The sequence below is a fragment of the Apteryx mantelli genome, chromosome 17 (genome assembly GCF_036417845.1).
Source record: "Apteryx mantelli isolate bAptMan1 chromosome 17, bAptMan1.hap1, whole genome shotgun sequence".
Taxonomy (NCBI): domain Eukaryota; kingdom Metazoa; phylum Chordata; class Aves; order Apterygiformes; family Apterygidae; genus Apteryx; species Apteryx mantelli.
Genome location: NC_089994.1, coordinates 5,957,123 through 6,099,342, shown reverse-complemented (window position 1 = coordinate 6,099,342; position 142,220 = coordinate 5,957,123). Strand labels below are relative to the sequence as shown.

At 52.0% G+C, this 142,220-nt stretch overlaps 1 protein-coding gene across 3 annotated transcripts; it reads right to left on the bottom strand.

Annotated features, from left to right (window-relative positions):
• Positions 1-42,784: 42,784 nt before the first annotated feature.
• On the bottom strand, positions 42,785-136,103 carry RBM19 (RNA binding motif protein 19). 3 transcript variants are annotated; one of them, XM_067306996.1, is made up of 25 exons: positions 135,982-136,103; positions 134,526-134,708; positions 133,828-133,959; positions 133,543-133,581; positions 132,341-132,554; positions 130,948-131,195; positions 130,357-130,437; positions 130,023-130,101; positions 129,169-129,240; positions 128,228-128,428; positions 127,210-127,340; positions 126,650-126,771; positions 125,756-125,852; positions 125,125-125,235; positions 124,441-124,641; positions 123,625-123,742; positions 120,439-120,593; positions 118,755-118,815; positions 116,978-117,057; positions 115,662-115,717; positions 113,060-113,176; positions 78,992-79,097; positions 69,450-69,570; positions 57,968-58,092; positions 42,785-43,187 (listed from the first exon to the last, which is right to left on the bottom strand). In XM_067306996.1, the coding sequence occupies exons 1-24, from the start codon at positions 136,015-136,017 to the stop codon at positions 58,001-58,003; spliced, it is 2,853 nt and encodes a 950-aa protein (XP_067163097.1). In that variant the 5' UTR covers positions 136,018-136,103; the 3' UTR covers positions 42,785-43,187; positions 57,968-58,000. The 3 variants fall into 3 exon arrangements, with proteins under 3 accessions (XP_067163097.1, XP_067163098.1, XP_067163099.1); XM_067306997.1 differs by having other exon boundaries at positions 130,357-130,434; XM_067306998.1 differs by lacking the exon at positions 135,982-136,103 and adding an exon at positions 135,817-135,845.
• Positions 136,104-142,220: the final 6,117 nt, after the last annotated feature.

Sequence of the window (142,220 nt, the reverse complement as noted above, 5' to 3'; positions counted from 1 at the left end):
CAGCTCAGCCTCTACCTGTCCACCTCTGCAAGGATTTTGCATGGGGAGCCGGGAGTCTAACCCTGAGGCTGCCACGGGGGTGGGGGAGGGAGGGGCAAAACGGTTGCCCAGGGACTGGTTTATGCAGCTCTACAGGTGGGAAATTAAAGATGGATTTTGCAGAGAGCTCGAACAGATTTGTGTGTCTCCTTCCCCAGAGCCCAAGGGTTGCATGTACTGGTTGCATGGAAGAGGCTGCATGCATGAATTTGTATGCAAGAGGTTGCATGCATGAGTTTGCATGGAAGAGGTTGCATGCATGAGTTTGCATGGAAGAGGTTGCATGCATGACTTGGTTGCATGGAAGAGGTTGCATGCATGAGTTTGCATGGAAGAGGTTGCATGCATGACTTGGTTGCATGGAAGAGGTTGCATGCATGAGTTTGCATGGAAGAGGTTGCGTGCATGAGTTTGCATGCATGACTGCACACCTGTGTTTGCATGAAAGAGGGTGCATGGAAGAGGTTGCGTGCATGACTGCATGCGTGACTTTGCATGGAAGAGGTTGTGTGCATGACTTTGCACGCATGAGTTTGCAGGGAAGAGGCTGCATGCATGACTTTGCCCGGCCACTTGAGTTTACTTCCAGTCATCACAACAGTTCTCAGCTCCTCAAGGTGCACCAGGATCTATCTGGCAATTGCTGGTCTCTCTTAAAAATTTGGCTCATGGGGGTTTACCTAAGGGAAAAGAGCACGTGTTCGATGGAGGTGGCCAGGCTGTGTTACTCAGAGCAGGGCTCTCTGATCTGGCCTCCCACGGTCGCGTACAGGGTGCTCAAAGACTATGGTTTATCGTTCTGAGCGAAGGGCAGATCAAAATCAATTACAAGAAATAAATTAAAAGGTGGCTGTTATAATTAAAATCCGATTTTTCACTGAAGTTGGATTTTTTTAATTTGAGTGAATTACGTTTTGCCTTAAAAATTTAATCAAATTAAAACTAAAGTTAAAATTATGGTAAACCTATGTTAAAGCCTAAATTTAGTATAAGCTATTGAAATTAAATTAAATATATATATACATACATATATAAAGATAGCAGTACATATTTGCTGTTGAAATTTTAAAGGAAGTTACACTGCCAAACCAAGGAAAATCATCAGCTAAATACCTAAAACCCGAGTTACTGGAGTGGTTTTTGCTAATAGTATCGTATGTGCAAAGATAGTTTTTATTTCATTTGGGTTTTCTCAAGTGGTTTGGCTCCATGACTAGTTTGTCCAAGTTGAGAAACTAATTAGAAGTTTTGAGGTAGGAAAGCTTGTTTTCGTCTTCCAGCCTATGCATAATAAACAGGCGCGAGAGGTGAAGTCTACCAGTTCCAAAATCCTGATGGCTGTGGGCAATCAGCTCGATTCCCTCCCTACAGGCAGCACATCGCGTCTTTAAAGAATCTATTTAAAAGAGAAAACTAATGTTTAGGAAATGCAAGACCTTTTGGTCTTACATACTCGGCTGATTTAAGGTTTTGTTAACATATAAAGAAATAACTGCAAAATCCTATTTTTGTCCCTGTTTAATTGAATTCCCGTTCGCATCTAACTAGTGCTTGATACGAGGTAAAAATTAATAATCGCCCATGGAAGAGAAAGGCGTAATTGACCGTTTTGCAACATATTAAGGAACTGCTAAGTGTTAAGGATTCAAATAAATGGGATGTTGCTTAAACAAAAGCTCCCGCACGTGCTCCGCTCCCCGGTGAGCGGCAAGAACCACCATAGTGAGTGTCCGCGGTGGATTTGCCATCATACCGCCGTGGCGGCCACCCCACGAGAAGCAACCTCGACTCAGGAGAGAAATAAAGACGCCTAAACCTAAGACGAGTGTCTGAATCCGCGTTCCCGCTTCCATGGGGCGACGGTGAGGCCGGGCTGGGGGAGGCGCGTGGGTGCGCGTGGATGTGCAACGGGGCCGGCGGCACCCGGGCTGCTCCCTCCAGCTCAAAGGTTGCTCAAAGCCACAGATCGCAGCTAAATTTCCAGATCCCGTCGACTTTCCTAGGGGACCGGCAACGCGGGCTCCCTCCACACTACAGGGAGATTCGGGGTGGCCGCTGCTTCCCCGCTCCGGGGACGCCGGCCGGCCTCGCTCCGAGCGGCCCCTTCTCTCCGCCGGCGGGGATCGGCCGGATCGGGCTCTGCCGATGGGTCGTCAAAGGATCGCGCTCGCCCCGCTTCTCCCTCCCGCCCGCTGCCCACTTTGTCCCCGCAGCGTCCCGCGGGGCCCGGCTCCAGGTTAGGTCAAGTCTAGCCTATTTAGATAACCTTCTGGTGGGTCTATAGAGAGCAGAATATCCCTGCTGGAAGATCCCGCTACAAATGAGCCGATCCGCCTAATCTCCTTATCGTCGTCGGCCTCGGCCTCGGGGCCCGGTTATCTCCGCGGATAAAAGAAAAGGGGACACCGCGCGGCACCTACGCCAGCAGAGCCCCCTCCCCTTTAATCCTGGCAGGGTTGTTCCTCCCTTTATCCCAGGATTGAAAAATCCCTAGCGGGAATTCCCGGGCCCCGGCGTTCACGCCTGAGCGGGGAGGCAGAAAGGACGCGGGCAGGCTGAGCAGCACCGGGCTGCTCTTATCACCGACACCTGGAGCGCGGGAGCGGGAAGAAGGGGCGGAGGGCTGGAAATCCTCCCGGCCCCGGCCTGGTAGGAAGGCTTAGAGGGGACGCGGGCAGCTTCCGCGCCCTCCGGAGCGCGCCGGCCCGATAAGTCCTCTAATCATTGAGGGACAGGACTCCCCCGGGGAGCGGGCTAAGCCCTGCGCATTCCTGCCGCACGCAATTAGGGCTCTTTCTGCCCCCGTCTTTGCGCTGCCTCCCTCCTCCTTCTCTTCCCTCCACCCTTTTGCCTTCTATCGAGCCCCCGCTCCCCCTTTTTTTCCCCCAGCGCGCGCACACACACACGTTTTCCTCTCTCCGCATCCCCATTCCTCTCCCAGCCCCCCCGCTCTTCCTTTTTTCCCCTTCTCAGGTTTCCCCCTTCATCCAGTTTCCCACCCTGCAATTTCTTTTTTTTGGTCTCTTCCCACCTCCCATCCGCTCTTGCTCCGCTCCTTCCCCCCGTTTCTCGCTGCATCCCATCCTTGCCTCCGTGCTGTTTACATCTCCCCTCCCTCTGCTTTTTCTCCATCCTTTGCCGGTTTCTCCCTTTTCTCTCTCTCCCTCACCCTCTCTCTCCGTTTGCTCTTTGTCAGTCTGTTCTCCATCCCTCAGTCTGCCTCTAATTTCTGATTAATATGTTCTTAGCCAAGGAAAAGAGAGAGAGAGAGAGAGAGAAAAGGAATCTTCTAAATAAATCATTTAGTCATGTGAGGAGCTAATCTCCAAGTGACGGCCTGTGTTTATCTAGTTTTTAGCAGTGCATGTTAAATAGTGATATGGGACTAATTTTTTTTCCGCTGGAGCTGCTGTGAAGGGATTTTTAACTTCATTTCCCAGAAAGAAAAATGGTGAAAGCCGAGATAAGGCCCCCGAGCAGCTATCCCCCCTGAACTGTTAGCCAGTGCAATTAAACAACACGCGACAGAGAGGGCAGCCGACCAGAGGTTGCCAATTATCGACGCCTTCCCCCTGCAAGGGACGCCGGCGCGCTCGGCTCTGCTCCGGCGCCGAGGCCCGGCCGCCCCGCCTGGGAGAGGTGCCGCTGCCCCCGCGGGGCCTGGCGCTGCTCTCCGCCACCTACGTGCTGCGTGGCCTTGGCCATGTCCCTTAACGAACGCAGCGTTAGGCCCTGCTGCGGCTCCCCGGGTCCTTCCGCAGCATGAGGCACCTGGTGGCATCTCCGCTGGGGTTTGGGTCTGGCTGGAGAAGTATCAAAGCTTCATGCTGGCCCAAGGACACCCCTGCAGAAGGCACACAGAGAGAGATGGGAGGGCAGGGGGACGTTGTGGCTTCCCTGCTTGACAAGGGGATGAAGGAGGGAAGCTGGGCATGGTCCTCCTGAGTCAGGGAGAAGCATCCAGGATGATTTATAAAGCCGCGGTGAGCAAGGCAGGGCCGGCTCCAGGCTACACAACAGCCCGGGGCAAGCAGGGAGGGCTGCACTGGGGCTCGAGGAGGGTCCCCCTCTCTCCCGACATCTCCCAGGCTAAAACCCCCTCCAGCCGATGTGATCTCCAAGCCAGGAGCTTCTCTCAGGCCCGGCATCCCTGCTGCTGTCCCGCCTCCGGGTGTCCCTCACCAGGGCTGCTTCCCGACCTTGGCACTGCTTTTGGCCAGCTGCAACCAAACTCTTATTCCTAGTCCTTTTTTTTAGCCCTTGAAAGATGGTCTAAATTTTCTTGACGTCCTATGTGGTTGTCTTGAGTTGAGGTCCACCTTGGTGGGGTACACAAACCCCGGAGGAGCCTGTCCCCGGTCCTCCTGAGGGCCTTGCCCCAAAGCAGTGGAAAGGATGGGCTGACGGTGGGGAGAAATGCCCTGCATTTGGTTTGTCTGAGGCTGTTTACGGGAGGCCAGTTTGGTAATGAAAAGCCTTGTTTTGAAACAATGAGTTCAAATATTTCACTTGGAAAATGGCCAGACCCAAACGTTTAAACCTTGCTGGGGAAAATGTTTTTTTTTTCCCCTCTCCACTGAAACATTCGACAAATCTGACCTGATTTTAGAGATCTTTCTGGATCTCCCCCTCAACATAGCCGTTTTTAACATAAGTATTACTCACCCTTTCATATGACTTTACCTCCGGGTGTTGCTGAATGGTTGCACCTTCACAAAGCCTTAGCGAGACGCTGAAGCCAACTGTAAACTCGCCCTTTGGCTTCATCAGGAGCTTGTACTCCAGAGAGGCAAAATTTTTCCAGTTTGGTCCCCTCCGCCTCCCTTGAGCAATCTTTGCTGCTCCTACTTTCACACTGATCGATCATAAACCCTTTCACTTCTCCTACCTCTTTTGGGGGGGGAAAAATGGACAGGACCCGGATGCTGTCTGAGTGGGGTAACTATCTCCTCCTCGTACAGATAACAGCATACTCAAGCAGAGGAAAGGAGACGGCGCCAAACCCCAGCCCCCTCGACGGACAGAGGGACAGGTGGGAACACAAATGGTGAGGGAAAGAGGGTGGGAGTGATCTTTGTAGCTCAGCTTTTTGGAGGACCTGTCCCCTTTTCCACAGGTTCTCAAGATGTTCTCCAGCCCCAGGAGCCCTGCTTCTCCCCGGGCAGCTATGGGAAAGCACTGGAAATCGTCACCTCTTCACGTGATAAAGGAGCTTTTCCCGGAGCAGCGGAAAGCCCACGGAAACCCCTCTCGCTGCAAGGTGGGAGCTGCCTGGACCTTCGCTCCGGGCCATGTCGGAGCCTTCTCCTGCCGCCGGCCGGGGCTGAGTGCCGGGGCAGCGCCGGGCTGTGAACGAGGGCTGGATAACGAGTGGGCAGGAAAGCCGGCTAATTTCCGCCAAGAGCTCGGAGGGGGAGCCCGCAAGCGATCGCAATTAAGCCCTGAGCATTAAAAACACGGTAATAAGGGGCTACGTAGAGGGGAGGCAGAGCGGTAATTTAAATGATAGCCAGCTCAAATATGGAACGTCTAAATGTTCTGTCCGAGAGATTTATACGTGTGCGGGCCTACCTCAGTCATTTATTTAGTTAACTAGCTCCTTATTGGGTTATCATCTCCCCGCTCTGCCTTTGCAAAGACAGGCGTGAAGCGAGCCGCGGGCGGCAGGCAGCCGGGCTTCGGGCAGCCGGGGCTCGGCGCAGGGGTCCTCTGGCCGGGAAGCGTCCCGGCTCCTGCATTTCCACCCCGGTCACCTCCAAAATCCTCCGCTAACGGCCCAGGAGGGGGGTCCGGGACTGTCCCAGGCCACCTGCACCGGCTGCCCTTAAACCCGTCCTCGCCCGCGCCGCGGGCCGAGGCTCCTTTGTCTGCAGCCAGCTCTTCCCACCGCCCGCCTGATCCCACGGGGAGGAAAAAATCAACTTAAGAAAAAAAGCAGGATTTCTCTCCGCTTCCTGCTCTTTGGTTTGAGGAAAACCTGCTCTGGCGCGCGTGCCGGGGGAGAGCGCTTGCTGCATCTCCTCTCCGTCCGGTCCCCGAGACAGGAGCTGGGGCAGCGCGGTCCCCATGTTTCACAGATGCCACCAAAGCCTGGGAGGCTCCGTGGGAAAGCTGAGCCTCTTTTTCCCACCCGTCCCGTCACAGGCAACATTGGTGCCAAAGTCAAGCAGGCAAAAAAGCAACCCTCAAAAACGCAGTAACGGGGACATCTCACAGGGAGGGAAAAAAGGTGGGGGACCACACCGAATCCTCCCTGCCCTCGCTGGCTCCTCCGGTTCCGGCGCCGAGACCCCCTTCGTGGCGCGTGCCGCCGGGTCCCCGCGCGCCGCGGCCGCTCGCCGGGCTCCTTCGCCTCCCCCCGCCGCCGCCCCCGGCTCTTCCCCCTCCGGCAGCTTCCTCGGGTGGGTTCGCGGGAACAGCTGTCAGCGAGCCGAGATCTAATGGCTGCCTGGAGAGCAGTTAGTGGATAATTAATATTTGCAGCACAGAGCTGTGATTGCTCTACATCTTCCTCCTGACAGCGGCGCGGGGAGGCAGCCTGCGCCGCAAGGCCGCCCGAGCCCGGCGCGCGGAGCCAAGCGGGGAGCGCGGGTCGGCTCCGGCCCCGCTGCCCAAAATACTTGGCGATGCCGTGGGCTGCAACCAGCATCGCCCAAAGCTCCCGGCAGCAGCGCAGCTAAACCTTTTCCCGGAAAAAGCAACCCAATCCCTGCAAAAACCACCGGGCTTGAGAGAGCTCCCCCTCATCCCTGCCCCGAGGAAGGAAAATATACAGCCCAGATTTATATACAGCCTGCGCAGCCCCGCGAGAAGAGCTGTGATTTATCCCCCAAATCCTTCCCGGGCGCGAGACCTGCACCGCGGGAATCTGTAGCTCCGGCTAGCGGACCGGAGCTCAGGGCCGGGGAAGCCGTGCCCGGCGCTGCCTGGGAGGAGAGCGCAAGGCCCGGGAAACGCGTCGCACGGCCTCGCAGCAAAAACGGGGCAAGGGCATCACGAAATTGGAAGAAACAGCTTTGCGCTGGCTGCTAGAGAGACCTGCGCTCGGTCGCCGTGGGATTTTACCCTGAGAGCGCTACGCGGCTGTGAAAACACCCCTCCTTTTAATCCATTTCCTTTGTTCTTTGCGGAAAAGGCAAAAAAATGCAAGTTAGAAAAGGGCCCCGGCAAAAAAATCAGCTAGTTCACTCCCTTGCCCTGCAGGTGCGCGGGACGGGGATGCTGCGCGCGCCGAAAAACGCTTGCGCAAAGCGCTGGGGTGGGGGCGAGCAGAAGCGCGGCTGCCCCGCGCCCCCGGGGTGCTGAGCCCTGGCGCAAGGCTCCTGCCGCAGCGCCGCGGCGGAGGCTTGCCCGGCAGCCGCGAACGGCCGGGCTTGTTTAGCAAAAACTCAGAGCGGCTCCTCCTGCTTATAAAGCAAAAAAAAAAAAAAAAGAAAATCCTGTTCGGAAGCAGTTCCCGGTTTTGGTGGGGTTGGGGAAAGGAGCAGAGGAGGAGGCACAAAGTGCCGCGGGCGCGCGGACGTCGCCGGTAGCCGCACGCGCTTCCCGTCCCCCCGCACCAAGACGGGCTGGAGAAGGGGAAAACGGGGAAGGGCAAGGCGAAGCCCGGGGAAAGGAACAGCAGAACGTGCCAGGACTCTTTGGAGAAGGCCACGAGGGGACCGACAGCGGAGGGCTACGGAATGAGGAGCGCAGGGGTTTATCGCACAGCGTGTCTTTCCTCCTACGGGACAAGACGGCGGTGCGTGACGCTCTCAGGGACAGGCTCGAAGGACACGAAAGGGGCTGCAGGCGCGTGGCCGACCCCCGAAACCCGGTGCTGGATGGGAATGCAGGAGCTTGCGGGCTATGCAAATCCCAAAAGCCATCGGGCACATTCAGCAAGAAATATCCACCCAGAGCGATCGAACACGGCGAGCCGAGCTCTGCCTACGGGCGTCCTGCACCCCGCGTCACCGGAGGTGACCCGTCGGGCTGCTCCGGCTTTCGATTGCTCCCTCGGGCTAAGCCCCGGGCCGAGCAGAAAGCAATTCTGCTTCTCCAGCAGCGGATAAATCCTCTCCCTGGCTTGGCGGGGAGGCCAAGCGGTGGCACCCAGGCCATCCCATCCCTGCTGCCACCAGCCCTGCTCCGTGCCGTTCCCACCGCCACCAGCGCTGGGACCCCGGCTCCCATCCACCCTCGAATAATCTGCAAAAAAGTAGGGAGAAAAGGAGGGGTGAACGAAAAGAAAAGCGTCCGTCCAGCAGGCTGTGCTTCCGTTATCGCTCTTTATTATCGTTGTTTTCTTATTTTTCTGGCGACGAGCACATCCAGGCGTCTCCGGCTGCGAACGGGTTTGCGGCAGCTCGCGGCGTGCAGTTAATTCCCTGAACTGTTTAATTTAACAGCCTCTGAACATGCAGACGTACCGCTGCAACTTGGCTCTTCGGAGACCGGCCTCGGTACCCAGCCAATACAGCCGAAGCACGATACTGTACTTGGGAGACGCTCCAATCCCGCTTCCCGCTTCCCGCTCCCTCTGCTGGCAGCGGGCTCCGGGCACAGCGGGGCCGGCGGCGAGCGGAGCCTGCGCCGGCGCAGCGGCACATCCAGGGCAGCGCTCCGAAGGAAAAGGGAGCCGTTTCCCGCGGTCGCTGGGCCTCCCGGCCTCGGGGAGATGGGATACGCGGGGGAATTTAGCTGATATCGGTAACAGCTTCCTAAAGCATCGAGGAAGACGGACCACGAGCGGCCGAGTCCGAACGACAGCAGGAGCCTTGGTGCCACGGGAAGCTGGGCTGCGAGTCCCCGTCCCGCGGCTCCTTCTCCAAAGGATTTGCCAAAGCGCACCCACGCTAGCACCTTCCGTAGATTTATTTTCCGTACGGTCATGCCCTGCCCGGAGATGCTGTTAACGGCTCGGGGCAATTTTGCCTCTAGCACTGCTCCGCCGGTAGCACCAGGCTTGCGTTTGGCCCGGCCCTCGCGTGCCGACACGGCTGCCTTCCCACCGGCCTCCGAGCGCTCCTGAAAATATTCCCACGCTGAAAACCGCCTTTCCCAAAGGGACACCAGCCAAGGCCTGAGCACGCCCTGAAGCGCTCTTCAAATAGCCGCACACCTGAAAATGCGCCGCGCCGCGGCCGGAGGCGTCCCGGAGCGGAGCAGCCGGAGGCGTCCCGGAGCGGAGCCGCTGGGGCCGGGCGGGAGCGCTTCGCCCTGCGCCCCTGCGACGCTGCCGCACGCGACCTCGCGGCCTCTGTTCCTAGGCTTTTCCTGGGCGTCACCGATGAAAAACCTCCCCGAATCCGCAGGGAGCCCGAGGGAGCCGGGCCGGCTCCATCCCCGCGCTCGGTCCCTGCTCCCTGCCGAGAGCGGCGGGGAGGGAAGGAAAGTTTCGGCCCGTGGTCTGCGACTCCGCTGTACGTTAAATGAGAACAGCAGTAGCTACAAGCCTGATTTTGCCAGGAACGGGCGAAGCACCCGGAGCTGGCGCCGCCGACACGAGGAGCAGCGGGAGCCTCCCGCGAGGAGGCGCCGGGATTTGGTTCCCGCGGAAAGCAGGGAAAGAAGGCGCCAAACCTCCGCGGCTCAGCGCGATGCTCAGCGGGACGCCTGCCCGGACCTCCGGCCCCCCGCGCCGCCACCGCGCCGGGCATCCGGACCCTCCCGGGGAGAGACGGGCTCGGCGTGAGGCGCAAGGCGGAGCTGCGCCCCGGCTTTTGGGGCCCCCGAACTCAGGGGCTCTCTGCAGCGTCAGTCGAGGGAAGGAAACCCGGCAGGGCAGAGGGGACGGTGGCCAAAGCAAGGGGCGATCCCGGGGACGGGAACGTTGTTGGTGGCTCCGCCACTGCCTGCCCACGTGGCCTTGGCCATGTCCCGTAATCCAGCCCTTCGCAGTTTCCCCCTTTGCAGAACGGGAAGGACAGCCCCGATCCGCCCAGGCCCGGCACCGGCAAGGGCTGGGATGGAGTCACAGTTACCGGCGCAGCTCCGAAAACTGCTCCTGCTTTGGTGGTTTATTTGAACAATTAGCATGTTTTGTTGTTGCTTCTCCCCAACCTCCAACGTCACGATAACAAAATTAAAACAGCAGCATTCAAAAAAAAATAAAAATGCACATACCACCACTTGGGGGGAAAAAGGCAACATTTTCAATGTGATTATTTCCAAATAAAGTCCCCAAAATTTGCCGCCGGGCCAGCAAAACCCGGGCTGTGGCCGCTCGCAAAGCCGAGCTAGGCCCAAACACGGACCCTGCTGCCTCATTTTCCACCCTAGGCGTGAAAATCGTGGCTTTTCTTCCCTGCCCTTAGCCCAAAGGGGTCACGCCCGCCCGAACGAGCCCTTCTCGCTAGTGTTTGGGGGAGCCTGGGGGTCACTCGTGGGCACCGGCAGGGTTTTGGGCTCCGGCCGGGGCAGCGGGGCTGCCGAGGGCTTTTCCCTCCCTCGCTCGCCCCGGGAAAGGCAGAGCCACAGGCTTCAGGCGACGGAAGGAAGTGCAAAACTCCCGCTCCAAAATTAGAAGTTGTCCCGGCTCGAAGCAGCTCCAGCCCATCGTGGAGCGAGGTGGGAACTCCTGATAACGCCCCTTTCCCAAACCTGGCCGGGGTGTTTCCCTGGCTCCCGAGCTCTTTCCCCGGTGCTGGGAGCTGCTTCGGCTTTGGAAGGGCTCCATGGGGGGGTGCGGAGCCGGTGGGGCCAGGGGATCTGCGGAGCGGGAGTTGGGGATGCCACAGAGAGGGTGGTGCCCATCCGCCACCTGGATGGTGCCAAGCCGGGGACCCAGCAGGTGTAATTTCCATGGATCCTGATGGACACTTTCTCCTCTTCCCTTCAGCGCGTGTCCAGAATAGGCCAGAGAAGATAAATTGTATTTTTTTTCCCTAACTTGGCTGATGTTCCCTCGTTTCTTGCTTAGACCCGAGAGCTTCGCGCAGGAGCTGTTGCTCGCGGGCCTGGGACGTCCCCTCCACTCGGTCCCCTCCGGGCTACGGGGCGCCGCAGGCTGGAAAGCAGCTGTGACGGCCAAAGGCACCTGGAGCGCTGTCACGAGCTGGGCAGGTCTCAGCGCCGCGCTAAAGCCGCGTGCCCCTGGGGCCGAGACTTGGGAGGAAAAGCGAAGGAAAACGAATAGAGGAGGATCGAGCCGAGGGGAGCGTAAAGCGCAGCAGCCCCTAAAGCGAGCCCAGGTCCTCGCTCTTGCCAGGAGAGGGTACAAAAGGCGCCAGGGCCCTGCGAAGGCGCCCCAGGGACGGACGCGCTGGGAAGAGCCGTGCCGCCGTGGGAGCCGTGCCCGGCACGCTGAGCCGGAGTCCCAGCAAAACGGCCGCGGAGAGACAAGGACATGGCCGCGTTGGGCCAGGACGATGCGTGGGGACGGCGGCAAACCTGACGCTTTGATTTTTGCACCCCTGACCACTTCCGAGCCTTCCCTGGTGCCTGGACGGGCTCGGAAAGGCCCCGGAGGAGCGGCGGCGGCTGCAGAGCTGCAGGGCCCCGGGGTCCCCGTCGCCGGCCCGGGGGCTGCCAACCCGCCAGGCGCCCCGCGCTCGGCCCCAGCCACCGTGCCCGGATTCAAGAATCCCCTAAATGCAGCGTGGTGCCGCCCCGCTGCCCGCGCGGAGGCGGTTTAGGCTGCGCTTGATCCGCCGCCTGCGGTTTTATCCCTCCGATTTCTGCCGCTCGCTCCCCCCAGCGCCTCGGCTCGCGCCCGCCGGAGCTCGCACCCATGGCAGAGCCTTATCTCGCCGGCTCCGGGCCGGACAAGGCTGTTTTACTCCTCCCTCCCTAACCCTCTTAGGCTTAATCCCGTCTTTAATGCCGCTTGGAAGGGGGCTTTGAACGGCTCCGCAGCCTAACCGGCGCTGACCTCTCCGGCTGCTCTCGCGCGCCCGTGCGGAGAACTCCGACTTTCAAAGCGATACCGGGAGCCGGCAAATCCCCGCCGGGGAGCTAAAGCGATTGCCACGCTGAGCGCTGCCGGCTGGGGAAGCAAACTTGGAGCTGCTTCCCGCGGGTGGCAGAACCGCGACGGAGGGGCCGGGAGGGCCACGGCCGGGTTTCGCCCCCGGCTCCAGCAGCGCCGGTGGCTCCCGCGCGGGAAAATGAGGAGAGGTCCCCGTTTTCCTCGTAAGGACTTGGTGCAAGTGCTTAAAGGAACGATATCAGCCACCTTTTTGCCGGCCTTGCGTCCAGGCGCCGGATGCGCTTCCCCATCCTTGGGGCGGAGAGGATGGAGGGGAAGGGAAAAGCACTCCGGGGTCCCATCCCAGCCGCAGCCGGCTCCCCTGCGCCAGCCCGGCACCCGGCAGCTCATTTATCCGCCCGGATCTCGCCGCGGGGTCGCCCGGCACGAGGTCCCCCAAGCACCTCCGGGGCCGGAGCATCCCCGGCCGGGGCCCCGAGCGCCCGCCGGCCTCCGCGGCAAAACCCCCCGGGGCCGCCGGCACCTGCGCACGCCCCGGCAGCCCCGGGAATTGACACCTTTCTGTTCCGCTTTAAATTAATCAAACCCCGAGTCCCTATATTAATACTGTGGTGGGAATTAAAATCATGCGACGCATTAAAGATGTAATTTAAAATTAATAACTCATAATTATTTATCATGGCGTATCAGCGGGGCTATGAATTTTCGCTTCTCGCCCAGTGTTCATTTCCTCTCCTTTCCTCCTTTTTTCTTCGCCTCTAATAGCTGCCGGACCATTATATCTGCGAGTGATTTTTTGGAGATGCTGAGCTTAGGATCTAATATGCTTAAAAAAAAAAAAAAGAGCTAGAGAGGGGGAAATTAAAGTATTTTTCAGGGGCAGGTGGGAGGTGGGAGCCTTCACCGTGCTAAGTCAGTACTAAGGAGAAGAAATTCATTAAAAAAAAAAAAGGGGGGGGGGGGAACGAATTGAGCTAATTTCCTGGAAGTCCGGCCCGAGTAAGACGGGACGGGATACCGGCGATGGCGGCGCTGTTGGAGCCCAGGCGACTTCCCAGGCGCTCCGGATTAGATCACGAGCGAGTCCTGCTGCGCCGGGCAGGGCTCATCTACGCAGGGCGCGAATCGGGAATAGCGGCAGCTCGGGAAGCGGATGAAGCGCGAGCCGCCGGAGCATGTCGGTGCTTTGATGATTTCCCTCCTGAAAAAACCCCCAAAACCCCAACCTGCCGGTTTCGCCAGCGCAGGGCCGGCACAGCGGCCGGGCGGGAGCGCGGAGCCGTGGCGCGGGAACGGGGCGGCTTTGGCCCCCGGATCCTCCGCAAGCGCGGCCAGGCCGCCGGGGCCCCGTCCGCCCTTCGCACGGGCTTTACCTCGCTGCGAGGGCCACGCGGTCCCGGCCGCGGCCGAAGCCGGCTGAGGAGCAGCTACAGCCCGGCGCCGCCGGCGCGTGCCTCAGTTTCCCTGCCCGGCGCGGGGCCGGTGCCCAGCGCTGCCGAGCCAGCGCCCGGGGCGTCGGCGGGTTGCAAGCACGTGCTTTATCAAGCTTTTTCCCCACCATCAGTTGGGTTAGGAAATCACGTTTCAGGCTAAACCGAAAATGGTATTTTCCCAGGATCTGGCGCTTTAGGGGGGGAACCAGCGGGTGCTGGAAGCCGCCGACGCGCACAAGGGCGCCCGGCCTTTGCTGGGCATCCTCTGAAACGGTCGTTTTGTTCCCAGAGCGTCCGAGCACAGGCATCCACTGCAGCTCAGCCATTTTACAGGGAATGCACAGAAAGCACAGGTGAAGCCGAGGGGAAAGGAAGGGAGAGCAAAACCCGCCACCCCCACGGACCAGAACTTAAGTAAGTCTTCTGCTTTCCTTCCTCCCTTAGCAAGTAACGACGGAGGAGGGAATAAAAATGCCCAAATCTCCCAAAGTGGTTAGTTAAAGCTTGCATGGGGAGGGGGAAAAAAAAAAAAAAAAGGGAGAAACGACTGGCTCTGTCTCTTTAAAAATAAATAAATAGATAAAGACTAAAAAAAAAAAAAGCAATAAGTATATGCAAATGTGTTGAGCCGAACATCGCTGTCTGTGAAACAGATGAGGGAGAAAGTGCTTGAAGCTAGAGAGGAATGAGGCAGCCAGTGCTGACCCCGGGGTTAATAATTTTTACTTCTCCATCTCATTCCCTCCATAAAAAAAAAGGAAAAAAATAGGGGGGGGAGGCGGCTGGGGGGAAGGGAAGGGAGCGCGCGGGGAAGGGAGCGCGCGGCCGGCGGGGAAGCGCTCGGCAAAAGGTTATTTCCCCGCGCCGCAAGGCGGGAGCGCCGGGTCTGCGCCCCGGCCGGGGCAGCGCGGGGGCCCAGGCGTCCGGCAGCTAAACGCATGGAATGTTCTGACTTCGGCCACGCTGGTTTGTCTCATATTTAGTACGTGGGCTTTGCTAGTAAAGCAGCAAACCGCGGAGAGGGTCGGGATGTCAGAGATAAAACGTTCCGACTTCAGCAAACGCGACAGTTCAATGATCTCCCCCAAATCTTGTGGAAATCAGCGTCGCTGGGAAATGCTTTGTTTTACCCGAATCGACACCTCCCGATGGAAAACTGATCCCGTGCAAATTTCCACCGGCTTCAGTATCCCATATTTTTATGCCATGTGCCCGGGTGTACCAAGTGGCGGTAAAGGTGCTCTGCCAGATTTGGGAAGTTTTATATGTTGCATCTAAACGCTCCGGAAAAGCACCCTAAAAATAATGAGTTTTGGGCAGAGGGTAAAGCTGCTCCCGCCTTCGCCGCACTAGATCACGGGAAGCCACTCGACTTCACCTCTCGGCTTCTCCGTCTGGCCACGGGGATCACACCCAGGGCCGCGAACGGGTTTGCTTCGCTTCGCCGTTGCTGCAAATCGGGCCAGACCGAAGCCGCTTGCGAGCGCTTCTGCTTGCAAACGTTTCGCAAAAGCCTTGCCGGTCCCCAAATAATCGATCGGCCCGTTTCGAGGCTTCCTAAATCAAAGCAAAGTGACGATTTGTGTCAGAAGAGCCTTAGATATTGCCCTAATAATTTAAAAGAAAAGGCGGCAGAGCGGAACGAAGCGTAGACTTTGCTGCCCCCGTTTCCGCTGCAAGCAAAACGAGCTGAACTCTTCAACCGAACTAGCGGTTCCGGTTTCCTTAGAGCCCGGCTGGGGTTTTAGTTGCAAAAAAGCCACCGGTTATTCCAGCCACCAACGGGGAGGTCGAGCTAACGCGCCTAGGGATGCGCAGCTGGACCTGGGCAAAACGAACCCCCCGCCCGGATGCCAGGGAAAGCCCCGCTTTATTATCTCTGACCTCCACGTGCGTGCCGAGAAGCTGCCCGGGAAACTTTCTTCCAGCTTTTTCCCAGCTGCCGGGGCCCACGCGCAGCGTCAGCGCCCTGCGTTTGGCCGCGCAGCCCCCGCGGGGAGGCCGATGGCCGCGGGGCGCCGAGGCGGCTCCCGTTTGCTTTCGCGGCTCCTTCCCGAGCAGCCACGGGTTCGAATCCGGTGCGAGCGGGGTCCTCGGTGCCTCCCGCCGCGCAACCAGCCGTGGCGAGGAGGACGGGAATAAGGGCGTTGTTCCCCATCCAGCGCCACGTGGGATGCGTGAGGAGGGGGTTGAGCTGCAGCGTCGACACAGGTTAAAACCCAGCATTGAGCGAAGGAGTGCGATGGTCCATCACGGGAAAGGACCAGGTTTTCCTGGCTGGGTTTGATACCGCTCTGTCAGGGATGGGTTACGGCAAGCAGGTCCTGCTCTAGCTACCGGGATGAGCGCGACACCTTCCCATCCCGGGATCATCCCCGGCCGGACAGAGGGTCGCTGCAAAGCGACCTCCCTCTGCTGATCCCTTTTGCCAGGGTGAAGGAGAAGAAGCACCATCCCTCGTGGTCCGTCTTCTGCCAAGGTGGCATCTCGCAGCCAGGACGGTCCCCGCGCCACCGGGATACCCGAACGCAGGGGCCGGGCTGGCTGCAGGGCAGCATCCTCGCCGCAGCGCTGCCTGGGCCGCCCTGCCTCCCCTGGCACCCCAATTCCCTCCATCCCACGTCTCAGCCTGAGCAGCACGGACACAAAAATGCACAAAAATGCCCCTGCTGGCGCCATCCCCGCGGCGGAGCCGGTGACCCCGCGGATGCCGCCGGGGAAGGGCCTCCCGCACCCCCGCGCGCGGGCGCCAAATGGAAGCGGCAGATCGATCCCGCGTGTGCCAGGCTGACACCGAGGCTCATTAGGGGTTAGTTTTCATCCTCCTGCTCCCTGGCAGCCTTCACATTATCCCATAAAATTTATTTACTATTTCATGAATACATAAGCAGCAGGCAAACGCCGGCTTTTTATATATTTACACTGTATATATTTCACGGGAGAGTTATGTATGTCTCTGAGGCAGAGTGGAGGGAGCGAGAGGGGAGCAGGAGCAGAAGGAGAAAGCAGCTGTGAGAAAGCAGGGAAAAACCGGAGGTGGGGGAGGACGGGGGAACGGCTCGCGCGGAGCCGCAGCCGGCGCGGGGTGCCCGCCGCTGGCCCCCTGGGACGCGGCCGCGGGGCCGCGCGAGGTGGCGCAGGCGGACAAGCAGTGGTCCAGAGCATCCTTCCCCCATGGCAGCGCTGCTCGGGGGGTTGAGGACCCTCTTGGACGGCCTCTCCGGGCTGCCCCGGCGAGATGCTCGGCGCCTCATGGAGCCCACTGCAGTGTCCCCAAGCTGAAGCGGTGACATGCCATCGCCTGCCACTTCCTAAGACGGGGTCGGGCTCTCCCAGCTGCAAATGCCGTTTACCCCCGCAACAGCATCCCGGGCTCCTTGAGGACCTCCAAGAGGAGGTTCAGAGGACCAAGGTCCAATCATGGCATGCACAGAGCTGGAGCATCGCCGCGCAGCGCTCCCTCGCCTGACTGCTGTGGAAAGGCAATAGCTCCGTAAGAGCACACGGAGAAGCACAGGCATCGCCACCAGGTCCAGCTACCTCGCAGCAAACGGTCCCACCACCGCATTTGCGCTGGTGACAGGCCCGGTTTCCGCCGCAGCAAAGTGCCGAGCGGGAGGCAGTCCTCAATTGATGGACCAGATTTTTCCTTCAACAGCTGGCTCCCGTCTACTGCCATCTCGTCTGTCAAACTTGAAAAAAAATGGCCTACATGTACTCAATATTCAGGAACCACTTAATTTTGAGTGTATTAAAGTCCTGTGGCTGTGAAGTCAATCACAATTTTTGTTTGGGGGGCGACAGGGAGAAACTGGAGACAGGGGACTTCGATTTTAATGCTTCGGCTTGGCAACACCATATATTTCTTTAAAAATCCAGCTGTGATGTTTGGATTAACCACACAGATTACAAGAGGATTGATTGCAATTTCATTTGTTTTTCCCTCATTTGCTCTGCATTCAGCCTGGCCAGAGGAAAAAGATCCGTCACTCTCATTTTCTGTTTTGAGGCAGGTTGACTCCACTTCTCTTGTCTTCCGTGATGCTCAGGTTGCCAGCGCTGCAGAAAAATAGTTCAGAGCCACAGAAATAACCATTTCTTGCTTTAAGCTGGTAAATTTAACTCCTGAGGAATGCTTGGAGGAACCTAACTCTATCTAATCATGACTCCAAAATCAATCCATAATATCCAGGTAGAGATTTACGGGAGGGAGCACAGGGAGAGCTCAAGAGGTGCAGAAGTGCCCCAACATCAGCAGCCCTTGGTGGGACCAGCTCTGCGGCACGCGGCCGGGAAGACGCAGCACCGAGCTACCTAGCAAGGGCAGGGCCAGCTTCTCTCTGGGCACATGTAGGTCCTCGCCGTCCTCGCAGCCTTTGCACAGGCGGCCAAGCGTCATCCCCTGCGACTGGTACCGCACGATACGAGAGCAATTCAAGTAGCACCTGCCCCACAGTCAAGGGGCAGATGCTCAGTGATTTGAAGCCAAAGCGAGGAAAGCACCAGGAGCACAACACGCTAGACGGGATCCACGCAGACCATCCTTCTGCCGACACAGAATTCAGTCTTTGCTACAGCCACGTTTTGGAAAGCTTTCCCCTGTGCTCGCGGTGGAGGATGGTGGGCAGAGGGCCCAAAGCAGTTCTGAGCACCTGGAGGAGGACGGGTTGCAAACGCGGGGCGCTGGTGCCAGTGGTGGGGCATGGCAGGGCACCCCAAGCTGTCTGGAACTGGGCACTGCAAAGAGGGAGCTGAAGGCTGCTGGATGAGTGCACAATTTGTCATATTTAACCCTGGAAGTCCTCCCACTATTTAAACCAAAACTGTTACCAGAGGGCCACCAAGCTTCTTTGGAGACGAAGCCAGGCCTGCACTGCATCTCCTTCACAGGGGTGGTGGCTACCTGCTTCCCACAACTCTTTCCCATCTTGTTTATCTAGTAGTAACGAAAGGTTAGCTCATAGTTCAGGTTTTCAGTGAAGACAACAGGAAGAACCAACAGGATCTTCTTCCTCCACCCACTTGCTTACCATCCCCAAAGATATAGACGCATCCTCTTCTCAGGCCTCTCCCTGTTAGCCAAATTCAGCAGAAGTTTGGTCCATGGGCTCAAAAGGGGACCGAGGGAAGGGGGAGCAGACTGCCGGGTAAGCATCTTCCCCTGGGAACCGAGCTGGAGAGCAGCACAGACCCCTGTTTCCTTTGTGAACGTAAGAAGAAAAGCCTGATGGTGTTCATTTTAACTGTTCAGCCACTTGTAGCCTGATGCCATTAGAGAAAATAAATAGACAAGAGCCACTCGAATGATACGTGCAAAGAGGAGACAGGAACTGAGACAAAACAAGTGCTGGAAAGACAGAAGGAGGCACCATGGCTTTAAAAAAAAGTGAAAAGAATGACAAATATCTACTTCTGTTTCATCTGCTCGTGAGCATTTATCCTTCCCCTTTCTCTGCGCCCCTGCAAGGGTGAGGCACTTTGCAAAGTTGGCAGCGGCCACCATAAAAATCCCCTTTAAAAGGCTGCGTACAATAAAGTCTCCCTTGCAGACGCTAGCAGCGCACCGGAAAGCAGAGCCAAAGCGTCAGCTAGGGGACAGATGGACCCGGAGAGGGTGGGCCGAGAGGCCTCGCGCGCGGCAAACCGGCCCCGCTCCCGCGGGCTGGCCCTGCTCCTTCACCCCCGGGCTACGTCTGGCCTTCGGGAAGCTTGTGCCTGCCCTGCTAAAGCCAGACACGTAGTTTTAAAATCAAGATGTTGGTTTTACTGGCTCAAATCCTTTGAAAACCCCAAATCTCTTCTTCGTCATTAGAAGGATGATGACCAGCTTGAAAACTGAGACCTGCCCGCTGCGGAGCCACGCTGGCCGGCAGCAGCTCCATTTCCACACCTCCAAATCTTGCTTGATAAAGTCTCGAATTAACCTTTCCATCAGGCCTTTGCAGCTTGAACTTTTCAATGCGCTGAAGCTGCTTGGCACTTTCTGCGTTAAGACAGCCCCCGCGCTGCGGTACAACGCGTGGCCCCGCTCGCCGGAGGAGCCGGCCGTCACGCTCCCCATGCAGCACTGGGGCAAAGTCTTTCTTGAAGACGCTTGCCCCTTCCCTGCTGTCATGGGCGACGTGTGTCAGCTCCCTCCTGCACGATGTGAGCACGCTAAGAGCTCGGGGAACCAAAAGGTGAAGGAGGAGTGTGGGACCGGCACCGGTTTTCTGGAAGCTGGCAGCATCGGGGTGCGGGAACTGCTCCAGCCTGCGCGAGATCCCTGCTCCTGGAGCAGCATTTTGGGAACCACCTAACAGGCACTAGGGAGCTGGAGCATCGGCACTTGTCACGGTGTTCATCCTGTAGTCCTCCTTACCCTTCGGCCCATCCGCAACGCAAGTCACCAACCACCCGAGCAAAGGCTCCGTCGACTGCCACCAGCGCGCAGGGCTCTGGCGACGGCCTCTCCGGTGAGAGCGGCGGCGGGCGGAGAAGCAAGGAGTTTGGCTCCGACAGGGAAACGCCTGCCCGGGCCTCCGAGTGCCAGATGTGTCACGGCTCTGGGGAGAGCCGCATCCATCTGCCCTCTGACAGCAGGACACTTTTCATCCTGTCTGGGCGAAGGAGCTGCCCTGGAGCCTCAGCAGAAAATTAGCAGGGGGAAATCGGGCATCTTATCGGCGGCATGTTGTCAACCACTCCCTTCCCAAGCCTGCTTATCTCGGAGGAGAACCTGGCCCAGGTGCTCGGCTGTGTCTGTGTCAGAGCACATCTCCTGCAGCGATGCTCGTCCCGTTGCAGGGCAGAGACTATAAACCGAGCTCCATATCCGCAGCTTTGCCCCTCTAGCCCTGCTAGGGCGATCTGTCCGTATCTCGTCATAAATATCACCTTCTCCCAGCTCACCACGCTGTATATTTAGTGCATCCAGCCGCCACTGCTCCCGCCACCCTGCAGACCCAACGCTGCATTGCCGCTGCCTCTCCCATCCCCACCTGCATCGCCCAGCTCTTCCCGTTTCGCTCCTGCGATGCGCGTGGGGTAACGCACAGTCCTGCTGGCGAACGGGAGGACAGCTTCATTCAGGAGAGGAGAGTGGCTGCGTGACACTCGGCGCTCCTGTCCCCCTCGCCGGCGCCCCGGCAGCGTGATGAACGGGAGGGGACTGATACAGCCACGGCGCTGTCTCCCCGCAAGCACCGCTCAACACTTTGTAGAGCGTGTCCATTTATACACCGTGATGTATACGGCTCTCAAGGCAGAGCAGTAACAGCTCCAGCAAGGCTCCCGTTGCCTCCCCTCCCTTCAGTCTGAAGGAACGGGTGTAAATTTGACAAAACAGCTTCACTAGCCTTCGGCTGTTTGTTGTGCCCTGGTTTCCCAGACCCCACGAATTTGCCAGTGGTCACAGTTACGTGCTGACCCCATTGGCTGCAGCACAACCTCTACAAGTCATACATTGATCAAATACGATTAAGAAAACTTGGAATTTGAGGCTTGTTCCTTGAATCAGCTTTTCCCCCCTCCCTCCGCTCCCCTTTTCTACTCAAATGGGGTTTGATAATTTTCCAGAGTACAAAACATACATCACAAAGTGCGAGCTGAAAAGCATTCTGGATACTGACCACAGCCACCGCCACCTGGCATCCCATCTCAACATCACTGCTTTGTCCCCTTGCAGCCTTCCCGGCGTCCTCAGAAATCCCTCGTGCCGGCTCTGGGTCTCCCCTCTCCTCCAGCGGAGGCAGGAGGCATGGCAGGGAGCAGGATCAGTGCCTGGTGTTGTAGTCACCCTGGGCTCGAAGCTATCCTTCTGCAGATCCCGCTTCAGAAGTTACCGCTTGGTCCCACCCCCTCACACCAACATAGTGGATAGGGCCACACGCAAACCAAGCCTGGCAAAGTACCCGCTTTTCAGACCTCCTGCTTCTGCAAAGAGTTGACTTGGCAGGATCTCGCTGCTCTGCCAAAGGCAGCAGCAACGCAGAGCCATCTCCTCGTTTCCCATGGAGAAATAAAGGTATTTATACCACCGAGCTGCGAGACAATTGCACAGATGTCTTCTCTTTGCAAGACACCCAGTTCCTTCCCCCCTCCACCTCTGTCATGCTTCACTTTCTGTTGCAGTCCTGCCCGCCAGGTCTCAGCCCACGGCGTCCCTAGTTTGGAGGGCCAGGGGAAGTCGCGCCTGTCACACTGACCTGGGAGCAGCATGGGGAGAAGGGGCAAAAGGCACAAAGGGGACAGCAAATGGCTCGGCCGTTTCTGCAGCTTGGGGATGAATCGGTCATGCAAGAAAGGGAGATGTTAAGGGAGAAGAGGGAGGGATGGAGCAAATTTGCAGTGAGGACAGTGCAACAAAGAGTCAGAGCAAGCAGCCTGTGAGATGAGGGTGGGAAAAGCCCCGTCTGAACCAGGAGAGGCACCGAATGGACAAAGCCGCCTTCTTCAGCTGCTTCTGCCAAAGGGTGACGGGAGAGGAATAGCCCCATCTGGTCCCCATTTCATGCTGTCCCTCCTCCCAGTGATCTTTGTCAGGCATGTGTTTCTGACAGGCTTCAGAGCTATTGATGCCATTTGCCTCTGCCCCGGAGGCTTTTTGGTGATGGAAGATGCCTCCATTAATATGAGGGAAAGCAGCAAAAGTCTGGAGACAAGAGGAAAAAAAGCAGGAGGGTTCAGCAGGCGAGACTGATTCGACAGACACTGTTTCATTACTGCTGGGGGTGTGGAAGGGGTTAACCACCAGTCCACACCATTCTTTGAAAAACGGGCATCTGCCAGGAAAGCGAGACACACCAGGATCAGAAGAGCTTCAAGAAATCAGTCCTGCACACGCTCAGGTCACCAGGATGCCTAGGGCTGCTTCATGCTGGACTTCACGTAGGATAGCTCCCTCAGCCGCGGAGGGAGGGAAGCGCAGCTCTGCAAAATTTCCTTGCTCGATCCCAAACCATGCCAGGGGTCCTCATGCCCAGCATCCCCTCCACCTCCACTATCATTCGTTTTTATGCCACGGGCTCGCGGCATCAATAGCTGCGAGGAAGAGAACAAAGAGGGAAAAAGGCTGTTCCTCCTCCTGGAAATCTCGCAGGCGAGAAGAAACAAAACTTTGGCAGGAGGTCACATTCTTTGGCACTTTCCAGCCCGAATGGACAAGGTCTGGGGAAAGGCAGGCGCTGTTAGCTGCCTGTTCAAACAAAAATGTCAACTGTGAGTTCTCTGTGCTTTGATCAAAGCCTTCGTGAAAATAGAGCTGGGAATTCCCGTATCTTGCAAGGGTCGTTTGCAGATTCAGAGACCTCAGAGCCACTCTCCTCATGTGCTGCCATGCCTGCATGTGGCAGGGCTGGGTATTAGAGCCCAGCAAACCTCTTCCACCATATTCCCATCAGCCTCCAATGCTATTTTCTCAGCAAACACAAACTCCCCCTGTAAACCAAGCTCGGGGCTGCCACTTAGCTAATCCCTCAAGCTCTTTCCAGCACTCTTGCTGGATTCAGCCCACTACATCCACCTTCTCGCTGCATATAAACAGACAGTGTTTTCTAAGATACAAACTTCAAAGAAGACACGACGCTGAGAAAGCCGCACCGTTTTAATGTGGTTGTGCCGGTTTAACAACATAATCTCACAGACATCTGAAACAGTTGCCACAGATCATATTTTCAGAAGACCAGAACATAATACTCAGCAGCTTCATCTACTAAAGTCAAGAGGTTTTTGTTAAGAACTAATCTGCCAACTTCTCCAGTCCCCAATATAGGTGGGGTTTTTTTTTATGGAAAGCCCTCTCAGCAGCAGCTTTAGTGGAAGCTTCAAACATGAGTTGGTCTGTGAATGCATCACTTGCTAAATGCAACCATTTTACAGGTGAGGAAAGAGGGGAAGCAACTGGTGTCACAGCCCCTTCCCTGGGGGGAATGAGATGACTCAAGAGCCGCCCTTAGCCTTCCTTACTCCTCCTCATCCCCCAGGTGGGGGCTCAAGATTGCACTTCCCTTGGAGGGGCTATGCCAAACATCACGGCGTGTTTGAGATATCAAACTGAGCCCCAAAATGTGAAAGTTCCAAAAGCGTAAAAGGGGAATTCAAAACAAAATCCCAGGAGTGCCCAAATTGTTCCTTGTGACATTTTTCTTGGAACAAAGTATTGGCAAAAAATCATTTTTGTTTAATCAGATATACACACATTTAGTTTTAGGTCTGTTCAATATCTACCTTTGATCACTTTGGTCATTTTAACCCAGGAAAGTGCAACTCCACGGTCACCTAGGGGCCAGCATCCCAGGAGGATGCCAGGGTTGACACACACAGTACCCTGCGAACCCTGGAGGGAAGCATCCCTGAGGACTCTATACTTCAGAGGGAGGATGTGCTCCAAACTACAGTGTCTAGAAAGCAAGGTGCTGCTAGGAGAGTAAGTTTGTATTTTGGTCAAGTGCTTTGAAGCTTAATGTGTTGAATATATTTGAGAAGATATCTAATTCACTTCTGATTTGAACCAAAACAAGTTACTTCTGCCTCCTGGATCAATTAAACTGAACCATTTCTGGCAAACGGAGTTTCCACTGGAAAGCTGTCATGTGGCAAAACCAGCATTTGACATCATAAATGATCACTTCATTGGAAGATTTCTTAACAAGTTCTCAGAGGTAGTTTGCTGCATTTTGGGCACTAGCTCTTCCAGAAGAGTCAGGAGACCTGCAAGATTGGATCTGTCCTGGCTATTGCCCTGCTGAGGGCTCTTACACCCTCGGGGGATGATGTGCAGGGGTCTCTGCAGGGACTCACAGGCCCACAGTCCTGTAGTAGCGCCTGGCCATCAGGGTCCTCGCTGTTAGCAAGACAAGGGAAGGTAGACTCCCAGCACCTGATTTCATGACAAGTCCCACTGCTCAGCCCAAGGGGACTGGCTTCAGCCTGAAACAAGGCCTTCAAGAGAAGTGGGGTGAGATACAGCTAGTCCCCAAACCCTGGATTTCAAGCATTAACATGAAGGAGGTTGAATGCAGGGGGAAGAACAATCTGGAGATAGCTCCAAAGGTGGAGAGCACAGCAGGAGACTATACTCACATAGGAGACTTCCTTGTCTCTCAGCATCTTCTTTTCATCTCCCCCATCTCTACCTCCTCTTGTCAACACCCATCACTGGCAGGTTTCTTAATCCCCTGTGTAGCAAGGAGAGAAAGATGTGCATGAAAGGGATGAGACCCATGGCTTGTGTCCTCAGTTAGGACAGCCCTCCTCCAGCAAACCACCTTGCCGTTGGGCCACTCACATGCAAGGCGGGAAGTCTTCCAGGAGGTGAGGGATGCTGAAGAGTGTCCACACACTGCAGAGCATCCCCCTGCCCTCACGCTGATTCAGGAAGGTCAGCTGTCACCGTTCAAAGGAGGAGCCCTTTGGAGCCAGGGTAGGAGCCTGCTCACCCTCCCTGAGCAGGGGTGAGGCTTTTGCTCCCACCCTGCCTGGATCCCAGGGGAAAGGCAGAAATCAAAACAGTGATTGTGTTGCTCAAGGGATGGGGAGATGCAACCTGCACGGGCAGTAACAAAAGGGGCAGGAAAAAATTACCATAATGAGGAGCTCATGTGGCATGATTAAAATACTCTGATTAACTTAGTCCCATTCAGCTGCAGGGCAAGCTGCGTGTGATTAACCCTTATTCACTACAGAGCAAAGTGGTTTGATTTGGAGGGAGGGGAGAGAGGGGGTGTTTTCAAACACCATTGAGGGGAATCTTTAGACTCAAGTGTCAAGCAATTTCTCAGGGAAGATTGATGGGCAGCTCTCGTCCTGGTAGAGGGAGGCAGGCAGCTCTCCGTACTGCACGCCGATGGGCAGCTTGACGCAAGTGGGGCAGTTGCTGAGCAGGGCAGAGTCACAGGGAAGGGATGGGCTCTCAGCAGCTGAGGGGGTGCAGTGGATTTAGCATTGCCATGCCAGCTGAGGACTAAAACAGCTCAAGACAAGGGACAGGCAGCAAGGTAAGCAACATCAGTGACAAAGAGGACTTTCAGAAGTGAGGAGCTGGCCTGGGGACTGTAGGAGAGAGGGAGCAAGAGCTTCTGTAAGGAGCAACAGGAACCTGTGCCCATCCAACTTGTCTTTGCACCCTTTTCCCCACCCTGGGAAGAAGGTCTAAGTGACCCATGAATGACCAAGGAGGTGAAAGCTCACAGTTTTGTTTAGAGGCGCATTGCCTGTGGGGTTAACGCATTGCTTCTCCTTTACCAAGCTGCAAAGGCCATCTGAGACATGATCCCCTCCTCACCCTCGATTATTTGTGCCTAGTCCTCCTTCTAGCAATAGAGCACTTGGCTTGCTCTGCCAGAGCTGGGCAGCACAGAGCAGGGCTGAGGCCCTGAGAAAGGGAATACACGAATCATTGCCGAGCCTACGGAGCACCAGGATAATTCTCAACAGGACACAAGGGGAGCTGAGTATCCCTTCTTCACTGTGCATCCAAACCCCTTGGACTGACCACCCTCTTCACACTGGAAGAAGGTCTGACATTGTTGCAGTTGTCCTCCCTGTCCTGGACAGACAGTACTGCTCTGGATGGAAACAATGCGGTTTGGAAAAGCAAACCTCAGGATTCCCATTTTGCAGTCTGTCCCCACTAGAATGAGAGTCCCTGCACATGCATGGGCCCCTCAAGCCTCTCCAGAGCCCATTTAGGAGCCCTGAGCATCTCGACACAAGCAGCCCAAGAGGAGAGCCAGCCTGCCAAGGCCCTCTGGAAGTCAGAGCTACCATTTCACAAACCAAATCAATTCAGTGTTAATTTGAAAAGCAACACGTTTGTCAAGCCTCTTTCCTTCCGCTGACAGCTCAAGGCATGCTCGGACCAGCCTGCCGCAGCAGGATGGGTCCAGGCAGCCAGCACAGCCACCCGGCAAGCGGCGGGCAGGCTGCAGGCAGGGCGGACAGACCAGCTGGCTCCCGGGAGGTTCCTGCCTTGCACACTCATAACACACACCAGAGCTGACTTCTCTGCTGACAGCCCCCTCCTGTAGCACTTGCCCCACTGCCAGGCTGGGAGACCTACAGCAGCTCTAACAGCACACATCAGGGAACGCAGGTGGCAAAAAGCTGCAGGAGGCCTTCTCCACGCAACGTGGTGGGCACAGGCCTGCCAACAGCAAGCCCGTTCCTGCAATCGCTTTGCACTTTTAGCATGTGCCCAATTAAAGGAATCTCATCCTGTTATCACTGCAGCTGGTCCCCAGAGCTAACATCAGCACTTTGCATCTTCTGCCTTCACTGGGGCCCCATCCCACCTCTGTGGGGCTTTTGTCCCACTGGTGCCACTTTCTTGGCAACTTGCTAAACAGAGAACCATCCCCCTCCGAGCAGGTGGGTGTGCAATTCCCAGAGGCTAGGCTGGAGCACAAAGTCCAACCCAAATCACACCCTTCACATCTTGTCCTCTGGTCTCCCTGTGTGAGCCTCTCCAGGCCCCTGGATAGCTCTCTGCTGCCATCTCCCCAGCAGCTTTCACTCCAGAAGTACAGGAGAGTCACTTCAGGGTGGAGGAAAAAAGCAGAGAGACTCTCAAACTGAGCAAAGCGCTTTTAATTAAAATATGCTTCAACCTAGTGAGGAGCAGCATTGCATTCCCCCTTGGGGTGATCAGGAAAACAAGGAGAGATCTTGTACAGAGAGAGTTTGAACTTGCAACCCACATTTTGTTTGCAAAAGCAGAGCAATAAAGAGGGAGAAGATACCAACGCTAACTGCCAGGTTTCCTGCGGTCTGTGCTCCTGGTGTGACTGGTTAAACCATCCGGCTATACCGCTTGTGTAGCTGTACGCAAGCAGAGGACCAGGGATTTTGCTGCCAGTGAGGTTCCCAGCTTGCTCACGTGCTTTTGGGGAACAGTCCCAAATACCCTGTGACTTGACTGAAACCTCTGCTAGAAACATGACCTACTTCCAGCAGTACCACTTGGTCTTTCCCCAGCCACCTCCCAGGCCATGAACCAGGGCAACCTCGCCCTCTCTAAAGCCGTACATAGCAAGCTGCTCTGTGTACTCGCACTCAGCTCAGTCCTTTCCTTAAAGCAGCCAGAAGGACAACACGTGTTCAATGAACATTTGCATGCAGACGCCTGGGAACAGTATCCCTGCACATCACCAGCACAGACGCTGCACCTGGCACGTCCTTGCCTGGACAACACTGCTGTAGTCAGAAGATGCTGCCTACTGGTGGATGCATATGGGGTGTTTGTGCCCCCAAAAGCCAGGGTATGCAGTGTGAGTGAATGCAAAGGATTGACCTCGCATCCGCTGTGTGGTTAGTGCAGAGAAAAAACAAGATAGAAACAAAACGCACATCTCAAAAGCACTGAGACAAAGTTCACCAATAAGCCAATGGACCCTAAGGACTCAGTTCAGTGCAACGACATATTAAGACCAATTTTGCTACCTTAGTCTCCACATGTAAGCTGATGTAAGCCATTTATTTTCTTCTATTTAAGAATACATTATATGTGGAAAGGAATTACAATAGTTTTACTTTTGATGTACAATGCCGCTAGTTTCACTGGAGACACTGCAGATGCACATTGGTGAAGTTATAACCAGAATGAGGCCCACCAACCCCCCTCAGAGGGCATTAAGGGGGAAACATCTCCCAGCCGCTGAGCAGAGTCCTGCACACCCCTTAGCCCTTGGTGAGGCCGACTGCAACGAAATCTAAAGACTTGTGATCTGTCTTAGGCAAACAGAGCCATTTGTAACATTTGCTTTCCTACCCTGTTCATCTTCCAGACATCTAAACAGCATACTTGAGATGGGGGAAGAGGGGAAGGGGGAAAGAAATACTATGAAAAGATGGAAAATTAACACCCATCGGCTCCCCAAACTCAAAGTTCTCATACAAGACTCAGTGCTCCTACTGGGTTGAATTCTTAGCACAAACCGATCAATTGTACTTCAATTTACAAAGCAATCACAACTAAGGAACAAAACTTGGAGTCAGAATATTCACGATCAAGCCATATGGTTAAAACAGTCAGGAAAGGTTTGTTGAATACATTCAAATAATTAATACATATGAGAACATTGCAATTCCCTCATTGCTAGTCCACAAACAGAAAGAAGCTAAATTCATTAGATTAATATTTGTTGAGACTTATTAGTTTATCTCTAATTTCACAATCAGATGGCATTTTCTGGAAGTTCAAAAGCAAGCTCTAAAGATTCATTGAACCTAAACCATGGCATTAAAAACAAGCAATTTAAAAATGTTCTGAAGAGAAAGTCCATGCAGAGCTGCTGGCTTGCTTTTTACACCATCCTCCCTTCAGCTGGGAAATCAGCATCTTTTCTTTCTTACCTTATCTTAGGCCATAGCCCAGGCTTTTTAATATTAAAGAACGTAAACAGCTCCTCAATCTAACACAACAACGGGATGCTTAGTAGAGGGAGCTAATACCCCTTCCCTTCAGGCACTTGTTTGACTTCAACCCAACAGCCAGAAATTGTTACCTTCTGCATAAGCTCATTTCACACAATTGTCTGAATTAGTTAATAATGCTGTTAACAGCCTTCAAGTACCAAATGCTTTCCAGGGCTGTCCGGTCAATGCCTTTCCAGCTTGGCTCCCTCAGCTCAAGGTGGAGATGAACTGGCAAAGCACCTCACTCTGATGGAGCATTTCCAGGCCTCTCCGTCAGTATACAGAACACACGAACTAGCAATTTGAATTAAAAAGGCATTATTCAATGCAACTAAACCATCTCCCGAAACTCAGCACAGGTAGTTTTGTCTAGGCGATCAGCATTACTGAAGCTGGGTTGCCTCCCAGTTTTAACAGGTCAATGACCTTCTCTGAACACCATCTGCAAGACCTCAGAAGAAGCTCCAGATGCTTTAAAGTTACCTTCATCCTGCTGGTGCAAACTGAACTAGATAAGCCAAACTGTGCTGGGCTAATCTGAGTGTTGTCCTCTGGCTGCGGACCAGAGTGAGGTGCAATCTCTTTGCACCAGGAGATTACAGCTGAGCAGAAACCTTGCACCCAAGTTGAGACTTTCCTGCATTTTATTATCACCACATGGAGACCTCGCTCAATAACTGTGGTCTGGGCACAGCAACACTGTAAACCACAACCATCAACCTCCTCTCTCAATTTCAGTTGCTCCACACACAAAAACCTTCAGGTCCCTGGATCTGTACAAAGTATGTCACCATGAGGAAGATTTTGAATACCAAAGGACTTCACTGCATATGTCAAGGAGCAGGAAAGAGCATGCGGCTGCTCTGAGGCTGTCAAGCTACAGGAGGCAGGAAGGAAGGATTTGGAGATCATTCTGCAATTCTGCATTCTGTAAGCTATTCCAGTATTCCTCACTCCATCTTAGGCACCAGATCCCAAAAGTCAACACTTCTCTACAGCCAGCCCCGATTCTTCCCATGTTTTAGAGCTCAGAGAGCAGCTTTCCTCTTCCCTTTGTGATTTCAGCGGAGCCTGAGTTGAGGGCAGAGCTTCTGGCAGATCTTTCATCTCATACATTTTTTAAGAAGCCCTTGAGCGGCTCAGGGCAGGGGTTTGAAGAAAACAGTGGAGCATGCAACAACCCTGGACCACAACAGTCATCAGCACCCATAGACGACCTCATTATTCCCTGGAGCTGCATCAGATTGTCAGGAAGAGGGCTCTTCCCACCACTCCAGAGGGATGGCCCATGCTGCCCAGCAGGCTCCGTTCCAGGGCACTCCCAGGAGTCACATCCAAATGGCTGGTTGTTTTGGTAGCAAATCTGAATTTAAGCACTATTTTTTTTTAAAACTCACTAAACTTAATCAGATCCCTCAGCCTCCCCAAGAAGTGCTCTTTGACCATGCCTATACAGTTGTGCAGGGCGCTACCCATGCAGAGCAGCTTGCCAGAAACAAAGCTGGACCATGGGCAGCTGTGAAAGCCAGGACCCACCTGTCCCTGGCAGTCCTAGAGGCAACCTGGTCCTGTCTCTCCTGGGAATGCCGCTACACTTCAAGGTATTAACATGCTTCATTCCCCGCTCCTTAAGAAAACTTTTAGGGAGGCAGAATTGATTCTTAAGTGTTATTATCTTAATTAGAGTGCACATTTGCTACTGCTGACAGAGCCAAGGGCCTGACTCTCAGATGGTGTAGGCCATGGGGAGATCTCAGTGGCTTTGCACCAGCTGGAGGAGGGAAAGAGAAGGAAAAAAAAAAAAAAATCAGGTGGTGCTGTCAAGCCTGAGACGCCAGCTACATTCCCAGAGTGTGAACACATCATCTCTCTCCCCTCTTCCCACTTGTCCTCCCCCGCTGCCCGCCCGGTGTTTGCTTTGGCCTCAAGATCCCACTTTGTCCGGCTGGAAAGGTTACTGTAAACTCGTAGGAAGGAAGGGCAAAAGTAATCAACCCCCCCGGGCGACCCCTCACCCCAGCCCCGGCGTTATTTGCGTCCGGGGCTAATACACTCAAACCCAGCTGCTCGGCAGCTGACCCCCGGAGGTCTCCTTGCTGACAAAAGGCCTATCTTCTCTCCGCCTAAATGATTTAAATTCTAATCAAACATCATTTATAGTACATCTCGGAGCCGTCTCCCGGGAACTGCTCCCACGTGAGCCGTTGCCAGGGCAACCAGGGGGTCTCATTTCAGAAATGTCAGATTGCATTATTGTCTTCACACTTCTCTGATAACCTGGTGTCTCTCCCTCTCCTTCCACCATCCCCACGGTCCGCGCCCGCCTTCCCCCATCCGCGCTGCGCGGCTCCCCACCCTCCGTCCCAGGAGAAAACGCCTGGCTCCTTTTCATTACTTGCCCCGCCAACCCCACCCTCCCGCGCGGGCAGTGCGGGGTCCCCTTTGGGCTCCGCCGCGTGCTCTGGTGTCATTTCGTTTTGCTAGATATGAAAATGAGAGCTTGTTTTCTGCTGACCGTGCTGGGGCAGAGCAGGAGATGCGCCCGTCGGTCCCTCGCGGCATCGCCCTGCCTCGGCGCGGCGGTACCCGACATACCAGAGCACTGCGGGGCCAGAGCACAGGGGCTGCACAGGACTATTTGCCACCTTCCCGGATAAGTGGCAAGGGCAAAGGGGAGGCACAGAGCTCGGAAAAAGCTCCTCTTTCTGCCTGAGCAAGATCCGCTCTCCCATAGCCTTTGCAGGGTGGGTTTCCCTCCCAAGGGCATCTCCTAGGGCATCTAAAGCAGGTTGTCCCTGCAGGACCTGAGGACGCAGTACCATGGGAGGACAACGCAGCCTCTGCCATTTTGAGCTTTTCCTACCAAGCCTTCAGCTTGCACTCCAGCAGAGATGAGTATTCAGGCCAAGGAGCCTCTGGAGCCTTCCAGGCTAAAGGACTCGCATGTTCCTCTGGAACATGGCCACTTCTCCACTCCTGTGACTTTCCAGCTGCTGCTTTGCTGGCTCCTTTGCATAGCTCACCCCAACACTGGTGGTTCAGCAAAACCATTGCCCTGTGCAGCAACAGCTGCCCATAGGTCCACTGGAGAAAAACAGGCAGCTTTGCACAGTGAAGCTTCTCTCCCAGGATATCTTTTAAGTTTTACCTTTTCAAGGTTTCTTTCAAGATAGATGGGGCTCCTGAGCTAGCTCTGTAGCTATGCAATGCTCCTAGACACATTTTACCAAGTTCTCTCAACCATCTAGGGAGCTTCCCAGAAAAGCTAAGGAGTTCAGGTCAACTCTATTACTTCAAGACTGTTTTTAAAACAGCATACGAGAGCCACTTAATCACGATCTACAAACTACATGATCAAGGCAGAAACTCCACACCCCTTGCGCAGTACTAGTAAGTACACCTACTCAGTAGGACGGGTTAAAGGAAAAAAGCTAGAGATTATCAAATGACATCAGGCAATTTTCATTGAGGTTACAGCCACACTGAGCTTTGGATTACATCTGGAAAAGAAAATGGGCCAGGTTTTTGAGCACATTTGTCTAAGCTCCAGGCTGGCCTTGCCAGTGTGGGGTAGGACCTCAGCCCAGGGGCAGAGACACAGGTGCTTGCCCATCACACACCCGTGGACAGTGAGGCTGCAAGGGCCTTGGGACACAGGCCAGCTTTGGAGCATGTAGCACCCAGCACAAGAGGACCAGAGGCAGCCTCAGAGAGACCTGCTTTGGAGGGCTTTAGTTGAGAGAAATAGGCACACACTGGGGCAGAGAGGCCCCTGGCACAAAGGAGGAGCCCTGCTGCAGGATGCTCTCTAGGGGCCACTCAACCATTGCCTTCCAGCACCACCAAACCCCTACCTGCTATAGCCACATAACCACCAGCAGGAAAGGAAAAGAGTCACCAAAAAGAGAGCACAGACGCTTCATACAACAGGAGCTAGATCAGAGCCACTATCCACACACGAAGCCTTCAGCCCAGGGGGCAGAAAGACCCCAGCTCTCTCCCAGCTCCGTGCCTTCTCCTCAACATGGTGATCACAAGGCTCTTCTCATTGCCGTCATCAGGTTCAGGACACACAGCTTCCTGGTGCACCAACAATCCAAAGAGGCCTACTGCATCTTGTCTTATCTCCTCTTCTCAGGCGGGAGGAGCTCAGCCTGTATTGGCTCCAGGTTCCTCCTATTCCCACGTCTTCTGAGGGCCCTGCTACCTCGTTCCAGCTAGCTGCTCTCATCAGGCCCATGTGACAGCAGGTCTAGCAGCACAAGGCCACTGCAGAAAGGAACTTGCGCCTTGCCTCCGTCTGCCAAACTCTAGGCTGGTGCATTAAAACCATGGTTGGCTGATGCACCTCTAATAAGGTTTTGCACAGATCTGAGCTGTCAAAACCCAGTGCAGTCTGGGTGCAACACAGCCATGGTTTTCATATGCCAACAAGGATCACCAGCTGAGCTTTTGGGAGTTTGATCGCAGGTGAAAATAGTACCACTTCTACTGCTTTGGGAAGGATTTGGCAGGGAGCAAAGTAATGTTCCAATACCCCTGAGGCAAAAGTGGGGTATTTTTATGATTATTCCCTTCCAGAACGAAAATCCTCCTGCTCTATGTAAGAATATCAGCACTGGGGGCTACTGCAGCTACAAAAAAAATGGAAAGGCTAAATGAGGCAAGGACATGAAGTCTTAGCCTGTTTTCAGAGTCCTGTATTTTGGCGGTGAAATGCACAGTGCCTGGAGATGAGGACCTGCGGCCGAGTGCTTGTGGGCAGTGGGATCCTCCGGAAGCCTGAGCCTAATCCCATTGCCTGCCTCCCACCTGCTGCTGGGCTCGCGGCTGGTCCCGGGCTCAGAGTGTCTTCATTAGCAAGGGTTCACCGATTCGGCTGCGCCGACGGGGCTTTTCAGTGGAGACAGGACTTACACGAGGATGGGAGCTCTTTGTCCGGATGGAATAAGCCGTGCTGGGCCGCTGGGCTCCAGCCCAGGCACCTAAAGCAGGCTGTTGGGATCACGTGCACTGTGTCTGTCTGTCTGTCAGGCTGTCCCTCAGCCTCCTTCCCAACTCACGGGCCAATTTGACAGAGGGGCTGAGGTCTTCACTGCCTTTGCATTCCTGCAAGTCCTGTAAATACTCAGAGGCAGAGGGCAGGTGAGGACTGTTTTGGTGTCCCCACCGGGGTCAGCTCGGTGCACGTAAGATGTGAGATGAGGCCCTTGGGGCTCACCCTCATGAAACAGCTCCCTTGGACACTGGCAACACTGGAAAAATTGGCCTTGCTCGGACTTTTGCTGGAAGAGTGGCGGTGTCCAGGGGTGGTATCTTCTCACACTGATGTTAACTTCCTGGCAGAAAAACTTAGCTCAGGCCACAATCTGGCCTCCCTGATGCTTCACGTATCTCTGGGACCTTCATTTCTTGCAAGCAATTTCGTTTCCACACAGGCACCCATTGGCCAGACTCCACTGGCAAGGCAAGGGCTGACAGCAGCTCCAGAGCTCAAGGCGACTTTTTTCCCTGGTTTCCCCTTAGCATTTCCCAACGTGCCGTGAGAAATCTCCTTCCCACTGTGCTCACTCCCCAGCGGACAAGGCCATGTCCCCTCTGCTCTCTTCCACCGTGAGATGTGTCCCTCTCTCCTACCCATCTTCTTCCACCTCCTGTCCCATCCCCTACTCAAACCCAGGCTGGCCACCAGAGCCCTATTCCCAGTGCACCCAGACCTTCCCATCCTGAACTGCCCAGGCAGCAGGATTCGGCCAAACGGTCCCGGTCTCCATATTCTGTTCCCCCCCATTCCTGTTCCTCTCCCTCCCTCCCAGGACGCGGTGCTGGGATGGCAAAGGGCCGGCCGGCCGTGTCCCCGTCCCCGTGCCGCGCTGGGGCGAGCGCGCCTGTGCGGGCCCATGTGCGGTGAGTGCCGTCGCACATTGATCCATCTGCCGGGCGTCTCAGCTCTCTGACAAATCCCGGCAGCCGTAATGAACCTCCCAACACTTGCTCTTCCCAAAGAATAAACCAGCCCTGGCCCAGGCGGTTAATATTTAACTGAATAAGGGCCATAAATATGGAAAATGGGACTTTTAATTAAATAAGCAGCTTTTAAAAGGGCCCTTGGGCTGAAGAGGCTTTTGTTTAAATATGATTGATTTGACATGTCCTTTCCCTCTCACTTGCTCTCGCTCTCTCCCGCTCGGCGCACGTCTAGGAAGCCGGGCCACTCGTCCCTGTCACCCCGGCTGCCGCCAGCTGCGCGGGGCCGAGGCCGGGAGATGGATGGCCAAGGGCTGTCGCCCGCCCAGGAGCTTCCCCGCCGCTCTCCGCCTTCCCTGCGGGCGAAGGGCAGCGTGGCTTTTCTGCTCCTGCCGAGGGTTGCGCTGGGTGGGAGGCACCGCCGGCAGGTTTCCCGTGCAGCAAGTTGAGCTGCCAAATGACAGCAAACTGCTGCCGTGATTTGCAGGGTGCAGAGGGGGGAACTGGGCAGGACGGACGGACACACAGCACAGTTGCTGAAGCTCTGCTTTGGAAGGAAAACCCTGACCCTGCCAGTGACAGAAACCGAAATCGTTCGTGGGAGTCCAGGGGTTACTTAAACGCCCTCCTGGTTCAGTTGTTGCTGCCTGCTATTGCGGGAAAAACCCTCTGGAAATGCAAAGCGGCTCGTCCCGCAGATTCCCAGAGGCCTCTGTAAAAACGTGTTTGCGCCCTGCAACTTGGTGGCCCCGGAGGACGCAGCGGCGCTGCTCTCGCGCCCCGAAGCAGGACCCCCCCAAAGGGGCTGAGCCACTGACGTTTCCCAGGCTCAGGCTCGTCCTGGTACACGGTTTGGGGCAGACACTGCGGAGGGAAGAGGAACAACCCAAACATGGTGTTGTCTCCATGTCCAACATCTCCCCTTCCCACCCTCGTTTCCAGCCTCCCCAGGCCAGCAGCGAGGAGAAAATCCACCTCAATGAGAAATGGCCAAGAAACGATGGAGAAGGAGGGAGTTTCTCCCCAAGGCATTTTATCCCTTGCAGCAAAGAGCCCTGCAATGCACAAAAGCCTGGTTCAGACGTGCCTAAAGCACTGGGAGCGTGACAGCACCCACGTGTGACCCCAAGCCCCGGGTGTCGATGGGACCCTGCTGAGGCAGGGGCACCGCGGGGGCAGTAAGCAGAGCCGTGGGTCTCCGGCCATTGCGGCCCTGCTCCCCGGAGCTCAGGATCTGCAGGGGCAGCAACATCGCTGGTGCCCCCCCTTCCCCGAGTGCCCCAGCCCCTTCCTCCCCGGGACCAGCACGAGGCCCCTGCGTCGGGGCAGCTGATGGAGAAGGCGGGCAAAATCCCCCAGCCCGGTCCGGGACTCCCTTTCTGGCCGCAGTCCGTTTCTAACAGCCACGGCCACCACGTGACAGCTCTTTTCTGACTCATGAATCACTTAAAAGGAACCACAGTTTGTTTAATCTTAGATGTAGTCAAAAGGGACCCTGTCAAGATAAAACACCTTGATTAGAAGCGATGGCCAGAGCAAGGGCAGGAAGATCACTTCAGCTCGTTATGGCTGATATAATTTTTTAAGATCGAAATTAGAGCAAAACGTTTCCCCTGGCTGTGGACCTGCACGGCACCCCTCCTCGGCTGGTGATGCTCTGCCGTAGCCCCCAGGATGGGCAGGACCTGGCCCGTCCTGTTTGGACACCACTGCCTGCTTTTCCTGCCTGGAGGGGAGGAGGCCGCATGCCGGTTACTACCTTCTGCTGCTGCATCTCCCTCTCTTCTCTTAAAGATAGTGCTCCTTTTTATAGCCGATGCTGTACCCCCCCTCCTCGACTTTATATTTCCAATAAACCCTCTCCTCTGTAGGAGGTTCAAGCCACAAGGGTCTCACTGCTAGGGGGCCTTGGGCACGGTGCAGACCACCCACGAGCTCCAAGGAGCAAGGGGTGGCAGGGGAAACTGAGGCAGGGAGCTGGGAAATGACTTGCCAGGTTGGTAGTGGAGTCAGAAAAAGAGTCTTAGTCCAAACTTTTGGGTGGGACTAATCTCCCCGAGCTTCAGCCAGATCACCGCTAGGGATCCCATCCGAGCTGGCGTCCCCCTCCCTCCTCTCGGGATGCCCATACCCTGAACGAATCAGCGCGGGCACGAGCCGCAGCGATGGCCGTGCCTGCGCTGGGGCAGAGGCCTTTGGGTCTCCTCTGCTGCCGCCAGCTGGGTCTGTAGGCGCTAGCGGCTGCCGTCTACAACAGAGAAAATTTCCTATTTCGGCTTGGGAAACAAAAGCAATTAAATGCATCTAAACTACTACTAATGGCGACAACAGCAGCCCAACGGCACGGGCGATTTGGGCTTCGGAGGGGAGCAAAGCAGTGGCGGCGGCGCTTGAATCCTCCCCCGCTTTCCCAGACCAACGGTTTATCTTTCGCCTTTCCACGCTTGAAGGAAGGGGAAACCCGGGAGAAAACCATGGGAAGGGCTGGGGAGGAGCTGGGTGAGCAGAGGGGAGCGCAGCGAGGGGGAGCCATGGGGACGGCCGCTGTGCCGGGTCCTCGGCGCTGGGGACACGCAGGGCCACCGCTGCACTGGCCCCGAGGGGGATTTACGGCCGTGGCGGCGGCCCTGCTGCCCGGCTCCGCTCGCGGCACGCGGGCTTTACGGAGAAAGCCTTGGGGACATACGCTCCGGCCATAACTCACGGCCCGATGCCTTGGCAGCGGGCGAGGGTTTTGCACGGCGCCGAGGCCTGCCGACTGCTCGCTCCGAGGAGCTGGGAGGCAGCGGCTCGGCCACGGGTGCAAACGGCAAGGACGGAGCAGCCCAGAAGAAGGGGTTCCTGGGCCGGGGGCATGCAGGGACACGGCCGCGAAGAGCTGCGTCCGCACGGCCACGGCCGCTTGCGAACCGGGGCAGGAACGACCCTGCCGTCTGTCGGCGGGAGGGAGCCCATAAACGCACAGAGGAGATCGCGTACGCTCAAGAGGTCTCACTGCATACTCCAGAAACGCGAGCGTGAACCTCATTTTGGAGAGCTGCTCCCAGCCGGTCGGAGCAGAACGGCGGTGCCGGGAGCCCGCACGCCTGCGTCCCCACGCGGAGCAGGAGCCGGGACGCCCCGACAGAGCCGAGCCAAAGAAAACTGCTTCAGCGGCGAGGCGACGTACACACACACACGCGGCTCGGCTGCAAACGTGCAGTAAAAGCAGGTCTTAATAGCTTTGCTATTGTTTGACATTTGGGTTTTACTCGCTGTAGAAAGCGGCACTAATTACTTCTTACTTACGCAGGAGTTGCAGTGCAACCGGAGCGCGGGGTTTTATGGAGTGCTACGGGCTGTAATTGCTCCGTGAGAACCATGCCATTTCCAGGCCTGAAAAAGTCACAGGAAGATCCCCGCGGAGCCCGCCCAGGGGCCCAGGTCGGCTCTGCAGCCGGCCCGACGGACGCGGGGCCGAGGCCCGCCTGGAGAGCATCGCCCGAGGCGGACACGGAGCCGCCTGAGCCAAAGCGCTGACACGGAGCCGTGGGGAGGCCAAGGGCGGGAGCGTGTCGGAAGGAGTTTGGACAAATTCAGGGAGGAGAGTCCACCATGGGCTATTAAACTCGATGCTCTGGAAGCACCTTGACCCAGAGAGTCCCCTAAACCATTTGCCAGCAGCTGGAAGGCCTTCCAGCTATACATCCCTGATGTATAGCTATACGCCACCCCGATACCCATAGGTATAGGGATCCCTAGCCCCATACCCCATCCCTACAGATGTGTACTGTACATCTCCTCATGTCCTTGCTCTAAGTGTCTGCAGATGTCCGTTGGCAGACACGGGGTATGGGGCTGGGGGACCTCGGGTCAGACCATCCTCGGGGTTTTTATGGTCAGAAGAAGAGGATGGCCCTTGGCCCTCAAGCACACTGCCTGGCAGAGCAGCAGCTGACGCCCTTTACAGCTGGCAGCTGCTCTCCGAGGGGAGACGCTGCCCCGAAGGGCAGGTGCGGATGCGGCCACACGTCCCCGCCGCCCTGGACGAGCTACCTGAGCACAGGCAATCCGGCTGGATCAGCCAGGACGGGCTTGGAAGCACATCTGGGCTTCTGCTCTAAGCCTGCGGGGCCAGCCTCCGTCAGCGCCCCCCCACCCATGGGGCGGGGCTTTGGGGGCGGGGCTTGCACTAGGGGCGGGGCTTGCACTAGGGGGTGGGGCTTGCACGGGGGGTGGGGCTTGCACAAGAGGGTTGCACTGGGGGGGGGGCAGGCAACACCTCCGTGCCATCCAGTCTCTGAATCCCTCTCTCCTCGGCGAGTTGCTGCTGACTCCCGTGGGGCGGCTTTTCCTCTCGTCACCACGTCTCCCTCCCTCCCTCCCTCCCGGCCTCACCTCCTCCTGCAGCGATGACAAGCGAGAACGCACAAGTCCTGCGGAAACGATCTCCCGGGCATAACTCTCTGCCCTCGCAGTGCCTGGACAAGCTGGGCTAATAACTGCAAAAAGGAAAAGATAGCGGGGGAAGAACCACTGCTCCAAAACAGAACAGTAAATGGGAGCAGAGATACCCTTCTTCCCCTGTCTGATGAGAAGGAGCCAGGGTGAGCTTGGAGACACAGGGACTTCCCAGTCCCATGTCCTTCAGGAAGCTGGTGATGAAGCAGAGGTGTGAACCCATGCCTCAATCTGGCTGTCTTGGGAAGCAGTGCAAGTGCCCGGCAGACGTTTGTTACAAGGTGATTCCTGGCCCCAAAGCAGAACGCATCGAGGAATCATACCCCAGTGCCTTCTCCACTCTTCTTCAGGGCTTTCAACAACCCTGCTCACGCCTGCCTGAGAGAGGACACCACAGATTTTGCACGGGAGACAGGAGCACTTCTCCCAGCTTGGCCAGCTCCATCCTGCACGACCAGAGGTGAGTCAGGGCTCCCACCTTCCCCCCTGCAAGCGGTCACCTCCTCTCTAGGGTGGCTCTGGAGTCTGGTGATGAGCCAAGAGGGATTGCTGGTGAAGCACAGATCTGGGAAGCAGTGGGAAGTCACACAGATACACTGAAAAAGAGAGGAAAGCTTTGAACAAATCCTAAAAAGATGTTCTAAAAGAAAACAGGGATGCACCAGCCCAACCAGTGCGACAACTGACTCAGTGTCACAGACTTCAACTTGTCATCGCTCAGTTAAAGAGCTGATCTTCGGTGCTGGCAGGCAAAGCCACAGGAGGCTGAACATCAGAAAGTATTGGGAAAAGAACAGAGAACAGAGCAGGTATAATCGTTATTCCACCGTGTAAACCAGCAGCGCGCCCACATGCAGAAGACAGTGCGCAGTTCTGGCCCCCATCTCGAACAGGGCCCAGGAAAGCTGGAAAAAGCATTGGGAACAGAAAGAACTGAATAGCCTTGGCGTGAGGGACTATAACATAGACCAGGACTTTTCAGCCCAGAAAAGAGACAGATGAGCAGAATGCGACAGAGTAAAATAACGAGCGGCCTGCAGGTGGTGAATAAGGGACAATTTCCTGCCAGCCCTCTACTACAAAAACGAGAAGGCGTCCAATGAACGAGCAGCGGCAGGTCCAAAGCAAAAGGTGCTGTTAAGCTGCGAAACTCCTCGCTGCAGGGTGTTCGCTGACGCCACAGGAGGTAAGAACAACTCATGGGAGCAGCCTCTGTGGAAGACCATTAACCACCCTAATTTCAGCTTGGGAAAACCCTCGGAGCCAAGCTCACTGAAGGCTGCGGCGAGAGTACTGGAAGAGGGGTGTATTACACACACGTGCCCTAGGCTGCTGAGCTACAGACTCTGTACGAGCCAGTTTGATGGCTGGGCCCCAACGGCAGCTAATGCTGTAGCAATATTCATTCTTCACCTGTTCAATTCTGCGTATTTTCCATTCACTGTTCTCCCACATCTATTCCCCATCTACGCTGCACGCCTCGGGCTCCCTTCATTCAGCACAACCATGACGAGTTTCAGCTGAGAGAGCGCACAGTTAATTATCTCCACAAACAATTCAAGGGAAGCAAAGTATTCCCTGGACCTTGACCTGTTGCTTCAATGGGATTTCACATGCGAAGCTACTGAGATGGGGAAAAAAAGAAAGAGCATTAACTTGGAGAATTCATGTCCTTTACGGGTATCTTCTGGTGTGAAGCCTTGAATGGAGATCACTGAAAAGAAGGTGTCCTCATTCTGGAATCGGATTGTGGTGCTGGTGGGTTGTCTCCCACAGAAATCACAGTTAAAATTCCTCTGGACAACTGGATTTGCTAAAATCGTCAACACTTCAAATAAACAAACTTCTCCTTTGGTCTAAGCATTCCCCTTGCCAGTGGTGACACAACTCATGGACAGCACCTGGGTATGAAGTTTGGTCGATGCTGGAGGTCACCAGAGGTCTTTAAGAGCAGATAGAACTAGCACTGGCTTGGGGAGACTTGTTCCTCCCTTGGGTCCCTTCCAGTCACCCTTGTACGATTCTGGGTCCTTTGTGTCACAGGAAACACAGTGCAAAAGCATATGGTTTTGGCTTGTTTCTAGGTAAATTGAACTCTGGGTCTTAACCTCATGCTTTCAGCAGTTCACACTTCCCCATGACATCCATGCACTAATCTGGATTCCCTGTCTCAAACGTCATCATCCAGCTAGACTTCCTTCTTGGAGGATAGCTTCCTTTTGGGCTGCCTTTCATTTAGTAGTTTGAAAAGCCATTTACAGTGATGTACCCTTTACGGTTATGCAAACAAATTGCTAAATATTTTGTACCTTGCCTTTAAAACACGCCTCCCTTAAAGGAAGGCACTGCCCTCGATTAGTCACTGCCGAACACATGCACACCGCATCCTTCCCACGGCGCTCGGGCAGAACAGCTCACCTTCTCCAGATCATCCTCAGACAGCCCCAGGTTTGCATGCTTGATACAAGACACTGCAGAAGGTCCTAATTTTTCTCCCTACAAAATCTGGGCCCATCTCAACTCTGGTGCCTAATCGCTTTGGCCACTTTTGACAACTGAAGCCAGTAAATACTACCGGATTTGCCATCACCAGATGCCTGGGAGCACAGGTCCGGGGAAGGTGATAAATCAGACCAGGGTCAGGTACCTTCCAGGTGACACTGAAGCTGGAAAATCATTTCATAAAATGGGGATGATGCTGACATATAAAATTGTCCTTTTGGGGTAAGTAATTTGCAACAACCACTTGTGAGGTGCTTTGAGATCACTGCAGGAACTAGACAACTACGAGATGAAACGTTTCGATACAAGTGGCTTCTGGCAGCTGAAACAAAATCTTTGGTGCCTATCTTTCCAGCTCCTACGGGAAACGTCAGCCTAAATCACGGTGCCCGAAACCTTCCCCTCCAGACGTCACAGGCCCACAGGCATTGAAGGGCTCAGCCCCCACCAAAATCAGTGGCACTTCTGTGGCCTCGGGCTCAAACCAAGATCATGGGAGAAAACCAATCCAGACACGCAGCTTGGAGAGAGATAATCTTCCCAGGAGGTCTTACGCCATGCTCCCACAAACAAATCTAAAAACCGGGGATGCTGGGATCGTATCTAGTTCTTGGGGAAACAAAGCGGAAGGCTGAGCTCGCCATGGCGGCGGAGAGATAGCGAGGTTTTGCGGAGATTTTTTTTTAAAGGTATGCCGTTCTCAAAGAGAAAAAAAAAGGCCCAGTGTTTGCAGCCAACACGTGTAATCTGTTGCAGTCCTTGTCAGACAAAACAGTTTTGCCGTAAGACAGCGATTCCCAGAGGGGAAAGGGGCGAAGTGAAAATACTTTATCAGCTGCGTACATATGTAAAGCGGTACCCTGGTTGAAAAGCAAAGCCTCTTTCCCTTTGAAAGCACGGAAGGGAAAGACGGGAGGCAATTGCCTGAGAGCGTGGACAGAAATGACACAGGCACAAAGCGGAATGCAGGAAACCCGGGGCCTTGCTCCTATAATACGTTTATCTTCCTATCAGACTGAAACAACTACCTAGCTGTGGAGAATAGAAATTCAAACACAACTCTAAACAAACCTGAGATTCGACCGATTTTGGAAAACTCTTAAAATATATGTATGTCTTTTAATGTACACAAATTATTATTTAATTTAAACATTAAGAACAGATTCTGCTGGAGTCTCTGGGGGTCAGCAGGGGACCTTCCGTTAAATGTCCAAATTTCTGTGCCAACAGAGTTTTCTGAGATGAAGGAAGTCACGTTCCTGCCCAATATCTGCTCCTGATTTAAGAGGACTTCCTCAGGTACGAACCGTCCACAGACAAGGGCTCTTCCTCCTGCTCTGAATTCAAGGTCCGTTTGAAAGGCTATGAATACCAAGACCTGGACTTGAAGCATAAATCAGCCCTCTGGTCCACAGGACGGACGAACGGATTCAGATGGCAACAAGTGTGTTTACCGCAGAACAGCCAGCGGAGGTTTCTCCCTCTGTCCATCAGCAGGTGACCTGAGAAGAAGAAGGAAAAATTAACGACACGTAGCAGTTACCTGTCATCGCTGACGAGGCGGCGACCCCCAGCCGAACGCGCTGCCGTCAGGTTTGATCTCCCCAGGTCTGGCCGTGCTGTGACGGGGCCAGGCGAGGTCCGGGAGGGGGACGGGAATGGCCAGCCACATCTCCCGGCACGGCGAGCCCGGGGACGAGCGGCGAGACGCCAACGCGCGCTTCCCGCTGGCTGCGCATGCTGATGCACCGGGCCGAGTCCCGCGTGCAGGCACAGGGCGAGCAAACGGGATGGGGGGAGGAAGAGAAAAGGGAAAGGAGAGGAAGAGAAGAAGAAAGGGAACGAGGAGAGGAGGAGGGGGAGACAGAAAGAGCACGCGCGGGTGCCCATCTGGGCGATGCATCACATTGAAATTGTCCCGCATTAAAAATTCACCAGCCAGTGAATTTTCAAGGGATTTGTAGTAATTAGATGACAAAATGCTGGCAAATCTCAGGCTTGCCAAAGATGTTACTCAGGGGTCAAAGACTCGACACTTTTGGCTGGGTAATTTGTAAGTGTCAATCACACTCAGTCATCAGAGAGAAAGGAGAGATCTAACGGCTGAATTCTAACGAAGTCCAATGCTCTTGCCTTCAGCCGCCCTGTCTGCGCTCGCCCCCCGCCGCCCCCCTTTCATCTAATGCAAACGCAATCACTGCCGCTCGCGAGGGACTCGAGGCACCGCAGCTTAAACACAGCTGCTTTTTTTTCTTCTTCTTCTTCTGCCTTCCTTTTTAAAAACTTCCCAATTTCGATTTTTCGTCTCCAAATTTCTGGTGGGAGGAGCGCCTGCCCTGGTTTTCAGCCGCCTGCCGAAGCAGTTGCCCAGATCGCAGCGTGCCTGCGTTTCCATCCCGTTTCTCCTGCCGGGGGCAGGATTCATGATTCCAGATCCTTCGGCAGCGAGCCCTCCGCTGCCTTGCAGGCGCTGAGAAATGGGTGGTTTTAATCGCTTCTTTGGACATGTTCTTAAAATTGCTCTTGCACTGGAGTCTGTCTTCCCGTTTCCCAGGGCTTTCTTAGCCCAGTCGCACACGCTGGTCTGGATTCTGGCAAAATGAAATAAAGAGGTTCCTGCCTCCAACCTGCCCATCCCTGCCTCCCCGTTCGAGGCTACTGAGCCTTCAGCTCTGCCAGCACAACTGCCTGTGTCGTCTCCCTGGCTCGACTGTCAAAATAATCTGGGGCAATTCAGACACTAGTAGGATTTTGCCGAGCCAGGTCATTTTGTGGGAGCAGCCAAGGGAGCTGCTCTGCACCAGCAGAGCTGGTGGGGGCGCATCCAGTTTCGGGGTGAGCTGGTGGCGGTCGCTCTTTGGTCTCACCTGCGGCCAGAGCAGCACACCCGCCCGGAGCTCTGGGGAGCAAAGAAATTGTCGTATTTTCTCCTTCGCTGGCTTATAGATCAGACCACAAAATGCAAAATTAAGTTTTACCCGGAGTGTCATGGGAGATCCCTGCCCTGACCATCCCACAGGACCGTTCCCCTGGGGTGGCCCGCTGCCCTCGCTGGGGAAGTCTGCAGGGCAGGGGCCGTTCGGCTCGACACCCGGCGGCCCCCCAACGCACGGGCGCGCTGCGCGCTGCCTGAGCCGCGACACCGCCCGCAGCCAGCCCGGGAGACGCGTCAACCAACGCGCAGCGACCTGCACTCGCCAGCAGCTCCAGGCGCGCAGGAGGCGGCTTGCCAAGGCACGGGTCGTGCCAGCTCCGCGCTCCTTGCCCAAACGCAGGGCACCGTATCCCCCGGACGGCATCCCTCTGCGCACCCTGCCCCGTCGCACCCGGCGCCGACACAACCCGGGCTCAAACTCCGTCTCTCCCCTCCCTCCTCGCCCGCTAGCACGTTATCACAAGAGGCTCAGGCAGAGGGCAGAAGTCTGGGCTGCCGCAGACGGGGAGAGGAGGATGGGAGCTTGTCACGTTGAGCCTTGGAAAAGCTCCGACGAAGCGCCCGGGCCTCCGCTTCCCTCGAGCGTCTGGCGCTGCCCATCCGACAGTCCCCGCTGCAAACCCGTCCCCGGGCTGACGGCGCTGGCCCGGCTCTTCCGCCGCACCCGAGCGCCTGCCCGCTCCTCCGGCATGGCGCGACGGCGCACGTCCTCCGAATCACAGCCGCTAACTCGGTCTGCGTCTCAACGGACGGATCAAAAGTCTCCCTGCCTCACGAAAGACGGGGCGTTTTATTTTAGGTCACCAAACACCGGAGAGGCAGGTGCACAATTTCCTTCCCTTCTCTAGTGGCTTATAAGGATGTCCTCATTACATCCGCTAAATCCCATCCCCGTTTTTGGACCGTAAGGGAAGGTTTATGCCGTAGGAAAGGGATGGAGGGATGCAGGGAGGGCTCTGGCCACCAGCGCTGCAGTGCTTTAGCTGCTGGGGTGTCTAGCACATCAGTCATATCCCGGGGACAAACATTCTGCCTGCATGCCCCGAAATGACTTTCCAAAACACTTAAATAAGCCAAGTCACAGGAAAAAAAAAAAAGAAAAGAAAAAAAAAAGGCTCGTTCGCTCCATGCCTCCCAGTGTGCTAAATTTTCTAAGTGTCCTCAATCCAGAAGCATGGGGGGGGGGCGGGGTGCAAGGGCAGGAGGAAAATCGCCTTTGGAAAGAGTAGCTGCAGTTTATTTTGAATCCATTGCAATTCCTTGCTGTAGGACACTGGGACTGTAATATCGGGTAACTCAGCCAAGTGGCAGCGTGGTGCTCTCAAGCCATCGCGCTGCCCTATATAAGTGAGCTAAGGGGACCGTAAAAGTGGCTGTAGGTTTCTCTGCAATTTAAAAAGTCATTTAGCAGCTGCAAAACACTGCCTGACAACAGCCAGGCCTCCGAGGGGGGTCCTTTCTTTAACCAGTCGATGGCTGGATTTTCAGATTCTATTATACATGTTTAAATAGCATTAATTATGGATTGAGGCACCCAGAGATCTGCATAAGGGTTTTTTGATATATATTTTTTTCTTTGGGTGTCTTAACGCAGCAGTCTCTCTGCTTTCCTTCCTTTTTGGTGGTTTCTTTCATTTTCAGTGATGCCCCCTTCAGCCACCGGAGCTCATGAAACAACAGTGCCCTGTGCAGCGTTTTAGCCCTTTCCTATACAACACTGATACGTTTACAGCCTTACTTCTCCCTCCAAGAGCTGTTTTCCTCCCACCTGGATGGCAAAGGATACAGGGGTGACTGCACACACAGACACAGCAAGTGAAAAAAGCCACTTCTGGGCCTTCAGGCATCAGCTCGGACTCTGACCTCCAGGAGAGCGGACTCCTCTCCTGCCTCCTTGCTTTCTTTTCAAACATCGCAGACCATGGAAGAGCCTCAGGCTTTGAACGAGCAAGGCATTTTGGACAAAACTTTCCAAAGGCAGCAGCCTGACACAGAGTCCTATCACACAATCGGATTCACAGGTATTTCAGCTGCCTTTGGAAACGGACCTCGAGTTCATTTAGAAGCTTTTGAACATGTTATTTCTTGCACAATTACCTAAGGTGTGTCTGAACTGGAGCAGCGTTGCCGAGAGCCCGGCAGGACTAGGAGCACCCATGCATCGTCCCTGCCTCGGACGGGGCCGAGGACGACGGGATCAGTGGAGCCCCCCTGTGCCTTGGTAGCATCAATTCTGGGAGCTCACCTCCAATGCAGGCCAAGGCAAGCATGATCGCAGACCTTGGAGACAGCAAGAAGGGGGGAATAAACTGTCCTCTGAATCCACTGGGGTTCGGACGGGGCAGGCTCCAACAGCAGGGTGGGAGGGAAAGCCTGACGACGGGAAGGGAGCACAGCCTGCGTGACAGAGGCTTTTAAGACCACATTAGAGGAACATTTGTTGGGAACAAGCAGCTGATCTGCCGTAGGGAAGGACTAGGTGACCTCCTGAGCTCCCTTCCACTGCAGCTCCGTAAGGTGTAAGACGCTGGAGAGACGTTTCCCACATTCCCCATTAATATCACCAGCCACTCAACAGCGCCCGTGGGGCAACACTTCCTCCTAATTGGAGTCTGCTGCTGGCACATGAAGACTGATAACCCACCTCATTCCACCTGAATGGGGCTCCCAACATTATCTCGCTCCCTCCTACAGGTGAAAACTAACCACCAGACAAAGCAAAATCTAATTTTTAGTTGGATGAATATGAAAAAAATTATTTTCCCCCATGTAGCTTCTACTAACATATGCTAGAGACCTTCCTTCTACAGCCCAGGCATACGACGAGGCAGAAGTGCTGGTTAGACGCATGGGACGGGCAGCATGCGGGTCAGTTAGGGCCTGGGGCCCTCCCGTGATGAGGAGGACGAGAAACCACTGCCTGAGGGTTGGGACACAGGTTGGGGTCCCCCAGCTACTGCTCCCACCGCACAGACCTCCCTCGGCCTCCACTCGCCCAACGGCACGGCCCTGCCTGCAGAGGAACCATCATCCCCACTCTCCTTGCCTGCCTTCTCCCCGTCTTCATTCCCGATAACCCCACCAGGACAGCTACAACCCAACCCAACCACGCACAGCAATGAACCCAAAAGAGAGCTGATGCTAATAATGTGGCAAAAATTACGGACCGTGGCACCAAGAGATCTGCACCGGGTTGTGCTCCTATACGAGGCCAGAGTATTGGCTCCTGCTGGAAGACACCGGCTCTTGCAATCCTACAGAAGGGGAACTTGGTTGCCTGCCTTTCTCCAAATTCCTCCATTCCCTCACCGCTCCTAGGCCTTGCTGACAGGTTTTCATGCTATTTCACTGGCGTTTGGCACTGGTTTGCATATTTCATTGATTCAGGTCACATCGCGTACACATATGCCTCAGCCAACGTTTGTTGATATTCTCTCTGCCTCTCCTCCTAGCTCCAGTTTGGGGTGAAAGCCTCCCTTATTAGCCAATTTGGATACCCATTTACTGTGAATTACTGAGCCTGATTATTATTCATGAATGGATAAGTCTGAAATCTCAAGCCCTGCCATGCGATTTCTCTCCCTCTCAAACGCATATATTTAGGGAAAACAGGAGGCAGCATGTCTCAGTCACACGCAGCCACACTCCGGAGAAGGGGAGGCTGGAAAGTGGCTTCTCGCTATCCTCGTTTATTTTCCAGCGAGGGTACTCAGACCTGCCGCAACCAGTATCAGCGCGCGCTTAAGGTGGAACGTGATGGTGCCAGGCAAGACGTTAGTCGCGGTGTGACCCCGGGGTGAGGTGCAGATACGCCGTAACAGCAAGCAGAAGTTCACGTTCCCTAAGTCCCGAGCAAATCACCAGCCGGCATCGGAGAGCGCTGTCCTTGTGTGCAGTCGCAGCCTGAGGCGATTCGAGTTTGCTGCTGTCCCCTTCCGTTAAAGGGTCAAACTACCTTGAGTCACCTTGGCGTTGGTTTAAGCTAAGAGCATGCCTGAGGACAGCCAGGTACTACGGACCAGCTGATCCATGGTAATTGGTTACGCAGTGGTAACTTGTCTGTGTGTCTGATCCCTTAGACACAGTCAGAATATTTCAACGCCGGCTGCAGGAAATGTAAAGAAGGGAGTCGGTGGCCGGCGCAGGCAGCCCGGGCACGTGAGGCTGGCGGGGTGCGGGTATTAGCGGGCCACACCATCGCCTTCGCTAGTTCTCCGGCAGGGGAGAAGCAACCGGGGTGTGGAACTGCAAAGGGCACAGGGAAGGAGGAAGGAATACAATTATGAGCTGAAGAAGAGCAAGCCCCGGCTGCTAGTTAAAAAACAAGCTTGCAGCACACCTGCACACCCGGCAGGGACCTGGACCGCACGCAGCAGGGGTTTAGGTAACGCGCACGTTCCACAGCTGCTTCCACCTGTAGGTCTGTGTGATGTTTTACAAACAGGGAAACTGAGGCAGCGAGGGGAAGGTCTCGGCGTGAAAGCGTGCTAGTCAGGCAGCAGCATCCGCCTGAGCACCGCATCTTCTGATCCACGCTACCGCAGAGGAGCAGCAACCAAAGCACTAGCACGCCTGGTCTTTTAAAGCCCAAACCCTTACTGGATTTTTCCTGCCACGTCTTGCGCAGGAAGAGAACGTCAGGTATATACAGACACTGCACTTACTGCTTCTGTGAGCAGACAAGCAAAGCTAGTGGAGTTACAGGCGAGACGGGAACGGCTGCCAACACCAAAATGCAGGAAGAAAGGCTTGAGATAACACGGCTCCCACAAGGAGCCGGCAGCTGGCTGTAGCTTGGGCTGGAAAGCAGCAAGCACGATGCAGTAACGCAGGGAGATTTAAGCTCTTCTTGCATCCCTGGCAGTGGGCTGGCAAATGGCATCTACAGTGTCTGCTGCAAAGAGACACGCTTGGTTTCTTCTCTCAGGGCTTCCTAGAGCTCTCTTCTGCAAGCCCGGCAAACGCGTGGATAGAAAACTCTCCCTTTCGCAAAGGCAGGGCTGGACTAGAGAGAGGAGAACAGCTGAAATTTATGATTTATGCTCTGGCCAGCACCACTGCAATAGAGATGAGAAGAAGTCACCTGGATCTGGGCACAGCGATGGCAGGTGAACGACTCCGGCAGATCGCACAGCACTTTGTGAGCAGCGGCAATTCAAGCACGCAGCTCAGGAAAACAACGGCTCACAGCCCTGGACGCTGCCTGCCTGTCCGTGTGCGCACAGAGTCCCCCACCTCCTCCTGCGTGAGGCGCAGGACAGTTCGGAAAAACAACACAGATCGTGGTCAAGACTTTTCCAAAGGCGATGAGTCATTTTGAGTAATCAAATAGGGCACCTTAACACAGCCTGACCTGGAGGGAGCAGCGAGAACCGTCGCTCCTCTGAAATGCGCAGCCCTGAAAATGGAGGGACCTGCAGCACCTAGAAAAATCTGGGCACATTCAATATTCTCTCTCCGTTAACTTGGTTGCTGTCCCCTTAAGTAGATAACAGCCCACAGAGGCCTCTGGCAACAGGCAGCAATAAAGTAAAGCTAGTTTTACATTAAAATCCGTTAACCCTCTAATTCAGTAAAAAGGATGCATTTGAATAATATCCTAATCCAATTCCAAAGAAAGCCCTGAGAGGGGGATACGGCGGGTGCACAGGGAAGAGGAGCCGTCACAGCTACTGCTGCCGTCCGTCCTTCCAGGGTCTCCCCTTGCACGTAGCCATCGCGACACGGCAAAAATCCACCCGCTGGGGCGGCAGCTTTCAACGTGGGATCTGTGGACCCCACGGGGATCATGCACCACATCCCAGGGGTTGCAGGAATTAAGAGACAAGCAAGTTGCTTGTCAGCAGGGCTTTACTCGGCTGTGCAGGGACCCACGCCACCGGAAAGGCAGTGAGAAGGAATGTGAATCGCGAGAGTGAAAATCACCAATTTAAGTTCTCTGATGGACAGAACATGGACAATTAGGGATGCAGCTGTGCCTTGGTATGGCAGAGATGAAAACATTATGTCAGTGCTCCCCAGCTCAGATCAGCACAAAGCCACCCACTATTAACGTTCTCAGCTAATATTAACCGCTCTTAACTGCTCCCTTCCCCATCCCTGGCCCAAGGGCAGTAGTCCTCAGGAAGGTGGACACCCAGCGCAGTGGTGTCTTACACTAGCCAGGAGACACTCTCCAGACCTCTCCTGCTGGAGGCCAAAATAATTCCCACAGCACTTAGGACTGCAACATCTCTAGCGCTTCTGGTTCTCTCACCCACAGATTAAAGAGTGCAATAACCTGGCCAAGACCAGAAGCTTGAAACCAGGCCACTCATCCAAGGCTCCCTCTAGGGCGAGCAGGGAGAAATCAGCACATCCTGGACGCAATGTATCTCATCCTGAAGTTGACTCACAAAGCAGATCAGCATTGTATCCTAAAAGTGCCCAAATCTCTACACAGACCACAAGGCAGCGTAGGGGTGAGCGGTCACAGGGTGGCACCTGCACTGAAAGTGCAAGCAAGACAGAAGGTCACCATCAGTCGTGTGTTATGAAGACAACAGTGGCAGAGCAAGGAGATGGTTACCCGTGTCCCAAGTTCTCCGCAAGCACTCACTGAAGTGCCCTTGCTCCTCTGTAGTGCCCTATTTTGCTGATAACACACTTCCTTCTAATTTATACACACTGAGAAGTATCTCCTGCTACCACGTACGTCTCCACCGCTATCACTGAAGGCAGCCTCCATGACAGCTGTGCACTAAAGGATGACTGGATGATCAAGGAATCAACCGACAACCTGTTTGTTTGAACCAATAAACTGAAAGTTTACGCACATTCAATCACAGCTGAACCCAACGGGAACTGCACTGAGCTACTCCCAGGCTGACTCCAGGCAGGGAACATCCAACTCTGCTCCAGGTGCCTTCTGGTATGGCCAACTCCACAGCACACAGCATGGTGCAGCAAACCACCGTCACTCTGAGTCTGCTCTTCCTCACCACCTGAATGACACAAAGCTGACACACGGGGCCCATGCCTCATCTCCTGCCAGAGGTCCTTACAGATGGGGAAAGACCAAAGGAGAGACAAAATGTGAAGCACAGAATCACAGAATGGTTGAGGTTGGAAGGGACCTCTGGAGATAGTTTAGTCCAACCCCCCCGCTCAAGCAGGGTCACCTAGAGCACGTTGTCCAGGACCCTATGCAGGCGGCTTTTGAACATCTCCAAGGATGGAGATTTAAGCTCTTCCTGCATCCCTGGCAATGGGCTGGCAAACGGAGCACCACGCTCAATCGAGAGAAGCAGCCCGAGGAGTGCAATGGAAGAGGGTCTGAGCTGCATCTATCCCAGCCCTGACTGAAAGGGCTGCTTTTTGTCCCAGAGGTTTGCTTAGATACCCTACTGACATATTTTAAACAGTGTGAATAAATGCCCTTTTTGCTCAAGTGCCATGTGCCTCAGACTACAGCCTCTTACGCTGCTCCTGGTCTGCAGAAAGATCTGCAAATTGATGGGGCAGCTCCACTAACTTCAGCAGGAAGTCCTGCCCTCGTCTTCCAGACGGCCAAACTTTCACCTGCAATATTCAAAATATCGAAACCAAGTGTGTGGAGGTGGGAGAAAGCCTTACGCCAGCCTCCAGCACCCGCTTTCAGAAAGCTGAAGAAAAGGCTCAACGGAGCCCTCTTCCCTCCATCCCTCCATGTGACATCTGCAAACGGGGACGGGAAAAACTCAGGTCTGGACCCCAAACCACAGCCACAACTGGAGCTTGCTCTGCAGCCTGCACAAAATGGGGTCGACAGTTAATTTGTGGTTTTTCAACCGAATTAGCTGTCCCGCTTCCTCCCACTGTAACTGCTCTACATTTCCCTGCCTCCTGATGCACAACAGCGCCGGGTCCTCCGCTGACGTACAACGAAGCTTCGGCAAACGAGCTGCCAACCCCCAAAGCCACAAGTGGGTCAGTATAGTGGCCAGGGCTGGACCTCATCAGTGGCCCCACAGTCTAATTACAGTAGTTCTTATATTATTATTTATTAGAAATATAACTTTTACGAATAATTGTTACTGCCCGGGCTAACAGTAACTATTTTTACTCCTGAACAAAATAAGTGTATTAAGATAGTGTTCAGCTTGAGAAGTACTGCATAGGCTAGGGATCAAGGAGAGACTATTTCCCATGTTTAACTACATGGACAGCTAAAGAGTTTGCATTATTTTATCATTAGGATCATTTCAGACAAAAAAAAGGCAGTGGGGAGTGATGAATTTCATGAAGACCTACTTAGGCTTTCATCTGAATTCAAATTAATTAGTAGATATATGCCCATTCTCAGAAAATTCATGTCAAATGTGCTGTCATTTTAGGGGTGCAATATGTGGGATTCTTAATATATAACAAAGAAGTCGAGGCTTTGCTTGCAGAGTAGGAATTAAGTAAGTCAAACTGTACTCCAGAGCTGTGATCAGCACTTTCATAATTAATGTACATGCGTATATCTGCACACACATACACAGCCCCCCCAGCACACGTCAAATAGATTTCTTTGATACCAAATTGCCTGAAAAATTCACCAATGTCAAACTGCTCAACAAGATAAGTATCATTAAGGGAAAAAGAAAATCTTCATTATGTTTGAAGGTATGGAGAAAAAAAAAAACCCTCGTGAACATTTTCTAGCCTGTTTCCAGACAAGGAAATAACATGTTTTAAAACATATCAAAGGGTTAAATTAATTTTCATTAAAATTTAAATTTGAGAAGGCTCCCTCTCTTCTTCTCCTCTCCCTCCTCCCCCTTTGAACGTTTGACTGGCAACCATTTCATATTTCAATCTCGGCAGAACAAATTGAATTAGATGTTGAAACCAAACTCTGCTCTGTTCTCTAAAGCCTACATGCTCTGCTTGCGCTAATCCTTTTCGTCGCTGCTGCAGACCTCAGAGACGCTCAGCGAGAAATCTGCCCCGCCGCAAAAAGACAATGAGGGGAGGAAAAAAAAAACCCAGGAAAAAAAACCAGGAAAAACCAACCCCAACCTGGAACCCTGCAAAGCTTTGCTTAAACGGTCTGCTGTGTGACACACGCGCCTGCAAGGGACCCTGCCCGGCTCCTGCGTCCCCTGCTCAGTCCGTGCCGATCGTCAGCCGAATCGAACGCCGCGATTTGTTCCTTTTACCTTCTGGATGCTGAGCCATCTTTCTGGTCTGGTCTGATCTGTCTCCCTCCAGTCTTTTACCCACAACCATTTTTCCCATGAATCTCGGGAGGTTTTTCACCACCGCCGCCCTTTCGCGGTGCCATACGCTTCCCATCCTTCCGCGCCTTTCGCCATCTCATTTCCAATCCCCCTGCCTGAGCCAGTCGGCAACTCACCCACCAAGAACCGCGTCTTCGCCGTCTGCCCCGTTTTCCCGCTGTGAAAGCGCCGCGCGCTCCATGACCTCGGAGCCATTCTGGGACCAGCGGCGGGTCCCGCCATCGGCTGCCCCCCGCCGTGGCACAGATGGCAAAGGCAGCAGGGAGCAGCGGATGCATCAGGAGACGGGAAGGCCACTTATCAATGCCGAGCAAAAGAAGAAAAAAAGAGATCCCCCGCTTCCCGATGAGCTCATCGCCATTTTGATGTCCTGTCCCAGCTACCTGACACGCTGACACCCCCGTGGACAGCACTGCTCCAACACCCGTGCCTCAGTTTACCCACCTGTATAATGAACGCAAACATCCGCCTGCTGCGGGGCAGGGCTGATGCCCAAACATTGCGCTGGGGCTGCAATAAGGGACGAGCTTTGCTACGCTGCAGAGGTCTCGAGGGGGCACCCCCCAATTTTGGGGGTCTGTCCCTTCCGAAAAGCCAGGCTGAGTTTACGAGCCTCAAGCCAGCTTTTGATGAGCACTGGGCCCCTGCGGGAAAATCGGCTCGATTGCAAGAGCCAGGCTGGGGGGTAGGTCTGCAGGCACCAAAGCTGCAACGACGCTTTGGCAAACGGCCCAGGGACGGCTAAACCCCGGAGAGCCGGGACGGGCGGCAGCAGGGATGTGTCTGAAAGCCCCGGGCTTGCCTCAGTGCAAGCAACGCCACCTCTCCTCTCCCTCCTGCGCCGCTGCTTCCCCTCCCCGTGCCTTTCCTCCGGCTGACTTCTGAGAAGGTGTTAACAGCACGTACGTCTGGAGGCATCCTTAAATTAGAGCTGTTCCAAGGGAAAAAATGTTATCTCGAGGCCCCGGTACTTATTCCAGATGCACTGCGTGAAGCAGACAGTTATTTAACCCAACTCGGATTATTCCTGCGGTCACGTAACCACCTTCCCTTTTATCAGAAGAGCCCCGGTGCTGTGCATGCTTCCGTCACTTACGGCAGCCCGGGAAGGCAGGCGCATTAGGAAGGTTATTGGTCGGCTCTAGGCCCAGACGCGCTCGCTATTCAGGAGGCCAGCAGTGTTGTGGGTTTAACAAAAGTCCAATAATAAGCAAGGTTATGAGCATCCCACTGCTAGGCGTATTGGGTACCGCCTTGCAACAACAGGCAGATATTGCGGGGAGGAAAACAGCCTCTCCGGCAGTAATACGGCTCGCGCACACAAACACACGCCATGGAGCACCGGGCGATTTCCTGCTGGTGGCACGGAGGACGGCTCAGATTTCCCCCCTTCCCAGGGACAGCCCAGCGTCCCTTTGGGAGCGCTCGGAGTGGCAGCGCACGCAATAACACCTCCCCTTATAAACAGCAGGTTTAGAGGCAGAAACCTTTCCTGAGCTGCCCCCTAAATGGAGCCAAACTCCGGGTGCCCTTCCCAAAGGCATCCTGGGGCCCATGTTCCATTTTGAAGAGCTTTAGGAACCTACGTCATTTATGTGGCTATAAAAATTGGAGTCAGAACATGTCAAATTCGTTCCTTGTCAGTGCTGAGAAAACAATACAGTCCTGCTGGAGGAAGCAACGCAATAACTCTCCCTCCAGCCTGTAGGATTTGTCAACCCAACATCCTGAATCACCTCCCGGCGGGCAACAGGCCAGCGGGGTACCCTTACCTCTCTTCCCCTACACGAGTTTCTCTGCACAGGACGGCAGGGTTTCCACCCCATTGGAAAGCACCAGCTATTCTGCCCACCAGCAAGAAAGACGAGCGCGCAGCGAGCAGACGCATAAACAGATTGAAATGGGGAGCAGAGGGAGGTCTGGACTATCCCTATGTTCCCTTCCTTTTCCTTTTGGAGGAAGTGCCTAATTAAAATCAATCAAAAAAACCACAGAAGCTAAGATTCTTCCTCCCAAAAGGGGTGAGCAGGGCTGAGTCTGAAGCCCAGCAGAACGGCAGGCTGGACGGATGCCAGCCTCACAGCCACGGGGTAGGGAAGGACGAGGCAGACGAGCCGGCTCTGCTGGCCTGGCCCTCGCACAAGAGCGTGAAGCGGCACGGGTGCACGCACGGTGCTGCCACGGCTCTTCCTTCCTTGCAAGCCCCAGGAATCCACCAGCTACAAAGCAAATCCAGGACAGTAGTGAATGTTTTGAGGGGGTGGGGAGGGTTAAGAAATAGGGCGCATGTGCCTGTTTACTCTCCAAGCTTCCGGCTAACAGCAGTTTGAGGACATCCCAAGTCAGCAATTCCATCTGGACTACAGTGTTTTAATAGCCACTGATGGGCTTGTTCTTCATGAACTTGTCTAGTCTCTTTTGAATCCATGCAGGATTTGCTAGGAGGTCTCAGGATGAGGTGGAAGGGTAGCTAAACTGTACGCTGTTTGACTGCAGGAGAGCTATTTAGGCCTGGCTCCCTCTTGCCGATCTGTGTCATCTCTGGCTCTCTAGCCTCAAGTGATGCAACTAAAAGAAGACATGTGCCAAGAAGGAGCAATGCCAATCGGTACTTGAGACAGCACGAAGCAGATACTGTAAGTAGCTTAACCAATCAAAGGGAGAAAGTAGTGCAATTGCTGGAGTCCTATTACATTTCACTCGGGCCTCTGTGCCTTCTGTTTTGGTTTATCATATCTCCTTGACTTATTTTTCTTTTGAAAGTTTTCTCCCAACGGGATTGACAAGTTTTCCTCTCTGCCAAATGAGCACATCTCGCTAGCAGAGAGCACAACGCTCCCCTTCACGCTGCCCTCCCAGGTTACCCAGCCACGGGGAAGTCAGTCCTGCTGCTGGACAAGGCGGATGTCTCTCCTCCACGGTGCCTTTGGCCTCTCTGTCAAGGTCCAAACTGGACCTCGTTGTGGCTTACTCTGCCACCAGCACCTTCCCTGCAGGTGTTGACAACTTCATTCTGGCCGACTGAGCAGAAATAACTGCGACCCAGATGAAACCTCCATCAAGAGATGCCTGGCTGCTCCAAACCTAGCATCAAAGGACATCTGGCCTGCACTTGCCAGTCCCTGAGCTTGCTGAGCTCTTCGAACAGCAATAACGGAACTACACTGCTTTTTGAGCAGGTGGTGGAAGAAAAACCCAGGTGTGCCCAAAAGCCCAGTGGCCAGCCAGTTCCCACAAGCATCCAGCCAGCATCCAAGTGACCCTGGGGCGAATGGTCCCCTTGCAGTGAGCCACGGAGGTCGCCAATGGTGGCCGGGGAAAGACATTTGTCAAACTGTCCATTTTGTGGCAGCAGCTGCAGGTTGGTCTCTAGACAGGCTCTTTTTTGGCAGCCCATCAGTTCTCCCATAAACAGAGCGAGGGACAATTTGCGATCTGACAGCTCTGCTGGCTTTCCTTGTGGGAAGGAAGAGAGGCTGAGGAGCACATAACAACACAAGCAGTGCATGCACTCGCTTCAATTTGGAGCCTAAATGGCAGAACTGAGCACGATTCTGAGCCGTATCCCCTGAGACCACGGCAAAAAGTCTGCCGGGATGAAGGTGAAGACAGGCAGGGGGGTGGGATCCCCACTCAGGGGCTGGCCAGCCTTGGCAACAACACCAACAGGTACCAGGACCTGGGAACTCCTCATCCCTCTGACCTGCTCGGAGCTTTCACAGCACGTCTGCTCCATCCCAGGCACTTAACACCCAGTGTTTCCCCAGCTGAGGGCTCCGGGAGCTGTTGCCATATGTAACGGAAGCTGGTCCTCCTCCTGTGCAGGGCCTCAAGGTTGTGCAGCTCACCAAAGTGTCGCCCATTTCTGAACTGCTGCCAAGTAGCTCTCTCATCAGCACCAGGCCTGTACTGATGTGCTTGCCTCGATCCCCGCAGTTACATATTTACACCTTCCTTGGGCTGTATGCCCATGCCATGCATGTCCCAAGAGCTTCGTTCTCCTCCGGTGTCACCCAGTGTTGCCAACCTTGACACAGCCCAGTACATTTCTGCATGTAGGGCTAGTTCTTTCTGCCACTGTCCCCAGTGCCCAGGTACTCACCTCTCCGGATGCCTGGCAGCTGCTGAAGACCAGCTAGTCGTTCCCATCTTTGATGTTTTCCTCCTCTTCCAGATGCTCCATGATTTCATCCAAAACCTCCGATCGTTTTTTCTTCTTTGGGGAATCTGTCCAGGCCCAGATGGTAGAGAAGGCGATGTGGGAGAAAAAGAAAGGCAACAATTACAAGCCAGGCCTTGCAGCACACCACTGGCAAGGAGATACCCCAGCCCAAAGCCACATGGGATCTATCTGTGCTGGGCAGAGCCTTTTATTCCTAGCAGAGGAATATTCCTTAGTAGGGGAAATTCCTGCTGCTTCCTGCCTCTCTGCTTGAAGCCATTGACCTTGCAGCAAAACTACCGCCAACACGCTCTGTTTGTAGGCTGCATCTTAGGTGAAGTTACCGAGAAGACCACCCCAGCACTATGATGTTGGATAGAGACTGGGAGCAGCAGAAGTCCAGGCACAGCCTGTTCCAGCCTCCTCCCGTACACGGGTGTCGCCTGCAACGGGGAGAGAACAGGGCAGCAGCGTGGTGGAGCTGGAGGTGGCTGTCCCTGGCTGTCACAGCACTGAGGACAGCCAAGCAGGCCCGCGGAGGGGATCTGCGCAGCCGGACACATCCCTCCCCTCGGAATCTGTGCAAGAGGAGCTGGGATTGCATGTGGTTCTCCTTCCTGGGGAGACAGGGGTGTTTGAGAGACGGGAGGTAGGGGGAAACAAGAGCATGTCGGGAGAGAAAGTGAGAAGGCAACGGATGCCTTCCTCACCAGATGAGGAGACGGGGAGAGAAGGGACTGACTCGTCAAGCCCTGGAGCAGCTCCAGGCCCCACGCGGCTGCTGCCAGCCTGTCTCCTCATCAGCTCCATCTCCAGCCCTCCTCATCCCTTTCCCGGTTAAAGCCTCTCAACTATCATTTCCTTCTTCACAATAAGCAGGCTCTGGCAGAGCACAACAGCCTCTGGAAATTGGATTTGCAGGGAGGTAACTGGAGCTGTGGCGGCAGCAGTAGGTGGAAACGCAAAGGGCAGATGTGGGAAAGCATCAATTATGGGCCGGTCACCTTCTGGCCAGCATCGGCAGTGGGACTCGGCCACGGAGAGCAGCTTCGTTCCCAGCTCTAAGGCTTTGCTGGGAAGCAAACCGTCATGCCGTGCGCACAGGCTTGTCTTTAAACCCCTCGGTGATGCCAGCCCATCCCATCCACCCCAACTTGCCGATCACGTGTCAAGGAGAGGTCACAGGACCTAACTAGACACAAGGCTGGGTTCAGCAAGGCTCGTGGCAGGTCACAGACCCATCCCACAGGGTTGCGGAGACACACAACGATCTCCAGACCCTGTGGCTCGGCCCGTATCTCCCACATCGGGTGAGAAACCCTGGGGCTGTCTCACCCCTCAGTCCTCCACGCTGCCACCAGTGAGCCGACCCCCATAGTGCCTGAGGACCTGTTCTCCTTGCTCGTTCCCATGCCGCTGGCCGGCAGCACTGTCCCCCATGACCCTGCCAGCGTCTGCAGGCTGCGGCTGGCCATGAAAGCCGCACGGAGCTTTCCAGGCACGGTCCGATCCGCTTCGGACACACGGCCCCGCACGCTCCCAGGCCCCCGGGTACCGATGCCCACAGGGGTGTCATGGGACACAAAGCGCCAGGACAAAACTTGCACCCTCGAGCGAGCGTCCGAACCCCCACCATTAGCACCTGATCGAGGTGACAACTAAGCCGCTCGGCCCATGCGCTGACGCCGAGGGGAAAATCGGTGCCGCCTCGTCCCCGCCGGGTGCGGAACGCCCCGCGGGCAGGAGCCAGCCGGCAGCCCCTCTCCCCCCGCTCGCCCCCACCCAGCAGCTCTCGCTCCCGCGAAGCACATGGCGAACAGCTGTTGAAATCCCGCTTTCAGACATCAAAAGCCTCGCTGGGTTTCTCAAACAAACAAACATACCAGAGGACTGAAGAAAAGGTGTAAAATAAATAAATGGAACAAGCTGTGCATTTTCTTTTAGTATTACAGCTGCTGCGGGAGATAAACAACAAGTAAATGTCACAAAACATCAATACAGAAGAAATTAACCTGACAAAAGCTCGCATCCCCCCTCCTCTGCCTCTCCCCCCACCTCCAAACAATTTTGCATTTCTAGAGTTCCCATCTAATGATTTTATTTTTCAATTAATTCCTTGACAGAATGCCAGGATCCGGCTCCCTCCTCTCCCGAGCGCGGCGGTGGCAGCGGCGGCAGGGGAGACAGGGGTGCCGAGCCCGCGTATCCACCTCGCGGCTCCAACCCGGAGCCGACCCTCGGCGGGCGGCGGAAAGCTGCAGGGTCCCATCAGGAGAGGAGGAAGCCTGAAGCGTTAAAGCAAGGGGCCCAGCGGTCGCTCTTTGCGGCTCCGGTGGCGGAAGGAGCAAGGGACGATGGAAAACGCGGGGAAGCGCAAGCTCCGCAGTCAGCCGTCCCCTTTACTCTGCCCGCCGTGCCCAGCTCCGGCACTGGCTCCCCACACCTCCTGCTCCCCGTGGCTGTCCCCGCATGAATATTCAGGAATTAGAAATGGCATCAATCGCGGTCTTAATTTCCAAATTCTTTGCAGATATAGTTTTCCCCTCTCCATCTGCCAGACCCTTGTGGAGATCCCTGCGATGATCAGGGCTCTGTGCAGAGGAGAAGCTGCGTATGTGCGCACACATATGATTAGGGTTATATTTTAGACTGCTGCAAAACAGGACCCGACCTGTTTGACAGGAGGGGACTTTGGCCACCGAGCAGCAGAAGCTGTGCTTGGGGCAGCCGGGATCTGGGGCATTGCAAACGGAAAGGAAACTCCAACGCAACTGAAAGGCAAACGCAAACTGAAGATGCAATCTGAAAGCAAACACCGAGATGCCCCCAGCACCACCGCTGAGGACGGCGGCTCACCTTCGTGGCCGTGAGCCGGACACGGCGGCACGTGGGGGGCCACAATTGCAGCGACCCCCCTGGATGGCTTCTCGTGCCCCCCAGTGCTCGGCTCTCGCAGGCCTCCTAACGCTACGGCCGGACCCCAGGAGAGGCCACCCGGCTTGCCCGGCCCGGCAGCGCGGTGCGCCGGGACCCAGGAGTCCTGCAGCGCCTGCAGCCCTGCGCGTTGGGGGTCTGCAGGGCTCCGCTCCATCGCGCTCCGGGCCAAGCGGATTTATTGGGAGCACACGTGAACGGGAGGAGGTTTGACTCGAGATTTGGGATTTCCGATACGAAACAAATAAAGGTAGTATCAGCCACAGAAGCGCCCCTCTCCCCAGTACCCCCCAGCACACGCTTACACCCCAATTCGCGCTCAGCCCCCTCCAACGCGACGCAGAGAGGAGCTCGGTGCCCTCCCAGCGACGGCGGCACCCAAATCCCCGAGACGCCGAGGTGGAGCCGTCCCTTCTCCCCGCATCGCCGCTCCGAGCCCGGCCCCGCTCCCCGGAGCGCCCAGCTCCCGTGGCAGCTTGGGCACAGCCCTGCACGACGGGGCAAAGAAATACTAAAAACCTTGGCGGGCTGCACCTCATTCCCAGCGCAAACAGGCCCCCAGTATTGGGTCTAGCGATTCCCGGCTCGGCTCAGGCGCGGAGCTGGCCGGGAGCACAGCGAGCGGCCACGCGGCTTCCTAACAAGGAGGGAAAAAAGCAGGGGGAGGGGAAGGGAATCGGTTCGACTTCCGTTGTGCCGCTCCAAGCTGGTTAAGGTTTGCCCGCTAACGATCCCATTTGCTTCCTTTAAACAATAGCCAAAGCCGGCGGGGGTGGGCCGAGCGGGGGATTACCACGGGATTATAACGTGGCAGGGTTGCGGATGCCACGCTAATCCTGCAGGGTTTTACTCTCCAGCTATGGCATGTGTTTGCATTAGTTACAGATGCTCTCTAAAAAAAAAGAAAAAAAAATTAAAAAAAAGGAAGAAAGAAGAAAATAAGAAATACAAAGAGAGCCAAAACGGGTAGAAGGGGAGGATGAGAGCGACGGCCCCGTCACGCAGCCGAAAGGCAAAAGGAGCGCTTTGAGGGGGGGCCGCGCAAAGCAGGAGCAGTCTAGAGAAGCTTCTGGGGACCAGGCAGGAGGAGAAGACCCTTCCCGCAGGACCTGGCCACGTCGGCTCCGACTCCGGCATTCCCAGGAGCGGCGGGTCGAGGGCAGCCCGACCCTTCGCAGCCCCAGAGCCAGCCACAGCCCAGGCTCTCCCCACCGAGGGCATCGCTCGGCTCCGCCGCGGCCGGGTCGCGCCGGGGTGCTGGTGAGGCTCCCTCTTAAACTACGTGAAGAAATAAAAGGAGGCGACGGCACCGCACAGTGGCGTCGCTCCACCGGTGCGGACTGATGACGGCAAGAGCTCCTCTCCCCCCGGCCAGACTGCTCTGCCTCCGACCGCGGCCAGCAGCGGCTGCGCGGGAGAGGACAAGAAACGGGTCAAGTATGGAGCACTCCTTCCCCCGGCAAATCCTCCCGGCTTCCAGCAAGCGACTATAAATAACCAGTGGGCTCCTCGTCTCGCCGGAGCAAGCCGCAGTGGGGCTCCTCTGATTTACGCCAGCCCCGCAGCCTTCTGCTGAGCCAGAGGGTCTCGTTAGAAACGTTTCTGCTTCGCTGCCCTCTCCCGTCTCGCTCCCTCCCCGAGGCTCTTACGACTGAAACGTGAAATAGGTCCCCGGCCAGGCCCCCCCTCCCCGACCCAGCTCACGCGGCTGCATCTATCCGCACGCCCGCCGCCCTTCCCGAAGCCTCCGCTCGCCCCGTCCTTCCAATAAAAAAAAGTCATTCTTTCCCCTTCCCGAGCCTAGTGCAAAATTCCCCATCTGTCAATTTAATTCTTTGATCGATGGGAAAGAGCAGGAAAAACGGCCCAGCACAGCTGGCTTCCCAAGTTAGCCCTGGTAGGATATCGCCAGCCCCGCTGGTGACAGCTGAGTGAAATGTTTGTGAAGCGCAGAGAACACAAGTCAATAGTAATTTAGCCGGATTGGGAGCAAGTACCTTCTCTGCACGGACTGCAAGCTCCCGGGAGAGAGGGAGCGCGCACATGCTGAGGGTAGCGCCGGCTCGCTCGGAAACGCTTCCCAAACACGGCTTGCCGGGCTGGGAGGAGACCGAGCTCAGGGGCTGCACCTGCAGCGCTCGCCCCGCGGCGAGAGTGCCGTGAAGGCAAAAAAAAAAAAAAAAAAAAGACGAGGAGGTTTTATTCACCTACGCTGGGTACAGGGCGGTTACGGATCGCGGGAAGGCAGGAGGATCGCAGGTTTGCAGGGGGGCGCCGCAGGAGACCCCAAACCTCCCCCCCGCGAGCGGGGCGCACACGCAGCCCTGCCCCTTGCCCCAGGGCCGGCCGCTTCCGCCGCAGGGCGTTGGGAGCCCCTCGTCTCTAGTTATCAGCCTCTCGGGAGCAGCAGAGCCAACGTCTTGTCCCTGCTGGCTCCGAAGACATCCGTGATCCCTGCTTCCCGAGGGGAGGCTCTTGGGGATCACCCCCCAAAAGCAGGGCACAGAGACAGGCCGCTGGTGGCAGACACCTGGGGGAAGGACACATCCAGCCCCCGCTGCCCTGATGTAGCCTGCTCGCCACAATCCTGCTGTGCCGAAGAGGCCGGTCTAGTGGCCCCCAAAGCCAACCATCAACCAGCAGTGCTGTGGCTTCTCCTTATCGCTCCCCAGCTGCCCTTCTCCTAACTGCCTCCCTGCCTGGGGCTTAAGTCCTTAAGCAAAAAAGTTTCTATCCTTTACAACTTTTTTTTCTTTTCACCCTCTTGACCATTACACTAGATAGTCTCTCCCTCCGCAGCAGTATCAAAACCTCTCTTGAAACCTGCAAAGCTCTCGGCCTCTCCAGCTACCTTGTGGCAGTGGGTTCCACGGATTAACAACGCGCTGCGGGGAGCACTTCAAACTCAAGAAAAGAAAGTGTTTTTGCTCATGCAACACCCTCTTGTCTCTGGATGAAAAGGAAGTACACTCAGAAGTGAGAAGAGGACTTAATCCTTTACACACTGCGTGCTTACACTGTTGTCTCCAGGCCCAGTGTGTTATGACGGTCACAACGATCAGGACTGGACTGTGGTCTTACTTCTCCCGATAGCATTAGTGAAACCATTTCTGGTAGACTGTGGCCACTTCTGGGGTCCCCACTTTCTCTTGGAACATTACAAAGATTCAGAACAAGCCTTAAAAGTGACCTGAAAAATACATAAAATGGGAATGAAGCCTATTCCATTTTATTGCATCTATTAGGCCTATCGAAAAGATGGCTCAGAAGTGGCTTGATTGCTACGACAAATGCTTGCAAGGAGAAAAGATTTAGGAGATTAGACTTCTCTTTAACCTAACAAATAACAGCAAAGTGAGACCTGAGAGCTGGAAGCCAAATCTATATAAATGATGCCTAGAAATAAGGTGTATAATTGTACCAGAGAAAAAGTCAGTAACGGGACTTGAAAGATTCTCTGTCTCTCACGGCCCAAATCTAGACTTTCAGAAAGTATTTTATTGCAAAGACCAAAATTACTGGCCTGTAATCACCCTGCTGGGTGAGAGGTTTTGGCCTGCACTACTCAAAACACCAGCCTGAATGATCAAGATGGTTCTTTCAAACCTGGAGATGCTGGAATCTGCTGTGATGGTAGTGAGACCTGTACAATGAGACAGAGCAGGATGAGTTCATTGCTCGTTCAAGTCAAACTTGTAATCAAGCCAATGGAAATAAAGGCCAACGTGTCATCTCATTGGACATGGGTGATAACAACCCCCAAGGCCTTACTGCAAACTTCTCGCCCTCTCCATTAGCACTCTTTAGCCTCTCCTACGCAGAGATCCATTGTCTACTAATTCTGGAAACACCTGTGTATCACTCTTGTGCCCACGACAAACCAAAAACTGCTTAGAAAAAAGAAAACAGAAGAAGAGAAAGAAGGAGCTTTTCAAAATTCCTAAATTCCAATTACATAAAACTTGGAAGAAACATGTCCCGAAATCCCCATAAGATGAGGAATATCAGAGCTGTTTGTCCTGCTTTGACGCCTTCACCTTCTTCTGGTATGTGCAGAAAACTCTTCTCGGCATGTTTCCTGGTTGCTTTTATTTCTGTGGAATAACTAGGAAGAGAGCCAGGAGCAGCAGCAGAGCCCATATGTCACCCAGTATTGATGGCACGGCCCTGCCAGCGCGGCTTGATATAAACGCGCGACACTGTTACAGCAAGCCTGCGCCTCACACAACCACCGTCTCCAAACGGCACAGGTGCCTTGTGGTGCTGGAGGGCTCCAGACCCAGAAGAGACTTTGGGCAGGGAAAAAAAAAGTGTCTTGTGGGATGGCAATGCACCACTGGAAAGAAATTTGGGGCAGGAAAGGGGAAATAAGCTGAGTTGGATGGCAGGATAAAACTGCTTTTGAAGGCATCTGTCTCCAAGTTCTGCTTCTCAGACACGGACCGTTTGGCTCAGCTTGGGTAGCAAAGCAAGGCGAACAGAGCAGTGGCTTTTTGTTTTCAAAGAGCAATTGAAAGATGGGTGGCACCAGGAATCTTTGTCTTGACTCAATGTTTCCTCTGGGTTTCCTGGAGCCTTGAAGACCCCAAATAATCTTCTCTCCCTCCCTCTCCACCATTTTCAGATGGATCCCCTCCCACCTGGAGATCACTGACCATATGGACCTGGCCACTGCAGCCCACAAAAACGTAGGAAGAACCTCACAAGTTGCCACACAGAGGTGGGTGAGGAAACTCACAGGGACATCCACAAAGAAGTCACTGCTCTCTCCATCGAGTGCCCAAAGGATTGAAGACCACCTCTTCCCTGCAAGCAGCCCTGGATCCCCAGGAGATGTGTCAGGCCTGGGATCTGCCCCTGACCTGCCTGTAAGGATCTGAGGAGATCACGGCCATGTGTTGGGAAGGGCTCTGGCTCCCACCAGCAAAAGCAATAGCCAAACCCCAGTGTCCCAGGTGAGATGTAGGCACACCAAACCTACCACCCTGCTTTAAACAACAGAGAAGGAAACACCTGAGGGAGCAGCCGAATACCAAGCCATTTTCCTTCTGCCTGAGACACCAGCAAGAGAAGATATTTAAGTGTATTTTTGCATCAGATTGTTTCCGCCCCATCATGCCTCCTCCGTGAATTCACAGGCGCCATGGCTTGAGGCAGGACCGAAAGCATCTCTCTGCCACCAACTTGCTGTCGGAGCCGTGTCCAGGAGAGCGGTGGCAGCCGGAAACTAGCTCCCTTTCCTCCGCTTCCCTCGTCCTCCTGCTCTGGCGAGTCTGGCCTCGGCTTGGCCGGACAGGAGGGCTCACTTCCAGCAAGGAATGGGGAAGAGGGAGGTTTGGCATAAAAGGACAGCAGAAACTGGGACCTGGGCAAGCAAAAGGAAAGAAAAAGCTCTCCCCTCCCCTGGCAAAGCTTTCCCCTCCCTAGTTACCTTGCTGCTCTCCGGAGCGCTTTCAACGGCAGAGTAAGTGTCTACTGCCTTGCCCGAAGCACGTTCCCGGGGTCTCGGGAGACCGAAAGAAAACGCAGCTCTGATCTCCGTGGCCCAGAGCATGAACCCGGCAAGCGTGAAGCCCAGTACGAGCTGCCCTGCAGGCGAGGTAAACACGCACCCCACTGGGACGGCAAAGAAAACCCTGCCCGTCCTTTGGAAAGCGCCAAGGCGGGAGGGGGGAAGCGACCAAGCGGACGGCAAAGGAGGAGGAGAGAGCCGAGCCCGGTGCCGGCGGAGGCAGCTGGGGCCTGGGCAGAGCGCGGCAGGTTCAGGTGGCGGCTGGCCGGCCGCGGCGCGCGTGCCCCCGAGTGGGAGCGCTCGTGACCGGCAGCAGATGGAAAGGGCTCTGCTCGGCGCCTCGCCAGCAGCTCGGCCCGGCCCCGCAGGCCGCACGGCGCGGGGATCTCAGAGCTGCTCCTGAGCCTTGCAGGGACAGGAGGAGAGGGGAGGGAAACAGGGATCGACAGGAAAAAGCAAGCTTGGTTTCTAGCTTACAGAATCCAGTCTCCATCATCAGTGAAATGAGATGGGCGGTCTCAGCCCAGCTGCTTAGGTAGGTTAAAGGGAAGGCGGAGGATTCAAGGCAGGGCTGCAATGCTTTACCAGCTTTGTGCCTATCCTTTCCATCCTGGGCTCCACTCCGGAAAATCAGCCTCCAGCTAAGAGGGGGAGGAAGCGCGAAGGAAAACGCAGAGGAGCATCCCCAGGGTGGCTGGCAGGAGAGAGCGAGCTGCAGCCTCTCTCTCTTTATTGCCATCACTATCATTTTCCATGCAACCACAGCAACTGGGACAGGACCCAGGTCCCACTCTTCTCAGCGCTCCTGGGCACTGCTTTCAGAAATCCCGTGGCAACCCTGCCGTGAAATCAGGAGAGGGAACCCCGTAAACTGGCACCCAAAGAAATAAAATCCCATCTGCCAAACTCCAGCTTGCAAACACGGCATAGCCAGGCTAAGCCCTCTTGATATACCCTCCCCGCTTTCAGGCATGGCCCAGCTCTCCATGCCCGCTCCGTGTGCCCCAGACAGGCTTTGTCATGGAGATCCAGCCCTGGCGGACCCCCTTCTGCAGCAGGATTAGCCACCAGCAGTATTACAGCGCGAGAGGGAGCGGGAACGCGTGTGTGCACAAGATAGGGTTGAAGTCATTGGATATTATTTCTCTCTCCCTCTCTCTCTCCCTCCTTGAGATGGGTTGGAGACTAGAAATGACTGCCTTCTTCAATCATATTTTCAGTCCCTAAAGATGGGGAGTGATAACCTCTCTCCTGTTTTTTCAGCCAAGAGCCTGGAGCCACCTCAGCTTTAAAGCGGTATTCCTCACGGGATATAAAAACACTGTTCCTGCAGGTCTCCACGAGTGCCCACCTCCGTGAGGAAGACCTTCGACAAGAGCACTGGAGCAAATGCAGGGAGAAATCAAGACAGAGGCTGAGCCTGGGGGAGACGTGGGGGCGGCAGAGCTCGCAGGCAGCAGCCAGCATCTGCTGCAAGTCTGCAACAATCGTAAAGCCGAGACCGTTTCCCCTCATCGCTGGGCAGAGGAAAAAAAAGGGGAAAGGAAATCCCAAACATAAAATGGGGCACATGGAACGTCCCATCTGCTCCCCACTCCATCCAGGCGGAGATTCACGTTACTCTGATCAGACACAACGTGTTCACCCTCTAATGCTGGGTGGCCGCATCCGTCCCCAAGCAGTGCCCGTCCTCCCTGCTGTCTCACACATGCCCCCAGTGACACAGCTCTACGTATGTCTAGACAGCACGGTGCATTTTGGTCTCCTTTTCGGCACCACGTCTGAGATCAGCCTGCTGTTCCTCGCACTCTCCCGGTTTGCCCCACACCGGGCTGCAGCAGGACCCACCCTTGCCCATTCCCCAGCCAAACTGCACCTTTTCCAACCTGCTGCCTGTCTGCAATAATCAGCACTTCACAAACACGAGGACAGGTCCCGCTGGAGGCAGGCTCTGCACAAGCAAGGCGTGCTGCATTTTCCATCTCCGCGGATTGAGGAGCGCAGCCCCAGAACCGCTTATGCCAACCCCCTTGGCGACGGGCGTGCACATGACGGAGAGGGGAGGCTGGGAAGGGATGCGGAAGGAGGAGCATTGATCTCCGGCTTAGTCCTCCAGCCCAGGGGATCACCTCCTACATAAATATTTGCCAAGCAATGCATTTGTACCTGTCGATGGCTGTCAACAGAAGCCTGCACCGCTGTTATCTGTGGAGCTGTTGCTCTCTAGAACTCGATCCAAATGAGACTCTCCGGATCTCAATCAACAGTCAAATTACTTGCCCTTTTTAATCAGGTTCTTATGCCCTGCGAGGGAGATGAACGCCATCACCTGCCTCCCATGCGCCTGCCTTTCATGAGGAATGACCCTCGCTGGGAAACAAAAGGGGTTATCTCAGCACGTCACCATCTCCTAAGTGGCATCTCACCGGCTCAGTACCCCGCGTCTCGCCGCTCATGCAGAACCAGGGGCATCAAAGGTGCTTCCCCCATGCCCTCATCAGCCTGTTCACATCTACTGAGCGCCCCAGGGTGCAGGCAGACAGAGCAAAAGCACTTCAGCGGGCATGTGGCATCACGAGATGCCTCAGCCCTGCCAGCACACGGAGAGTTAACATGCTCTCGTGCACGCAGAGAGCTGTCGCAGACAAAGGAGAAGCCAGCCTGGATTCCTCCTGCTTCACCCTGTCTGGGGACAGAGCGCAGCCCTCCATCGCTGGCTTCTCTCTGCAGCTCCTCGGCACGGTTTCCTCCCCAGGCAGAGGAGATTTCCTCCGGCTTTCCTGCCTCGGCAGGCTGTGCCCGCCCTTGCTGCACAAGACCCCTTGCACTTAGGTTGTCAGGCTCCAGCATCTATCTGCCGGCCCCTGCGAGCACACGGCTGCCGGGAAAGGGCTGGCGTGGACCGGCAGCGTATGCTAGATGGGACAATGCCAGCCAAAGCTGTATCGACAGGCCAGAAGGATGCCGCTACGTTACCGTGGAAATGTTCTGCTGTTTTCCGTCTCAGGGCCTCCACTGTCTCCTCCGTGTCTGCCCACTCCAAGACCAGCCTTCGGCCGTACAAATGAGTGCTGTGGCACAGGGCGTTGAACGCTTTCTGCAGATTTGGAAAAAAGGAAGAAATAAAAACAGACTCTTAGGGGAAAACCAAAGATGCCCATCCCTCCACCCTGAATCTAAAAGGCCACCAGAGAACATCCTACTGTGAACACTTTTCCCTGACTGGGGGGGATTCATCTCCCATCACTATCCAAGACTGGCTCTGACTTGATCATCTACTTTCTAAATATGTGCAGCAGAGCAAATGTCCACTGCAATTCCTGCAGGCTGCTGTCCCTCACTAGGGAACAGGCTGAATCCAGCACAAAGTTGGATGCAACCTTGCATTAGCCTGGGACCACGCCTGAGCCAGGAAAGCCCCAACTGGGAAAGGCTGACTAGACTTGGTGCAGCGCTAGCTAACATGGTTAAATTGCACCAGGTGTGAATGCAAAGCAGGTCCCTCATGGGCGAGTGCCGCAGTGCTGGATTCGCGTGGGTAAAGCAACCTCAAGACTCCCATCCCACCCACCTGGGCAGATGCCCTTGAAGGATGGAAGAAAGATCCAACTGCCTGCTGCATCTGGGACCAGCCCACACCACTCTGTGTTGCCACAGTCAGGCACAACACAAATGTGGGTCGAGAGGTTGCTTTCTGCTCAGCGGTGCTTTGCAAGGCATCAGCTGGGGCAAAGTCTTTCCAGAACCCCAAGCTCTCCAGGGAAAGTTGCCTTCCTCTCGCCAACCTTTTGGTGATGCTGCCCATGATGGGAGCAGACATGGGAAAGGCCAGAAGCCCATGCTGGAATCTCCTTCACTTTTTGCCTCCAGGGGTTTCATGTGTTATAGAAATCAGGATGTATCCTGATTATTAGATACTGCTTAAGAACATCTGTATGACTACAACCTCTGCTAACATTGAATACAAGCATGTTGGTTAGCGCACTAACTCAGAAAGCTTTCTGTATCTTTAGCTAACCAACAGACGCATTCAGAAAACACTGACTGGATCCAGGGAACATTTACTTTGTCTTCAGGTCCCACAGACTTTCAAGGGAATCCAGGATCGTGCAGGATTGAGCCCATAATGCAAATATACAAACACCTAAGTCAAACGTTTTTACAGAACCATTCATCCCCAGGGGCTCACAAAGTGCTTCACAGCAATCCGATACATGGCTAGGCACAGGGATAGAGAAAAGGAGTCCAAAATTCTCTTTTAAAAACCTCAACTAAGACTGAGATTAGATAGGTTCATAAGGTCTGGAAACGAGCATCTGTGGATCAGACACAGCAGCATACAAAAACATGGACACTAGAGCACATCCCTCTGTCCAACAGGGAAACGTCCTCACATCTGGAAGCCCCGAAAGGGGTGCCAACGTGAAGGGTAAGACTGGAAGAGCCATGCAGTTAATCCCGTAGAGACACGTCAGCCGTTCAACGCTGCAGGCAGACGGCACGGACAACACGAGCGCCCTTTCAGTCGATCCAAATGTGTTGCTGACAACGAAAGAAAACATGTTGAGCTAATCATCTCTACTGCCTGCTTTTTGGATTTAGGTTGAAAGCCTTTTAAAATTTAGGTCAATTTTGAAAGAAAAAAGTTGCACTGCAAAAAATCCAAAATCATAATGAAAAAGTCCAGGATTCTCCTCCAAGTGGTTGCCACACAGGAGTTTTGAATTACCGAAGTTTGCCCCCAAACGGCGTGGCTCCGGGCATGCTCGTTGCTCTCGCAAGGGGCTTTGGCTGGCTACCGCGGCTCCTAGGCAGCCAGAGCTTTGCCTGAACTGCCGAGTTGGCGTATTTGGAGTCCTGTCTCTGGTGGCTTTTGTGCCCAGCTGTTTCAATGAAGGCACAAGAATTTCCAGTGCCGGGTAATTAGCAACACACTTGCCAACAGGATCCTGTTCACCACATTGCCCTCTAGTCCAGCTCGGCTAGTGGCTGCTTTGTACTACCAAGCAAAAGGCCGTAGGATATGTCTTTATCCTAGAGAGAGCTTTGGCTGTCATGCCATCTCATGGCACCGAGTTCCAGAGATTTATAAAACCCCAAACAAAGCATTTCCAGCGATTAGTTTTCCATACCCTGCATGTCCCCCTCAGTCTGATTCTCTTTCACTCATGTCATTCTCATTCACTACGAGAAAGAGGAAAGAGGAACACCAGCTCCACCTTCTCTGTAGCATTCACTAATTTACTGCTATTTCCCATCGTTCCGCGTTCGCCGCCTCTCCAGACTCTCCTGAACCGCACAAGGCAGCGTGCCTCATTTTCAGGGGGTGTATTCCCTTCCGAAAGGCTGCAGCCTCGCCGGTGCTTTTGCAGCTACAGCTGTTTTTATTTGCTGCTGCTGTTGTTTTAAAGGCCTATTTTCACTTGGAATGGTATCCAATTAGCAGAGCAATGTGTTGGCTTAAATAAACACTCGGGGGGAGGTGGCAGTAGGGAGTTGTGATGGCTGTTTACGTTGGCACAAAGAGCCATTTCCAAAGCCTGGCAAACAAACTGCAGCTCTAATCGCTGGGTCTCATTTGTTAATTTATACTTTTTAATTTCTCACTTCCCGCAGCATGAGGAAGACAAAGGCTGGAGGATGGGAACAGCCTGGAATGAACCAGGTAAGGCCATGGCAACCTTGTTTTGCCCTTGCAGCAGGTCCCTGTGGGGGGACAGGTCATGCCAAACATGCCTAAAAAGCAACTGTGGGTGACAGCAGCTATTGGTGCAAAGTGCCGTGCTTAGGACAACCTCATGGGCTGTCATGCTCCGAGCAGTTTGCTCTGTCACCTCCTTCCTCATGTCCTCCTCTTTGCAGGATTGCCTCCAGAGCCCCCAAGTGCAGCCAGTCAGCCCCACCAATCCGGGATGCGGTGTGCATTTGTGAGGAGCACGGGGAAAGGTCACAGAGCAAGAGAGAAGCCATCAAGGTGTGGAGCATGAAAGAAAGCTGCTGGGAGACAGATCTCCCAGCAGCCTGGTTGTATGGGCCTTTCCCAGCCTAACACACCCCCAAAACGAGTGGTTTCCCATCCAGGAAAACACTAAGTTTGGGAGGCTGGGACGGGCCACATGGACAGTCGCAGCACACTGGCCATCTCACCCACTGTTCCAGCCCACGCAGCAAAAGGCATGCTGGGACTGGTAGCCTCCACAGTCCCATCTTCCAGAGGCTTCCCAAGTTGGGCAGAAGAAGAGAAGCTGGGCGTTTCAGATAAAAAAAAAATCTAACACATCATTTCCTTTGGAAAACAGCCCAAAACTAAAACTTACATGTCTACTGCTTGGAGAAGAATTAGGAATATTTCACAGGGAGAAAAAAAGAATACATTCATGATTTAAAAGACAACTGATTAACAGAGCGACGAGGGTGAAAAAGCCTATCCCCCTATATCCACATCACTGGAAATCTTCCAGCAGGAAGAGGAAACGGGCCACTGTTGCTATTCCAAATAAAAGATTATGTAGGGGAAGATGTATTTTAATTACATGAGAAATATGAAAGGAAATGAGCAAAGGCAGACTAGTTTCCCAAGAAAGTGGGGTTGGAAGCATTGTATAGTCTCAGGGTCCCATCCCTCCACCTGAGTGTCTTTCTCCCCAGGATACCTCCTTTGAAGACCAAACTGTCGAATTGCCAGAGGCTTATTTAGTTATATCTCAACTACTGATAGACAGAGTTGTGGCTGGCTGTTCATCCAGGAGACAGAGTCACTGGAAGAGACCTCTTTACTACAGCTTTGCATCATTACATGCCTTTAAAAAAGGGGGACCGTCACCACAAGGACTTGCTATCCTTAACTGTTGAAAAAAGATCTCATTGCAGCTGCTGCACTTGGTAATATACCCACCACCAGGTAATTTGAAAAGCTCAGGTGCCCTGTCCAACCTCCTGCCAGGTCTCCCTTGCTTTCCAAATGCCTTAAGGTTTGCACGAAAATCATGGCCTGGTCTCCGTGGAAAACAGGACATGAGCATGCTTAAAAAAAACTTTGCTTCTGAGCCCTCGTGAGTATGATTTTGCAGAGTTTGGTTCAAGCTTAATGTAACAGCTCGATACGGCAGGAATTCCTCACGAGCTAAGTGCTCCTGACAATCCTAAAATGACAGTGGGGCTTTGGGAGAGTCGGCCGGCCGGCTGCGGCAGAGAGGCTCCCCACGTGCTGCGAACAGACTAGCCTCAGTTTTCTGCGGCGATGCAAACTGCACCTTCAGATACTCGTCCTTTGTTACCGAGCTTGGCGATATTGCTCATCTCTAGCAGTGACTTAGGCATCTTTCTGTGTGTGTGTGTGTGTGTGTGCGTGTGTGTGAGTGTGTGTGTGCGCGTGCATGTGACAGGCTAAAGAAACCCAGCCAGCTACATCTAAATCAGAGCCAGGAAATGTTGCACACGCATGCGCAAAACAGCCTTTTGGGAACTGAGCTACTGAACTGGAATGATGTAAAGCAGCACTTTAAATTGCTGGTGGCTAGGGCTTGGGCAGGCTTAGAGCCCCCACAGTTACTTGAGAGGCAAAAGGAGCAAGGGAAAAACAGAGGGAGGAAGGAGAGAGGCTGCAGCAATAGTGAGAAAACCATTTTGGAGATCCAGGAAGGGAATTCCAAAATTAAGGGATGGCTGATAAACTTACCTGAAGACTGGGCTGCAGGGACAAGACAGGCACTGCTGGAGCAGAGTCTGCTGTGCTGGGGCTTCGCAAAGTCGGAGATCAAGAGACTGGACCATTGCACTCACCTCCCCCGAGTGCTATGGCTCACTATCCCCAAATGCTGTATTAATTTTGAGGACAGCACTGCTCTGCCTATAGATTCCCCCTTGCCCTATTAAATGCTCAAGCCGAAGAGCCTCAGGGCCGGAGTCATTAGAGGGACAAAGGGTCAACAACATTAGGAGACTGATAAATTTCCACTCCTCAAAAGAGAGTCACAACTGAGGATGTTCTCTGCAATGCCAGCTGCACACAAGGATTTTTTTTTCTTCCATGTGTGTGTTTTTTAAAGGGTTGACTGTCTTTCCCGAATGGGCAATTTCTATTTGGAGACCAGATGTATTTTTATATCAACAGGGGAGAACAGTGGAAACTCTGCTTGCAGTTAATAGTTTAAAAATAAAAACGATCCCACAACAACTCTGCACTGGGAGCTTCAGAAAACACACCACATAGTTAATGCTTCCTTAACCACAGTGAATTTGTTATTTCCAGCAAATCAAAGTTGCCCTCCTCTTCCCCCCAAACTCCATACATTCCCAGCCAGTGGTCATCTTTCTTTGGAGATTTCAAATCAAAGGCTCGATCAGTGTATGCAAGCCCTTTTTGTGAATATTATGAAGCCAAGGTATTAGAAAGAATGAGGTAGGAGAGGTGCTGGGGGTTGGAGGAGAGGCACAATGGATGGATGGATGGATGGTATCCCATGTTATGGCACAGTGAATGGGTTACAGCCCTCGAGCTGTCCTGGCTCCTTTTGGAAACTCTGTCCCTGTCCTTGCTTTCTTTGATGTGGCTCTCTCCCCATATTCTGTCTCAGCACATACATGTGTGCTGTGGTCTGTTAAAAGGATGCTCACAACATACAAGATGGCAATGAAACACTTCCAGTTCATCACCATCCATCACACAGGGAACTAATTCCAACAAACCAAGAGATAACCCCTGCCTCAGACCTTTCTGTGGACCAGACAGGTATGGGATTCAGGGCTCTGATGGTCGAGCAGGGAGAAGGTGCCCAGCAGTGTCCTGTGCCCTGCCTGGAGGTCACCTCCCCTACAGGTACACGACCAAGTGGTGGTGGCATCTTACTTGTTGCCCGATGAGCACGGTTGAGATGTTCACCCCTCTCACAACAGCACCTTTCAGACTCTCCTCGAGCTGGCTGTGGTGCATCAGTGGAAGCCAAGGGAACAAAATCCAGACCTACAAGACAGGTCTTCCAGGCCCAACACCAGGGATTTCTGAAGGGGAGCCCCACATCTCTGTCCTAGCTTTGGAAAATCTCTGCGCACGCTCCATAACTGCCCAGGAAAAAAGACAAACATGGAAGGCCACAGGCTTTAAATGCCCAACAAAGCCACCATAACTATCCTATTATAAAAACATCATGTTTTATAAGACATTTATAAGCTATTTCCAAATTACCACTCTGAGCAAAAACATCATTGATAGTCCACAGCTATTCAGCTCAGAGGTCTCTAGGCCTGCTCCCCTTCTCTCTCATTTCACTTAGCAATAAACTCTAAGCCAATTATGCCTGTGTTTACAATATTCAGAATCCTATTCATCAATCCACAGCGCATCCTTTTCCAGACAGCCAACGGAGAGTACTTGATGTGCCACTTGTGAGACAATTAAATCCCTCAAAAGACGATGACAAAAAAAAAAAAAAGAAAGAAAGAAAAAGAAAGAAAAGCTGCTTTGCTGCAGGGAAGAAAAACCCACCAAGTGATCTTTCACAGGGTGACTCACTCGCTGCACGCTTGCCTCCCGTGGGCAGTGCATCCGCGCCTTTGCGAAGTGCTTCCCAGTCAGTCCCAGCGGGGAATGAAGACCTTGGAAGGGGTGGTCAGAGCAGAAAGCATGGAAAGAGCTCCAAGGAGAAGAGCACCAGCAGAGGCAACATCAACACTTGGAGGATAGGGCTTGCTGGGTTCATCCCCACCAGCATGCTGCACAGAGCCGTTAAAGGCCATCCTGCAGTATCGCAGCACTGCAAAACCGTCCAGCATTAACTAGGCTGCTCTGACATTTGTTCCTCCGTCTCTTGCTGTGATGATAATGTTTAAACCTCTTGTACCCCCAGCGCTGGAGCTAGGGAGGCCTGCTCTGCTGGGGCTCTCTTCTGTGTGGACTATTTCATATGTTAAACTAAGAAAAGGTGCGCTTACTTGCAGTTCCCTGAACAAGAGCCCTACCAGAACCTCTCTCTTCTATCTGGCTGCTCGTTTTCACCAAATACAGAAGAACTTCCTATCTTTGAGATCTCTGTCTGTCCAGGGCAGCTGAAATTAGCCAACAGGTTCATAAGTGACTGAAGGGGGACAGGAGACAGGCACTAAAAATATTATACAACAGCAGTAAAGAACAAGTTAGACTCCCATATAAACATTTCTGTTAAATATGTACAAGTTTCCTCAGGAAAAGATTCAGTCTCTGAGAAAAACACCAGGAACAAAGCCTGAAAGAACAACACTGGCGTGAACCAGAAGTTAGAGCAAATTTGACCAGAGACTCAATTTTAGCAAAGAGCCACATGCAAAATGTGCAAAACAGGGAAGGGAACCACACTTCAAGAGGATTCACTCCACCGCACACGGCCGAACGAGCCAGCCCAGGCGGGAAGGACGAATATTAAGCTGAAGGAAGTTTGAATTACGATCAATACAGGACTAACATAGAAACTCTATGCACTGTGTTATATGGGAGGTCAGACTGGAACAGATGATCTAATAGTCCCTTGTGATCTCCAATCAATGAATCCTGTCTAAAAACATAAACACAGGCTACGCTTATTCCCTCCTCCTCCTCCCTCCTTCCCCTCCGCTCACTGTCTTGAAAATTTGGAGTCTCTGTAAGTCAGCGGAGCCATTTGGTTCCTTTACGTCAGCGATACTATCCCTTGGCTTGTACCCACAACTGTTCCACTTCCAGGTATGGAGCAAATCCCCAGGAGCCAGTGGCAGGGCTGAAACCAGCACTGCTCTAGCTGTGGGAATACTCAGGCAATTGGATACAGCCACTCAAGGCCCTCTTCTGCCAAGTGCATGAGACCGACCACGCCTGGTTCATCCTTCTGGCAAAGGCTACAATCTCCTTGTTTCTTCTGGAAATATGGAACTTAACCATGTAAGAAAACTGAGAAAGGGTAGCACATTTTGAACTGCAGTCTATCATGGCTTTAAACACTATGAAATATTTTCCAGCATAACAGAGGGCTGAGATAGCAACACCAAGCGAGAGTAGCACTTTGGGTACTCACTAGGTAGTCAACATGCAAAGAGTCGCATACCTCATATTCTGTATCTAGATGTAGCCCTATTCCTTCTTTTACATGGCTGTGGAATACCCTGGTGCTTTAACAAGGCAAATCAGACACAGTCCTTCCCTCTGCTTCCCCATCCTTCACCAATTCACAGCTACTGCTCTTCTGTTATACTCAACATTTGAAAAACTCCAGAGGAAAAGGCTGTTCCCAGAGGGGTCTCCAAGCACAAGGAGGAACAGACGAACACCGGCCTTGTACAGTTGAAAAAGGTCACTCAATGTCCCAAACTGCCCCCATACCAAGTCAGTGGTGGAGGTGGGACACGTACTCAGGTTTCCTGATTCGTCACATTGGGCCAAAAGCACTTCCTTCCTGCTTGTCACCTGGCTTCTGACAAACCTGAACAACAATTCCCCGTCCCTCTACTTCAGGAGGTTTTTCAGCCGTTATATGAGTCACACTAAACAACTTCTGCCCACCGTGGCTCAGTTTGCAGTTTCTGCTGTGTACTGCCCTATCCACCTGCTGGAAACGCTGCCCATCTTTTTAATGCATTTCCCCTGCCTCCCAAAAGAAACCCTGCACTGGTAAAAAAACAAACAAACAAACAAAAACCCCCCAAACCCCAAACCCTCCAAGGCTAAATCCTCCTTTACAGCAATGCTGAAGGCCAAGTGTTTGGAAATACTGGTTCTATCCTGCTCTTTCAGTGTGTACTCTTTGCCTAGGATCCGACTGCTCTTTCTAAAGCAACACCGTTCAGGTCTCCAGCATGGTTTTTTGCAAGGTACTCAGAAAGCGCTTTAAAAGGAGTTTTATTGCACCAGATTTTTTTTTCTTTCCCCTATGACTCAGCTACCTTGATTTACCCAGTGCCAGTAGGACCAGGAGCATTCATTTAGTGGTCCCTGATGCCCAGATATCCCAGAGCCAGCAGTCCCCAAAGGCCTCAAGTGACAGCTCGAGTGACAAAGGTTTGTGTGTGGGTGCGGGTGTGCATGTGTGCGGAGATCCAACTAGTTCAGTAGCTAGGTGCTTAGTATCATTTCTGTGAGCCCTTTCTCCCAAAGACAGCAGCTTGCAGCCCTCAAAGCAAGGCACAGCAAGGAACTTGGCTGCCCAAACAGCTCTTCCCCTTTTTTTTTTTTACGGCCACAGATGAAAAGCTGGTTGACCAGACAGAACTGGAGAATGATCCTAAGTTTTCGTTTTACCTCAGGTGTCAATTTGCCAATATCCCAACCTTCACTGGCCAGATCCCGCATGGGCTGCAAATCCAAGTGTAGACAAGGAGGGAAATAGCCTTCAGCAGTTGCCTACATGGGGGTTTTAGGCTCACTACAGCTTTGCTGAGGACTAAAAAGAGTGCCCAAATCCGGGCTAATCCCTCAATGTGATAGAGCCTGCCATCTCACTTCCTCATCTTCTAGTCCAAGACCAGCCTGGGAAGGAGCCAGAGGGGGAAGAGAACCTGGCAGACTTAAGTCTCACCTTGGCATCCTGCTTGGTGAGGAAATCCACAAAGCCAAAGCCGCGGTGAGATCCCGTTCCTGCCATCTTCTTGGGCAGCCGGACGGTTTTCAGCTCTCCAAAGGTGCTGTGAATTAAAGACAGGAAAAAAGCAAAGACATTTTGAGATCAAGGAAAGGGCCAGCTTTTTAATCACAAACCACGGCACTATCAGTTACAGATATACGTTTCTGGCTTCTTGGCAGAGAGAACTGCGGCCGCTCCGCTTTCCCGTGAGCTGCGTATCCAAGCACCTAGTAACGGATGAAAACTCAGCTTGGATTTCAAGGGCCACCCTTTCTGGTTACAAACCTTAACGCAGCAAAAACCCTCTCCATTTCAACTGCCGTAATTCCCCTCTCCTAGGAAACCCGCAGAAACCAAGGACCCAGCCTGTGTGCCCATACCCTGTTTCAGCTGGGCAAAAAGCACCTCCTGTAGCACGACGTTAATGCTAGGCAGGGGTGCTCCTGACTGTAATTAAAAGCGACTTGTCTGCGCCTTTGAAGCTCCGTGCTGCAGCGCACTGGGCACTGATGCGAGCCAGCGCCTGAATATCGCTCTGCGAGCAGGCTCTTTCCCGAACAGCTCCCTCCGTCCCTGGGGGCCCGGTCTACGTGCCGTGCTCACAAAGGTATGAGCGCTCTGCTCTGCTGATGCATTGATTTGCATGCATGCTGATGATTTTTCAGGCTGGATTTCCTCACTTCTCCCCTTTCCTTTGGTAACTGCATTTCTCATTCTGTAGCCAGGAACCTAACCTCTGTCATTTGCTAGAATAAAACTGCTTGTATTTAAGCTCCCTGAGCCTATAAAGGGGAACAGCAGAATCTATCAGACCCCAGACCTGCACTTGCTCCAGAGGAAACAACCCCCAGATCCAGCAACGTTTCAGACAAGTTTTTGAGTGCCAACAACACAGAAGGGCAGGAACAAGGAAATAAAGGGGGTTCCCATTCAGCCGAAGGGTGTGCGTTAGGGCTGGCAGCGTCGGGTGTTGGACACGGCGCAGTGAAAAGGCAGGCTATGCCTTTGGGACACCTCATCACAATGTGCATGTCCTCTGAGAATGAACTTGTCACTTGAACACTAAAGCACGTGGCCAGCCCATCGACCTGGATCTTGTCCATAAAACTTGAAAACAGAACCTGAGGGAGAGCTCAGCTTGCAAGAGGGCTCATGACTCGTACAGCCCAGCCCACCCCTCCGCAAGCCCTCTCAGATACAACCCCTTGGAGAAATTCCCAGACAAAGGAGATGTTTTCTCTGCATCCAAGCTCTAGCTTCCTTTTCTCCTCCCCTCCTCTTATGGCCATTTATCAAACACATATGCACAAACTGCAGGCAATAAATATTTAATGTAGACCGGGTCTGAGTAGATGTGTTATTTTATTTGAAAATCTACACACACCCGCACATACACAAAAGCAGCCTAGGATGCAGCAGTGCCAAGGAGCACCTGGGAATAAACACAGTAAAGGCCATAAACGCTCTCGTGAAATGATATAAGCTAAATCCTGGGAGTTAACCTGCTGCACTGGCAGCATGACCAGGCATTCATCTACCCAATTTCCTTAGGCAACGTGGTGTGTAAATGTACCATTATGAAGCTTCAAAATGAATCCGCACGTCTCCTCCTCGGAGCCTTCCTCACTCTCCTTCCCTCCCTCCTGTCCCCTTCGAGTTGACACTACGCAAACAAATAAACAAAATCAAACAGTAGAGCCGGAGCAGGCTAGGGAAGCAGGGATGCTTGGCTGCGGGAGCAGCAGGAATGCTGCGTGGCTTCCTGCAGCAGAAGGATCCTCCTGCAAGGTGGCTGCAGATGACAGGGGACACGGGAGCTCTGCAGATGGCTTTTTTCATTTGCTGCAGCCTTCTAGTATTTTGGATGACCTAGTTGGGCTAAAAGGACAGATAATGGGAGTTCTTGTCGCAAAGAGATTAATACCTAACTAGAAAAGATGGACAGTGGGTGCCATGGGCAGGGGAGGCCTTGCTCCGACCTATCACACCATGGAAAATGTGAACTGTGTCATAGCCATTGCCGGGAAAGGAACAGAATATTGACTAAAGGACTTGCAGCACCACAGAGGATTTACTAGAAAACACCTGACTCTGGTAGGCACTAAAACACCATCTCCCTTTGACATGACACCAAGACTCAATCCACACAATGGGCAAATAGAGGCACAAATGGGACAACTCTACAAAGACACCTCAGTGATACTTAGCAGGAGTTAGGCAGCCACAGACCACAGGGTCTATCGGGGCACCAGAAGGGAAATCACGGTCACGCACACGAGCCGGGGCAGAGATGGGAGAAGAACGTCAGCCACAGCCACGAGACTGCTCTTCCCTCAGAGCAGGCTGACAGTTAGGTGGCTGCTGGATATGTGTCACATCACCTCATGCTGTCACCAAGGGACAGACATGTTCACCCAACACCCTGCCTGACCAACACTCTCCCATGGCTGCGATGAATCACCACAGTGTCTATTAACCACTGTGGATCTTCTAGAATGGCTTTTATAAAGCTCCTTAAAAAAAGAAATCCCGAATTGCTCAGAAGGCATGAGAACAATCAGAAGCAGATTGTAGCCCTTCTCAGGGAGGAACAGATTTCATTCCCTTCTGGGTGTCTTGGGCATCACAGGTGAGCTTCATGCCACACTCTGCTTATATCTACACTACAAAGTGGAGACAGGCTCAGGACCAAAGCTTGGTCTGACCTGCTGCCATACTGTGACCATCAGCCAAGGATCTCTGCTGGACTGCAGGGCATTTAGCCCTGCCATCCCCTGTTCCTGTGGCTGGAAGAACGTGGACCAAGGACATGATAGTGCACCACACACCTTGGGTGCTGCTCTGCGAACGCAGTGCCACTCCACGCTGGGAGACATGCCCAAACAAAGACGGTGCAGAGAGTGCGGCAGTCCTGATCTGGACCCAATCCAGACCAGAACTGGCCAAGAGGCATCGTGTTTCAAGGTGAGGGTTGCAAGGATGAAGGGTGGGGGACAGGCACGAGCCCAAGAACAGCGGTACCCACCAAGAGCTCCCAGAGAGACGTGACCATCAGAGGAAACCACAGCACAACTTTCAACAGGGAGCAGGCAGAGAGGGAGGGTAAGGAAAACGGAGGGGCATAACAGACACTGCTCAGAGACAGAGCTGACCCCACCGGGGCTGAGGAGTAAAACACCCTCCCTCCCACTGTGGCGCTAATTAGAAACCACAACACAGCAATTACCATCCAAGGAGCTGTGAATGAAGCGGAGAGAGTGGGCCTTTAATGTTCTCCTCTCCAGCACAAGGCAGAGACTCACACTTCTTTTTTCCAATTATTTCCTTCAGATTTGGGAGGAGAGGGGCCGAGGTAGAGGGAACCCAATTACCTCCTGCGGTGCGAGGTTTGTCTTATACAGGGAAGCCAGGCGCCACTGTATTTGCTCCCATGCTGGCTGCATCAATGCCACAGCCGTCGAGCTCTGGGACAGCCGTGCACCGGGTCACGCCACAGCTGCCCAGGGCAAAAAGCACGGGATGCGGGGATGGTGGAAGGGAAAGGGATGCAGCCCAGCACCTAGGCAAAATCCAAGCAAGACTACGGGAGGGAAGAAAGCAGTTTTTACACAAGCCAATATGTGAACAACGAGACTGCAGCTCGTCTATAAGTTCCAGTTGAGCTGCTTTAAAGCATGTGCTTCCCCAGAGCCGGGGATGGCTGGGGAGGTGGGTGGGCTCCCAGCAACTCAGAGCTGTTATATCTGCCACCTCCTTCCCCTTGCAGCACCGGCAGCTCTGATGTATGCAAATCCTCCGGCGTGCCGACACAAGTGTGAAAACGCAGCGCCCACCCCAGGAGTGGGGGTTTCCTCTTGGAGACTGATGTCTCTCTCCTCTCTCGGTGGCAAATTGGATGAAGATCAGAAAGCGCTGGCATCACACCCAGCTGTCGGAGCGGCTCACGCAGAGCACAGCGCCGTGCCACGCTGGCTCCCCTCCCTGTGCATGACAGCTTGCAAGGAAGTCTGTGGCATTAGCATGAGAGTGTGAATCCCCAGTGGTCACAGGCCCTTTCTGAACCGAGATACTGGCAACCAGGACCTGAGCTCCAAAGTCTTGGTGCTAAGGAGAAACTGAGTTCCAAGGACATAAGAGCATCCTGGTTGAAGCTTTGTTATTGGTCTGGAGCAGAAAGTTAAAGTCAGAAACTCTGGTGCACAGCGAAGATCCAGTGCTACGATGAAGATCTCTGTGTCTGTTTGCACGCCTGGATGGAGACAGATGGGCGTAAGCCTCACTGGCACTCTGCGCTTGCGGGATATGAGGCAGAGCTCTTCCAGGGCGAAAGGAGTACAGCCACATTAACACGGCGCCGTGCCCAATGTGCAGCTAACACGGTTACACAGCTTCCAGACCCAAACTGGCATTGATCCAGACAGCTCAGCCCAGGCACAGCAGCTTGGATTTGTACCCACCTGCATCAACACATTCTCCAAGTGCTCCACGGTCCTCTGTGTACCAGTGCCAGGGCTTAGCTACAGCCTAAGTGCTGAAGGACTTGGAGGTCACAGGAGCAAAGTCTTTTCCTTCTTGAGATACCAACTTGCTTGCAGTTAGCCCAGCTTAACTTTGCATAAGATTGCAACCTCCCTTCGGGTGAATCCTGCCCCTGCCAGACCCACATACCTAGCCCAGGGCTGGATTTCTGGCAGGACACTCCCACAGTTCTTAGTGGCACATTGCACTGGGCTGCTCTGTGAATTCATCTGTAACCAGCACTCTCACTCGCTCCTGAAGCCAAGGTGTGCGGCAAAAACAAATGCACAATGTTTTACGTAAATGACTTCCACATGGAGCTGCTCATGATTAGCACAGGCAGTTTGGAAGGCAAAAGCAAACAGCAAGAACTTTGCCGCGGTAGCAGCAGGTTTGCAAACCACCGGCAACCTGCAGCGTGCTCAGCTGGTTCACCGCCTCTCTGCTTTCCTGCCTGCGTATTCTGGAAAAATGGTGTCTGAATAGCAGTTCTCTGCAATCACAGCGATTTCACTCCTCAGCTTCAGCGAAAGCTGCTACCCCAGGAGAGAGAATTAACTCACTGGCAGTGCAGTGAAATGGAAGCCAGCAAATGCAGGGTTAGGGTGGAAAGCAGAACCCAGGTAGAAGCATGGGATGGGTTTGGAGGATTCAGCTTTCCGAGCCTTAGGCTGCCTGCATTCCCTGCGCACCGCAGGCAGCTTGCCAGCCAGGCTGGCAAAATCTGTGCTCAAGCCTGAATTTGCTGTCCCAGGCTTGGCATGTTTTCACCCCACTGGCTAGAAGGGATGACAGCCCTGACCAAATACTGGAGCAAGATATTTCCTAAACTAGAACCTTTGTTTCACGCTGATCCACTTTTACAAAGGGAGAGGGGAAACTAGTAAAAACTTGTACTGACCCTGGCTGAGCAGCTATCAACGTGGATACAGATCAAGACAGTCACAACCCTTCCTCGATGAGTTACTGATCCCAGAACTCAACAGAAACACAGATGTTCCAGTTGGCTCTAGAGGATTGGCCCAGAGAAGCCAGAAGGGACTGCGTGAACCTAAGAATTACCCTCCCCACCACTGGCACTCATCACTGCCACAGGGGCTTGAGCACTGCCCACATGCCATTCCTGCCTATCGACAACTTTCCTGCTGCTTTGCCAACTCTTCTAGCGGTTCTGCAGATATCCTCTCACTTTATTAGCTAAGCAGAGGGAAGAGAAGTAGATTTCTCCTCCATGCTGCAAGATGTAACCTGCTAGCTGGCTGCAGGTCAGAGGAACATCACTCCTTGGGATTGTAATTATATCCTTCTGGCACAGGCCAGCTGGGAGGCAAGTCCTTTGCCTGCTAATTATAGGGCATTATATTGCTGTTAAACAGAGCACAGTCTAGCTTAGTAGACAACACACTGCTCATTTGGCTTTGCCTGACTGTTTACTAGAAGCTGTTTGTGCATCCTCATTCAACACGACAAAGAACCTGAAGGACGCAGAAGCATGGAGAAGTACAGGAATGCAGGTTTTCTCCAGAAACCCCCTTCCTCTGCCAACGCAGCTCCCTCAACTTCCTTCACTGTTCTGCTAACAGCACCACCAAAACTCCTCCGGGTTTCCACCTCAGTACTGCCAGGCATGCAACTGCCAGCACTGTCATCTGTCACCGACTCCATCACCTCTTTTTAAAGAACTCTTCTTTTCCCATCATGTTTTGTCTGAATTTCTGCCCCTTGCCTCCAAGCCCCTTCCTACCCTTGCTCACTCTCCTGACGCCCAGATCTGGTCACCCACCACACTGCATCTGCTGCCCCAGTCAGCAGCAACTGCCTATTTAATCGTGTTTAACAACTCTGCAATTTCTCACATGAGACACACCCATAGATCAGGCTGAACGCTAATCCAGCTGGAAAGTGTCCTCCGTCTACCAAACACAGGAATCTAGTACTGCTACAAAACAGGCACAAACCTTTCTAGACCTATCTGTACCATTTTTCACTCCAAATTCCTCAAGATTCAAAGCTGCAGATGCCCACAAGGAAACCAGCCAAACGCTTGCTGAGCAAAAGGCATCAGCCAGATACCTTCTGACCTTTATTGCTCTACGTGTTCTTAACCCTCTTCCGTACCATTCTCTGTCTGAAATAGGAGTATTTAAACTGCAAACTTCATGACAGGCCTTTTCTCTTCTTAGACGAGTGCCTATTGTGTCTTTAGAACTACAGCAGTATCGCTGAAGACGGTATCAGATGCTTACGCAGTTCAGACCATTACGATGATAAAGTGCTGAAACTGAATCATCATTTTCAAGTTTCAAACACAAAGTTGCATTCACTCTCCTTAATCTCGATATGCCCTTAGCTACAAACTGATCAAAGACTCTAGTTGTAAAACTCCATAGGGAGGAACACAACTGACATCTCCAAACCATGCAAATGGTTGAAAAGACTAAGTGTTGTCCGTTCCCAGAATAGAAGACCTTTGTGCAAAACGAACAAACAAAAAGTCCTTACCTTTCTCCAAATATACCCAGATGTCCCACTGCATGGAATAGTCCTAAACCTTCCCTGGTTTATCTCCCTTTGAGAAAAAAACAGTAATAATCGCATTGAAACCTGGTCATGTAAACCTCTAGCATGAAGCCTGCCAACCTTCTCATGGGTTGCTCTTGCTGCCACCACCTTCTCCTCTCCCCGCTCCTTTCCTGCTGATTCGTAAAGGCTGCCCTATCATCCCCAGAGCCCTGCTGCTGCCTAAACACTCCCTTTGTGACTGCCGGCAGCTCTAGGAGGGAGCTCAAGCGAGAAAGCCAGGCAGACTGGGATGTGGGCTCTGCTCTGTGCTCCACCACTTGAAAGCTCACCATCTAACCGTTCACCAGCAGCGGCGCTGGGCAGGGAACACAGAGTCCAAAAGAGACACAAGCCCTTCCCTGCCGTTCCCACAGCGCACACCTTCTCCAGCAGCAGGCCTGAGCCGTGCTTCAACCTAGCACAACTTATTCAATTGCTTTGCAATGGTCGTCTTAATTTTATTTTTTTCTATTGCCCCCAAATAGGACCTTTCCTCCCCCAACAAATTACTTCTCTGACTGTCTCTGCTTCTGCACCGATTTGCTGATTATAGGGGGAAAAAAAATTAATAATGGCCCTTTTTTCTTTCTTCCTCCTTTAGGAATGCAGGACCCTGCCAAATGGTTTTGCCCCTGGGCTGAGTCATGGTCAGTTCCACCCCCCTGCATGAGAGAGTTAATGAAATACCCAGCGGAAGGTCCCTCCCCGCCTCCCGCTCCAGGACTTCAGCTGACTCCAGTACGGCTAATCCCATTACAAGAAAATAACGTGGATAATTCAAGCTAATGAAATCGTTACAAGAATGTGGACAGCCAGGGGTGGACATTCAGAGCCAATTTAACACTCCTTGGTGTTGTTATCCCCAGCACAGGAAATATCTGAAAGGAGGAAGGGAAAGGAGAGAGAGAGGAGAAAAAAAAAAAAAGCCCTCCTCTCTTGTTAGCTTAAATCCTGTTAGAGAGTTCAGGAATTAATCTGCCACTATCTCTCCTATTACCATTATCATCATCATCAATGTCTCCTCAGTAACCCCTGAAAATTAACAAATGGATGTGCAGGTGGGCACTGAAGAAGTAAAGCCTCCTGACACGCCGAAACAAGCGCATTACTGCTGCTGCTTCCACCTCCGGCAGAAAAACGGGGAAAGATGATGGCTGGAGGGACTTTGCAGCCACTCAGGTGCCCTGGCTGTTCCCCGGCACATGGGCTGCACGGCTGAAGCAATCCTGAAAAGCAGGTCCCTGACTGCCCTGTCCCCACCTCGGGCCAACCTAAAAATCTGGTCCTTCAGTTCCTGCAGTAGCTCCTCACCTACTGCTCTGTCTGCACTGGATAGTCCTGCTGGAGATGCGCTGGACGATCAAACCACCTCCTGTTCCCTCAAAGCCCCTATGAAAACCAAGTGGTACAAAGGCATGTGTGCTCCTTGCTCTTTACTGCACAGACCTTCAGTCTTTCAGGCTTCCTCTCCCCTTTGCCCACCACCGCCGTCTTTGTTTGGAGGCCTCTTGATCTGGTGCTGCAGCAAAACTGGGTTTTGCCTTAGTAAATACTTGTTTTTCACTTCCAGCACTGGCAGAGAGCGCTGCTGGGAGAACGGCCACTTTCTACTCCAGACAGAGCTGCCTTCAAAGCGACACAAGTCCCTTACTAAGACCAGCCTTCAAGGGGAGACACGGACACTAAGGAAACAGATCCCACTTTGCACAGAAACTTCTGTGGTAGGATGCAGCAAGCCTGAAGTCAGATTCACCTGCTGCTGCCTGCCGTGGTCACACGTGTCGAGTAAAGCACAACACAGCCAGGGTGGATGGGACATCTCCAAGGTCAGCCACTGGCTCTGCACAAAGCAGCAATAGTAGCTCACCAGGATTCACCCTTTTAGCACTAAGCGTTTCCAGGTGCAAGCTGCTGCTTGGGTTGCACTCATGGGTGCGGTGGAGTACCTTTTCTACGTCACGCAAACGAAGCAGCACTATCTACTTGGGCTAGGAGTTTCATCAGCTCTCATCACAACAGGATTTCAGAGTTATTCAAGCCCATATCCTCACCACACATGGTATCATGGAAGTTCAAATGCCTCCAGCATTTTCACCTGCATATAAGTATTTCACACCTGCCCCTTTCCTATGCTATTGGGTAACAGCAGAGACAGCTGCCTTCCCATGATGGCATGGTCTTGCCCTACAGAGCACATATCTTTGTATTCCCCAAAAAGCACAGGTAATTCATTCCCTGGAAGCTTTAAAAAACTGCTTGACAGGGCAGTAAAACACTACAGTAAAGGGAGGGGGAAGAGTCATGGGTCTCAAAGAAACACCAAGTTTTCCCAGGACACAGATTTCTCTCTAAAACAGGGCTTTAAATCACAGAGCACCATTTACCTTGGTCCTATGTAAAGAGACCGCAAAAATCAGGAATGGCTGTTTCAAACCACAAGGTTCTCTGGGATCGGTGCCAACCGTCAACGATGACAGTCAGGCAGGACCAAACATCAAGAGACACTGCAGCCCTTGAGCGACTGCGGAGGCTCCCGGGGAGCTGACTGCCTCGCAGCGATGCTGGGGAGTGAAATGAGGACTCCCGGGCTGCGTTTCAGGCTCAGCTTCCCATGTGCTGGTGACCTTGCAAAAGCCACATCCTTCCCATTTTTCAGGCTCGCTGCCTGCAAAGCGGCGGCTGCTGCTTACCAACCTCATGCAGTCATGTAAGGCTTCAATCAAGCCGCGAAGGCAGCAGAGGGATTTGGGATTAAAAAAGAAGGTGCAACATGAATGTGAGCATCTTAGGTACACGAGACAAAACAACAGACCCACTGCAAAAGCAGCAGAAAAAGTGGAAGTTATCTAAGAGGGTGATTTGGCTCTGCAAGAAAGAAAAGCCACTCGGGGAGCCTGGCACGGCGTGGAAGTGGCTGGCTGAAGGAGCTTCTGCAACCAAAGAGCAGCTTGCGATGACCCCGAAGCATGAGCACGGCCATGCTTTGTGGGGAAGCCAGCCAGCAGGATGCCTCTCCTCTCTTTAGATGAGAGAACGAAGGCCAGAGAAAAACATGAGAGAAAAACATGCTGCTCTGCGGGATCTGGAGAAGGGGACATCTGGTTTCCAGCAGGCCCGTCTCTCTCCTCCTGCTCCTACATGGAGATTCTCTGATGGTTTGTACAGGGGAATTTTTCACCTTTCTGTCACTGCACCACAAATAGCATCTTTCCCCTTTTCTCGGGCTCTATTTTCAAATTAACACCAGCCAGATTTCCACCTTCCCCCCCCACACACACCCCCGAATTTGGCTGAAAGCGACCAATGATTTCCAAAAGCAGCATCGCCGGCGGCAGGGGAGGGAAGGAGCTCAAAGAGCCCTCCGGGACGTGCCCGGAACGAATGGCACTGTTCGATTTCTCCGGGTGCTCTCTCGCGAACATGTCTAATTACATCCAGACGGCGCTTTCGGCACACCTGCCACAGCAACTGTTTATCTTGCCGAAGACTTAAAGAGCATCATTTGCAAAGTTTGCTAGGAAGGAAAAGCCAATTAGCATGTCGCCGGTGAGGCACAAAGGACCCTCTCACTTTATCTCTGCCGTGGCTCCCTCTCTGCAGCTCGGCAGAAGACCCTTTCATGCTAATTCCCCCTCTCCCTCCCCTCTGCAAACACCCACTCCCTCCTTCCACACTCTCTCGCTTTGGCTCCTCCCGTCAGAAACATGTTTCTGCAGTTTCTCCAAGAAAAAAAAAAACCCAAAGCAAACCTGCGAGATAGCAGAGGGAGGGGGCCGTGGTTGGAAGCCAGCCAGAGCTGCCAAAACCCAAGACTGCTTTCACACTGTCCTTTCCCACCTGCTTCCCAAACACCCCGGGAAGGAAAAACAGCACTCCGAAGGGCTCCCCGGACCAGGGAGATGTCGAGAGGCAGCAGGGCAGAGCGGTGCTCGAAGGAGAGCCCAAGATACAGTAATGAGGGTAATTCTTTGTGCTACGTGTAGTGGAGGGGCACATGGAGTGCGTTTTTTGTTGTCTTTTTTTTTTTTTAATTTGCATGAATTTGGGGAAGAGGCAGGCACCTAGGCAGGCAGACCTGCCTTCTGGTGGCAAAATAAAATGACACTTTGCCAACAAATACATGCAAAAATCAACCCAGGAGAATGACAGTGGCTGGGGTGATGCATGGTGGGAGAGGAGTCTGCAACACCACGCTCCTGCATCTCCATCCCTGTCCCAACGCCACGTTTCCAAACTCCCCTCTTCGGCCCTGCGGTGGCTCAGCACATCTGCCTCTGCTCAGCCTTGCTGGTCACGTCTCCCTCATCCCACCCCTCCCTTCGCTGCCTCGCAGCACCCAGAGCCTGCCGGCTGGGAACGCTCCCCTCTCCCGTTCGACACTCCTGGCCAAACCCATCCTGCTTCCTTCATCCCCATCCCCACCGTCCCGCTGGTTCAGGATACCACTGTCACAGGTTTTGCCAGGACTCTTCTCTCTCCCCCCTCTTCCAAGGGGAGTCTGCAAGTCTTTAGATCTCTTATCCCTGTTTTCTGGATGTCACTTCAAATTCTCTTCCTCTTAATGCTCCTGCTAATGAGTTGATGCCTCACGCCTTTCCTCTCCTTGTCAGCTCCGCGCTCTCTTCTCGCTTGGGACCACCAGTTGACTCGTTTGTTTGTGCTGTTGATTTAAGTTTCATTGATGTGCCTTTCTGATATGCCTTCCTGCGCTCTCCAGATTAAAGGTAGCTCTAAGCTCCAGGTAACACAGCGGCTGCTCCCGAGCATGGCATGCTGGTCACGTGCCAGGACGCACAGGGAGCTCGCAAGACCAACGCAGAAACAGTCCAGGGTCTGCTTGGTCTCAGCCTCTGGGGAAGCTGGTCCATCCTTTAGATCGCCCTTACTCTCCATCTCTGAACCCCTTTCGGGTGGGGTGGTGAAAACTAAACAGAGTTCAGATCTTTCTGGATTTCTCCTGAATTTTGGCCCGGATCTTCAAAAGATGTTTAGATACTCAACACTGTAAATATTCCCAACGCCACAAACTATATGCACATAGATGTGCTGCTTCCAGGGCATTACGAATTTACCCACTCATGCTAAAGGGGTATTAAGTCCCATTTTTCCGGAGAAGGCTCATTCGGCAGTAGCCGAATGGTAAAGCAGGCTCATGGTAAAGCAGGATCAGAACTGCAATTGCCTTGGCCCCAGACCAACATGTAACCACTGGACCTTCCCCCTCCTCAAGACACAAGACAGGAATTCAATGCCTGCTTTCCATTGCTTAAATCGCTTGTTAAAAATGTAGCAAAACATTTTACCCCTTCTCAATTTATTTTCCTTAACAGTTGCTTATAAGGGACCTTATCAAAAGCTTTCTGAAACTCCAAGTAAATTAGTCATTAGGCAGGTTTTCAGAACAGTAATTAGGGCACTCCATGCCCCTGATGTATTATTTACCTGAGAAGATATACATAATTAGGGCTCTTCTTTATAACTGGTATTACACGCACTAAATTCTACTCCAGTCTATCATGTAATTACGCAATTAGGCTGCATGCTAAACAGAAAGAAACCAATTCTGAAAACCAAGCAAAAAGAAAAAAAAACAGTAATTATTATTTTTAAATCCTTCATCACCAGCATAGAGGCAGGTTTTAAAATTCTAATATCCCTTCACTTAACTCATTTTTAAACAGGTGCTAGAATCGGGTTTGGTTTCCTAATTTGGTTTCGTTTAATCCTACTTTGTACGGTTTAACGTTGCGCAAGAGATTCAATTCCTTAAAGAGATCTGCTTTAAGGCCAGCGTTAGAAGGGGTATTTCCCTTCCTCGGTCCGTACAGATTTGCTGCGCTCGTGGAAGGAGGGTTGTATTGTCTTGCAGCCTCCCTTCGCCTCCCCCAGTGCCCCCTCTCCTCCCAAACAACGATTATTTTTCAACAGCTTCTCAGCTGCAGCTGGAGGAGAACGACAGCCACGGACAGGTACAGTTGCTATGGTACAACTGTCACAGTAATTTAGCCCTACCGAGCTGGCTCCCACAGAATAATTTAACTGGGCAACGTGGCAAAAAGAAAGGTGGGGAGCGCTGGGTGGTGGAGCTCAAGCGATCAGACTCTTGCTGCAGGAGAATTTAACACCCAGGCTGTAGCCTCCGGAAGAGACGTGCACAGAACCGTCTAGCTAGCCCTGTTGTTCTGTCTCGACAAACCCGCACACAGCCTTTGTGCACCTTTCTAAGAGAGGATTGGACACGGCAATCTCCGATTTGTTCCTGTTCTCCTTCTGGTTATACTTAAAAGCACGATCTCTTCTGCAGGTCCCTTCCTCGCGAGCTCCTCGCCTTAATATCCGAGCGTATCCCGCAGTGTGTTGCACAACCAGATTAACATCTGTCCTACCTTTGTTTCCTCAGCCCTGCTGCTAGGGCAGCATGTGCCACGGGGTGAAACATACGGTCGGGAGGGTTTTTTTTAATCTACCTATTGTTCTACATCTATTTTAGAGTTGGCAAGATCAAAGAAAAGCGCTCAGGACTTACTGAGCATGCTTACAACTCCCTGAGAAGATACCTGCTTATTATCCGCATTTGTTTTCATGCTTTAAAGACTCCAGTGATTCAGTATTTAGTTAAGCGTGACAAGATTTTTGCTCTGAAACTTTACATCTCCGGGCTCAAAATTTCAAAGCCACCTCAGGCAGCTCCCAAGGCACAGGTCCTGAGGAAGGACACGGTGAAAGGTGCACAGCCGGCCTGGGGAACTTCATAAGCTTTAGGAGGCCACCAGTTTAAACACTACCATTGGACTTCAGTTGAACTCCACAAGAAAGCTGAGGGTTCATACCTGTCTAATGGTCCAAAAATGTGCGAGTTCTGTGAACTTAAAAATAGCAGGTATTGCTCATCTATGTCAGAAGAAGTCATTCAAACCCAGCAGAGAGGTTGAAAATCCCATTCTAATTTTATTTAGATTTTTTTTGCTGCTTTTCTCCACTATTGCCATCTTAAAAAAGGCAAACTCACTTAATTCTCAAGCCTTGTCCCCGTACGACCCTTCCTCTGCCGCTGCGTTTCAGTTACCGCACAGGCTCTGCTATTTGCACTCGCTGTAACGGTTGTTCCAAAAGATGCCACCAAGGGTCCCCATCTGGGAGAACCACTAACACACATCTATCCTAGCAGTAACAATTGTGGAGGAAGCCTGTACACCACACAACTTATTCTGTATATACACAAGTTATAACCAAAGGGCTGGGGCTAGTGCTGATTACGAGGAAAAGAGTTAATTCACCACTGTTTTGTTTGTGGGAACTGTTTTTCAAAGTCTGGGCTCTGCCTTCTTGGCTACTCTCAAATTCTGTGATTTCACCCAACTGACCACTTTTTCTTTGAGGTTACAGTACATTTTTCTTTCTAGGGGACAGAAAAGACATTCAGGCATAGTCGAAACCAATACAGAAGAGATTTTCATTGCAGGAGAAGACCGTCTCCATCAGAACAACCAATAGAGGACTTCTCTTGAGCCCTCATATCGCACCAACCTCTAAGGACTATTGCAGGACCAAACACCTATCAGGCCAAACTACAGCTTCTGATCTGCAGCTCCCACAGTCATTCTCACAGAGATGTACAAGTGAACAGAGTCGTGACCCTTATACCCCAAACCCCACGAAATCTCCACCAGGCAAATCCTTGCATGGCCTTCAGTGAGAGCCCTCCACACTTGCAAAGAGTTTCTCAGAGCTTGTGGTCCTAAGCCATAATTCTCCCTGTATGCAGCACCTTGCAGGACCGGGGCTTAGGAGTTACCAAGTCACCACAGTAATCACCAGCAGGTCAGGATTTCAAAGGGACCTACAGCTTGAACAGCACTGAGATTTGGGGATTTATCTCTCCTGGGCTCTTTTGAAAATCCTGATCAGAGTGCAGCTATGGTCAAAAATAAGTTATGCTAAAAATAGTATTCACGGGAGGGCCCAGTACAAATCTACTTTCCCCTACGATTCTTATGAATCAGCTAGATACAAAGACAGAAGAGAAAATTTGTACAAAGCAGTAAACACAGAATGGAGATTCAGTCAGGCCTCATGGGCCCTCAAAGGGGTACCTTGGGTATACTTCTGAAAAAGCAGCTTTGCAGTTAAAATACGAGGCTGAAATGACTGTACCAGCAATCCAAAAAAAAAAAAAAAAAAAAAAAAAAAAAAATCAGATTCAACTGTAGAATCTCCTGCGCTGAGCTGAAGAAGCTGAAGAAGAATAAATATAGAAGCAATAAGATATTTATAGGCAGACAGCTATTTTAACAGAGCTCTGCTTTAAAGAGAATCCTTATTTAAGTCTTGTCTCAGTAAAGCTGCAGAGTGACTTAGAAAAATAACCAGATTAATTATTTTCATCAGGAGAACAGAGAAACACGTAGGAAAGATCAAATGCATGCAAATGCATTAAGAACGTGGATGCTCAAGTGAAGTGCTTCTGTTCTGGTTACTCAAATACAATAAGAATCGCGAGATCTCCCTAGCACAGAATTGTCTCTAAAGAGCCTATCCAACCCGCATCATAAGTCTTCGACAGAACAGAACAAGACAAAGCATTAAAAATAGGCACACATCTAATCATCGACGAGGTAGGGCTCAACGCTTTCCCCTCCCTACAGCTGGCAGGCTGAAACTTCCCACGTGATGGCACTTCAACTGTCCAGTGCTGTCTGCTCCAGAGAAACAATCAACAGCGAAAATTATAAAATATAAAAATATAAAATATATAAAAAATATTTTTTCGTTGCTGGACACAAAAAGCACTCTGTTACATATGTAGGAATGTTTCTAAAGGTACTGTATTTACTGTGATAATGGTCCCAATTCCTCCATCCTACCCTCAAAGTCAAGGTGTAGCTGTCACCCAAGTCCATTTAGGGTTATGGTAACACAGGTTGCTCTCCTCCTGCCCCCGGTGTGTTCTCCCACTTGGTCACTCTTTCCTAACCTGCGACAACTACGACGCCTGCTAAACCTCAGAGGTTATTTTGTTCAGTGGGACACATCTTTTTACAGGTCACTTGAAAAACTCTCAAAAGACAGAAGAGAAGGAACAACCGTGCGGTGCAAGCATTATTTAAGCAAGTATGGGATTCAAAGACAATGTTTTGACTGTATTTCTGCAAGAAAAGTTGTCACTCTTCACTCGCAGGTCTGTGAAAGTTTGCAACATCTGTATACGAGAGGATCTGTTCCAAGACAGCTAGGAGAAGGAGTGGCAGAGTCTAGAATGGAAGTCAGACAGCCCAGGCTGACCCACGGACTGTAGGACTTTGTGGGCAAAGAAAACTGCAGTGGAAGTAGTTTTTTTTAATTTACTTCCTTATGCCTCAGCCTTGTGAAAACAGAAGAGCATTGTCGGGGCAGCAGGGCAGCTCAAGCTCTTTTGCCAAGTCAAGAGTTGCAATTAGAACAGTTCGGTATAAAGAGAGAATATAACTCAGCCCAAATAACCAACTAAAATACTGGTCTAAAAGAGGCAACAGCCCAAGCACTACTCCCATTATTTGCATATCATGCCATGGCTTAACATCGCTAGAAGATCCTTTAACCAGGCTCTAATGATAACACCCAAAGGCACACACAATTGCAGCTCAAGCAGGCCTAGAGAAAAGCCTAAGGTAGACAGGAGACACCAAAGAAGTTGGAGCTGAGCATGAAACAGGGTGCCTGGCTCTGCCACCGACTTCCCGCATGACCATAGGCACATCACCTCTGCCTCAAACCTCCACCACTGGGGCAACATCTGGTTCCAGGAAACACTGCCCAGCTCATCAAACACAGAGGTCTTCAGGGAAGACTCCACATGCATGTGACTTGCACCAGCCAAGCAGAATCCCAACTTCGGCTGGAACAACAATGCAATTCAATTGAACAAGCAAGAGCGTGCATCTCCATGCATAGCTACACTGGTGGACTCCATCATCATCAACGCTGCTCTGAAGACAGGCATCGGGGTGGCATAAATGGGATTTATGTCGATTTTACACTGCTTGTAGAGAGGAAGATCCTGCTGGGATGGATGGACAGGGTGAGCCACTGAGTTACCCCAACTGCACGAGCTTCCACCCACCAGCAGGGCTGCCTGCTCACACTCCTAACGCCCTGCAACATGGGAGCAAAAACACAGCAGCCTAAAAAAGTAGTTTGTAAGGAGATCTCCAGGAAACAGTGACCTAAGCCTGCCCATCAAATTCGCTTACTTTATGCAGGCATGTGCAGCGGGGCTCCTACGCGCTGCCCATCCGCTGCACCAAGTAGGCAGGCATAAACCTGCAACGCCGAGCCTTTTGCACGGCTCAAGTTTTTGGATAGGGGAAGGAGGAAAGCGTTTTACTTTTTCCTTGGCCGTTAATGCAGGTAGATGTCTCAGGACAGCTTTCGAGGGCACGGAGGCAGGAACCAGCAAGGCAGGGATGTGTCTCCCCGCGCCTTTCTCGCGGGGTCTCGCGGCATTGGTACGCGGCGAGAGGCAGCGCACAGCGAACCCTGGCAGCCGCGAACCCTGCCAACGTAACCTCACTGATTTAATAAATGGACTCTGACAAGGCTAAGCGTGAGCTTCGCTGCCTCCCCACCCCCCTCCTCCGGCCCGGCCCCTCCCAACTCGAAGCCTCTTAAATAAAACAAATTAAACCACCCAACAAAAACACACAGCCTGAGCGTTTTACAGCTCTGGTCTCCAGTGGGAGCCAGAAAAATGCAAATCAGGCCAGAGCTCGGATGAACGGTTCAAAGACAGTTCCAACCGCGGATCAGTGTGTTTGGGTTCAAGCCCTCCTCATCCTCCCCTTTCTGCTGCTGCCCCCCGCCCAAGAAAACCCCCAGACCTGCAGGAACACTCGGCACAACGCCAAGGGTGTTCGCAGGCAAGAGCGGACGCTTGCACCTTGCCGACAGATGCCATCAAAGCAGCTTCGCAGTCGCAGGCTTGATGCAAACGTGAACGTGAGATACAAAGAAGGGGCTGCCGGAGAGGAAGGGGAACCGTGTTCTCCTCAGTCTGCTGGCCACGCACACGCCACCTAACCTGCAAGAGCTGCAATGCACACACGGATGCCGAGAGGAAAAACCAAGGGCAATGACACACTTAAAAATAACCCGCCGTGCCTGACCAGGGTTAAAGAAACATGCCCAGGAAGGGACGGAGGAGCTCCCCTCCCCAGAGGGTGCAATCGAACTGCTCCCACCTCTTGTTCGCTGGCTGCTTGGGCAGGCCCCAGCCCCACCGCACGTCGTGAGCGTGACGGAGCTCGATTCGCCTCAGCAAAACGCAGCCACTTCTCGCACGGGCTGAGACAGATCATGCTGTACCTAGAGCGTGTTTGTATCGATGCTATTTTAAGGCAGGGAGGGGAATGACTTGCCACATTGACAACACGGAAAATTTTACCCCCCATCTTGCAGAGAGTTAAAGGCAGAGCAGGGAGCTCACTTCTCCATCTGGGGAACGTGCTGTGAGGCTTCCAGGTCAGTGTTTTTCCACTGAAGATCCTAACTTTTAGTGGCAAAACAAATAGGTATTGCTATCTGAGCCGGTACACAAGCTGCCGTCACATGCTGGAGTTGAGGGCCTGGCTGAGATGAGAACAAGCAAGGACTCCCCAAGAGGAGATGTTCAGTTTGAATAGATACACTTGCTAAGTTACAAGCTTTCCTTAGACTCTTGCACCAATATTAAGCAATACGGCTCAGGACCACCACCACCACGGCTCAGCCACCTTTGAATGCCTGCTACAGTGCGGGTTGGACTGGAACCAAACCCACAGAGATCCCAGAAGCAACATCTCTCCTGCTTACTTCTGTTCCAATGCCCAAACCTGTGCTCCAATGTCAGGTGTAAACTGGGACATGCGTAAGGTGTCTACACCTTCAGTTGATGATGTCCCCAAAGCATGCTAGATGCTAAATCCACCTGGCAGACAAGCTGAATGCAAAGAGCTTCTGATTTAAAAAGATGCAAACTGTTTTTGGGACAGTCTCAAACATCAGGAGCTACCGCTTGTTTCTCATATCAAATCTGGGTTTCTAGCTGGCTGCCAGGTGGATTCTTCTACTAAGAACTGCATATACCCCGCAGCCATCCCTGTGCTGAGGGATACTAAGTTTGGTCTCTCTTACTTCACCATCTATTTGCCTAAAATTCATAGCAACTTAATACTGTAACTCCTTCTGCTGCTAGGCAGATGATACCAACACCATGATCATAGACCTCTTTTCCTCTGAAGGGATAAATATATCCGAAAATGTAAATTTAAATACTTTGCCTAACATCACTTTAGTACGAAACATTTCTGTGCACACAAACCCCAAGAGCACAAAGTGGCAAACCTCCCTTTCGTATCACCCAGAGGGAAAGCAAGGCATGGCTTCACGATGAGACTCGCTAGCAGCCAGTCAGATGGAAACAGGCTTGACTACTCCAACAGAGTGCTAGAAAAAGCCATTCCCCTAACAGATGCCTGATGTCTGCAGAAGAACTGAAGGCACATCCTTGTCGCCTCTGAACAGTGGGACGTGCAACAAGCAGCAGCACAGACAAGAAACCAGCTCCCACTCAATTGCTTCAAGTGGAGGATCCCTGATGCGGGAAAGGGTAAAAGCCGATGCTAAGGATTGTCACCGCAGATTGGTCACATACAACAAGCCTGACAACAGCTAGCTGCTGCGTGTGGTGCTCTAGCCTTGTAAAAAGATAGTTCGGAGAGCTTTCCTGCAAGCTCCCACTGCTCACGAGGTCAGTGCATGGCTGGGGGAATACACTGCACCACAGAGGTGCCAGCATCACCAAGGGATGTGGCTAGGTAGAGAGATCCTGCTTTCAATACGCGTGTCAGTGGACAGCCTTTTCAAGGGAGAGGGGACTTCAAAAATGAACGGGAGTCAGAAAAGCACTAGTTTGATGCTCAGAGGCGAGTAACAAAATAGATTCATGGATTCGGGAACGTTTAATAAGCGTGAGCACTAACAATGCTTAGTACTTGGTACCCTGGGAACACGAAGCCGCTTTCTTATCCTCCAGCTAACTGTTGGGCTTTATGATACTCGCAGGAACCCAGTATCCTCAAACCCTCTACCTACCTGGGGGTTAAAAATTATTGTGGGCAGATAGACAGGTAAATATGATGGCAAATGGCAAAGAAAGAAAGAGGGGGTTCACCAAGGGAGGTCAGCTCAGAGCAGGCTTCAACCACATGTCAAAGTGCGTTATTCCCCCAAACACGGCTTGGAGCCATAGGACGTTGCTGCGCTCCGAGCCCTGGGCAGCGGAGGTTGATGCCGCCCACGGCACAGGCTTTGCCCGTAACATCATCCACTGCCAGGGCTCCGCAGGCTCCAGAGCTCCAGCCCTCAAGAGCACCTCCTTCCTCCAGAGGCAGGTAACTCCCTTCCCCAAGATTATTACAAAGCTTTTCAGTCTTAAATAGCAGAGTCCATCAGCAGACTAACATTGAGAGGGCCATTCCCTTTAAAGTGCCCTTTCCTTCTCTGCTGTGCAAACAGGGAAAAGCAGGCTGTTGCCACTCCGCCGGAACAGATGCATTTTGCCAAGTGCTGTAAAAAGTGCAACTGTAGGTGATGCACTGAGAGAAAAGGAGAAGAGTTCATCCTGAACCTACAAAGAATACAAAAGCGCACCTGGACACAAGCTGAGGTACCTTCTAAGGATAAGCACAACAAGAACTGCTGGGACTGGTGCAGAATCCCTGCTGCTGGAGAGCTTTAAGGGTGGGGAGAGAGGCAGCTGCCAGGGAGGGCTCGGGGTGCTGAGCCTGCTTCGGGGCAGGGGTGAGCAGGCGCTATCAGAGCCCCAGCCGTAACTTGTGTGATAGCAGAAACGCAGAGACGTCCCTGCAGAGGTGACGGCTCCAACAGACGCAGTAAGCAAACAGCCGAAGATGCTGCAAAGGGAGGAAGAAACGAGAGAGGAGGCGATGGCAGCAAGGGAAGCGGTTGTTGAAGGGAGAGCCAGACGGCACCCGCTTGTATTAAAAAGGGGAGGCAGGCAACTGGTTAAAGACCAACTTTTAAACAGCACCCGCTCTGCCCACACACAGGTAGGGCGAAGCAGGTTGGAGGCTGCCCACCCCTCCCCGCTGCGGGCAGGGGAGACCTCCCTGCTGCAGCAGACCTAATTTCATGGGGTTTTTGCACGAGCAGCGGGGTGGAAAACGATCACGGGGAGGCAGCGCGTGGAGAAGCGCCTCCCCGTTCCCCAGGTCCCCCACCAGCACAGCGCAAGGTGGCCAGCCCGAGCCGGGGCACGCTGGGCCAGCACCCACCGCAGCGAAGACGGAGGCTACCAATGAGCTCTCCAAATGCCAGGCGCGGTGCCGAGGGGAGCCGCGCGCCTCCCTCCCCCTCCCGCCACCCTCTCCAACGCTGACGAGGGAGACGGCGCAGTCCTGCGTGACAGCGTGAAATTAATATGATTTTGGGGAAACTTGGCAGTGAGTAATGAGCAGCTGAAATACCTCGTCTCCACCCCCTCGCCCCCCCCCCCCCCGAACTCGTTTAACCCTTTGGCTGCTGGCCTGGCAGCGTGGCGTAATGAGAGCAGGATCGAGGCGGGGGAGATTCAAACCTGGGCTAAAGAGGACCAAGGAGGGCTCAGGCTCCCACCTAGCAGCTGCATTTGCAGGGCAAGTTTTGGCACAAATCCAGATGGTGCTGCTTGCCATGAGGCCCAGTGCGCAAAGATGCTGAGATCAGGGCTGCTGGGCTCGGAAACACAGGAACTGCGACGTTGAGCCTTGTCCACGAGGAAAGCAAGCAGCTTTCTACAAGTCAAGCTCCATAAGAAGATGTCAGAAACAACGGGGGGTGGAAGAGGACCAAGCCTGTCCTCCAAACCTCACTGGGCAAATCCCAAAAGGCCACCTGGGAGGGGAACAGCCTGACAGGCCCAGATCACCGGAGGGTAACACCTCTGCTAAGAAGCTGGTTTGCGAGGCGCAGATCAGAGAAGGCTGCTCCCCTACAGATCGTTTTCCCAGGGTCGGTTTCCCTGGTATCCAGTAAGAGGAGAACTTGCTCAGAAAAATGTCCCTTCTGCAGGAAATACTTAAGGGGGTCCTTCTGCGAACTCCTGGCCACCTAATAGATGTCAGTTCCACACCACCATCTTCCCCCAACGACAAGCCTCAGGAGTTTTCTCCCAAGGTCTCAGATTGAAGAGCTCTTCTGTGCCAGATGCTTGGAATTGGTCAGCTGGTTCAGATATTACTGGGGGAGGAGGAAAGGGAGGCGAGAAGACAGATGGTCAGTGTGATCTGCCTTAGCTTGCCTTCTTACGGAAAAGCAAGATGGGGGCAGGAGCACAGACACAAAGGTTCACAGCGCCACAGACTGCGAAAGCCGATACGGCTCCAAGCGCCAGGGCACAGCAAGCCTTCGGTGGGGGATTTGCTCTGTGGGAGGCGAGAGTTCGTACAATGAAAGGTGGGCAGTTGTAACCGTATCCCAAGGGCTTAAAACCCCCTAGATTAGAAGGGGCAGAAATGCTGTAGCAGGCTTGAGGTTAAAAAAATGCTAATAATGCAAAGAGAGATGCAAATACAGGACATAGTGTCATCCTGAGCAGAAAACTGTGACTCATTAGAGGCTTGTTCAGGACCTTCTCATGAAGCGAGACTGAAAACTACCCACACATCTAGGCTAGCAAAAGAAACAAAGGTGGATGGGTCAACGTCACTGCGCTGAGAATTCTATTTCAGAAATTTAATATAGAGAAGAATTTTAAGAGCAAGAAAATAATCACTTGGATTGTTCCTCGAGTGAAAAGCCAAGACATCGGCTTAAAAGTAAGCCCACTGTAGTTTGACACAGCAGATTCTGCAACCCCCCACTGCCAACCCAAAGGTAGCCTGAAAGGTAGCCTGGCAAACAGACAGTTTTGAAAAAGAACAAGAAAAGGCTGCAACCTAAGACAAAAAAACCCGTATGTCTGTCCTTCTAATAGACACACACCCATACTCTTCACAAGCCAGACAAAAGGAGACCTTATAATACTAATTGCACTGAGTAGGTTATTTATAGGAGATGGCAGACAGGGTTACTATAGGCTTCGCTGCTTGTTTCCTATCGAGGAGAAAAAGCACACGTGCACACACGTATGTGCACTGTAGTCCCACTTGGCATAGAAAAGTGCCAAAACCCCCAATACCAGGGCTATATTTGAATAAGACATTTCAAAACGGCCCCTTCCCCATCTCTCCTCACTTCCCCAAACCCCTCTGCACTGATGAGCAACCAAGTCTGTGCGTAAAACTAATTAAGTTCCATCAGCAGGCTCAGCTTAGCGCCTCGGTGAGACACTTCTGCAAAAGTCAGAACGAAGCAGCCTAGAAACTCCCTCAATTTGCATTGGACAACTGGACTGAGCGGAAGCAGGCAGCTGAAAACTCCTCAACAGAGGTTTCAGGCGAGCAAAAAGGGGACCTGCGGGTACGGAATATTTGGAGTGCAGAATGGGGGGGGGGGGAATCAAATGAAGTACTGCAATGAATATTCAAGACAGGGAAAGAGATGTACAGAAAAATCTTCCTTCTGCTCTTGGGAAGACCCACCTTTTAAAGCAACCCTGTCAAGATAACAGAGTTAAACACTTCCTTATCTATGTTAAACACCTTTATAATTCAAACCGAAAAACAGCACTGAAAACATATTTCATTCTCCCCGCCCTGTGGCTCATTTTGGATAGTCAAATTAACTGGTCGGTTATATTGCTGGTCTCTGAATATTAGTCCAGTATTGCTGTGTTTGGATTTCCAACACAGAAGGAAGCGACTTAAAGGACCAAAAGAAGAAAAAAAAAAAGTTTCATTTACACTTTCAAATACAGTGAGAGAAATAAACCAGCCCAGCAGATCCCTGCCTTCTCATCCGGATTTCTCAGCTCACAGCGCTAATGCACATATCTGCAAGCTGCTGCCCAGAAAGGCACCTGCATCCTGCACTTCCACACGTGCTGCTCCTGGCGACCTGGAACTTGGAAGCGGGTGCAAACAATGCTGCATAAATCCTCCGCGCTAAGCCGGGCTGTAAGCACGCACCTGGGGCAGATTGTGCAGCAGAGAACAAGGTCACACACTATCCAAACGCGTCGGAAGAGCGGATTACTCGGGGTGGTCTAACTGTGGCAGCTGCACGGGCCGGATCTGGAGTTTGGGGCCACCCCTCTGCCACAGCAGCAGGCAGGGGCACTCAGCTGCTCAGGCAATCGCCGCTGCCAGGACTGCTGCTCCCAGCTCCGGGTTGGAATATTTTAGGTGCTGTATGAACGTGACCTAAAGGGTAACATATGCAGGACTTCAACACCCCTGAACTGCAGAAGTAAGCAAGTTTGGCATGCAGAGGGAGGTCCATCAGACATGACGGACTACGCAACATAGCCCATAAGAGGCAAGACTTTAATCTTCCAACAGCTTCCAGCAGGGAGAAAAAACGGGGCGATAAGAGACAAAGGGAGGGAAGAGATCCACACTACGCAGTGGGATCACAGGTGAGACTGCTGCAGCCGAACGCAGCGACACTGCGCATCCAGGACCCGTTGCCAACACCACCGAGTCTCCCGGCAGGCTCCAGGGATGACTCATTGCTAGAGGCACACCGGAGGGCAGTGGAGAACCTGACGGAGCAGAGGATCTCCACCTTCCCCTTACAAACCTAAAACCCACTGAAGGACACCGGTGGGACAGAGGTTCAGGCAGCAAGTAGGGAGCACTCAACAAAGCAGTTTCCTAATGACACCAAAGAAAACATGTCCAAAGATGCGTTTGCATTTTTACAAGTGCCTCTGGGTTGCATTGCAGAAGGGGCAGGCAAAGCAGGCGGGTGAGAGGTGCAGAGCTGGACTGGAAGCAACATGTTTGAAAGCGGGTGGTTTTAACCAGCCCCCAGCTTCAATGATGGAGTAGCAGCCCAAAGTGCCCCAGATATCAGACACGCTCCTACTCAGACGCTCAGGAGGCTGACGCACAGACCTTGCATCCTAATTAGGGAGCTGAAATCTAGCACTAATAAAGTGCCACATCATCTGCTGGCACCATCTGAAGCTGCTTTCATTTACACCTCCTGAAGATATGGCCTTGAACCGGCTCACGGATACTCTTTCCAATGCATGCAGCCCTGCAGCGCACAACAGCTCGATTTGCACTGCGTTCAGGAAGCCACCTTTAAAACAGGACTCTTACAGCACAGGGCTTTTTCTTTAGAGACGGGCCAAATCAGGGCGAAAATGCTGTTGCCATGGGAGTCCACCTGCACACTGGAGACCCAGCACCACACCACACACATGCACCGATGCATGCGTTTGGACAGGAACTGCCACCTACCACCAACGTAGTTGCAAGGGCTCAATCTGTAAACTCGGCAAGCTGGTAAACTCCACGGGGCTGGAGCCTGAGCTCAGCCGCCTGCCTGCGAGGGTCCAGACTGCTTCACTGGTAGCATGTTCCCAGCTCAGTTTTGGTCTGGGCCAAACACCCCTCTTACCGGGGCCTGGCTCAGGGGATAACCTTGCTCGCGCATGCTGTCTCCCAGGTAGCAGGACAGAAGCCACCCTTTCTAGAGGAAGAGAATTTGGCTGTATGGATGTGAACCATGCTGTCCCCACTGGCCACCAGGCTGCTTTAGCTACTCGTAAAGGAGCTTTGTCTCCTAGGGCATTTACCCAAGCAATGGAAAGTGGCTACATCTCTGCAGAACCTCGGCTATTCTGCTGTACCCCTAAACCCCAGCCTCCTCCTTCCCAAATCCTTTTCCAGCAACCACTGCCTTGCTTGCTGCATCTTCTTCATCTTTCCAGCCTGATGCTTCCTCTCAAGTCCTGTCCCCCTCTCAGGGCAGCCTGGGCAGCTTGCTCACAACTGCCCCCGTGGCTCCCCGTTCCAGGAGGAACGCAGGGACCCCAAATCCCCTCCACACTTCCGGAGGGTCTTGTTCTTCCCATCCTGCTCTAACCACATTTCCCTCTCAAACAATAGGCTCAGCCTGTTTTCAATCTCATGCTTTAAACGGAGAACTTTCTTCCCGACATATCAAATTCTCTTTTCCTCTGCAACAGCCGCAGATTTACCACCAGCAACGAAGATGGAAGGGGAGTCTTTAAGCTCCTCATTTGTCCACGGCTTTGCTGTCTCATCTGAGCTCCATGTGCAATTAAGAAGGCATGCCACTTGAAACAAGCGTTTGATAAAGCCACAGCCATTGGGAACCACTCAGGTAAACTCACGTTCCCAGCTAATCACCATCGCTTCCCGCTCAACAGTTCGATACCAAGCAGAGCGTGCGTTTGCAGTACAGGACACCCACGCTGCCAGCAGCTTGAACGTATCAGCCAGTTCAAAACAGCTCACCAGCTAGGCGTTCAGCCTCGGGATCTCTCTGGAGGCTGGAGAGAAGGATCAGTCATGTTTTTAAACCACCTGTTTGCTTCCTCAAGAACACGGTACAGTGATCCCACTAAACACCAAACCAAACTCCGGAGGCACCATCAGTGCTAGGAGCACTCAAACGTAAACAGGTTCTCCTCTTATTGAGGCATATTCCAGTTCTTGTCCCTAGAACCGTTTTTGACAGGTTTCCATCTGAACGCATGCCTCTCGGCAAGATATACATGCCACAGTACTTCCATGTGCTGCTGCCAATACCCTAATCCACAAGCGAAGCCAGAAAGCTGGGATCATACACAGGTCTGACGGCTGGGTGCAAAAAGTCCACTGATTTCACAGGGTGTTTCTGCTTGTTCAGACTCGTTTTTAGGCATCTCCTTCTGGGCACAGGCACATAAGCACGATATCACGGGACAGGCAAAGGTGCGAATATTGCAGAGTAGCTGGCACGCTTCACGGCCTCCGAGGCACCCTGACCCAGCTTACCACTTGCTCAGCCAAAGGCTAGGTCAGCGCGTTTCTACCACGGCCAACTGCAACTGGAGTGCAGGATACTTCCTGGCCTGCCCAGGGGCGATTCAGGTCTCTGCAGATACCTCCTGGCACATCGCAGCCCTGCTACTGTTGCATCTGAGCAACTGTTTTCCCAGTCTTTCTCAGGAGTACAGCGTCCCTGTCTCCGAGGCACCAAAGCCCCAATCCACAAAGGCAGTTAAGAGAACGATCAATACAGGCCTAAATAACACGAGCGAAGAATTGAGGAATGCATCCAAACAGTCCCTGGCCCACAGGTCCAGCCTTTCTCCCCGCATCTGTAGATTGCTCCAGTACAGGATTTTGTTAATCTGACTTTGCACCAAGCAAGAAGGGAGTTTTCTGGGCCACATGCATTGGATTTCAGAAGAGACCAACAGGCTCTTCTCTTGGCACAGGACCCCTCCTGGTGACAAGGGCAGCAGGTTGTTCTGGGGAACATCGCTCTGTTCTCTGCTGGGGGAGTAGAAACTATTGGCTTTAAATCAGCAACCGCACACTGGTAAGATAAGACATTTAGCTGATGGGCTTTGCTCGTTGCCCAAGCAGCTACCCTCCTCTTTTCTGAAGTGCGAGGCGCTGTCCTTCAAGCTGGATCTGGCTACAGACCAACAGCTGGACCCTCATGCTAAAATGACACAGAAACACAGCTTAGTCTGTTCATGGATGTGACCCAGACGAAGAAGCCACAAACCCAACAGTGGTTTCTTCCAACCTTTCTCATACAGGGTTGCTAATCTGTTCTACATCCTTCCACCAGTTTTGCTTTCCAGCATGTCTAACAGCTGCACGTGTAGCTACTTTTCCCTGTCTCCCTGTGACACTCAAGTAATGTTCCCAGCATATTTTATCCATGCTGATTTGATTCTGCTTCAGTTTTAAAGGGCTAATAGTGTAACAAACAAGAAGTTTTACAGTCCTATGAAACACAATCATTTTTGTACTGCATGCACCCTTACCTGGAGTGCTACGGGGAAGTTTCCGACTGTTAAAGAGTGAAGATCAATCTGCACACCAGTTTTAACTTCCTTCTCATGGGAGGGTGCAGGATGTATTGGGGGACCTCACTCTCAGCCAACAGCGGGCAGCTAAGCAGGTGATTCGGCCAAGAAGAGAAGACTGGTCTAGGACAGACCTGCTGACAAGGCAGGACTGCAGAAGTAACAGGCAACTGAATGAACCCATGGTTACTGGGAGCCACCAAGCCTGGTCCCACTGTCTCTAGATGGGACCTCCAGCACGGGCTCAGCAGTTCCTGGGCTTCTCCCCAGCATCCCTCAGCCAGTTTCATCTCCCCAGCTGCAGCTCCGCAGTCCCTGCCCTACCCCGGCAGGCTTATCGTGAGGAGGGTGCTGCTGACTGACTTCTGCAGCTCCCCAACGTTCAAGGGCCATCTGACTGTCCAGGGACAGTTTGGAGAGAAAAATTTTAAGTAGCTAAGAAGCAGCAGCAATGGATTTCAAAACATATTTTTAACAGAAGATCTAGGGTTTTAAAAGTAAAAGCAGCACTTGGAGAGTAATTTGACATTAGACTTTTCAACAAAACGTTTGCAACATTATGCATCCTAGTGCTGTTTGCACCGAATATTCTAATTAATACTGCACAGCACTGGCATCGGGAGAAACTCCCATGTTTATGAAGGGACTCATTTTTTCCTCCTCTGCCTTTAGGTAGCAAAGATTTCCACGGCTTCAACAGGGCAGCAATACTCAGGGAAGGAGAAATTGTCTCCAGTCATGTAGACTCCATTACTGGGAGAAAGGTGTGAACAGCAAGCATGTCTGGCAGACGGATTCATTATACCACCGTGTCCTTTATAATGGGAAATGAAAAGCCCATTCTGATAACTACACTTTATTATAATAGGTCAGAAGAAGTGAAAGGCATCATCTTATAAAATTAACTTCATAAAGACTGCCTCAAAAAAGAAAAAAAAAAATCTCTGCTCAGTTTCTCCACCGTATCTTGCTTTCAGAGATTTTTCTTCTTCTAGAAGAGACATGATTCCAAAATCTTGTCCCACTGACTGTTTTCACTTTTACCCTCTATCAGAAGAAATAGATCTGTTTTCTTCCAATCAGTCTCAGGCACTTGTTTTGCCAGATGCAATAAATGCCACGTCTTTGTCAAGACCAAGAAACTACTCAACAAAGAACTTAAAATTAAAAGAGACACCCATCCCCAAAGGTCTTCCTAAGAAGCAGTATTACTTTTTTTTTTTTTTAAGGAAAGTCAGAATACAGAGATAAACATAGCTGATAACCTGTTCTGTGCTCTGGTATACCTTTCAATTGCTTTTTCTGGTAGCTGTTTCCTTAGTCAGGCTAAAGTCCAGTCTTTCAGTTAATTATAATTTTATGATTTAACAGCTTTACACAGTGTGCTTGAACTCAGTGCCTACGGGTGAAAGACAAGAGCTGGCCAGATGTACAGTAAAACATCTTCTATGGCTTCTGACACCTGGTCTTGTTCTGAACAGCACCCTGAATTTGGAGGATTAGCGTCTGTTGTAACTAATTGGCAGAGAAGGGCTGCTCCGTTTTCTGGAAGTGATGGGTCACTGCAATTTTAGGAGAATTTTATGTATAAAGGTCCAGTTACAGATTCTCAGCTACATTTTGTAAAGCAGACAGAAGGAAACTGTTCCAGTCCCCAAACAGGCAACTGCAGAGACCCTCCAGTAACTGTTTCCTTTGACGGTACAACCGTCAGGTATGTCAAATTCTAGGAAGACTCTATAGTATTTATCCCTCAGGTTGCATTTGATTGGGTGGAAGTCTTGAAGAAGCCCTTTTTCAAATCTAGTTATTCCTCTTTTGGCAAAAAAAAAAAAAACTCCTTGAAATGTCATACAGCAATTGCAAGAACACCTTTGTTTTTAATATTCAAGAAAGTTGGCGTAGATAGGGGGAAGGAGAAGGGAAGAGGATGCCTTGAAACAAACAGTTAATTGGAACTTCAAATGAGTATTGCATGGATCTAATGTGATAGATTTTAAAGGAGCCTAATTTTCAGAAATTGCCAGAGCTCCAATCTGTGAAAATGCGGCCTTTCACAGGACTCCAATTCAGCATGCCACATCTAGAGTTCCTTTTGAAAAAAGTCTTGCCATAAGAGCCCCCCAATTTGGCAGCAAAAATTAACAGCCTTCATGGGATATCAGTCCTTTTGTCTCTCCCCTCCTAATCATGGCTCTTTGGAAAGAGCTGTCGAAGGACGATTTATCTTTTGTTATTTTTCCAGGTAGTGAAGATAAGAGCAGAATCTAATAAAGAATAAAAATGGGAGGGAAAAAAAAAAAACCACCCACAAAAGCTAAATCTTCACACCTAGCCCAAAAGCAGCCACTGTAATTGAAAAGCGTTTCTCCCTCCAAGGAAAATAACACCAATAGGGTCTCAAAAAATCCCCAGGCGGTGTGACAGAGCCCAACACCTTCAGCACAAGCACCCGGCAGAACATGTTCCCAGCCGAGAGCCACACGCCTGGTGGCCCCAGCAAAGCCATCTTGGAGGGCTGGACCATCCTGACCAGAGCAGTCAGCTGTTCCAGCCTGGGTCCTGCGTGGAAGGTGGGCGACAAGTAAAGCTTGCTAGAGCCCTGCATGGAAGACATTTATTTTGCAAGAGAACTTCAGCCTTCGAGGCCATTAACCTGAGCGTTCACAACTTTCAAGTATAGAGAAAAATCAAGCATCGTCTCTCTCTAACCCAAGGATTAAAACTCTATATTCCCAAACTCTGAAATCAAAAGAAATATGTTTGCTTTGAATCTCCTGTGAACTATGAGCTTGGGGAAAAAATCAATTTGAATTTCACACCCACACACAGATCTTTCCAAAGGTCTGCTTCCTCCCAGCGGTTCCACCCCACCACCAGGAACGGGCAAGGAAGAAGCTCTTGGGAGCAAAGCATCCCCAAGCCTGCTGGTGCCGTGCAATGTGGAACGCACCTGCGGTCGTGTGCTGGGAAGGACATGTGCCACCAGCCGCTTCTGGACCACAGCGAGGTTTTCCCCCGTGTTTGCACGGTTAGCTGGAGGGAGCTGAGGAAAGGCAACAGCAAGGAAGGGTGCACACCACACAGCCCCGGGCTACCTTAGACTGCCAACGCAGTGCCCTGCACCATCATTCTTATTCTTCAGGCAAGTTCAAGCATTTAAGTGATGGAACCATAAACGGTGACATCAAAAAGTAAAGACAACCAGGGTAGGATTTCCTGAACCACCAATGCTGAACCGCACATGTACAGAGGCTTTCAAAATTCGCCATTCAAAACACCCAACTCCGTTGTTTTGTGGTATTTCAGTGTCATTAACGCCTACTTTGGGGTAGATTTAAAAAGGAGAACAGGCATTTCTCCTTGACAAAGCTCGAAACATGAAAATATTTGTTTGGGATTAAAAAAAAAAATTATTTTTCTCTTGCCTAGGCAATTAGGAGGAAAAAAAAAAAGGCAGAAAAGGAAGCAGGCAAAGAAACAACATCAGCTGCGTGGCTGCAAAGCGGCTTTTGAACATGTGAAACAATAGAGGAGATGCTTGTCCTGCAAAGCCGCCCGCCTCCGCAGGCCGGGCCCGCTGCCCTGCGCGGTGGCAGTGCCTGGCGGCGGCGGGGCCGGAGGTCCCCAGCCCCGCGGTCCCCAGCCCGCGTTTCCTGGGCAGGCTAAGAGTGCCCCCTGCAGCCCTCGCGTCCCTGCCGCCTCCGCTGCCAAACAACTGCTCACAATTTCAAACGAATAAATAACAAAACACAAATAAGACAGGCTCCTAAATGCAGAAAGAGCTAAAAGCTCTAGAGCAAAGGCATCTGATTTAAAACCACAAAAAGCAATCTCGGAGGATGAAGTGCTTCGTGGCACTCCGTCATACCTCGTTTTGGCCTCTCCGAAGGGAAAGAGGTATGGCAGGGGTAGAGGAATGATTGTGGGTCCCCCCCACCCCAGCCATTGGCTTTTGTTTTGAGGATAAAAACACATCTCTGAATATCTTAAGTAAATGAAACGGATGTTCATGCATCGTTCTTAAAATGCTGTCAACGGCGCACACGGCTAGAAGCTGCATGTTCCTTACAATATTAATCAGACTGCTCCGCTACTCCCTCCTCTCCGCAGCACTAAGGTGCCAGACAACAAGACAGAAAAAAAGAAAAACAGTCTCTGCTGGGCACTTCTATCCTCTAGGATAAGTACATAAGTCTCCCAGCTCTTTGCACTTAACACAGGGCCCTAAAAGCCAAATAGATCCTCCTGGTTTTGCTTGCTTTACTGTTATGGAGGACACAACTGCAGCCAAACTGTACCAAGTTTTAAGCTAGTGCTGTCCCATGTGCTGAGAAAACTCAGCACAGAACTTCGATGGCTAATTTTTTTGCCCTGGTCCAAGAGGCGAAAAGCACCCAAGACCTTTAAAGCTGCAGAGCACTAGAAAGCAAAAGCCTTTTGCTGTTCTGCAGGGATACTTGTGTCGTGCCTACCGTCTCCCCTTTAGCAACAAAGTGTGTGCGAGAGCTGAGTCACAACCTGGGCCCAGTTAAACCCAAGGAGCCGACTCCAAAGTAGTGATGCAACATACAGCTTTCCTCACAACCTTACACCTTTTCTCCACCCTGCCAGAAAAGAGCCTAGCAGCAGCAAAGAAACCAGTGTCCTTACCTGGGGTCAAGCCAGGAGAACATTACGTGTTAATAAAATTGGGAGAATTCACCGCGTATACGGAAATGCATTGCTTCCCCTGTTCCCAACAAATCGCTGCACAGTGGCTCCTCGCAAGGCAGTTTTCAATGCTTGGTTTTGCCAGGTTTTAATGGGTTAAGCAATTCCACAACCCAGTCCCTTTGGAAACAACCACCACAGCCTTGACGAGCCTGAAGAGCCTGCCTTCTGCTTAGATAGATTTACACTAACCCAACAGAAAAGCCACCTCCTAGCACAGTACTGAATTCTGCCCTGCAGATGGAAGCTATCACCCTTATTTTGCAGATGGAAAAAACGAGGGACAGAAAAGGACACTGATTCCCCCAACTTTCCTCTGCAGGTCAGCAGCAGAGTGCAGACCTTCGCCTGGGTCACTCAGCAATCAAAACAACGTTCTCCTCTTGGGAGCAAGAAACATGCCTTACACTGTACTCTACAAAGTTTTACCTCTATTCTGGGATGCGTTATGAGGCTTCGTAAGTCACTGCACAAACGGCTGAGGATACAAAGAAAACAGAGATCAGCCAACATACAGAAGAATGTGGTCACTCCTGTCCTATAGGCTAGGATCCTAAAATCAGTGCTACCCCAGGCAGATCTCAAGACTGACAAGATAATTCTTGCTGGAGAGGCTATTACAGACAGCACAGTCTCCCATCCCTGCAGTCACAGGGCTGCGGATGATAGGGCAACACCACCCCGAATGTGTCAGACACATCCACGTGTACACAGTAAAACGCTCCTGGAAGGCAAACTGAGATTTAAGTGCTCCTTGCACACCATAAAGGAAATACACTGTCATGTGTGCAAGACGGATGGTGGACAGAGCCAGTTCTCGATGACAACCAATCATACCAGCAGTCCACAGCAGCTCTCCTGGTGCTCCTCCTCAGCCAGGTGGGCCAAGCACCAGGAAAGCTGCTGCACATGCCTCACACAAAAGGGAAGTAAATAAATAAACAAATAAATCAGTGCTAGGTCATTTGTTCAACAAGTGGGGAGATCTCCTAACTCTGCTGATGTCCACTGCACAGTGCGACAGGCCACACACCTCTGACAACTCTCAGTGGCTCTAGCCAAAACATGGGCTGATGCAATCTTTCTTGCAAGCAGAATTTCTATATTGGTATAATCTGCTACAACATTTATATTTACATTCAGTAAAGGCTCATTTACTCTGCCCCCCCCCCCCCCCAAGAAAGAAAGAATCAAATCTCATAGAAAGAACCCTATTAAAATACGTCAGCTTCAGCACGGAGCACTCCACAGACCGATGAAAAACACGTTCCTACCTGAAGAGTTCCCTGATTTCCCTCACGGTAGCTTGGAATGGGATATTTCGGACCAAGATCTTGGAAGTCATCTGCTTCTTGAGAGTTTGTTTCTTTCGGGATGATTTCACAGCGGGCCTAAGAAGTCAACAGCAAAGGGCAGTTAAAGACCATTACAAAGCAACACATCCAGGCCACTCTAGCTCCTTTAAAGTTAGGAACCTAGAAAAATTAACCAGGTAGCTCACAGCTGACATCCTCACTGGCATCTTACTGGCAACAAGGGAAATTTCAAAGAGTAGATGGAGAAGAAATGAATTTAACTTAGTGTTTTAAATCCTACATCTAAAAATCAAAGTTTTCAGCTTTCTGATTACAATCACAATTTTTAAATATATTTAATCCACTTTCACATGCGCACTTGGTTACTCTCCCAAAGAAAAGATCACGTATCATACCTGTACTCACATCTGCCACTAACTTTTGTTTTGACAGCAAGTCTCGTATATTCTATTGTCAGAAGGGTGTGCACTATTTCCACATATTTAAATGATTAATGTATGCTAACTTTGATCCTTTTTCTTACTGACTTAGAAAATAGTTAATGAAACTTTTAAACAGATTTTTTTTCTTTTGCTTAGGACTGGTTGCATTTGAACATGATAAAAATTTATCCAATACAAAAAACAGCAGCTTGTTTCATGAAGTAAAGCACTCCACATCATAGGCTGGATACCAGCCGAAGGAATTTTAAAATGCAAAATGGATAAAAATGGCTTATTAAAAGAACTGAAATACAAGCTGTAGATAGTGAATTGTCAAGACTGCTTTTGGTTCCCAGGGACCAGATTTTCAAAGCAATTTTGACATTTAAGAGACGCATCTTCCAGTAGGGTTTCCAAAGTTTCTAAATGACAATTTTCAGGTGCCAATATGCACCTTTAAACATCCGGGTTCATTTTCAAGCTTCCACTTAAAAGTCTGTATTGAATAAAAACTATGAAGAAAACCCTAAAGCAGGACTCCAACTCATTTCATCCAAAAGAAACCATCTCCTTTGTACCTGGCAGCCTAAAAGAAGTTAAAGCCAAAATTTTTCAAACAAGAAAAAACATGAATTTGTTTTAACTGCAGCAGATTATTATTTTTAAGCTCCTGGTTTCCCTGATGAATTCGGTTTTATTACCCAGAGAATATTTGTCTTCTCAAGAATTCTTTAAGCTCACTCAAACTTAAATACCTGTTGATTTTGCAGTGCTAAGTTGTCACCATAGCTTAGGTTGTGCCAGAAGACTTGCCTTCCCACTGCTGTTTCAGAAGCTGCGATGAGTATAACCACCCTCTACCGCTGTGTGAGGCCACTGAACTCCTTTCCCCACCCTGCCTCCTAACTCTCTAAAGTCTGGAAGCTCTGCAGATACCTCTTCTGACCCTCCATGAGGTTTGGGTCGTCCCCCCTGGAAAGGGGACAGACCTGTCACACATGGGGCCCCAGGCAGGAGACTTTGTAGAACTAGCTCTTGCTCCCCGCAGCCAGGCCTGAATCCCCTGCGCTGGCAGAGCGGATCCACCAGCTGCCCATGCCAGGGGCCGCAGTGTGGGACAGGCATCAAAGAACACTACTTGCATCCCTTCTTCAATCCCCTTATGCTAAGGTCCCTCACCTTCATTTGTGTGCAACTGTGAGCAGTAACACAGTGGGGGCAATGAACTCCACCTCCAAGCTCAACTTGGGCTGTAGCAACAGCAGCCTCTGCTTCAGTGTTTAATTCCTTGAGGGTGCAGGCCATGTCAGAGAGGTTTGTGGACAACATTAGTCACTGATCACAGGGTAGGTACGGCTACTGTAGCACCGGAAAATTAAGAGGTCACCTGTTGGCCACACAGCACCTCTTAGCCTTCTTCCCAGGCTGCAGTATCATGACCGGCCCAAGGCAGTGCCTCCCTCACCTCTCCTCTAGCCATTAGCATATTCCAGTCCTTCTCATGCCATTGCTGAATTCTTCCTGGAGCAGCTCTTTTGACCACTGCTCCCCTGCCCTTGGGCTGCACCATCTCTGCAGCTGATACAAGGGAAGGGACTAGACCTAGTCCCAGATGAACTGCAATTTCACGGTTGCAGTTCATCAAAATCCCATGGTATGGGAGTCACGCAGGCTTCAGCATTAAAGGTATAAATCTGAGCTAGTCACCCTCTATTCAACAGCAAAAAAGGCACCGCCAGAGAAAAGTCAGTCTCACCTGAGGTACCAACTCAAAGGCCTCTTTTAGAGGAGCCTTTTACTTGACTTTAGGGAAGTGTTAAGTGCCTGGTTCAGACTCACTTTTGGGGTCACACCCTTGCATGCTACTTAGGGGTTTTACTGGAGAATACATCAATTACTCCTGAAAACAGTTGAGCAAACACCTTTGCATCATTCTTCATCGCTTTCCCCCCACGCCCAAATAAGACTAAGTACGGCAATTCCCGGTACAGCATTACAAAGGCTGATGTGTTTAGCAATCAAAGCACTAACGATCACAGCCCTCACGGTGCGGAAATGCTAGCTAAGACATGAAGAGCCTAACAAGAACTACCGCAGCTTAAACTTAACCACAGTACAGAGGAGAGACACAGTTTTACCTGACAGCTCTCTCCGAGATCTTCACTTCCAGTTTATGGCCATCTACGGAGCAGCCCTGAAAGTCAAAACAAAATAAACAGAAAAACACTGAAGTCACAACAGCTTTCAAGCTTCCAGGATATGAGCACAGCATTTCAAATCTTCGCTCCTTCCCATATATTCCTCTTTCCCTGTGCCAAAACTCTCTGTTGAACACCATTCATACAAGGCAAGGTTTTTGATATGAGGTTGGAGACTGCTTGACTAACCGAAGGAGCAGCCAACATCCCTGATCTAGCTGTCCATCAGCTTCAGGTCCACCACTAAATTGGCAAAGGCAAGCCATTTCACTTGAGCTACAGTTTCCTCTCCCTCTAGACTGCAAACTCTTCAGGGCAGGGAGACTGGTTTCCTATTTCTCCTGGATTGAGCTAAGGATGTCTCATTTGCAGCCAGCAGCCAATACAGCAAGAAAGTCTTTCGTCTCTTGCTTCCTGCGCCTTTGCGATCGAGCACAGGAAACAAACAGCACTTGTCTAATCAATCCTGACAGGGCACACAACATGCAAGGCCATTACACTGGGAACCTGGAGCTCTGCTGTTCACTCCCTGTCCACTCCCTCCGCAAAATACCCATTTTCTTGCTTTCTCTCCTCACACATCTACTGTAAGACTACACAGACTGTGGAATACGTAATCATCACCTGTTGAAGGAGGGATTCACGGACTGTGGTCACTGAACGCACACAGAGTATTCAAGCGTTTTGAGCAGTTCCTTCAAATCCATCCAGAAAAGGATCATTCCAACTCTCTGGCCTTTACCACCCAGGTAACATGGGCCAAATGGTTCAATTAAGCTCTTCTAGCAGCAGAGGGAATGATTCTTTCCTTCGGAGTGCAGCCCAACCCTACAGCACGTCATGGAGAAGGCATGAGGCTAGAAGACCGTGGAGCAATGGCAGATTCACAGAGGATAAAATTGTGAACTTCACAGCACTGAACACTCAGCAGTATTTAATTCTTTGTTAGTTGGGGCCTGGGTCTCCGTCACCTCTGCAAAGGAAACCTTGCAGGACAAACTCATTAAACTTCAAGCATTCTATATTTTCTGCCACCTCTGTACTGGATCGCTACTAGAAGATTCTTTCCTTCATGAGGTCTTTTCCCTTACATACCTTCTTCCCTCGCAGGCCTAGCCCATTTTAGAGACCGCTCCATCAGTACAGTATCACTCATAGTATTGACATCCTTGGCTAGATTCTGAATTTCACGGTTCATCCAAGCCTTTGTCCATCATCTGTTGAAAGAGATCTGGACCAACAACACCTAAGCTTACCTGGAGCCGACGTAGGGCTTTCTGAGCGTGCTCTGGCTTCTTGTACTCCACAAACCCAAAGCCCATTGAAAGCAAAGCACCTATCAGAAAGGAAAATAAACTCATTAAATTAGTAAGAATCAGGGATGATATTAAGCAGGAGATCACCCATCACTGATTGATTTTGAGCAAGATACTGCTCTAGAACGGATGCTCTGTTTGAACAGCCTGGCCTTTCTTGTTTTGGTGCTGATGTCAGGGGATAACTGAGGTTGTATGCAGAATAGATTTTTGCTTTGCATAATTGCAGTGCATCCACATTAAATAAAACATTAATTACAAGTCCTGCAAAACAGCCGCTGTCCATATTCAGGGTGAGTGATCCTATTATGGATACACACACTTTTTTTTTTTTTTTTTAATATACCCAGGACTTTTTTCTCGTGACTGAGACCTTCAATTGGAAGGTTTGCCAACAATCCGGAGATGGGTATGACTTTGCCCCGGAACAGAAATGCACAGGCTGTAGGATGGTCCCAAGATGATGCTTTTCTAATCCACAACCCCTTCTTCAAGAACTCATTTTGGTCAACGCTTTAAAGTCAGTTACTAAATGTTGGGAACTGCACAACTGAGATCTGCTTAAACTCAGGCTGTCACATGCTGAATTTCCCATTATCACAAAGTGCAAGCTCTGTGTTTCAGCTGAGAGAGAGAATGCCTTTGAGGTCTCCAAGGCACAGCTAGCAAATATGTACATAAACCCAGATGGGCAGCTCCAGCTTCCAAGCCAAAGATGAGACCTCTCTCACGCAGCCCTTTAGTTCTTCCCTGAACCAGCAAAAGTTTGCAGCACCCCCAGTCGCACCGTGCTTCTAAGGAATGCACTGACAGTTTCAAAAGGCCATAAATAAGGCTGGGTGAGGAAGGGAAAAACCCACAACCAAAACCAAAACATCCAGTTTCCATCTTCAAAATTCAATGGCAGCAGGCTAACAGAGATCACCCTGCAGCGACAGAAGCAGATCACTCTGGAAAGGAGATCAGCCTAAACTCAAGTGTTGCAGACTGGTCGTGCCTACAGCAGTACATTTGAACAGTACTACAGAGTTTCCCTTTTTTTTTTTTTTTTCCTCCCCTCTTTCCTTTTTCTTTGAATGGCTCAGAGTTTTCAAGCATCCCATGCAAGAAGAGCTCTGTACAGCCATTTCTTAAGGCAAATCCTCATAAAGCTGTGCAGCTCCCTAGTTTAAAATCTGGGAACAAGACATAGCCCATATAGTCAGTACTTGCCTTAAGCAAACTCCTTCCCGTCCAACCACCCAGAAGCCAGGCACAGTCAGTACAACAGACATAACCACTCATCACAGCAGCACGCTGGGGTTCAAAGGAGGCAGGCAGAAGGCAAACTAACTACATTCAGCACAGTATTCAACCAGATATCCTTGAAGATCCTGGTCGCTATTGCGCGCACAGGTTTAATCAGCACATGGTACTGGTTCCATTCAACTTTCATTCTGCTCTCTTCTATGATCCTGAAGGAGCTGCCTTCTCTATCCTGATCTCAAGAGAAGGCCACGTCTCCACACGTCCCACAATTCAGCTTAACCTTCTAGACTGAACCCTGGGGTATTTTTGGTTGCTGTTTTCAGCCATTTCAACAGGCATACTTCTAGACATATTAAGGATTTCACCAACGACAGACAAATGCTCCGCCAGATGAATGCTAAAGCAATGCCACATCTGAGCCCTCAGCAACCAGCCGCGGGAAGGAATTGAACAGCAACATCTAGAGTACCTGCTTTGTCTTTCTTCTTGGATATTGTGCAGCTCTTCACAGCTCCCACTTTGGAGAATGTCTGCAAGGAATTTGGACACGTGACTTAATTCTCTTTGTCAAAGGCTTACAACTCAAGTCAAGTGACAATGTGGCCCTCTTCCAGAGCCAGGAACACACGCTCACAGGCCCACCTCCCCCCCGACACACACCTAAAAAGGAGTCAGTGCAGCTGTGTCTCTTCTTATAAAGTTTTTCTATACAAATATATAGAGATACACAAACACATACACGCTTTTATACAAATCTATGCATATTTACTCCCAGAAATTCTCCACCACTCCTCAGTAACTGTGCAGGGACCTGAAACAGCTCTGGAGAAACACTATAGATTACAAAACACCTTCATCCAGGTATGGATCTTAGGGGGTGGGTGAGTGCCACAGATGCAGTATTCTAGACTGCTCCTTCCAAACCCACGCAGGAGGGGTTGCAAGGTAGCAGGGGCTGCCCCGCAGTGGCAGGTGTATTCTAGAACCGAGGTACAAGGTGCTGGTGGGAGCACTGGCTCGTATAGCTGGTTTCCTCTATTCCTGATCGTTTCCTGCAGGAGGATGTTGGCAGAGCGCAGGCACCTGCCACGCAGCCAAGAGCGTGTGGAGGCATGCCGAGCCCCAGGATCTGTACGTTGCCGGCTTTGCTGTCGTCTGGATCAAAGTCTCCACGCTGCTCTTATGAAGGTAAATGCTTGGGACATTTGCCAAGGTACTGGGACCACAAATCACTCAAGCTCTTTCTGCTCCCTGTCTGTTCAGGCCCCATGAATGACAACACAGGCTGAATGTGCTGGGCTCTGCCCCTCTGGCACCCGCACATAAACCAAGCTCACTTGCTATCCGTAAAAAAAGACAGCTTGGACATCTGTTTTGCTGCCACGTCCTCAGTGGAGAAAGAAGTCTCCCTTAACAGAGAGCTAGGGTACACAAACTGCTCAGACTTCAAAGACAGGTAGGAGATTACAAACTAATAGGTATTTGGGCAATTATGCTAGCTTTTTAGAACTATCCTGGCTCTGCTATTAACCTCCCACATGGCTTTAGAAATGCTGCAATATCTCCCCTTGCTGAGGTAAAGCAGCACAGTCTCCTGTCAAGGAACAGACAGCTCGACATTGTAGAAATGTAGATGAAAAGTGTATCTCAGTGAAATCATGCATTAAATACATTAACACACAAAACAATATTACAACTGCATAAGTGCTGGTCCCAAGGAGAAGTGTTACAGAAAGCATGGGTGGTGAAGAGCCTTAGAAGATTTCTAGTGCTTCCACCTATCCCAAGATGGAATTAATCCCCATCAAAACTGTTTCAGACACGTTTGTCTAATTGATGCCTAAAACCCAAAAATGGAGGTTCTCAGTCCCAGCATAATCCAGTGATCTCCCTTCCATCACTAAAAGGTCACACTGGCTGCAGTTCAACTCCTTTAAACACCTTGACATCACCACATTATAGCTGCAGAACAGCTCGCCCCTTCCACTTTGCAGAAGACTAGAGCCCTTGCTTCTAAGCCTGTGCAGGGAGCAAGGACTTTGCTCCAACAGGCCTTGCAGTCTGGCCATTAACCACACACTCAATGCCTTCCTGCTCCTCTGAGCAGACTGTGCTCGGCAAAACTTAGTCCCCCCTCCTTGCTCATGGCTCACCTCCTTCAGCGTGTCTTCTGTGGTGGCAAAGTTGAGGTTTTTGATGAACAAGGTACACCCTGGAATGCTTTCTTCTTCCTCTTCCTCCTCCTCCTCTTCTTCTTCCTGTACTGCTGTTACCTCCGAGCCCTTTAAAGTTGTGTCAGTGTCATTACCTGATACAGAGAAAACAAACCCAACGTTGTAAGATGTAGCAAAACCAAATTTTGGGTGAGCTTGCCCTCTGTTCCAGCTGCTAGTTGCAGCAGGAACAAGTCACGTTGCCACTGGCTCTTCCTAGGTGAGCACAGACTGAAGCAGACTCAACACATGCTATGTGAACATGTACCTGCGGAAACTAAAATACTGCCTGTTCTTCAAACATGCAATTCTATGAACCTTCTTCCCCAGCATTCAAACACCCTCACATCAAACCTAGCCAGACACCTGCTGCACTATGCAAGGGGCCTCTGCCTCAAAGCAGAGGGACAAAGGGAAGGCCAGGCAGAGAGGGAGGAAGAAACCCGCATTTCCCTAGAAGGCCCTTTCAGACCCTTTAACAGGCAAGGAAGTGGGAGGCATGGCAGGCTGCAAAGAAAATGGAGAGGCAAGAAAGGGAAATGAGAGCCAGCTGAGATACGCAATGCACTGAAAATCAGTGCGAACATCAGAGACTTTCCTTACACCACTCCAAAGGAGTAGGAGAAAAACCAGCATCTGCCAATCCTTGTACAGACCAAAATGCTCCAATACCCTCCACTGATGCCTTCCAGCTTCACCTCCAGCACTGGGGTGGGATGATCCTTAGCTGACTCCGAGCTTTATCTACTAGAATGCGCAGCCTCTCCCGATGTCTTGGTATGCAGCAGCCTTGCTCCAGGTCTCAGTACATCCCATTGAACATGCTGGGCCACAGAAAGCCAAGTAATCAAGCAGCAATTCAGCACAACAACTTCCTCTGGGGCACCTAAGCTCCACTGTTGAGTTTTGAGGTCTTGTCCAAAGTGAGGGAAGTTAAAAGAAATTTGGCTACTGTAGAGGGTTTAATGCTGATCGATGGGCAAGTCTGCTGGTATTTGCAATCTGCCTTACTAAGGAAGGAGGCTTTGGCAATTGCTCTTTGACTCTGTCCATCCATTCATTTCCCCCTCTTCCAAGCTTCTAAAATGGCTTAATAACTTCGACCATATTTAACACAATGAAAAGGCCTCAAAGCTACCGAGTGGCTACACGTCACGAACACAGCAGGGTGGGAAGAGGAGAGCGCTGTTAGCCCCCTCACTGAGGCAGAGGCTGCAGTGGGACTAGGACCTTATTAGACATCAGAGAGTAAGACGCGAGCGTTCATCCTTTCGCTCACCAACTCCTTTACTTGCTAGATAACTTGTCTTTCAGACTGGCTTCATCCCCTACAGCACAGTTGACACTGTGCTCAGAAGGGCCAAGCTAATCATCTCCCTCTGGCATTAACACATCTCCCCTCCGTGATTTTTATAGGCTTAGTTTCCTCTCATTCCACCTGAAGGGAACCTGCACTGGCTCAAGGGTGCTCGGAGACCCCTTGCTCCGTCCCAAGAGCGGCTTTTCCCCACATGGCTCCATTTGGTTGGCCTCCCCGGCCCCTTGGCATCACGCAACCCAAGCCTGTTCGGTCGGGTGGTCAAATCCTCCTCACCCCTGCTGGCTGGATATTTGCCAGCACTGAAAGAAAAAAAAAACCCATCACCTTTGAAGAAAACTCATTTGAGGGAGGGGGAGGGAAGAGATTTAGCAAGATGGGGGAGGGATGAAAAGGTGCCTCCATCTGTGGCTGGCGCAATAGAACGCAGCCATGCACCGCCACGCAGGGCCCCATTGTAGGCGAGTTGAGGAGTTTACTGCACACCCCCTCCCTTCCCTCTCCCCGATGCAGAGCGCCAGACGCTGGCAGCAAAGACCATTATCAGCTCCGAGCAGCCTTCCAGGAGCTCCTGAGCTTAAAGCCCTTTATCTTGAGGTGAGGGTCTCGGTTACAGGGAGATAAAATGGCTCCCCCACCTCCCCCTGACTCTAGCCCTCCCCTGTGACCTGCATGCAGAATTGCAGCCCAGGAAGATGCTTTTCATCAGCTTTCCTCCCCACCTCCCGAAACCTGAAAGAGCTTCCAGCAAAGAAACCTACATAAAGCCATGGTTCTCCAGCCCCACCCTTAAAAAAAAAAAAAGAGAGATCTTGAAAGATTTTAAATATACAGAGAAGATTTAGTTTTCACAGGTCCTGGGATGGGGAGAAAGAGGTATACTGGCAGGGGGGAGAGCAGGTTGTGTCCGAGCAGCAGGAGCAGTGGGAAATCACCCAGACAAAGCGTACAGCAGGGCTGAAAACACAAGAGCACAAAGAAATACACGCAGGGACCCACAGCCTGCCACGGGCAATTTAGCCGCTCCATCCACTGCTGTTGGGTGCTCCCGTTGCTCCTGTGAGCCTGGCTGCTTGCGGGCACTGCCTGCGTCCTTACACAGCACACATCTGCACATACGCTCAGCTGGGGTAGGGCCTTGCTTACACAGAACAGCTAATGCTCTCCTGACGGCTGCTGCCAAGACCAGGCCTTGTCCTAGTGACAGGGAGGTAGGACTCAATTTGGTGTCACAGGGTTTCTGCTTTGGCAAGCCACAGCTAAGAAACAGCCAGTCCGGGCTGGACCATCGTCACAGCAGATAATGGCATCTGCATTCCTATCCAAGTACCTGTCCAAGCATTTCCAAGTCCCTGAGCACTACATTATCTGGGAGACTATGCACCATTACTGCATTGGATCACCCTCGCTACTGTCCAAGTAGGGATACACACACTCGACAGAATCACCTGCCTTACTGCAGCTTGTCAGTACCAGACAAAGAATAAAAACTTCTTCCCATTGCCAAAGCAAGAGCTCACATCAGCCCATCCCAAACTGGACTGTGTCCTGTGCGCTGCAAGCAGCACTGGATTCTCCATGCCTCATCCAGGCAGCAATGAAAGCAGAGGCAAGAATAAGCACAACATTTGTATGTGAGAACAATGCACACGCTGTGGAGAAAGAGGTGCCCCTAAGGGCCATACAGAGGACTTCAGATGACACTTTTGGGATGGAACCATTGTCAGGAACCTCAGTGTTGCCACTTTACATGGGAAGGAGCAGGGAAACAATCAGAGATGCTTCTGCTTCAAAGTCGAAGCTCTTACCTGGTTCCAGCCTTGTTTTCCCTTCCTTTTCTTGAGCCTCAAGGGTTTTTTTCTGAGGGGCTGGCCCAGAAAAGACACCCATTGGAGCCCATTCCAGATACAGTGGCACTGAGTGAAACTGTAAAGACAACACAGAAGAGAAAGAGTGGAGGGCGAGGCCTGAAAAAAGGACTGTTCTCAGCAAACACTTTGTTATGAGAAACTGGAGTGGAAAAGCTGAGCAGCATTTTCAGCTGAGTCAATTCTCTTTCACTGAAATGACACTGCACACAGGACCACAGCCTGTCACATGACAACTGGAGGTCATGGAGCAAGGTCAAGGCTAGGCAAAGGGTGTCCAAGGGAAGCTCTTTGCTTCAGTACTATCCTCCTGTATTGCAAGAGGTGACAGAAACCCTCTCCAGGCCACTGAGGATTCTGTAGACTTATCACAGCCTTCTCTCCCTAGCTGTCTTTGCAGGCCGAGCGCCCTACTTGGTCACTGTTGCATAAGGATGCACTGGGCATCTCTCTAAATCCAAGAGTCAGAGAATAACACCAGTGACTCTTTCTGGGGTAACTTATTTCCCTCAAAAGCCCTTTGGATCTCACATCTGTAGCAAGTACTCCTTTCTGCAGGATCACAGTTAACCAAGATCCTGTATCACATTCACTCAGGCAAACTGCTCACGCTCATCCTCAAGACTTCACACAGACAAAGCAATTTCTGCCAGCCAACCTGGCAGGATTTGGTGCTCCAGCTCCTTTTGCCAGCCTGGTAGGATGCCTTACCAGACAACGCTCTCTGGGCAGCTACCTGCTCTGTGCCATGCTCACCTTGGAGTAGGCCAGCCTGGTGAAAGCTTGTTTGGCCTCAGTTGGCTCCAGGAACTCTACAATAGCTGTGACGCCACCTTCTGGGAGCAGCACCCGGCCTAGGCTGCCGTGTTTGCCAAAAACCTCCTCTAGCTCTGCTACGCTTGTACCAGCAGGGAGGTTCTTTACCAGGATCACAGTTTTACTCCGCTCACCAGCGGCCTGCAACATTTGGAAGGGAAGGAGGAAGGGGAGAGAGAATGAAAGAAGCAAAAAACAATCTATTTTAATAACTGACGATTTCAGATCCAACATAACATGCTCCCTCGCTCCATGTCACACCTTTCCAGGATACAAAAGGGCCAACAGCCTTTTAGAATACACTTTCTATCAACAAGATCTACACCCCAACACAAAACTCCCGTTCCACACATGCTCACACATGGAGATTTCAGTGTCAGGTCCACTCTGGTACGGACACAGGACTCACTCTCTGCCTACAGCCAACCGTCACACTGCAGCACACTTTCAGCCATTCTGGGGGTGGTTGTGTATTCAAATGGACAGAATAGTTCCTAACCCATCTGAGGGTTCAATCCTGCAACATGTTGAGGATTTAATTACTAATTTCTGCGAGAGCTAAGGACCCCATGACCAGACAGTCATTTAGAAGAGGTAGCTCCACTTTACTGCTGGGCCTCTCACCTGACTGAAGGAATCCAGGCTGACTCCATTTTCGATGAGGAACCGGCGGATTTCCTGGACAAGCTCAGTTTCTCCCAGAGCGACCCTCACTGCCACGCTATCTTTGCTCTCCTGTAGGCAAGAACATCAGTCAACAGTGTGACACAGGTCAAAACAGAGAAGCAAAGGGCTTGATCCAGGAAGGTGCTGGGCACCTGCTTTTCCTGCTGCTCTCAGAATCAGATCTAAAGAGAATTCTGCAGAAGGTAAAACGCTCCAGCTCCTTTGAAGTTGCTGGGAGTTTTGCTGTTGGAGCCAGAAAATAGCCCCAAAGGCAAAGTGAAGTTTCCAGAAAAAAAAATCTAAGCTATAGGGTATAAATTTCCAGCAGCTTCTAGTCACCTAGAAATGCAAAATTCAGCCAGGCAACCCAGGGTGGGGGCAGTCATTTTGTCTTCCATCAAAAAAAGGGGGTGTCAGGCTCAGATCCCACAGTGAGGCTAGAGGATCATGGATCTTTCAGTCCGACTGCTTGGTGTTCATGACTGCACAGAGGCTTTTGTGGCACAAAAAGACCAGGTAGGCTCTGTCAGTGAAGAAACAGATAGGAAAGTGATCTGCCATCCCGGGGCTGATCAATAACTCAACTCACGTGATCCAGCACTTGGCTTTTGGAAGCATTGTATTTCTGAGCAATGGCATCAGCCACGGCATTTGTCCCCACAAACAGCGTGTTCCAGTTGTGAGAGCTAGAGAGAGAAAGAAAAAGTCAAGTTCAGAGTCACCCAGGCCCTTCTTCCCCTGGCATTTCTCTATTCAATGGCCCTGACAAAAAAAAGCTTTGAATGTTACCACTAGCAGCCAGGGGGATAAGCTAGAGGGAAAGAAGGGTGGAGATCCTTAGACAAGGGACAGGATAAGGGAGATGTGAACAGTGAGTAAGCAGTCAGAAAGGTAGCAGCACAGGCAGCTTAGCTCTTTTTCCCTAGAAGGTTACCAGCCACTGCTATGCAGTTACAGAGATCACTGCTAGAAGTTCAAATGTTGGCTCAGAGGAACACATCACCGCAAACCAGAACACATCTGAGGTTTTTCACCTGGTTTCCTAAAAGCACAAAGCCCATGTGAGGAATGCTGTGTTCTTTCTCCTTAAAGTTTGAAAGCATTGGCCTCTTTCCAGCAAATACACCAGAGAGGAAGATATCTCAATGGCCATAGAGAGGAGAAAGACCCAACTGATTTGGAACCACTACCCTGAAGAGTCACAGTATTAGACCAACATTTATTAGACACCACAGCATCCAATATACAAAGTCATCGAAAACCAGGTTTCTCAGAGTTTCTGCTGCTCACTGAACTACTAGAGTTACTTGGAGAGAAGAAAAAGAATCAAGCAGGTAAGAGATAAAAGAAACTGAAAGCTGCACAGCAAGTGTTTTATTGACTTTGATAATCTACACAAGCCCTGCAAAGAACACGTAGTCATTCTGGTCAACTGAGAATTTGGCAGGTTGCATTCTTATCCCACTACAAGACACCGCTGTACCTGGCCCTGTTGGCTTTGTCCTTGGCCTCTTTCTGTTTCTTGTAGGAGGAGGATTCTTCTGCATCTGCATCTTCCTTTTTTTCTTTTTTGATGGTGGAGGGTAAAAGATGCATCATTCTGCCCTAGAAGAAAGGAAGAAGAGGACCAGCAGCTCTGAAATTAATACCCAGAAGCTCGTGAACTAAACAGAAGGGAAAGGTGCCAAGAAACTTCCTCCCAGTCAAGTGATATAGGTGGCAGAAAGGAATCTTCCTTCCCTTTTGCTCAAAGATGACACCACAGCAACTTGAAGTAGCTGTGCAACATGAGAGACTGTGGGACTCAGATCTCCTTCCATGACCTCTAGCACAGACTTTGGTACCTGCAGGGCTGCTCAAATCAGTGCTGCTCTGCCATAGCAACTGTGTTTCCCATATAGCAGGGCAGAACAGACTCCACCCCTTTGCACCCAGAGGGATCCAGTTTGGCAAAGCACAGAAGCAAACACTCGGCCACATTACTAACAAACGGCCCCCACCAGCTGCAGTCCGACAGCACAGAAAAACCATGAATCACCATACCTGGAACACCTGCCCATCCATTTCTGCATAGGCCTTCACTGCATGCTCAGGCATCATATACGTGACGAAAGCAAATCCTTTGGGTTTCTTGGTCAGTCTATCTATAGGGAAATGGATCTCCGAGATGGGCCCTGCAAAAGGCAAGGCCTTTCCATGAGACATGTCCCTGAGAGATGTCCCTTGTACAGCCATCACCTGCTACAACAGCATTCTAAACTGGTATGTGCCGCCAAAGCCAGGGGAGGAAGGGAGCCAGGGAGGGCAGAGCAGCTCTGCACATTACGGAAAGGTGGGCAGGGAGACACTAGTCTGCACAGAGCTGCTGACTGCACACTGACAAGGCAGGCCCAGCAAAACCACCCAAGTCCAGATCTGCAGTGAGCTACAGCTCACGGGGCTTTGACACATGAACGGAACAGCTGCACTTATGACACAAACAAAGCAAATTCTGGGCAGCTGCATTTACCTGGTCAGGAAGAAAGATGTCCACAATCAAACTCTCTCTCCTCCCTAGGATAACCTAATGCCAAGATCAACCCAAATTTGTTCAACTTCAAGCTAGAAAAGGGCAGCCTGGAATTCCCACCTGACATATCAGACACGAACACAAGTTTGGGCTGCATTTTAGCCATAGAGATTCTTATCCACATCATCTAGCAGTCTCCTGCATGAGAAAAGACTCCTTCAGGCAGTAGGCACTTTCAGTTATCTTCTCTTCCTTCCCATCCCACTAGAACCCATCAGATTCTAATCTGACTGGGAAGAGCTTTTACTGTTGGATCAGAGGGACAAGGGCAGAGACACACAACAGTACGCACACCGAGTTAAGCAGCGTGGAGACAGTACCAGTATTAATGCCAGGTAGCCACACCAGGCAATAAAGATGATAGGAGTTGGTGCACATCCGAAAGGTGTGGAACACAGACAGCTTCGTCCATCTGTATCCGCCAAGCAAACCTCTACATGTAAGAAGGAATGATGTAGTCCTGCAAATCCCCATCCCACAGTAGCTGCTTACCATACTCGGAGAAGATCTTCTCCAAGTCCTCCTCAGTGCTGGTGAAGGGAAGATTTCTGACAAAGAGTCTCCCTGATTCAGACAAGTCCTCTTCTTCCTCATCGTCCCTTTTCCTTCTTTGCCATGGCTGGTCATCGCTTTTTGCTGTAACTTCCTTTTTCGGGGCGTTCTCATATCGGAATACCTCAATGTATCGCCCACCTAATCCACAAACACATACAGAGGTACATTAGACACTTCAAGACCACGCATCATTCTCAGCCATAAGCAATCAATACCACTGCCTAAAGAGCCTGGGCTTACAGCAGTAACATAAGCAATTCCACTTCCACAAACCTTGAGCAGAACTCAGCCTGATTAATAAAAAAAAAAAAAGGGGTGGGGAGGAGGCTGCAAGAAAGATCAGTCTTCATGAAGAGCAGGATAACATTTGCTAGACAATTTCACAGTCCCCTTTCCCACAGCCAGGATGTAGAGCTTCAGGCCTTGCGTCTCTGCCAACCCAGTCCACAGGCCTTTAAGTAGATATTCCCATTCTGCGTGGGATTTTTGCAAATATAAGTCTAGTTCCTTTAGGGACTAGGCCAAGAACAGGATTCAAATGCAGGCTTGCAGAATCATTTTTACAAATCCCTTGCACTATCCCAACCAGATTTAAATAATATTGTTTCTATACCCAGAGCAAGATACGCTTCAAGCACACGACAAAAACGAGAGCCAAAGAGCAACGCACAGCTCAGTCTCTTGCCAATTCTCTGCTACTTCCGAGGGCACTGACACGGCACCTGGTTATCCCATGTCAGTTAAGCAGAGGAAACCACCCCCACCATCTGCCTGGAAAAAGCTAAGGCAACAGGAGATATTTTAGCAGTGAACACTTCAGCAGCTGAGCACCACACCATCTACTTCAGCCAGAACAAGAAGGAACAAATAGCCCTTACCTATGTATTCTTTATTTCGCTTCAAGGCCTTTTGCACTTCTGCTTCACTCTTCAAGTCAACAAAGATATAACCTTGGAGGAAGCAAAGGTTCAACTGAGCATCATGTGGGGAACAAACAGCCACTAATTGGCTAATTAAGGGTGAATCAGGCTTTCCTCTATAGATTCCTATAGATAAAGCATTTGGCTACCACTAAAGTTTCAATGCTGCCTGAAAATGGCCATGTCAGATCTCAAATTGGAAGGCTGGCTTTTAAAAGCTCATTCTCTATGTACAAACCAACTGAGCCCAATTTAACAGCCAAAGTAGCCTTTCACAGGTGTCCCCAAGCCTATGACAGCAAAGAAAAGGTGAGCCTGCTGTAAGGCTGTAAAAGGAAAGTAGCATCTAACAAAGCTCCCTGCCAGCTCCGAGGACCTGCTCCAAAACCCTTTCTTACAGGTACCTCCAATAATCACAGCCCCCGGGGAGACCCACTTTGGTTGTCGCAGCAGCTCTGGGGCTGATATGCACACGCCAGCAAAGCCGCTGGGGATCGATGCAGCTGTCCCAAAGAAGGAGACCTTTCCTTGGTATGGTTGGGGATGTTTAGGGAAGTTCCAGAGGTAGATCAAAGAAAAAGCTCCTGCTGTTCTGTGCTGTGCCTCTATTGGGAAGCACGGCCAACATCACTCTGCCCACGGCATCCTACAGATACCAATGAGGGCAGGCGAGCTGCAAAGTCACAGAAGGGTGTGTAAGAATCGAGGCATAAGCTAGCAATTTGGAACCACAGATTGCAAGAGCAGAGGTTGAGATTGAGAGAGGTCCTCTAACTCACAGATCCAATCCCCCTTCCACACAAATGCATTACCTGTCTTTTTCCCCTGGGCATTTTTTCCTATCCGGATTGCCACTGGCTTCAGAGGCAAGAGGAATTCCCGAACTTTTTGCTGCAGAGAAGAATAATTGTTTAAATGAGTTCTTGGATACAGGCAGTGTCAGCTTTCGGACATCTCTTTCTATAAGCACTATAAAGACACCACATGCAATCTTTCTGGACGGATTCAGTTCAAAAGATTCCCCCAATTGCCCATGCAACTCTCAGAACAGTTCCATCATAGGAAGATAGAGGCCTCTGCAAAGATAGTGAGTTACAAACTGGGAACACCCTTGAACCACCATTCCCAGCTTAGGGAATCACTTACCTCAGTGATGTTCAATGGGGCACCACGTAGTTTCACTGTGTATGGTGTGGTGGCTTCCACCGAGCTGACTTGGTTCTTCTGCTGGATAAAAGGACAGAAGAAAAGATGCCTGTGAAACAGCAGAAGCCACAGCACAACAAGCTGGTCTTGCCCAGCAAGCAGGAGGCTGAAGAATGGGAGAGAATACTGAATGATTCTCTCGTAATAGCATCAGCCTGGGCAGAAGGTGCCAGATGAGGGTGCAAGGTTTGACTGGGATACACTTAAACTCAGTCGCTGAATATTGAGCTCTGCAGAATAGCATTCCCTGCAGGCATTCAGAGATGGACACAGGAAGGAGAAGAAAAACCTATGAACAGGGTATTGACAGCACTTGTTAGGAAGTCTGTTTCCTGCAGAGGAAAATTTAGTCAGCACAAAGAGGCGGTCTGGCAAACTTTATTAGCTTCCTCCCTGTGAATCAAGAAAGCTGGCACCCAGGAGTCCTGCAGACCTCAAGTCTTCATCTCCTTTCTTGGAGTGATTGACAGATATATATTATCCTGGGGGGGGTTCTGCTTTAGATAAGACAAAAAACTAGTTCAGTTATACCTCTGGTGTGGAGCCTTTTTTCTTCTTCTCTACTGGTACCTCTTGCTCCTTTTTTTCTGTGTGGGTGCTGATGGTTTCTGCAATGCCTGAACCCTCCTCACTCTCACTTTCCTCTTCCAGCTCTTCATGATCTGTCTCTTCTTCTGTACTGGATGAGGAGGAGGAACCCTTCACCACTTTAGATTTCAGGTAATCCATATCTGAGAGGTCTCCTCTGGCAGCTGCCTTCTTCTTCTGGCTTTTCTTTGCTGTATGAGAGGAAAGAACAGTGAAGTCTTGCACACAAATATTCCTGCTCTCTCTCCAATCACATAAAAACTGAGAACAGCCAGAATCACTACAATGACTTTCCTCTTCTCTGCCCTTTACACATGGAGAAAGGAACTGAGAATAGCAGGGCAATCTCATTTTAGCACCTCCAAACTGACATCTTTTTTCAAAGCAACATTTTTTATGTATAAATCAAATTAGAAAGGAGCTCAAGGAACTTCATAGTGAATTTTGTCTCAGTTTCAATAAAATACTTCAAATTGACCCCAAAGGTGATTTTCAGTTGTTCAGTTTTGTAGGGGAAGGGGCAGAGGAGACCATTTCTCAAAAACAACCTCCCACAAAAGTCAGCCAATCATACCTGTGTTTCAATTGCCCAAACAGATGCAAGGAGAAGCAGGGTAAGCATCATTCACTACAGAGTACAGCATAAGGAAATACCATAAAGGGAGAGAGAAAGGGTCTAAAAACAGACTGATCATTGTACCACTGATGTACAGACACTGGAGACTAACAAGATAGATGGACCAGACCACAGTTCAGATTTCTCAATCTTCTATATGTTACCCCACTACTAAATCACTGCTCCACTGGCTACAGTTTTCTTTTCAGGATCTAAGGTGCTGAACTCTGGCCATTCCCATCAACTCTGACAGGGCCCAAGGCACAGCCATTTCCAGAAATATGTATCAGTCAAAGGCAGACCAGGCAAGTTCACAGAAATCGATTAAGGGTTCATTAATAAACAGAAACTACAAGCAGCTCAGGAAGTTCTGGTGCTCAAAGTGGCTGCAGGCTAGGAGAGCATTAAGGGAGAGGATAATGTTTATCCCATCACTCTTCCCTAGACATTGACTTAAGCGCTCAGGGGAAACTACAAATGCCATCCCCTCAATACCAGAAATCACATTTCCCACATTTCCCCATGTTCAAGAAAACTGGAGGCATTCATATATCCACAGAGCACAGAGTAAGCCTCAAGCTAGGGAAACTACCTTCCTGACCACAGAGTCTTTCTCTGGAGGCAGGACGCCGGTTTGGGTGGACCTTCGGTCTGATCAGTATAGCTGCCCTCACATTCACTGAGACAAAAACAAGCAAAGGGCGATAGTCATTTTGGTACCTTTGGTTTCCTCTTCATCTTCAGAGGGTTCATTTTCATTCTCCTCCTCACTCAGTTCTTCAGACTCATCTGAATCAAAGTTGAGGTAATCAGATGGTGGCTTTGATTTTCCCTTCTTGGGCTCTTCCACCAAAGTGTCATTAGCCCAGGTGGCCACCTGAGAGCGTTTCTGGTGAACCAGCAAGAACTCCTGGAACGTTTTATCTTGTTCCAGCTGTTGAAAAAGAAACAAAGGACACAATCTGTGAAGACAGACACAGAACAGCTAATCGTCAGTTTGAATTCAAAGACATGATCTCATTTCCAGCAAAGTAAAAAACAAACAAACAAAACAAAAAAAACCCCAAAACCACATAAGTGGGACTCTACTCTACACTCACAAGTTAAGGACTAAAGCTGTCAAGGTCTCTTAGCCCTACTCTGTTTTTAAACAGCAATTTAAAGAAGAAAAAAAGCATTGAAAAGGAAAAAATATACAACTTAAACATAGCAAAATTTGTATACAGATGAAAAAAAAGTAGATTGCTGAGGCAGGGCTAACCTGCATTCAGTGTTTGTTCACACAAGACAAGTTAACAATTAAAAAAAGAAAAGGGGCTCCTGATGCTAGAGTTGTTAAAACCACGGTTTGTTACAGTGGAATTGGACTCTACATCATAGAACTAGGTTACACCACATACCTCGTTTGAATTAATAGCATTGGAAGTGGTACAATAAAGAGGTATTCAACTATGGCTCTTAATACAAACTGGAAACAAGGTAGAAGCATCAACCAAATTCCTAGCAGCTTAGATGCACAGCACAAACGCCTCTCTGGCACCGTCAGTGGGATGTCCCAAAGACTGTCAGGCAAGCAATGCTGTCCGGGGTGAGAGAGACACTGAGGCATGCCTCTGGTGAAGGGGCAGGTTTGCAATCTCTCCCCTTTAGGGGCATCACAGGAGGTCACAGGTGGCTGCTGGCACTGCTTCCCTAAACGCAGCTTCATGCTTTTTCTTGAAAGCAAAAGCAGCAGACCAGATAAAACCATCCTTCAGGCCACCAGGGAACTTTTAGGTATGCAGCTTGTCCTTATCACAGGAACTGGGACCTAAACCCAATATTCTCACTTCTCAGAGCAGGACAGGCAGCTGGGAGTAAAAGCAGCTATTTTTATCATTCCCTGGTCACAAGCTAGGGATTGCAATTCAACCTTAACTCACCTCCTGTAAGTTTCCCATTGGATTTTTCTTCTTTTTATCCTAGAAAAAGAAATTGTTTTTAGAAATGCTTGTTAGAAATACAGCTAAGATCACTTCTTAGGTAACTTAGGGGTACAGGGAGCATAGTTCCTAAGGCAGAAAGTGCCAAAAACAGGACTCCAACATCAGCTGTCACAGCTACCCTGTCCTCTTTTGCACACATCCGGCTACCCTTCTCTTTGTCAAGGCTTTGTCTGCCAAGTCACTGACGTTTCCTTGATCCTCAAGGAAACAAACAGCACTTACTTTCTTTGCCCCTGCAGGAGCTGCATTTGTCACAGGTTTCTCAGTCTGCTTTTCTGAGGCAGGGAGCTTCTGAGCGTGCTTACTCCACGCTTTGGGTTTTGAAGGGTCACCAAAAGACTTGCATAATTCAACCTGAAAAGAATCAAACAGCTCTTTAATCAATAGCTCTGTAACAGCAGGATAAGCCTCACTCAAGAACCTTCCTTATACCACTGAGGAAATGGAAGGATGGGGCAAAGAGAATACGTCACTCCATGTAAATGTTTGTTTTACAAGTGTGTACTGCAGTTTGCTCAATACGGAGAAGAGTTTACTGTGTCCATTTAAGCACAGTCAAATAAGTTATCCTGTTTATCATGAATCACTGCATTCTCTGTCCAGGAGAGTAAGATGAATGCCTTTAAATAAACAAAAAGAAAGTACAAGTTCAAAAGTTCAGGTTATTACAGCTCAAAACTTGGCGCTATTGATTCGACCAGCACTGAAATCACCGCTAGTGCAAAGAAAGGAGCTCATCTCAGTCAAACACCTGCTTGAGACTCCAGCAGTGAGGCCTGTCATCAGGTTTTGCTATTTTGTTGCAGAGAACAATCTTCAGGCTTTCTTGGCCCCCAGCTGTTCATGCTTAATAGTACAAAAAACTCCAACTACAAAGTTCCTTAAGAATAAAAATACGATGTTTTTAAAGGACAACTCACTGTGACTCTGGAGGTGTCTATAAAACTTTTGTTAAAATGGTTCATTGCTGTTTTAGCTTCATCTTCAGACTTGTAGCCAATGAAGCCAAATTTCCGGAACTTGCCATCCTTGGTGAACTTCAAGCAACAATCGGTCAGCGTGCCAAAGGCTGCAAACAGTTTCCTAAAGCGCTTCTCATTCATCTGGGAGAAAGCAGAGACGCAACAGGATGGCAAATTAGCAATGCGAGTAGAGCAATGCTTTATGAACAAGTCCAAAATAAAACTTTCCTATTAAAGGACTTTTGAAGCGTAGAAAGCACAGAGCATTGCAGCAAGACTGATACACTTCAGCTACCGCACCCCTTCCTCTCCCCCACGAATCCGCTACATCTACAGACCTCCCTCTGCAAGATCTCCCCAGCTAAGAGGATGCACCCAGCTCTCAGGGAGCCCAAGGCCCTGCAGTGCTACCTGCTACAATCAAGCACCCAGTTCAACCAGAAGCAGCTTCTGGTACCCCCAAGGGGAACCTGGACAGCAGAGCAACACCGTGCACACCCTCACCCAGCTCCCTGGGAAGGAGGAAAGGGCAATACCCATGACAAGCTTTCCTCCTTCTCCTCCTCCCAAGGGAATACCTGCTCTCCCCTTCTGGGAAGCTTCCTCCTGCCCATGCCCTCCACACCCTGCCTCCCACCCCCCCCTCCCCAATAAAGACCTCCTTCTGGGGCATCTCCCTGTCCAGGACCCCCCAACCCCCCCATCCTCAAGGGGGGGGTCTCTCTGCTCACCCCAAAACCCTCTTTCCTCCACGACATCTCCTTGTTCCCATTCACCAAAGCCACGCTCCCTCAGGGCATCTCCCTACTTCCTCCCTCACTGAGGGTTCTCTGCCCCAAGGCCTCTCCCTGCTCCCCTCCAACCAAGGACCCCTCCCTTGGGGCCTCTGCCTGTTCCCTCCCACCAAAAATACCCTTTCCCGGGGCCTCTGCCAGCTCCCCCTCGAAGACCCCCTCCCCTGGGGCCTGTTTCTGCTACTCCCTTCCCAAGACCTTCTCTCCCATAGCCTCTCTCTGTCCCACCCCGAGGATTCCCCCAATCCTAGAGCCTCTCCTGGCTCCCCCCACCGAGGACCCCCTCCCCCGGGGCCTGTCCCTGCAGCCCCCTTCTCAGGACCCTCTCTCCCGTGGCATCTCTCCATCCCCCCAAGCACTCCCCCAATCTCAGAGCCTCCCCCGGCTTCCCCGCCCCAGGCCTGTCCCTGCTTCCTCCTTCCCAAGACTCTCCCCCCCCCCACGACCCTCCCTACCTCCAGGGCCTCCGCCTGCTCCCCCCGAGCACCGCTCCCCGCCGCCCCCGTGCCCAGGACCGCGCGGCCCTGCCCCTCACGCCCAGCCTCTTCAGGCCGCCTCCCTGCTCTAGGCCCAGAACCGCCCCCCAGCCCGCAGAGGCCGCAGCCCGGCCGCGCGCTCACCCCGTTGGGGAGGTTCTTCACGATGAGCCGCGACATGTCGGCGAGAGGCGGCCGCGCCGCCGCGCAGGTCCCAGTCGCGCTCAGCGCCGCGCACGCCGGCCCCTGGGCGCCGCCATCTTCCCGCAGCCCCGCGGCCCCGCCCCTCGTCACGTGGGCGCGGGAGGGCAGCGCGCCTGCGCGGCGGGGCCACCTGGCACCGGGCCTTAGCAACGGGCCCTAGCAACGGGGCCTGGCGAGGGGGCGCCGGGCTTGCGGCCTGGCCGCCGCGGGGAGCGGCCGCGCGGGAGCCCCCGTCGCCGGGCCGGGCCGGGCCGGCCGCTCCGCCGGGGCAGCCGGTCAGGGCGAAGGAGCGCCTCGCCGCCGCGCTGCTCGGCGGCGCCGGAGGAGGGAGCTCCCCGCCCGGCGATGTCGGCGCACGCAGCGCCCCGGTGCTTGCGGGCCCGAGCCGGAGGGCAGCGGCTGCTCCGCTGCTCGCCCAGCGACGGCGGCCTGTGCCCCTCTGCGCCGGGCCGCACTCACGGGCCGCCCCTGGAGTCGCTTAGCTCCGTGCCACGGGCGTTGCAAGCGCTGTAGGGACTCTTGGGGCATCGTCGTTACGCCAAGGGGGAAAGCCGCGGCGTGCCCACGCAGGGCGCCTGCAGCCCGGCTCTGCCACCTCCGAAGCGAGGCGGCAGAAAGGCCGAGGCAGGAGGGCAGGGTAACAGGCCTAGGCAAAAGCGGCTTCCCTCCGAGGAACAGCTCATCAGAGCTGGCGCCTTCCGCCGGCATGGGGGGCAGCCGAGGGGAAAGCGGGATACAGGCGGCTGCCTCGTCTGGCAAGGAGCGGGGCAGGCTGGCAGCCGAGCTGTTGTCTGCTTGCACCGCATAGCCAGCGCCTCAGTTCTCATGGGCAAAAGAGGCAAAAAAAAATCATATATATATACTTGATATATATATGTATGGTGTATATATATATATATCATAGAAGAAAAATCCTTTGAGAGCTGTTAGATACCTGCCACGAGCACCATTGCTGGAGGGCGAGTGTATCCTAGGGAAGCAGGACCATTCTCCTTTAAGCATCTCCTCTTGCTCCTGGCCCTGTAGTCCAGCTCTGCCTGTTCTACATGAGGGACCTGAAATCCTGCTTTACACCTAAATGCCCAGAGAAGGATGGTCCACACAGTTCTTAACCTCATCACAAGAGCCCAGCACTGCCCTCACTAGTTTTCGCCCCGGTTTGGCTCCACACCTGATTTACCTTGGGTGCGATGTTAACTGGAGAACCCAGTCTGAGCCCATGGTCTTCCCCTGAGGCGAGCAGCAAGGGAAAGGCACGTGTGTCTTCCAGACAAGGAGAGATGGGGGCAATGCCCAGGCTCAGTGCCCAAGGGGGCAAGAGAGGATGGGATGCTCCTGGGATGGCTATTTGATGCCCTCCTCAAAGGAAAAGTGCACAGGACAAATCTCTCCCTCATTCCTGGCCCTGCTGGGGGTACCCAGGAGGAGAGAATCCTGCTCTTATTCCCCAGCCCAACAACAGAGTCTCTGCGAGGTGTCACGGCACCAGGGACCCAGCTCCTTCCCCCTTCTTCTCTCACCCTCTGCTCCCTGCCTTATCCTTGGCAGGGCTGTCAGGCCTGTCATTTGGGATGAAGGCTGGCACTGACAGGACCACACTCACACCATCACTAACACATCCGGACCTTGTCCTTGTCACTCCTGTCCTCTCCGAGACAGTTTCCCCCCTCTTTCCCTCCTGATGTCCTCCTCACCTGCTGCTCACAGCCGACAGCAGTGCCCAGCTCCAGCACACAGGCTGTGCTGGCCACAAAGGCCCCAGAGAACAGCAGCCTTTGCTGCTTCCTGCCTCTTAACCAGGCAGCTGGGACAGCAAGGACAGAGACATGCCCCAATTGTAGCCAGCCATTCTGCTCTGCAGTGCATCCTCACCTACCTCAACCATGGCATCACCTGGGGCAGCAATTTCACTCCACCACCTTGCAGTCTCATAACAGCATCTCCTGCAATTGGGGTTGATTTACTCCAGCTGAGAGCTTGGCCCCAGCACTTTGCTGCTGAAGCTGTATCCTCTAAGGGGTGCCTAGTACCAGAAAGAAGAACTGTTTCTCCATTGAAGCCTGGGAGAGACATACTTAACCAAGCCAGAATCTGGGTCAGATACCTGAGCTGACTCTTAATTTGAACAAAAAAGCCTCAGTGTCCATCAGGGGACATGGCCTTTGCAAAAGACCATGGAGATACTGAGCACTGATACTCCTACTCCTTCAAAAATGACATATTTTACCCCACCCCCACAAAAATCTAGCTAGAGCAAAGGTAATGAAACACCAACTTACCGTCTGAGTGCCATCCAGAGAGCACCAGGAGCGGTGGGTTTTACTCTTCTGTCCCCCCCAGTTAGCACCATGCTGGGGCATCAAAGGGGCTGGCAGCTAGGGTCCCAGCGGTGACTCGCCCTTCACCATCACTCCTCCAGATTGTTCCCCCATGGTCGGGAGAGGTGGACCAAACGGTGGTGTCAAATCCCACTCCCAACAGAAGGGGGGAGACACGGTCTCTCTGCGAGTACAAGCCAACCTGTCACAAAGCATTAGGTGGCCGGCTTGTCAGATAGGCCGGACAGGGAGTTGCACAGCGCAAAAGAGCAGGGGTCACCTTGCTGTAAAATAGTGTTACGGGTTGCCTGCAGTCAAGCAGCTGAACTTTGGAAAGCATGTTTAGAGGAAAGGAGTGTGGTGTCAGGGGCATTTTTCAGTGGGGAGAAGCAGGTGCAGTTGGAAGGGAAAGCTGGCCTTGAAGCTGTTCTCTGGGACATGAAACACCAGGAATAAGGCACTGTTGAGAAGGAGAGAAAGAAAGATACTGCTGCAGAGCCTGTCTATCACTAGGTTTGATAACAGAGAGGTCAGGGCCTGATGCAAAGTCTATCGAGGTCTCTCGAGAGATGTTTCTCTTGGTTTGCTGTGCCTGAGGTGTCCAAAGGAGGACCGGAAATTTCTCCCCCCTTTACCCAGGTGTCACAGCACAGCCTGTCAATCCTGCCATACCAGGCAGGCAAAGATGACCCCAAGTCAGGATGACTGCTGCTGCAAGTGGGACACTGAGCCAGCCTGCCCTTGACTCCTCGGGGAGGGAGGCGCATGCTGCCAGCCCTCCCCAAGAAGGACAAATACAGCCCCGAGGAGCCCTTCATGCTTGTCTGATCAGGAGCGCCTTGTCCCTGGCTGGACAGCAGTGAAGGTGAACAGGGAAGGTATGAACCACTTCTGCTGGGGTCACCCTTGCTGGGACAGTCTCATGCGTGGAGCCTTTCTGGGCAGCTTTGCTCTCATTCTGGTGCCAGCAGGATATTGCTGAGTCTGCAGGGAGTTGAATGCCGTGCAGAGGTGCTGAGCATACCCAGGCCCCACGATGACAACAGGCACTAGAGGTCAGTCAGACTGACTGACAGTCAGACTTTGAATCCCTCCCTTTTCTGTTCAAGGTAGATAATGGGCAAAATTCAGCTTGGGAGGGCAGGGGCTGTGATCTGACTGACAGTGTTTTTCACCTGCACAAATTAGCTCACAGATACCAGTGAAGTCAGAGATGGATGTGACCCAACACTATCTGCTGACTTTGTTTGGTGCGCTCACACCCCAAAAGCTCCCTGCACATGCAGGTAATGCCGCATTAACATCACTGTTAGAAATGCTGCCTGAACCTCCTTATTTTTGCTTCAGGCAGCTCAAGGCTGCCAGAGATGTTGGTTCTTGGGAGCAGAGATGGACCAGATCTGCCTGATATCAGCAAATTGTCCTGCTTTGTCCCAGAGAAAGGAAACAAAAAAACCTTCCATTTAACAATAGCCAGTGCTTGGAAATGTGGTGCCCAATATGCCTGGCCCCTCTCATGCTGCACAGCAAGAGGGGACCAAATGAAGGGGCAGGAGAACAAGCTGCTTTTCTGAAGGGCCTCATCCCTGAACTTGACCTCACTGCAGGGTACAAGAAATGAGGCCGTTGAGCTCCTCATTCCCTTGGGCATCTGGGACTCTGCCCAGCCAGACCAGTCAGGACCCTCTGCTAGAGAGATGGGATGTTTTGTCCGTGCTTGGAGGGGATTTGATTGCTGCAGTGTCACCATGGGCAGCAGCATTTGGCTTTCATCCAGGTAAACCATCACATGAATATGTCCAACTCAGCTAAGGAAGTGGTCTGCAAATGTGTCCCATGGTCCTGTTCTCTGCCCTTTTTTCTGCCTGCAATTCTGGGGCAGAGAATGTGTCTTTTCTAGCACAGTAAATCAAAGTCTTAAAGTTAAATCGTAATGATGAGTAACAAACACACAGGTACGAGGATGGGGAGGGGTAGGAGAGCTTCCCCCTCTCCTAAGGTCTCTGAGCTTGAACTAGCCAGGGGAATCCGCTGACACCAGCTAGAATTGCCATAGAAAAGGATTCAGAAAGGACTTGAAAATCCAAATAGTCCAAGTCCTTTGAGTAACAGGAGTTGGGGAGCAGAGGTAAAGTATCCCATGCATGAACAATAAGGCATCATCTGCCAAAATACAGCTAACAGGACCAAACTTTCCCTGGAGTAGAGCCACTATCACAGCACCACACAGATGAACCACCATCACACTGGTTGCAGACCTCCTTCCTCTCCCTTTGGGGTGGCTGATGTTGGTGGCAAGCCAAGCCAGAGGAGATGGTCCATGAGGTCAAACCCTGCATAGCATCACTCTGCCCATGGGCTGGTGAGAAACATTCATTCACCTCTAGCCCACGGGACTCTCTCTTCAGGAATGATGAGCATGTCTCCTCCTGCCAGAGCTGTCCACAGTCCTCTAGAGGAGACTGAGTAGACCTGGACATTGGGCACACAGGAACTGCCAGGATCAGAGTGGGCTTAAAAGAGAGGGGTCTCCTAGTTCCCCTTATTACCCCACCATAAGACATGGAGATGTTGGCTGTGTTCTGCTGGCCATACAGTTGTATGTGGTCCAGGTGATTTTATGCATGACATCTGAGCAGATCATCTGCCTTCACACCTCCTGGAGCAGGCAGGCCAGGAGGTCACCCAGCTTTACAGAGCAGGGGCTTGCACAAAGAGACAAATTTTTTTCAGATCACAGGCAAAGTCTGGCCCCTTCACACAGTGCCCTGAGCCAGCCTTTAGCACCTCTCTTCAGACCCATGAAAGATCACCACCACCAGCCTCTCTGGTGGCTTTGGAAGGGACCCTTCGTGGGGAGACTGGGGAGGAGGATTTTGCCTGCTGCTGCCCCTTGCCTAGTCTCTCCTCCATCCATCACCCCTTCCACCTCCTTCACTTTCCTTTGTGTTTCTGTATTTTTGGTTGTGTGTAAATGGACTCAGGGGAGGGTCTAGGCAACAGCTGCCTTTGATCAGCACAACATGTGGGAGATGGAGCACTTCAGGAATGCCGACTCCTGATCAAAGGTGGGAACACAGTGACAGCCGGGACTTGGCAAAAACTCATCCCTGCTAATCCCCGCCCAGGAGCTGGGGGGGGGGTTAGGATCAGCAACGCACTCTGGCAGGCTGGCTGGCAGCCTATTGAAGGGGGAGAGCTCTGCCCCCAAAGCGGAGAGAGGGGCAGGAGGCCACACTAGAGGGTCACTTCCATCTGCCCCGTGGGGCAGCAGGGGAGCATTCCGGGCTCTCTCCTGATCAGGGCTTTATCCCATCTGAAACAAGGCCAGCAATGGAATTTCCACCTCTTTTGTCCTCTGTGGCTTCAGTCTTGTTCCTGCACACAAAGCAATGCAGACGGCGCTGCCAGCTCGCTTCTGTCCTGCCTGACGCTGCCAGCCAGCTTCACCAGCCCAGCACGTGCTAAACTAAACACATTCCAAGCGGTCCCTGGCACCGAGGCCACCTGAAGGAGCAGCCTGCATCCCTGCTCCTAAACTCCCTTAGCCTCCAAAACAGGGTGGTGGCTCTCAACCCGCCTGCTGGCCCAGGTGCCCTGCCATGCCCAGCAGCAGACCAGAGGTTCCCTGCATCACCGCAGTGTCCCCACTCCTTCCCATGTCACCATGGCCTGAGGTCAGCATGCCGGGCTCCGATGCCAGGCCTGCATCTCGCTTTGGAGATTTAACACTTTTTTTAGTCTTGCAGAGGCTGAGGCAATTAAATTAACATCACTCAGACTCCTCACTGTTGAACAAACTCCTTCAGAGGAAGAGAAACCCGGAGGCGGGCAAGGAGCGAGAGGGTGCTGGAGTGCTGG

Bases quoted from the DNA above. Each gene is read 5' to 3' on its own strand.
- RBM19 (XM_067306996.1), bottom strand. From the start codon at position 136,017: ATGTCGCGGCTCATCGTGAAGAACCTCCCCAACGGG. The intron at 128,429-129,168 runs GTAAGGGCTATT...TTTGTGGATTAG, and splicing joins GCGAAATAAAGAATACATAG to GTGGGCGATACATTGAGGTA. The intron at 58,093-69,449 runs GTAACGTAGCGG...GGGCCTGGACAG, and splicing joins AACAGCAGAACATTTCCACG to ATTCCCCAAAGAAGAAAAAA.